Below are 139,577 nucleotides of genomic sequence, written 5' to 3' on the forward strand. Positions count from 1 at the left end.
TTCGTATACGTGGAATAGATAAGAGAGTAAATCAGATTGAACAAGCTATGTTCAAATACATGTACTCAACTGAAACATGCATAACACAACCGTGGGTAACGGTAAGCATAGGCAATCAACGACAGGCAAACCTCGCCGAGAAGATCAAGTAAATAAACCGACCTCGATTTCTACTGCTTGTTATTGGCTGCCGATCGACTTGAAAGTCGTCAGGTGGTGGCAAACAACTACAGTGTAGACAGCACTAAAGCAGCCCAGATGAGGGTGAATGCAACCTTATCGCTCAATTCAAAACAGCGGTACCACCCGAGCCTCATTTGTAGAGCGATGTGGCCTCCTTGCATTGAGAAATGCACCGCAAAGATCTGGAACAGCAATGAAAGCTAGGTGAGGAAACGAATTGTGCTCCGTTGCAGTGTCCTTATCATCGTCCGGGCACGTCTAGTAGGCGAAGCAGAAGGAAGCAGAAGAAGTACTTCGAAAAGCGCGAGGAGCAAGATTTTCCTGGTGCAATGCTATAACGTGCCGACGGCCTTGGCTGAAGCTGCGCAGCCGGTTGGGAAGCTGAGGAAATCTTCCATCTTTATAGCCGCTACGAAAGCCATACTTAAGGTGCATTTGGTAGGGTTTCAGATTCTTATAGAAACATTTTCGGATCTAGATCTCTCTGGAAATGTTTCTCAGGTGAATCAAAATCACTTTGTGTAACCGTTTGGCTAGCTACCTGGATTCTTTGAAATAGGAACTAGAATAAGGTGAAACACCTAAAATACCGTTTCTCTGTTGTACCTCAAAAAGAAGAAACGTTTCTCTCCGATTCTCACGGAAATGTTTCTGGTTATATTGTGTTTGGCACAGATTCTGCCGTTTCTACCTAGAAACGAAACTGATTCTGTTGTCCAAACGCACCCTTAAGAAGGTCACACCATGTTGATTAACTTGAGGTGCATCATGATCAGGTACCTATCTCTCAATTCGAATACTTCCTGAGTCATTTGTAGAGTTACGTGATCAGAAAACGAATTGTGCTGCGTTGTATCGTCCTTGTCATTATTGGGCGTATAGTTAGTGAAATGAGTATTGACTAGGGGGGCACGTGCCCCCATATAGAAGTGCACATCACAGATAAGATCAAATGCTAAGTCGGTCGCATCTAAATTTAATGTAGGATTTCACCTCTCTAATCTAGCTATCAAATGTTTTGCGGGAGGTAAATGATAGCATGTGTTATAGTGAAAAATTCTCCACTCTAAAAATAAACTCTGATAGTGCACTAAAAGGTGGTCAAAGTTGGATAGGTTTGATTTAATGCGACCTATAAAAAAACCTGGAGGAAGTACGTGATTAGCTACACTTTTCTACTTGTTGTGTCGGTCTCATCTCCCATCCCCATTCACTCACTCGCTACTGACTTATTATTATTTTCGGGGAGTGATAGCCTAGGCGTACTACGTGATTGGCAATTTACTAGTAGGCCTGCTTAGCTATACACATTTGTACTCGGTCTCATCTTAGCAAGGGTTAATATTATGGCGGATTTGATTGGTTCTCCAATCGCCAAATCTAGACATTATGGCTGGAGTGATTGATTCAATAAAGATCAATGATACATCGTACAACAACATTGATTGATTGTATGAATGGATTTATCATCGTTCTGAGAAGAAGAGAGAATATTTTTTTTAAAAAGCCGCAGGGAATGATTCCGGCCTGAACTTGCATGCACCACGAACAATGTCAGGGAATGCGGGAGATCGCCGGTCGCCGCGGGAGGAGGATACGGGTGATCCATGGATGGATGGCTAATGAGGGCTATATTGGCTGGTCACCACCGACGATGATGCCACTATCGGCTTGCTTTTGCTTCCACTATCAGGTTTACGCTTTTCAGGCGAAGGACGATACTAGTAGCGTATTGCGGATAGCAAAGTTGGAACGCTGATCTGGCTGACATTCAGCACACGTGGCCTAGCCGAGCCCTCTTGCCGCCCGCGAGGTGCACCGTTCCATTTCCTTCTCGAGTTACAGTTTCTTCCAAACTTTGCCTCTTATCCTTCCTCAGCATGAAGCCAGCCATAGCCAGACCTTGCTGCTTCGACTGTCGACGATGCCAGCCCAGAAGCGGGGCTCATGAAGGCCCAGACCGTCCTCGCCGCCGCAGATGAACGCGTTTGTTGGCAAGGCTCGGCGACAACACAGCAGCGCGCCGCGCGCCGGCTGCCGGCGACCTCGAGTGGCGGTCGTATGGGGGGCACTACCCCACCTCGATTCGGCCTTCGCCATCTGGCTCCCAGGATCGATGACCGAGTCAGACTCCGACTGCGCCGAATCCGTGCTGCACATGTGTGATCCAACGGCCCACAGGGACCCAAGGGGGTGGACGGTAAATGAAATACCGTCCACCCCCCGACCTGGGTACAAACGCTTCCTCTGCTTGGTGCCTCGCCTCGCCGGAGCGCCGCCGAGTTCCATCCGCTCCGCCTCCGTATCCTTGCTCGAATCTTGGAATCCGCATGGATGAGTATGGAGTGGTGTTTGTGTTCGTGCCTTCATCCAGAGCCATTGTTAAATGGATACAGTGTTTGCCATTTTAATCAACGTACAGCAGTTGGAGCAAAAGTGGAGCTTTGTAGGCGGGCAAGTGTTTAGCAGGGCTTTTGTGCGAATGTGTCAGGAATCGCAGGGGTTGGCCTTGCAGGATTTTCGGTTCACGAGAAATTTAGAGGAAAAGAAGCAATGCAGATACGAGAAATAAAATAGAGTAAACTAGATTGAACATGCTACATTCATGTACACGTACTCAACTGAAACACACAAAATTGTGGCCAATGACAAACATAAACAGTTAATGACAGTTTGTCTCGCTGAGCAGTTGAAATAAATAAACTGGTCTCAATTTCTACTGCTTATTGTTGGTTGAAACAGCTTGAAAGTCGCCATGTGGTAGCTGAAAGGCATGATAACAAGATTAGCCACGTATTTTTCTTTCTTCATCAGACAAGCTAATAAATATTATAAAATATATTTAATGATGTATTAGAGTAAATTGAGCCATAACCATAAGGGGGCCATGGCCCCTCTAGCCCTCCTACCTGCTAGGTCTCTGAGCTGCAGTGTAGACAGCAACCCAGATGGAGCTAAAGGTGATCTTGCTCAACTCGAAGCAGTGGTAACTCTCGAGCCATATCTGTACAGTGACATATGCTCGTTGCAGGGTGAAATGTGTCGCAAAGACCTGAAGTAATAACGAAAGCCAGATGAAAAAACGAATCGTGCTCCACTACAAGGTCCTTTTATCATCCGGAAGCGGTCGTCCAGCAGACGAATTAGAAGGAAATAACAAAAGCACTTCGGAAGCGGGAGGAGCAAGGCTTTTCCGCTATAATGATGGAACGTGCCAGCGGTCTTGACACCTGTTAGGAAGCTGAGGAAGTCTTACATTTTTATCGACTCCGTGAAGGCCACAGTGAATATGTCACCACCGTGATAAAATAAATAGTTAATGTCATTTGGAACTTAATAGCTCGATAATAGACCATAGACCGCAATAATCGAGATGAGGTGTTAGATGACCTTGTCGCTCAATTCGAAGCATTGATACTTCACAAGTCGGATTTGTAGAGCTACGTGATCAGAAAACGAACTATGCTGCATTGTATCGTCCTTACCATATTTAAAGGTATATGAAAAATGAGTATTGGGATGGGAGGGGGGAATGTACCCCATATAGCAGTACATATCACATACAAAATCAAACGACATCATAAACTCATTGTAGGTTTCCAACCTCTAACCTAGCTATTATATGGGTGGCAGAGGGTAAATGATAGCATAAATTAGTGGAACTTTTTTACCCTTAAATTTTGATTGTGCGCTAAAATATGTGTCCTAGCTACACAAGAATTTCTAAAATCACGAAAGTTGGTTAGAAAATAGGTTATAAAAATATGAAACTAACTCAATTGAAATTATGTCAATTGAAAATGTACTACTCGAGATGTTAGCAAATCTAGCATATTGTACCAGATGGTGACGCGAAATAATTAAACTCTAATTTTATGATTAAGCAAAATCTATAAAGAGCTAATCCATGTATTTTTTCATGGCACTATCTTGATGCCCTAATAATATGGCAGAGTAACATATATGTTGGTGACTAATTCAAATAGAATGTGTTCTTGTAGTCAAATTATATAAATTTACGAAGGGAATATATGCATATCCTAAAAAAGGAATATATGCATAAGAAGACACATCATATATGATATCACTGAATTTTGCAGAGGAGTACTTTTGCCATCCTATCATCATGCAGTAAGGCCCAGACGAATGGTAACCATACATGCAGTGGGGACAAAATTCAGTTATGCATTTGCTGTACTGAATCAACACAGAATTTCCAAGTAAAAAAGAACTAATGTACCAGCTAAAAGGTTAATATCTGTGGTTGACGACTGCAAAAATTCGAGCACTACTGATTGAACGGACACTCAAGTCCGGCATCAATTTATAAAATACTTAAGCTCTTAAACTGTAGCTAGTTCGGGGTTGGTTAGCTCCAACTAACAGCACAAGAGCAATCTTGTCGTAGATCATGTCCACTTCAAATAGAGGATTATTAACTATGAAGAAAACACAATTGTATCAAAAAGTAATGATATTTTCAATCGCTCCGGTCCAAAGCAGTAAACCAACCGGATCTAGGGAACGGCGGGGTGGCAGGCAGACTGCAGAGGATCTGATATTCTCATCCCCAGATTAGCAGAATGCATCGATGGATGGGTTGGAGATTTGGAGATGGCACAAGACTAACCAGGCTTTGTTCGTTTTGGGTGGGTAGGATTCCCGGCCCACACAGGAATATGGAATGGCTGTTCGTTAAGCGTGGAGGACCAAGCGCTAAGGATTGCGGGGATCGCGTCGGGGAAATTCTGTTTCCACTGTAGTGGTCAAGTGGCTACCGTGTAACTTCTCTCCTAGCTAGTAGTTGCCAAAATCCCTATTGACGAATCCATGCCGTATTGTAAGATGTATCCTTGATCTTTATTGAATATCAATCATTCCATAACCCCCAGATTTGACGATATATAGGACCATGCATCATGTTTGCAGAGCTGGTAGCCGAGGATTCCACTTCCACGCCGATCTGCTGACCAGTAGCCCCGTACCCCTTAGGCGCCGTGATCACCGTAGCTGGGGCCGGGGCAGCTTCAGGCACGGCGGGTGGGGCGCCGGCATGAACCGTGGCAGCCGTCGCGACCCAAGCAGCAGCTTCAGGCACGGCGGGTGGGGCTGCTGCAGGAGCCGTGGAAGCCGTCGCCGCCGGTGGAGTGCTGATCATGTACGCCTAAGCCATCACTTGTAGTGCGCATGTGTACGTGTGCGCCCCGCCACAGCAGGCAATGAGAGAGAGAGAGAGAGAGAGAGAGAGAGAGCGACAGAGTGGGGATGGGAGATGAGACCGAGACACCGAGTAGAAAAGTATCGCTAAGTACGCTAATTAATAATAAAGGGAAAATGGTTGTGTTAATAAGTAGCTGAGTGGGATCAGGGTATGTTCGGTTGGAGAGCAAGTTGAGAAGTGAATGTGATGGCTTCATCCTCATCCTACTAGTTTTCAAAGATGATCGAGATCGCTATGTCCCTATTTAGGATGGATCTTGCGTGTCGTAGCTAATTAAATACAAAGTAGGATCGCGATGTCACTTGTCACATCATCCTTCCATTTCGAAAAAAATGTCACCATCATATACTTATAGCCTGCTTGTTATTAAGTTAGCAGTGATCAAGTGGCTTGTTCGTCTCATCAGCTACATAGGACGGGGCTAAAATGCACCAGGGTGCATTTTGTACAGCAAATGCATAGATCCCCACCCTACGTTCCGCGCGCTAGCTAATTCACGAGTCAAGGAAAGCCCACTCTTGCATGCAAAACTAAATGGAGACAACCAACCATATGATGCCACATCTTAACCCACCCACCAAGAAACATGCATGCAGGAAATCTTTTCTTGATTCGAAATGAAAAAAATACGATATCTCCTAAACTGTAGATCCGATTTTAAATCCATTTGCAGCAGGTTGTTGGAAAAATATGCTTAACACAACAAGATCCATAAAGGCTATATTTGATGAAGTTTTTTTAAGTATGTCATTGCAACTAAGTTGTACTTTGAGTTGCAAGAACGTCTGCAACCCAATTGCAACTTGATTGTAGCCTATTTAGCACTTGTTACTTATGGTTGCAATTATTTAATACTTAGTTGCAACCCAGTTGCTACTCTAATTGCACCCAGATATGCTTCCTATTGAATAGAATTGCAATCAGTTACTACCCAATTGTAACCAATTACTACTGATTGTAACTAGTTACTACTCGGTTGCAACACGGTTGGTACTCTGATTGCAACAACGTATGATTTCAACTCAGAATTGCAACTTGATATGATTATTATGACCAGATGCAAACAATACACAGAGTTATAACTAGTTGCAACTCTGTAGTAGTCCGAGTTGCAATCGATAGTACATAGATATGCAACTCACTTAAATGATAAAAAATATATCCATATTGGATCTAGTTTTGTTAAGAATATTTTTGAGACAGATGGAACAAACGATTTGTCAATCGGGGTTACGGTTTAAGAGAAAATTTATTTCAAAGATTCGAACCAACAAAAGATTCTATCCATGCATACATGCAGTCTGATGGATTTGTATGCTAGGTGGCTTTACGTGGTAGGTGGAAAATACAAGTTAACTTAGGAAGCACTCATCGCATGTTTGGTTGGGTGCGCTAGTTGCTCCAATCTGGTGCGTCCAACGGCCTGGGTGCATTCTATGTACAAGATGCACCCAGATGTATTATAGCAAAACTATATATATATATATATATATATATATATATATATATATATATATATATATATGTGTGTGTGTGTGTGTGTGTGTGTGTGTGTGTGTGTGTGTGTGGTTGACCTTGATGTAAACCCAGCTGGAGGTCGGCAACGGTGAGGGGTGCGGTTTAAGTTTGGCATTTTCCCCCCCTGTAAAATCACATTTGTTGCTGAGTGCGTGATGACACCACGGGCGCTAGAAATGTATATAAAGTTCAAGACGACGATGCATCACATGTACTAAAAGTTCTAAGTTCCAGAACATTTAGTATTGGGTCATAACACCACCCGGTACTAAAGGGTCACTTTAGTACCGGATGATGTTATGACCCGGTACTAAAAAGTCTTCGGGGACCCTAAATTTGGACCCGGTACTAATGTTAGCATTAATACCGGGTCAAAATGCAACCGGTACTAAAGTCGGGGACGAATGCTCATATTTCTAGTAGTGCTTCATCCTAAATTATAGGTCATTTTATCTTTTCCAGATTCATAGATATTGCCATGTATCTAGACAATAGCGTGAGTGTGTAGTTGAGTACTTGAGTACTACAAATAAGAGAAGGCTAGCAATTTGGGAAACTCAAATCACATTATACAAAGAAGACACACATTCATTATCAAGGGCTAAACATTTATACCATGCTATTATGTTAATGTGTGTGTGTGTGTGTGTGGGGGGGGGGGAATAGAAATAACCTACACCATAGATCTTAGCATACAGCCCATAATTTGTAACGGTTGAGAATTTTCTTGATGCAGAAGACTTTAGAAGGCAGTATAAGGAGTAATTCATACGTGACGAGTATACAAAAGCAGGGTCTATATGTATAGCGAAGATATTCTGTGGTTTACTTTTGTAACATATCGCACAAAAGGGATTGTTTTTCATGGATTTTGCTTCGATGAGAGCGCGATGGAACACACAACGGTGTTCAAGAAGGAGAAGAATCATATATATGTGCGGGAAAGTAAATCACTTTGTAAAAAGAAATCTATCTATATGTTTGTTTGTATACGAAAACATAGGGCATTCAAACCTGTGTTATAACCTAATTTTCATAAAGCTCTTATATAACAGTGTATTATCATTTTTATTTTAAGGGAGCACAAGCATTTCTCTTCTTCCATGCATATCCATGTTGGAACTAGCCCTTAGGTATATGCATGAAGGCAGGATGAACATATCTATTTCAGTTCCATGATGACAAGATTTAGCTTGGTTGCTACTACTTCACTATAATCACGAAAAGAGAGCGATTACACTCACGATTCCAGAGGTAGCAGGCTACACGAGCCAGGAGAGGTGGAGAAGCCACTCGCCACGGCCACGCGCCGCCAGGGCCGCCACGGGGGTGGGACGTGGACGATGGCGACGACGACCGCCATGAACCTGCAGCTCGTCGGCCCCGGCGCTCGGGACGACGACGATCTCCAGCGGACGCACCATGTGGCCGTCGTCGTCGATGTCGTACGAACGAAGAAGAAGCCGCTAGCTGCTACCTCTATACTCCCAAGTCCCAACGAACTCTCTCTCGCAAAGCAAGAATGGATTGAAGTGAAACTAGATTCCCCGCCGATGACCTCTCTTTATAAGTTTTAACCGTGTCACGTCACGGGGTGTGTTGTGTCAGAGCGTCACGATCGCTTTGGTATTTGCTGGTCGTTGCAACCAGCCCATCCGCCAGCGGCGGACGGCCGGCGACGCGCGCGCGCAGAGAAGCTACCAGCCCAAGCTGTATGTACGAGGATAGGAGGGATCCACGAAACAGAAAGGGCATACGAGATTAGGTGATTCGTGTCAGCAGTTTCCTGACCTGACCATCACCAACTCACCAAGGTGAGAGGTGACTCGATCGTCCGGTGGGTGCGATGCATGGTGCAGCGGATCGGAGGAGACTTCTCTTGCTTCGGTGGGAGGTGGTCTCTGCTGTGTAGCAGGGAGGCAAATTGTGGCAACAATTGTGGTTTCCACCGGCATTTGCTTGGGAATCGCCCTTGCCAGACAACGTGGTGCTATACTCCCTGCAGTGCCTATGCCATCTGAGATAGCCCATTATCTGCCTTGCATTCTTTTCAGGAAACAGGAATGTGTAAGAACTGTTGCGTACAGCTGCTGATCTTTTCGTTAAAGCCGATCCCAAACATCGATGACCACAAACAAGTAGCAACCGTCCAACCTCAACGGCCGGCCAGGCGCAGCGGAGCACGCCACAGTTACAATAGGCGCTAACAGTGGGGAATACAATCAAATCATGTGCATTGCAGATTCTACGAAACAAACGCTTGAATCTGTATGTCATTACCCAGTAAAGATGAACAATAAAAGAGCGTAAGGTAGCAAAAATTTTGTTACAGAAATACAACAAGAGGTGAGAAAGATGTAAAAGAGATACAAACAGCAGGTGAGGAAACATTTTGTGTAAGAAGCAAAAAAGAGAATGATTGGGCAGCAAGATAGGGTTATTTGGCCCAACGGCCTAGGGAGCAGATAGCCAGACTATTACAAAGGGGAAATGGTCGAAACAAATAAAACGGCCGAATCGCATAAAAATGATGGGCTTTCCTAAAGATGGTCTCAGCAACCCAAAAATAGCCCACAACAATTGTTGGCAACCTGCTGTGCTTGTTTTTGCCTAATGTCCTTTGAAAATCCACTGAACACTTTTAGCTCACAAACATTATCTTTTTTATTATACAGGCAAACCTCGCATTAACTTTTTATTCAAATCTGAATATTATACGAACTAATAGTTGACAGCATGGACATCATGAATAATCAAATAGGGAAAGAAGGTCTCTTTTCTTGGTAAAAAAGATAAACAGGGTAGTGTCATGTAAATAATTAAATATGTACCTCAGCTCTGGGAGATCGAGCTAGAGTCACCATCTATAGAAATATTGCCATGGCATGGTGAGATCCGGGTTAACAGCGGACTCTGGCAACCGACGAATGGGAATTGTTCCTTCAGGACAGCTCCCACTCGTATGCCATTCTTGCTCCACGGGAGGCACCGCCATACCATTGTCAGAGCGTGATCGTCGGCCGATGGATCCCGCCGCGTTGTTGTTGTATACCTGCTGCATGAATGTGCCGTGGCACCATCATTTGCACGTCTAATCTTTCTTAATACATATATTCAGAGAAGTAGCTAGCAACTAGATACCAAATATATTTTACGCTTCGATCAAGATTTGTCTTTTTATGCATTTATTTGAAGAGTGCTTCCATAAGCTTATGCATTTATTTGTATAGTAAACTATATATTTTAATGGAAAATAATGGCTGAAGTAGCATCAAATTTTTTTGATTGGAGGTCGTACTAAGGATCGAATTTTGGAACAGAGGCTTAACCTGAATTTTGTGATCCTTGAACATGGGATGCTTCAAGGTCGGCTGCTTGTGTATGTAAACACAGTCAATCACCACACCGTTTTTGCTCTGCATGTACATATATATCCTATCTTAATAATTATTGATTGACCATCATAATATCTACTTTCTATATTCATAATATAAATTCATCAAATTTTGTCCAAAATCAAATGTAAAACTTTAATGAGAAAAATAATATTCTGTTCCATGATCAAAATATCTACAATGTTGAACAAAAAAAATCCATATATTATGAAAGTGTATTTTTATAATGTCAATCTTGTATTGTCCATCTATATAAATTTTAGATATTACTGGGACTTAGAACAAACCTACATGGTCTTACATTTGTAATTAGATTAAGTATAGACAAATTAATATATTGATTTAATTTGGTCATAAATTGGCTGCTAGCTACGTGTTGGATCAACAATGTATATGGTTTTAAGTTGGTCCGTACCGTTATGGTTTTGTTGATGTCCTCCGCGTCGACATGAAATCCACCATGCGCCTGCACAGTTGTGGCCACGAGCAGAAGAGAAACAGCAAAGAAATTACCTGTAGCGGGGAGACTATGAGCAGCGGCAGCCATCACTGATGTAGCTCAACTTAGGCAGGTTGGAAAAAGCAAATCAATAGAATCAATCTGGCTAGCAAGCCGATCCCTTGGGATCCTTTTATAGGGTGGGGGCGGTGTTGCCTTTGTGGTGGGTGGGGGAGGGATAGCCTTCGTAACCTCTATCTTTCTATCTCTGATATAGTGTATGTATCTAGATATAATGTATATCTAGGTGCATAATAGTATCTATGAACCTTAAAAGTTAAAACGATCTGCAATTTGGAACAGAGGGAGTAGCATGTTTGGTTAGGAGGATCAGTGCGTGAATGGATGCTCTAGACATCTTGTCCTTTTTCGCCGGATGACTAGGAGAAATTACTTTGCATCCTTGTTATGAAAAACAACATGATGGCATCTAGCGTTTCGCGATGCTAGCCAAACAGATCTGCTACGCTCAGATATAGGATCGGATGATTTCAGGTCGACATGTGATCAAACCAAATAGGCCATGAATGGAGGAGCACTTAGAAGGTTTGGGAGAATCGTGAAATAGAACTCGTGTGTCAAAAGCAAGTGCATTTGACCTGGTGAGCTTGGTGGAAATGTACAATTACGTTGGTTTAGGGTGCATAACCTGGTTTAGGGTGCATAACCTGCTTGATCGATCTTTATCTATCTATCTGTCTGTCTGTCTGTCTATCTCTAATCTATCTCTAAGACTAATTGCCAGTGTGGCCCATTGCTTATGGCTTTCTTCGGCTTCTGTCACCCCATTTTGTATATAATATTTGAAACTATTGCCTTTGCTGTTTGCTCTTTAGCATCCAGGTAGCGTTGCATGGGGATGGGGCTCACATGTCAGAGGTGACTAGGCACGGTGAAACATTAGGATAAGCATTTCGTTCTGTGGGGATGAGGCCCCACATGTCAGAGTCTGACTGGACAAAAGGAATATGGGATGCACATGACAACCTGGTAGGGTCACGCACTACTACATCCAATCCTATCTGTCAAGACAAAATTGCTTATTTAATACTGGAAGATAGCTTAATTTTTTTCTTCATCCTAAAATTTGTTCCATCTCTAATGTGACATCAAGTTCTAACTTTCTTTTTTATTTGACATTTTCGTAGATTCTACTAATCCGAGTTCTAACTTTCCCTTCCCTATGGCAAGGAATTAAATGTACAAAACAGTAAATGAAAGGATTTCGTAGATTTGACTTCGAGAGTAATTTGGTGAAAGAGGTTTCTAACATGACTCGAGACTTCCCATATAATCGATGATGGCAAAGAAAGCAAGTAAGTGCAACTTAATGAGCAACTAACCATCGCCATGCCGTAGGAAACCTTCAACGCAAGCTCTGGGCTGGCAGCCTGGCGCAGGCATGTCGTCGTGGAGCAACTAACCATCGATAGTTTTGAGGTCACGCTCGCGGTAGGAAATCTTCAACACAACACGGCACCGGGTCTCGGGACGACAGAACGAACTGTCACGGACTTGAGCATCTCGTGTGTGTCATCATCATGAAGAAAGGATAGGAGATTCGGAGCGTGTTGAATTGGCATCTGAAGAATAACGGGTTACTACCCATATGTCGTGCTTAAGATAATTGGAGTAGCATCGAGATGTTTGACAAATGGAAGCGAAGCTAGCAGAAATCATGTCACGATGACCATGCATTTTCTCACAGAATCAAACGTCACGGCGGTCGCATGCGTTGAAACGCTGACTCGCCAAGGAGTTACCAATGGATTGGAGAACTAGTCTTTAACGTACGTGCGCGCTTGCTTGCTTAGTCTGATGTACAGACTTTATTCTGATCCTGCCATATTGGATTCGGATAGGCTACAGTTTTTCACGTCATGAGATCGACTCCACATATAGATTAGTACACGCCGTGGAGTGCTATCCGCCTGCAGGCGATGTGATCGAGCTGAGCCTGACGAGACTTTGCATACTTTTTAAGATTAAGGCCTACTATATCCACACGGTGGATATATACAGCCAAAGGTTAGAAATAGTTCTTAGACTCTATCTTAAAAAAAAAGAGGAGCTCGGAAACACGAGAAAGAAAATTCTAAGACAAAAAAAGACAATTAAAAGACTAAGCTTCAATCTTCTTCGTTGATGTTTCAACCTTGTATTGTCTTTGTGCAGCACCAATCCACATCTCTCGTCTGCTTAGAAATTTGATATTGGACTTATCATGCAAACCTTATTGTGCAGAAACTATAGAAACATATTCCAAATCTTCAGCTATGCAAGTATATGGTATATCGACATGAACACAAGTGACCGTGCAGGACAAGACTCCACTTGATTATCTTGGACGTTGTCGGCGTGGACGCGCGAGGGCAAAGAGAGCATCGAGACCAAACTGGTCGATCGGCATTGCATGGATTAGAACAGCGTATATGTGAATGAAAATTAGTCGTCTTGTTATGGCACTGATATAGCACTATTAACATTCAAAGGAAATAAAGGTTTATTGTTCAATTGACTATTACAGTAGATCTCACACTCACAGGTCGTCTTCGATCAACCTCAATCCAGGAACTCTACCTCATACTATGCTTTCTCACTCTTTTTTCCATGGGCTGATACGATGTGCTTATACCATGGCCCCACCAACTCCCCTTGTCTCTAGTGTGGTTAGGGATGGTAATGGACCTTATGACTCCACAATCCAACACAACCTTAATTAATTTTAGTATAAAAAATATACACTACTAGAAAAATGACCTCTCGTCCACGATCTCAGTACCGGTCCAAATTTAAGACTCCCCGGAGGCCATTTAGTACCGGGTGGAGCTCCCACCCGGTGCTAAAGGCTTACCTTTAGTACCGGATGGTAGCTCCAACCGCCGACCCCTCCCCCCTCTCTCTCCCTCTCTCCCTCAGCAATAATTCTTATCCTGCTGCTCTCGTCCACCCATTCTCTCTCTCTCACTCTCTCCCCCCTCCCGTCTGCTCCCCTCCCCTCTCCTCCCCACACTTCATCTCCTCTCTCGCAGCAGCGCGGTGCAGCGCCGCCCTCTGCCTCCCCTTCCCTCCCCCTCCACGCGCTCCTCACCAGTGGTGAGGAGTAGCGGCGGGGCGAGGTGAGGTGGCGGCGGCCATCAGGGCGGCGGGGAGCGGCCAGCGGAGGGCGGGTGGGAGAGGGCACGGAGGCTGGCGGCGGGGGCGGAGGAGGCTGGTGGAGGCGGAGGGGGCAGAGGAGGTGGAGGCGGAGGAGGGGCGGATGAGGTGTAGGGAGGCCAGGGTCGGTGGGGGCCGGTGACGGGTGGAGGAGGGGGAGGAGGAGGAGGTGGAGGGGGCCGGCGGCGGGCAGAGGGAGGCTGGGGCCGGTGGCGAGCGGAGGGCGGGGGCGGTGGCAGCGGGAGCCGGTGGGGGGATTTGTTTTTTTTTTAATTTTTGAATACCCTTTAGTACTGGTATACCGGTACTAAAGGACCCCCTCTAGTACCGGATTGCTAGTACCGGTTGCACAACCGGTACTAAAAGGGGGTTACGCACCGGTACTAGAGATGATTTATCGAATGAATAGTGATAGTATTTTAGGTTGATTTTTATTGAGTTCAATCCTTAAAATTGTTCGGCCGATATTAGGTCCTTTTACCACCTCTACTTGTGCTGTTGCACACTTGCACCCACCGTTGGATCCACCGCAGCTTGGTAGCTGCGGTGACCCTTCGCGCATAATCTAACTTCGGCCGGCTATTTCTTTGCTTCTCTTTGCAGCCGTGGCTGGAGCAGGAAAAAAATTCTGTAGGGACGGTGCCCAAACCAAGCGCCGTGAGGACTCTCCTCTGATGGTTGACGCGTGGGCATTACAACACATCCAACGATTGAGATGACATCGGCTCCCTGACTTTGGCACGCGCTCGCGGAATCAGCTCAGCTCCAAGCGATCTCTCGGCTCAGCATGAGTAGTCCAGTCATGGAGGTGTGCCTTAGCCTAGGAAGCTCGAGTCGCCGCCGCCGTCGCCTCCGACCCTCCGTCCCCCTTATCTGCCACCATAGCTCGTCCACCACAACCCCTCATTGTTCGCCGCAGCTCCACAATCGCAGTTCGTCCGCTGGCGCCCCTACGTCCATTGCCGCCGTCCCCGAATCCAGATCATAGGTGCCCCCATCGGTTGGTCCTTGTGTACGTCGGAAGCGAGGTCGGCGGTGCGAGCAGACACCTCGACGACGACAGCCATGGGCAACAACGTGCCTTGTGGAGAAGCGCTTTGCAAGGGGTTGGAGCACGGCCTCGCGGCGAGCGTGGCACGGATGGGGGATCGGAGTCCTTATTGCGCATGCGACACAGAGGGTGTCGGCAAGGATGCGCGGGACATGCAGGGCCGGGAGCTTGTCCGGGTCCGATGACCTTGACCTTGGTAGCCACCATGGCCTCGATGTCGCGGTGAGAGAGCTTGAGCCTATAAGCTGAGCTATGCGAGCCTCAAGCGGAGCGCTGCGACCTGTGAGCCTAGCCTGCGTCGGAGCCGAGCGAATAGCAGGCATCGGATCATTGGACCGCCCACGCGTCGACCATCCGAGGAGGGTCCTCACGGCGCTCAGTTTGGGGACCGTCCCCTTAAAATTTTTTAAAGCAAGAGTGGGGTCGTTCGTCTTCAAAATTGCATTGTACCAGCATATTGCACTGGGAAAATATGTGTTGATGACCTCCTTAATTTGAAAAGGAAATCATAGCAGTTCTACTTGTCCGTGCATCAAGAAAAGAAAACTATGCCATGCATGACAAGGAAAAAAAGATTGATTCTCTTTGAAGTATAACTGATTCAGCACATACATATTACATACACATAGAATTGAAAGTTTTTTCAACTCTATACATGTAGAAACCTAGCTACTGATCTAAACTAAACCTGTATCACTTGAGACTAATGATAGAAACTTGTGTACATGAGCAAGAGAGTTGATCGATGCAACTGGATGAGCTGATCTCGCTGCACACGTACGTGCACATGGTGAGCTTTTTCCAGCCTAACTGAAAATTGGTAAAACCACCTGACTATGACCAGAAAGGCAGAAAGCCACTACTATGCATGACTTTGTTCATACATAGCAATAGAGGTTAATTCAGCAAAAGACTAGCTCTCTAATCACGATTAGCATCGAAGTTAATCCCATGCGCATGATCGAGTGCATGCTCGATTATTTTTCTTTCTTTCTGCTCGGTCTCATCACCTCCTCCTGCTGACCACCGGCGACGACGACCTCGGGCTCAGCATCCGGTACCCGGCCGCGCGGCCCTTGCTGCCGCTATGCAAGCCGCATATCGGCGACGAGGCGGCGGCGGCGAACTGCTGACCGCCGCCGCCGTCGGTGTCGTCGTCGTCGTTCTCCATCTGCCACAGCACGTCGAGGAAGGCGTCGACGTCGCAGCCGGGCAGCGCCAGCGGGCCCTGCGCCGCGTACCCGTACTCGCGCTCGGCGTCGTCGAGGAGGCGCCGGAACAGCGGGTGGTTGGCGCACTCGGCGCGCACCACGAACCGCTCCCGCTCGGTGCCCACGTACACCGAGAAGCACCCCGCCGGCGACGCCCGGCCAGAGCCGCCACCGTTGCTCAGCCCGGACTTGCACCGCTGCAGGGTTCTTGATATCAGGCTCTTCCTCCCGACCTTGCTAGTCGACGTCGTCGTCACCACCGTTTCCATGCTGCCTAGCTTCTTCAATTCCTTATATGGCCACTCCTGCCCAAGGAAGACGACGACTGGGGATGATGATGAGTGCGAGAGAAGCTGCTTGTGCCGCTGCGTGCCGAGCTGAGATCTGAGGCGAGGGTCGGATCAGGTTATTATAAGGAGACGACGATGGAAGAAAAAGCCAGAGCCAGCTAGCTAATGCATGCGCCACAGCGCCAGGCAAAACACTGCAGGCTAATAGCAACAGCCAACAGGTATCTTGCTATCCATAGCTAGGTAGCTTCTGTCCTAGATCGACTTGATGCAGAAATGCTTGACTTTCTGGGAGCACAACATGTCATCTGTTAGGGGTGAAGCTGGCTGCTAAGAAAGAGAGAGGTGGGTGGTGGCATGAGAGAGGACAAACACGAGAGACCGGTGCTAAGATAATAAAAACATGGTTTTCTTGCATTGTTCAACTTGCATATAGATCGAGTGTGACTATATATACACGATAAGAATTTGACAATGGACAGAGATATATGTGGGACAGGTACATGTAGGGCTGCGTTTAGTTGGCGGCTTGAGAGAGGCGCTGAGTCTGAGGAGCACGAACACGCTCAATAATTGTGTGTGGTGGCATGCATGCTATCTCCATTCTCCAATGGTCAACGCCTGCCTGTGTATGTGGAAGAAGCACTGCCTGCATGCTTGCTACATGAACATGGAATGAACCACAGCCAACTAATGATGTCGAATTTGCTATTTAAATTTAAGTCCTTTCTTGTACCGGCCCCATCCATCTAGAAATATACTAATCCATCTAGAAATATAAGGACCTCTGAGTTTGTACCTGTTGACGTTGGTTTTTAACACGTGTTAAGGTCGACATCAAGGAGAGGAAGGTGGCCGATGCGGATAAGCAAGAAGCTGTGGCTAGGGGAATCGGCCGACAGAGCTACAGTATTTCGGCCGATTAGTCGAGGGAGTCGATGAAGACCGGCTGATTGGGAGCCACAGCAGTTTGGCCGATGTGGGCCTAAAATGAGCCAAGGCGGTGACCAGAAGAAGACGAGGATTGTCACATAGAAAAGTTGAACAGTGCTCGACTCTGATGCGGGTTGTATCCGTGTGTAAATATTTGTTATTTTGAATTAGAGATAAAATCATAGTTGGTTAGGAAATCAGTTGCAGCAGGGTATAAATAGGTGCCTCGTAAGGCTTGTAAAACAACACAACAATCATCAATACAAATCTATTTTTTTTCACATAACCTTACTTTCAAGTCGGCAACTTCGCCAAATACTTTTTCTTTTCACGAGTTCGTGGGAGTTGGCAGGACTGCATCAACACGACCTCCGGCCAATTTGTAAGTTCCGCGTATCGAGTAATATCTAAGCTTTAACTTCGGGCGCATCGTTGTTGTTTCGTTTAGATTTATTCACCAGTTATCGATATTTACTAGAATCGTAAGTTTTACTTGTTATTTTAGTTTTTATCACCAGTTATCCAGCTTGAAACACGAACTGTCAGCTTTGTCAATATTTTCTTTATTATCATACAGCCGATTAGATCTGTTCCAAGTGTTGTCTCTGTGGCATTGTTTAGATTAATTTAGTAGTTTCTTTTACAACTGCTAGGTGATCATCGGCTATTTTATAGCCGGTCATCTTTACACTAATTTGGCCGATTTGCTGATACATTCTTTAATAGATCGGAACTTCAGCCGATCGAACCTTTGGAATTTAATATCTTTCTTTCCTTGTCGATCAACAGGTCAGATTGACTGGCACGCATACCGCGCGAACTGCACCAGGGCGATAACCCGAACAAGAGTTAAGCAGATTCTCCCGAGCCGTGTGTCCGACGCCGGAGCCGGAGCTATCGTCCGATTTTTAGCGTCAACGGTACCAAGTCGTCAAACTACTATAAGTCTGATGAAAGATTATAGAAAAGATCAATAACAAATAGTTATGATACATCAAATGATCATTGTTATTAGATGGTCCATTATGAAATATATTTTTCATAGTTTACTTATTTGATGTCGCAGATGTTACAAACTCATGATAGTTTGACTTATGAGAAACTTAAAAAATATTATATTTGTGGATGAGCGGGGTACTCGTCAATGCATGGACGTACGTATTATCATGCATTAAGATCTTTTTCCTTGATTCCTCCCCCCTTCGCTTTCAGTTTGAAGCTCCGTGTTGGTATCTAGGTGATTAGCAATAGGAACAAGATATCCTCCCGTACGTCTTTAAAAATCAGTGAATATTCAGATTGCAATATATATAATCATCGATCGTACTACTCTTCACCTTTTGGAGCAGAAAATTAAATGACATTTCTTGCAATACTTGAAGACTGCAGCAGTATGTATCAGGAGCTAGCTTGTACACTTGCTGGGTTTCTCCGCGTGTCTCCATCGGTGCATGGTACTATATTTACTGTAATTTCTGCGGAGAATGCGAGCAGCGTGGCTCGATTCGGTTCGTTATCTCAGGGGTCGTTTGGATCTTTAGTCCTCACTAAAATTTATGTCACATCAAATATTCGGAGGCTAATTAGAAGGATTAAACATGAGCTAATTATAAAACTAATTATACAGATGGAGGCTAATTCACGAGATGAATCTATTAAGCCTAATTAATCCATCATTAGCACATGTTTACTGTAGCATCATATTGTCAAATTATGGACTAATTAGATTTAATAGATTCGTCTCGCAAATTAGTCTCCGTCCGTGTAATTAGTTTTGTAGTTAGCCTATATTTAATACTCTTAATTAGTATCTAAACATTCGATGTGATAGGAATTTTAGAAGGTGCTAAAGAAACAAACACCCCCTCAGTCTGCTTGTTCTTCTTCAAGCAATGATCAGAAAGCAGGCTGCAACTGGCTGATGAGGAGATGAAGTGATGGAGACGCAGGCAGCTCAGCTAGAGCTAGCTTACGGGGTAGGCGGCAGCGGGTGACCGGATTAACCGCCGCCACTTAAGTTGAATTAACCTCGGCGACCACGCAGAGCTGTGAACAATGATGGCCTGGGCTGCTGGTAGCCGCTAGTCAGCTTGTGTAAACGTCATATATTTAAAGGACGGAGGTAGGAACGGAGAAGCGTGCAGGGCTAGCAGACAGCGCTCTGCGTTGAATGTGTAGATTGATCAATGTATACGCTCTTTCTGTGAAAACTACAGGTGCAGAGATCGTACTTCGTGCATCGTTGAATTCGGCCATGAGATGTGTTGATGTTTGCTTTTATCTCGTTTGACCCTGTTCTTCTCCTTCATTGCATATGGGTCAAATGATTCCGCAATGGGGCAAATCGGAGAATGAAAGCTGTAGCGGGATCTTCCGCAATTAGTCAAATACGGGGCAACTTTACTTGTAATGTCGCAATGTTCTGAAGAGAGAGGAAATGAAAGCAGTTCTCATCAATGATGTCACTGATATCGTTGTCGTCGGTTGGAATCTTTGATTCGTAGCCCTGCTTGTTGAAGAATATACATATATAAAAAAAGGAAACTAAGTTATTTTTCGTACAATACAGAAGGCGCCAATATTATCAGTTGTTTCCTGCATTAATTACTCTACAAGGAAAACTGTTATCATCAGTAGGACGACTTCTATTTATCTTGCTATTACTAACTGGAGGCTATTGGAGGCTCCTTGAAGCCTTCAGGTGAAGCCACCTAGGATTCCTAGATGGACACTCTAGAAAAAGTGAGAAATCCTAGAAATTCTCACAAAAAAGCAAAACATCCGACCATCAATCGATAGATTCAAATCATCATAGCCATTGGATCTATTATATTTTCTAAAAATTTACCTGCCTATGCCATTATGAAAATAGCCTAAAGTAACCCCTAAATCTATATATAAATTACCCACATCTGCCATTATATAAAATAAACTAAAGTAATCCCCCTAATTTTCATCCAAATTACCCACTTATGCCATTATAAACAATATTTAAAATAACCTCCAATTTGCAACTGAATTGCCTACCACTATTACTTAAAAAAACTTAAGTAACCCCTTAAATTTGCATCTATATTACCTACACATGCCATTATTAAAAAATAACATAAGGTAACCTACGTTTGAATCAAATAACCTTAATTAAAAATATACAACAATATATGATTCTAAATCATCTATATCTTGCACTATTGGTATACGATATAATAATTAAGGTCTATAATACGATATAATAATTAAGGTCTATACACATGATGTGTATCACCATTTATAAGGATATAAAGTGATGAGAATATAGATTTCTATGCTAAAATTGCATCTCAAACTTAGGTTTCATTAAACAAATTCAAGCGCATACCTACGATGCAAAGTGAAAAGTTAAAGATTATAAATGTGGATGAAAATATTATAGAGTAATTACTAACTAAAATCTATCACAATTGGATGAAGATATTAAGTATATATCTACATAAGTATTGTATTCTAATATTTAACAAACAAGAGGTAGCTTATGGTAATAGTTTTGTAGCAATGTAGTCTTATTTTTTTCTATTGGAGACTCCACATTAGTTCCCATGAGACAAGCTAGAAAAAAAGAGACAAATTCTCATAAAAATTAAAAACATCAAACACCAATCCTGTAAACTCTAATAATTATAGGCATTGATCTATTATATTTTCTAAAAACTTACCCACCACTGTCATTGTGAAAATATTCAAAAATAATCTCTAAAACTATATTTAAATTACTGAGCTCAGCTATTATAAAAAATAATCTAAAGTAACCCCATAATCTTCATCCAATTTACTAATACACATCATTATAAAGCATAACTTAAAATGTCATTCTACAATTTTATCTATGTTACCCACGTATGTTGTTATTAAAAAATTAATATATGATTCTAAATTACCTATTTATATTATTGTTAGTATAAAAAATACTAAGTTAAAGTATATACACATGATGAGTGCCACCATTTAGACCATTTATATGTATGCGAGGAATTGATGAAAAATATTGATTTGTATGCTAAACATAATGTATGGAGGATTGGAGGTGTGATACAAAATGGAAAAAGTATGAATATGGATGAAAAAGTGCATAGAGTAATTATTAATTAAAAATCAATCACAACTGGACAAAGATATGTACATATCTATATAAGTATTATGTTAAAGTATTGAAAAAATAAGAGAGTAGTAGGTAGACAATTTTGATTATTAGCTAGAAGTTTAATTTCTAAATAACTTTCAAATACAATAGCTTCTAAAAATATTAGCCCGTGCGGGAGCACAGGTTGATGGACTAGTTTGCTTAAGTCTAAGGGCTAGGCACTATAGAGACTTACGTCGAAATTAGAAAATCTTACATCGAAATGAGAGAGTCGTTATTGATTCCCCTTTACACTACATATTCTATTGCTATTAAATTAATATCATATTGAAATTAATCTAATATGAATATATTGATGCAACGTTGTTTGTACACTAAACTCATAAAAAAATTACTAATTATTGATCAAAATTTGCAAAGATTGACTTTTCGAAACAAAATACGCCTTGCATTAGTTGCGATGGTCAGCTAGTGCATCTCAATTTCTTCATGGATTATATAGCCCTTGATTATCCTACGTACATAACCTACCTCTCTCTATTTTTTTAAGAAAAAGGAAAAACTGGAAAGTGGAACCACTGGATTATTTGAGTTAGAAATGTATATAGCATTAAACCCTTGTACGTCATGCAAAATTAAAGAAATCAGCATATGGTTGCACCAAGGATTGTCTCCTTAGCAAAAACATGACCACAGGATCCAACAAGTAGCATCATTCGGTCACAGGTTGGGGCTGCTCTTGAACAGCAGAATTCCTGGCTGGACTTGGACGACGTGCGTGTTGTCCACCAAAAGTGGCGCATGAGCTTTTGACTTGCATCCCAGGCGAGGGTCAAAAGGCCAACGCGTGCGCTCATGATGAGCATTGACCCAATCCTATTTTCGGTGGCGCCGAGCTGCAGGCTGCTGGGATCGATCGGATGGTCCTGCGCTCGTGTAAGGATTGTCAACGCGAGCGACATGCAGCGCGCAAGAGCCTTTTACGCTTGTCGAGAAGGCAAATCGACCCAAAGTCTTGTAATATGACCTTGTGCGACCAGCAAGTTGCGGCGGGACGATTTGAATATGTATATGCAGTTATGCACAACCAAAAGTCGACACCAACTCTTTGAATAAAAGACCGGCCAGCAGTTGCACTTCGTGGGAATCAAACTCTGGCCTTCGAGCCAGACAGCTCAGGTGCCACGCTAGCTGGCAGCTTAGGCCAATCTCAGTATACAGTTTTATAGTATATTTCGACATGATATATAGATCATGAGTATATTGAGTGTAGCTCGGTTGGTTATGTTTCTTGTGGTGGAACTTATCCACTTGAATTTGAGTTTTAGTGTACTAATAGACAGAATGTGTGCTTGATCCATTCTATGAATTGATTGTGCTATATTTTCAATAATAGACATCACATCCCTCGATAGCGAAACAATTGCAATATGTCAATAATTCGTAGCCTCTCGGAGATACTTATAGCGTTAGAATGTGCATGCATGTTTTTAAAATGGTGAGACCATGTTGCCGTGGAACTTTTGGCATTGGGTACACCTTTAAGCACATCTTGGACTCATGGTGGAGAGATACCTTCCCCTGCCTCACTTTCGTGTTTGGAGGTGTAGCTAGCGGGGCCCAGGAGGCAATGGAAACATACAATTATGGTGCCATCTTAGAACGAAAAGGTGTGAAAGAAAACTAGCACCAGTGCAGGAAAAAAGTAACCGTGCCCGTGTCACGTTGCTTTCCCTCGATTCGCAATTATTGGGGGTCATCACTTGCGGCTTTGGGAGTGCTCATGATCGAGTCGCAACTACGAAACTCTATGCATGAGCGAGGTCAAAGCGAGGAATCTACGGATGTCCCCATGAACATGCACATCAGGTAGACATCCCGGCTAAGGCCCATGCTGCCATTCAAACTCTAGTGTGAAATGCAACATTTTCTCCATAGGCTTCTGCTACTTGTTCAATGGTACATTCATTATTGGCCTATTGGATGACATGATTCGGCGTATCTCGGCACTCGACAGCGACTCAGCACAAGGTAATCCGCTGTCAATCTGGGTAATGTAGCTCTATATATTGCGTAAGCACGGATAAGCAAGTCAAGATTTCGGCCCAAGTCAGCATGGATGTGCAATTCAAGATTACGACGAGTGACTCGGGGTTGCTTCTTGTTATTCCCTCCTTAAGGAACAAAAAAAAAACTTCAGCTAGACGTAGAACGATGGGCACAAAACGAACTTTTTTCTCGAATGCACAGAAGGAACTGCAAACATATCTTATTTTCGATGAAAATTGCAGGTTTTAAGTCTGCATTATTAAGCCAAATGGCACGAGAACTATCAGCATGGGTGCAAGTCAAGATTTCGGGCAAGTCAACCATGGAGCACTTCCGGAATGGGTGGAGCTGCACAAAGCAATGCATTATTGTTCCTATGGATCACTTGAAATGAGGCCAATATCAATCACCAAGGACAGGCAAGTGCACAAATGACCAGTGCCCAGCAACCACCACCTGGAATCTGCGCCCAGAAAAAAGAACTTTTTGCTGGAGACACATGGAATCTGCGCACAGAGCAATACATGGATGCAATGGAAACATCCCAGCTAAATGCAGCAGGAGAAAAACAATGCCCAAGCACCAGGATATGATAGGTTTATTGCACATGTAACCCAGACAGGAAATATTACTTGCGAGGTATCCGAAAATAGGCATAACAATATTGACACTAGCATAGCTCAGTGCTAAAAGGGAATTAAAACAGAGCAAAAATTTCAACAATCGGCAGCCACTAAAATTATATCTTACACCAAACAACAGAACTACACGCTCCATACATCACAAGAACATCTACATATTCTTGGATGATCTAGCAAATAACATAGCTATGATTAAGTTACAAACATGTCATGCTACAACATTTGCCCTCGCTGTAGGGTTCCATATTTTCTCTCTAGCTGTCGAGATCTACAGTTTTTACTCCATAACCAAGACAAGAACTAAATCAGTGAATTAAACTGTTGGGAGCATTTGCAATCGGCTCCCAGAATTGCAAATTCCCTCTGGCAGTTGAAATCTGCAGGTTCTACTTCTTGACCAAGACCAGAACAATTAGTTCACCGTTGCACGCTGGCTGACTAAATGCACAACACTAGAACAGTCTTCTGAGCTCCACTGAACACATGGCGATGCATCCCCACGGTCATATCCTTCGATGAAAAGAAACTATGATACTTGCCAAAGCAAAGCCCCATGTTACAATCTTGTGTGATGTCTGGCGCTACAAATCTGCAGGTACGGTACTACTTTTATTTCTTGTCTGTTGGTGGGGTTGCTGTGGGGAATGGAGGAGGGCCATAGAATGTACCCGCTAATCCTTGAAAAGCTGGAGGTGGGGTTGGAGGACTGGGGAAACCAGGTGGAATGTTCATGGGAAAGTTGACCACAGGAGTAAACGGAAAAGTGCCATACATTGGACCAGGAGGTCCAGCAGGAAAAGGTGCATATGTACCAGCTGTAGGTGGTAGAGGTGAGATTATTTGGGGTGGCATTGTGGTCGGCGGAGGCGGGGGGATTATATGGGGTGGTGTTGAAGTTGGCGGTGGTGGTGGGCTAGGCTCTGGTGATGGAGGATACTCAGGTGGTGGTGGTGGTGGTTGAAATGCGTCTGGAGGATACTCAGGTGGTGGTGGAGGTTGAAATGCGTCTGGATGCGGGAATGGAGGTGGTGGTGGTGGTGACTCTGATTGAGGCTGAGAAGTATGTATGTCATCCTCTAGCTTCTGCCTCTTGTTACCAGAAGAGTGTTCATCTATTTTCACTGCAGTATTGCCCCCGTTGGCTCGTGAAGGCAAAACACCATCGCGGATCTTGTCTGAAGCAGCACCTACAGCAAGCTTTGTCAAAACATTAGCTGCTATAGCGTTGTGCTCAGCACCATTTCCCTCCTGTGAATACAATACTGCACTTGATTGTCCCTTCTGAAAAGATTTCGTGTTAGCTGAATCTGGGGCAATGGAAGCAGGTGTTTCAGAGAGACTGGACTTAAGCCCTTGGTTAGATGGCTGATGTCTTTCCACGTCAATTCCAAGTCCACGGCAGAGCTCACCAGCTTTCTTGTATCGGGATTGAGCTGCCTGATTCATGATGGGAAAACATTATCAATATAGCAAACAATTGAAGTATTCTACGATACAAAACTCATATTCCTTCAGAAGCATAAAGTAATATATCAATGTTTTTTTTAAAAATAATCATAAGGTATCAAGGAATCGACAAGGCAAACTTTTATCAGAAGAAACAGCAGTGTTGAATGCAGGAGAATACCTGAAGCTGGCTTCTCACTTGTTCCACTTTGAGCTCCTGAAAATAAATGAATCACTGTAAGCATCAAAAGATCAATTTAACAAATAAAATAGGCCTTACACAGCCATTTGCTTCCCCACCTGCTCATTCAGTGCTTCCTTCAAATGATGAATAAGAGTGGCCCTGAGTGATTCTGACATTTTGAGTTGTTCAATGGAGTTTCTGAGAATACTATGTTGTTGCTGCAGCTCCTCAAAGCCAGATTGATTGCTACTACCTGCCAAAATGCAACAGAAGGATTCAAGCTAAAGCAGAAAGAAGACAATCAAATATTATATTGCAACCTCATAATTAAATACAGTTCCATCTATGCAGATTGGGCTGAGGTTGGGATGGCGATTGTGTTGTGACAGGCTCTTGATTGGTGAATGATTTTTACGGAAAGGGCCATAACCCACTTGTGAAACAATATCTGTAGCACACTGCGCATACATGATATTCAATTTCATTGCGGCCACAAAGCTAACCTTGAAACTGTTTGTGATAGGCCAATAAATCAACAGTGAGTATGAAAGGGTCATCAAAATCAAAGCTCTTTTTTCTCCCCTTACTTAAGAGGAAAGACACTGACACCTCCACCAACCCCCAGATCTTAGTAAGGCTGAAGAAACGCAAGAGCGGAGAAATACAATAGCTGTCTCCACTGCGATGGCAAGTCAAGGTCAGGAGATTGCTAAGAAGTCCCATTGACACTGCCATCAGGCATCAGATATATGGGAAGAGCGTTGAAACACAATAAATCTAGTCACTGAACCACCTCTTGCTTGAGATGGAGAGGTTTTGAACTGTTTGCTCATTAGTTGGATCGACCTTGGTACAACAAACCCATGCAGGTCAACACAAGTTTGTATGGCTTGAGGTCATGGTAGTTGGATGGTTCAGTGGAGATCCTACAGCAGTACAGCTGTGGAAGTACTCACAGACTTCCAGAATAAAACCAAACTCCATATAATCACTACTAAATACTAATGGAACGCATGAGAATATATTTACCTAAAAAAGAGTTATTTCTGTACGCTTTATTGAGTTCATCAAAATCTATAAGAGCAGCTTGGCACTTTTGCATCAGAGTGTCCTCATCCATAGGAGCATTCAGGACATGCTTGTAGCTTGAGACGACCTTCTCCAGCAGCTCACCAGCCGGATTTTTCTGTACATATGTGAAATCATGATTGTACACCTCAACGGAGGTCGAAATGTCATATGAAAATAGAAACAAATGAACTCACTTACCAACTTGTTTCTTATGTCCTTTAACCTCCTAAAAAATTCATCCTTGAGGCTTTGTCCCTGAGTATCAAATATTTTACGGTCTTCCCATATGTCAATCTGTAATGTTGAAAAAAATTTATGAGATGAAACAGTAAGTATTTGTCATAAAAGCAAGGTATAAACCCATAGATGATTTTCATTTACTATGGAGCTAAAAATTACATGAGTACACAACCACTTTTTGAGTTTTGCACAAGGATTCAACAGGGCAGGTGCAAGAGCACCTCAACAGTTCACTAGGGAAGATCTAACAAAACAGTTCACTGTGTTCAGTAAGCTTAGCATAAGTCGGCCCAAATAAGGACAAGAAAAGATGACCATGCAATTGCTTCTGCAGCAGGTAGCACAGGGGGGAAAATGAACAGAACTAGGAAACACAAGAAACTTACCTAAGAGGGACCGTAAAGTGACATGTAAAAAAAAATATTTCATTCCAAAAGCAGATTGCTTGGTTGACTCAAACTTGAGCTTGAAGGTCAACACCCAAAATCACAAGCATAGAAAAAGACAGTTTGTAATGCTGTGGTCTGTTGCTTTCTCGCTCCAAATTTTTGGGGCATCTATTGCCAAAAGGAGGCGGGAATCCAAGATAAAAGTCCACATAAAGCGATTCCCTCCACTAGAAAGACGGGATAATTTTTATCTTTTTAACCCTGGTACATGTGCTCCTCAAGCAAAAAAAAATTTCACACTTTCCTCTGCTTGTCTTTTTGAACAGAAGATGAAGTGTACAAGACTTCATCAAATTGTGCATAAATGGAAAGTTCATATTCATTTAGACGCCTCATAAAAAGGCTGAAATATATTAAGTTCTATATTAAAAAAGGTATAGATAAATAAATAAAGGGGATCTTGTTTGAGAAAAAAAACAAGAAAACTTGGTTCACATTAGGGTTCAAGCTTGAGGCACAAAGAGCTTAGCATAAGTAGCTCATGGTCCATAACTTTTCTTCACCCTTTTCAGTTTGACTGTGCGCCAGGTGCACAAGCAAACCAGTGCAAACCAAAGGATGGCAGACTCATTGAATAGTAAAAAAGGAAAAGTTCATGAGCGGAAAGATATAGGTCACCAGAGATGGTAACGACCTACATTAGATGGATCAAGACTTCAAGAGTAAGAAAGAAGAAGAGAGGGCTGATACATAGGGAAAAGTGCAAGTAATAAACAATGCAACTCATGGTCTGTTTTACACACAAAACCTATACTCTAACTTCTTCCGTTTCCTTTTTAAGTTCTCCCCCTCTACTTGTCCTATAATATTGCTTTAACAAGTCATACACTCATATTCCAAAGATAGCGAAACAAAAAAAAGCCACAATCGAAACCAGAGTGTCTAGAACTGATGGGGTTTGAAGTGAGTAGGGGAAAATGAGGGCCTAGAACTGGAGGAACCCAAAGCCACCATTATAGCTCATAAATCATTTACTTTCTGAATTTCCTGAGTTGGTGTGGAATTGTCTCTTTTAAGGAGCAATTTCCTGAATTATACGAAATCTGCACTGAACAAAATTTTACTGTGTTTGAAATGGTAACAATAACTGGAGTTTGAATTTCAGGAGGTGGCTTGATGAAACCCACAAAATCAACTTAGCAGGCTGAGGAACCCATTTGTCCTCTTTTGCCGCTTCTGATGAGGACAAGCCTAAGTGGACCTTTTGTCCACCTCCTACCTAGGGTTGGACAAGCTCAACATCAGTAGATGAGGGACAGGGAGTGGCTACAAGAGAACTTAGCATTGGCCCAGTGGGGATTAAAGCGCTCGACAGGATGGCAGGTCTAGTGACGCATGGAAGATGATGTGGTAAGTCATGAGGAAGTAGGATGACTGCAATATGCTGTCTAAACTAGCAGCATCACAAGCTGCCACAATTGCATAGGACTTTTCTCGGAGTAGCTATAACTTGCTCATAAGAATAGCCTAGAGTTTTTACCTTTTGTTGGTTTACTATAAACGAAACAGGCTGCGACATCGCTGTTCGTAAGTTTTGCTATTTTGCCAGAGAATAGCTAGGATCCACGCTTTTAATTCTGCTAGTTAGGTCATAAACTGGCCATGCTTTGCTGCGTATAGTGCAATAGTTATCTAGACTTTTACATTCTTGCTTGAAAAAAAAAAGTCGATTGCCTCAGCTAAATCGAAGTAGTTATCCTTGCTAGTTTACTTGAAGACTAGTCGTGTGCAATGTTTCTATCATGAACATTAGCCAGTTAGCCACGGCACTCCAAATTTCAATGTACATAGCTTAGCACTGACTCAGCGGATGATGATCTAACTTTGTAAGATTGTACGAATTGAAATCTTTCCAATTATGACCGTCACTTCCATGTTTATTCACAGCACACTAATGGTGGGCTTTTTACTGTAGCAACAGTCCCTCTGGGACCCAGTAAAATGTAAAGAAAATGTGTAATCATCTATTTAGTATTGAGATGTTTGAAAAGAGATTGTGAAAAACGCATGGTGTATGTTTTTTATACAAATATGCAAAAAGCTTTCAAGTCAATAAATAAGAAGTGCATAGATGCACCAAACACTGTCAAAATAATCGAGAACACTATTACATAACATAGCCAACCCATTAAAAAACTAAAGTGTACCACACCGCGGCCAACATTTGGCCCTCACCAGAACCTAGAGATCTTTCTCAACTCGGATGGCACTGATCCTAGCCAAAATCATTACAAAGATGGAGAAGAACATTCGTGCACTAAGAGGGAGGGAGAGGGAGAGAACAGGAGTGCTTTTCGCACTCCTTCCTAGGGGTCAGAAGTTACTCGTGACTCCCTACAACTCTAGGGGAATGTTCTGTATATCTTGTGCCCACAAAAGTCCAATAAAAATTACCCTAAAAAGTCCAATAAAAATTCATTGAGTAATAAGTTTAGCACTTGCCATTCTAGTAAGTTTGACCCTAAAGTAAGAACATAGAAATGGACATGAAGTTGTCAACACATTTGTTATGCAATGATAACTAAAGACACAATTATGAATGGCATGGGTACTTATACTCTTCCATGAACAACAATATAAAGAATATGTACGACATACCAGTCTTTTTACGACATTCCGTCCAAGATCATCTCTGATAGTCAACACTTCATTCAAGGCAGCGGGGATGACCCTCATGAATTCAGTTATATACCCATTACCTTCTTTTCTGCTATTCTGCATAATATCATTTGCGAGGTACAGCAAAGATAACCTCCTCTCACTAGAAGAAGCATGGAACTCACAATCCCATGTTTCTACAACTAGTCGGCAGTAACGATGATGAAAGACACACCAATGTGATAAAGCTTTTCTTCTGTTAAGGATGACATTATGTGAATGATTAAAAGAATCGAGCACATGAGTAAATAATCACAGTCAGCAATAGTAGCTATCTTTGTACAATGCTCAGCGGGTGGCATACTTGAGCGAGGGCAAATGAATGATTAGTAAAATGCTATCAACTGATCATAATGCAGCTTGAGCGGCCATTAACAGCTTGGTCACAATTACAGTGAAGCGTGTGCAGAAAAGAAGGCACCAAGTTAATGGTGGCTGAGAAACTGTCAAGAAGGATACTCTCTATGCTCTGCTGTGAGCTATTAAGCTTTGCAAGCTTCTGAGCCAAGATCTGCTTGTTGAAACCCGCACTCATTGTGTCCACTCTGGATCGCACACCTGCAGAACAACAACATTGGGCAAGTTCATGTTACAAGGGAACGACAGTACATAAAGGACTTGCTGACTCGGTACTGAAATCATTTGGCGAAGATAAAAAAAAACATGGAAAAATGAAATGGTAAAATAATTCAACATCCTTATTTGCAAGCAGACACTGTGATTGAACTGGACATCCAGGTTCTCCTATGGATTGCCAATTAAAAGAACATAAAGTAATCCACAGAAGCACCTGGAAGCCACATGAAAATCCTTTACTAACTCACCAACCAAGTATTAGTTGCCCACATAGAGGTTGTCCTATACTCTAACATTGCAAAAGAAGGGTAACAAAACTCCAGCCTTTTCACTCAGGCAGTAAAAGCGGCCCCAGATAGGATGCAGAACCACGCAAGCAAGCCGTAAATGAAAGCTGCCTCTCCTTACTACCGGCCTGGAGAGAGAGCAGGAGCAAAGGCCTGCCAGTCTAACTGTAACAGCAGGAGCAGCACACGACCGTCCCCGACGCCAAACCAAAACATTGAAGCTACGGGTGGCAGCTATCCCCAGGAAAACACACAGCAGCAGAGCAAGATGTGTACGTGTACAACACTGACGCACAACATCACAAATAAACCAGAGGAAAAACAGTCCGCCAGTAAAAATCCTTCGAGACCTCGACCGGTTAAGACCATCCCGCCGCTGCACCAAACCGAATCAGGGGGGGAAATCCGGCGCACGAGCACCCCAAAACACAAACAAAAATCGCCAGCGACTCCTAGAATCCCAGAGCCCGTGGCAAACTTCAGGAACGCAGCGGCACAGCGAGCTCCGAGCTAGATCAAAACCAGCGCGCGCGCGAGAGAGAGAGAGAGAGAGAGAGAGAGATCCCGAACCTTTAGCGGAACCGGTGCCGAATTCGGGGGCGCCGCCTAGGGAGCGCGCATTGGGAGGGGAATTCTAGGGTTTAATCGGGGATTTGGGGAGGCCGGGAGGGGAGAGGGGGAGTTCTGGGGTCTGGCCTGAGGGGGAGGAGGCGTCAGTTACTTGGTCGGCGCTTCCTGCTGGCTGCGTGGTGACCCCGCGGCGAGGAGAAGAGAAGGGGGGGGGAGGGAGTCCGGAAGGGGGGCGCGGGGAAGTGAGCTGGAGCCTGGATGACGACGCGACGCGAGGATGAGGTGGCTGGGTTTGGGCTGCGCGGCCTGCCTGACGGTCATATCCCTGGCTCCTCCCCTCCCCTCGCGGCTGGCGCTAACCTACTTTGGGCTTTGGGTTGTTCCGTTAAGCGCGACGCCACCGTGTAAACCGGCTGGCCTTTTGCAATGGGTGTACGTCGCCGAAGGTGACAAAATTCACGTTGTCGTCTTCGGATCCAATACCTCCGCTCGGCCCAATTCTCTCCCGCACCACCATCCACCTCCGTCTCCAGCGACCGCAGCCGTCGGCCACCGCCCTTACCTCCGATCCCTACCTGTTTCCTCGCGATCCCCCGCCCCGCCCTCCTGCACCGCCGCCCTAACCCGGCTCCGCCGGGGAGCTCACCGTCACGCTCCCGCCTCCTCCGCCGCTCATCGGTATCCTCCGACACCCGTGGCCGGCGGCACCTGCCGCATCGCCACCCCGCCCACAACTCATCGCTACCGCCAGTCCGCCGCCGCCCAAGACCCTCCCTTTACAGCTAGAGCTCACTAGAGACCCCACCCCGGCAAACCGAACTCCGAAGCCCCCCATCCAGAACCCTAACCCTACTGGCGGCGAGCCCCTAACCCTAGCAATGGCGGCGACAGGATGTGGATTTGTCGCATATGCGATATATAGTCGCGGCGTGCTGTGATGGTGTGCCGTCGTTGTGCGCGTGTCAGGGGGCAGAGGAGCGTAGGACGCGGCAGTGATGTGCACTACAGCTCATTGTTACAGTTGCGCAAGGACTCTGCGTTCTCCCTCCCGTGGCCCGTGGCATGTTCACCGGTTGATAGGCGTTTATGCGTTCTCAAGCTAATGGACATCGGCTTTGAACTTTTTTTAAAAAAAATCCATACCGAAAGGACTCTTGTTATAGCGCTTTCACGATAGCCCTCCAATTTGAAATCAATGCATGTGTTGTCAGAAGGATTGATTGCCAAAAATGAAGATGGGTGGATGAAGTAAAGATGAAAGAAGTAGATCAGATCCCGGTTGCGCGAGGGATGTTGCTCCGGTGAGGGCAGCGCTCCGGCGACATTAAAATTCGAGATTGGGGTCTGGATCTCTCGAGTTACCTGTGTGCTCCCGGACATAGAGGGAGCATTGGGGAGGTGGTCGCCCCGGTGGTGGAGGCAGGCAGTAAGGTAAGGCGGCGGGCACCGTCGTCGGAGTGGGGGTGTCATCATGACACCCCAGCGACGCCGGGTTAGCGCGGTGATGCTCGGCGATGGTGGATCCGGAGACCGATAAGGTCGGCGGAGCGGGGGGCGGGGCCACTTGTCGTCAACCAGGTCCGAGCACTCGTCGGAAATGAAGACAACGACGACGAGGGATGCGAAGGAGGAGGAGAAGTGGGTAGAGGAGTCGGGTCCTCATCGGTGCTGGAGGCGAGGTAGAGGCTGGCCGCAGGGGCGGATCGTTCAAAGGCGGCGCGTGCGGGTGCAGCGGATCTGGAATGCAGAAGATGTGCCGCTAGAATGCGAGGGGGCAGGGGAGGAAGGAGATAAGGTAAGTGGAGTCCACACGAGGATATTTATTGATGTTTTTTTTTGGCATATAGATGTGGCGGGGTCTCGACCGAAGATCCATCTAGCTTTCAAAAATCCACACGCGAAAGATCACTTAGCATAATTGATTTGTTGCTTAAAAAGGAAAATAGAAAAAGGAGAGAAGAAAGTAACAGAAGTGATGAAGTAAGTAAGAGGGATGCTAACGGGGCTCCTATACAACTTGAAAGCACATTAGACCCACTTAGAAGATAGAGTTAAAATTTTACATTTAGAAGATAGAGTCAAAATTTTAACAAATCGGGTTCAACATTTTCTAAACGTTAAATCAACATCCAAAAATACCAGATTCAACATTATTAAAGATGCAGATCAACATTTTGCAAGAAAACATTGCATTCAACTATTTTTACTGCCTATTTCAACAATTTGACAAATTCAACATTTTGACAAACAAGATTCAATATTTCGAAAAAAAAAAGTTCGAGCTTCTTCAAACACGGCGGGCGGCAGCGGTAAGATGGCCGGCGACCGTGGGAGATGGCGATGCGGCCGGCGCATGCGTCCACGGCGCACGAGCCGGAGCGGCGGCCGGCGTGCCCGCGAGGCTCCGTACCATTGCACTTTTGATGTTTCCCCTTCGTCCATACCATTGGGCACGAAGGGAGAGCGGAAGAGCCTCGACAAGCATGTATCCGGTATCCCCATTCCCAACCATGAAGCAACACTGAGAATGCAGTGAAACGTTCTCATTTCCGTGGACTGGGATTTACCAAGCCCATAAGAATTCTAATTTCTAAAACAATGCCACTAACACTCGAATTCTAATGATGCCTTCCTCGCTTCATATCGTAGTCCATGCCTAGACTTGTGAGTGCATGACTTCAACTAGTTCTGTGACTGAGCTATCTACCAGATGCTCAGAGCTCAGTGAGCTCAGTAGATAGTCTGGATGACGGGGACGTGCTTGACCTTGTGGTGATCCTGCCCTTCGCCTTCCTTGATCCTGCCCACAATGTCGAGCATGCTGTACAGCACCACCTCCTCCAGCTCCGTCATCCCGGCGAGCGCCTCCGGAAGCATCTGCATCTTGGCGCACCGGTACAGCGTCAGGGTCGCGAGCCCCGGCATGGAGCCCGCGCCGACCGCCCACTCCTCCAGCTTCGGCAGGCCGAGCTTGAGCTCGTGCAGGCTCCGGAACCCGGCCTCCCCGAACGCCAGCCGGTCGCCGTCGTAGGCGTCATTCATCAGCGTCAGCTCGGCCAGGCTCGGCAGCTCCGCCAGCATGTCCACGAACCTCTGCTTGACCATGGTGCCCCACATCGAGAGCCGGGTCAGGTTCGGCCGGATGTACCGGGCGTCCTCCGCGCCGTCGGGCCCCTCCGGCGAGTCCACGGGGCCTAACAGCTTCAGGCTCTGCAGCCGGCGGAGGCTCGGGACGGCGAACACGCTCGCCGGCAGCGAGTCGCCGCGCAGCACTAGGTGCGCCAGGAGGTCGAGGCTCTCGAGCGCGGCCTCGAGCGCGCCGGCGTGCTCGGCGGTCAGCTCGATGAGCTCCAGGGAGCGGAGGTTGGCGGCCTTCGCCAGCGGGTTGTCGCCGCCGTACCAGCGGCAGGGCCGCACGCCGTGGAGCGTCTGGAGGCTGTGCAGGTCGCCCAGGGCCCTGCTCGGCAGCGCCAACGGCGCCACGACGTGCCGCAGCGTGGGGATCCTCCAGAACGCGGCGGTCACCTCCAGGACGCGGCGGCCGCCGAGGATGAGCGACTGCAGGTTGACAAGGTTGCCTATGGTGGTCGGGAGCTTCTCCAGGTCGCCGCATTGGAGACCCAGGTATCTGCTCATCATACCAAAATGCATCATGACCAGCAATTAATCAGCTATGTACTAGCCTCTAATAATCTCATCTCTGTTGCTTCATTCATTCAGTGCTTTGGAGTACTTATTCAGTACCTGATGTGGATCATGGAGCCGATCTCGTTGGGGAGCTTCTTGAGCTCGAGCCCCTGGATGTCAATGACGCGGAGGAACTTGGAGGCATGGAGGAAACCCAGGTCGCTGCCCTGGATGCACTTGCCGCCGGACCTGTTGCGGCCCTCCACGAAGTCGCAGATGATGGAGCGCAGCTTGGGTAGCGCGTTGCTGAGCTGGACGTACCGGTTGGTGGTGGAGCCGAGGACTGCGAGGCGGCGCACGGTGGCCGGCGCGAGCACGTCGGTGCTGTCGTGGCTCTCGACGAAGCTAGCCTCCTGCGCCTCGTCCTGCGCGAAGGCGTGCAGCCGGTCGTGCACCACCACCGTCTGCACGGCGCCGAAATCGTCCTTGTCCACCAGCTGCACCATGCACCGGGAGATGAGCTGCTTGAGGTACTCCTGCCCCACCTCCTCCATGGTGCTCCCGCGCCGCGGCCGCACGAACCCCTCGGCGACCCACAGCCGGACCAGCCGCGCCGCCTCCACCGGGGTGCTCTCCCGCATCGCCGCCAGGTAGAGGAAGCACGACTTGAGGTGGTGCGGCAGATCGTCGAAGGCCAGCGACATGATCCGCCGGCCGTTGTGGCTGCCGGCGCCGCCGCCCTTGTGCTGCTGCTCCCGCGCCGGGGCAAGCTGCGCCATCACCTCGTCCCACTCCGCCGGCAGCTCCTTCGACCGCAGGACGCCGGCGAGGATGACGACCGACAGCGGCAGGCCGCGGGTGATCCGGAACACGTCCTGGTAGTACCGCGACTTGTACCGGCCGGGGCAGTCGCCGCGGCCGAACACCCGGCGCCGGAACACCTCGTACGTGTTCTCCGGGCTGAGCCGGGTCAGCTCGACCGAGTCGTACGCGGGCCCGGCGTGTCCGACCGCCTCCAGGCCCGCCGAGTCCGTGATCAGGAGCACCCTGCTGCCGTTGCCGTCGTCGGGGAGCGAGGTTCGGAGGCTGTTCCAGTCGCTGACGGCGATGCTGCCGTCAACGACGACGAGGTACCGCCGCCCCGCCATGTTCTTGTACAGCTGGTTGCTGATGTCTTTCCCGGGCCCGCACGCCCTGGCGGCGGCGCCGTCGCAGCCTTCTTCGGAGGCCTGCCTGGATGGGGCCCGCCGCAGCTGGGAGGTCATCTGGCGGTGGATGTCGCGGAGGACGTCGGCGGCGCGGCACTTGTGCGGGAGCACCGTCCACGTGCGGATCTCGAAGTGGTTGCGGACCTCGGGGCTCTGGTACACCTTCCGCGCCAGCGTCGTCTTGCCGATGCTGCTCTCGCCGGAGATGGACACGACGGCGCGCGCGGTCACGGCGTCGTCGAGGAGCTGCTCTTTCAGCATGTCGCTGTACTTGTCCAAGCCAACCGTGTACTCCTCCAGGTCGTCCCTGCAAGGAAATTCAGTCAGTTGATTGCTTTGCGCAACGGCTCGCTGAATCTAAAAGCGTTGATGCTCTATGCACATGACGCTGCAATAATCGATCAAACTGAATTTGGATAGCAAAAGCTTCAGTAGTAAACTGAAGTATGGTTCAGACTTCAGAATCAAGATCAACGGCACTGCATACAGTGATGTCATTTTCAGAATTCAGAGGGAGGGTGGCTGGAAAAATCAGCGGAAATCATTTTTTTTAAAGATAATAAATCAGGGAAATCTTGTCCGTTGAATGAAAGGAAGAGAAAAGCCAGCTGCACGAGGAAGAAAGTAACGGAAAAGCTGTCATTTTTGTGAGTTAACAGCCAGGCAGGAATCAGCTTGAAAGTTCAGGAAGAATATTGGTCACAGAAAAAAAAATGAAACACATTTTGACAATTTTTCTCCAATACATCCACTAAAATTGACCAGCAATTGATGCCAATTAATCCTCACAAGCGGGCATCCATTTAATGTGTTCAGCCTGTAATTTCTAATCTGTAGCAGCCAATCTAAAGAGTAATTCCGTCGTGAATTTTTGGTTGTGCGGAGAGTGCGTACCAGGCGGCGAGGGTGGTGGCGGAGGAGCAGGAGGCGGCCCAGGCCGGCGCGGGCGTGTGCTCGATGTTGTAGGCGGCGCGGTTTTCGGAGATCTCGTCGAGCCGCTTCTTGATCTGCCGGATGCGGCCGTAGAGGTCGTGGCGGAGCGCGACCTGGCCTGTGCACCGTGGCCACCAACCGACGACGCCGCAGCCCGGGGCGGCGGCGGCGCGGCTCCGAGGAGCCATCCCCCTCCGGCCCGCGCGGTGGAGGAAGTCGTCGAGCGCGTCCTCGGCCTCGAAGGCGACGTCCCGTGTCTGGCGCACCCAGACGGCGACGAACTCGTCGTCGCGGAGGCGGCGGCGGCGGTCGGCGTCGCGGATGAAGGTGTGGAGCCACTCGAGCTTGTCGCGGAGGAGGCGCACGTCGTCGCCTACCTCCAGCAGCACCGCCGCCTCCCACGCCACCAGCTCCGCCACCTTCGCCAGCACCGTCGTGATCGCCGTCTCCGCCATGCTCCACCACCGCTACCAGCTGCTGCAGTGCTGCTGCTGCTGGATCGCCGTGGCGCGCCGCCGTATATATAAGTACGACGAGGCTAGCACTGGGCAGTGTGGCGCACCAAGGCCTTGTTTAGTTGGCAAAATTGGGAGGTGTTAAATTACTGTTACAGCACTGTAGCACACTGTAGCGTTTCGTTTGTATTTGTAAATTATTATCTAAATATTGACTAATTAGGCTCAAAAGATTCGTCTCGCAAAGTACAACAAAACTGTACAATTAGTTTTTAATTTCGTCTACATTTAGTACTCCATGCATGTACCGCAAGTTTGATGTGATGGGGAATCTTCTTTTTGCATAGTGTCAAAGTTGGGAGTTAGGGTGAAGTAAACAAGTGGCAAGTCAAAGTCGACGCGAGCGAGGGGTCCGCGGTGCTCGTGCGCCACTCGCGCAGTGTGGTGTGGACACACACACTGACTGTTTGTTGGCTCGTGCTCTCACGGTCTGCAGGCCGTTTTGGCACACCAGATGCAGAATCTGCTTTGGCCGCTGCTGCAGGCGGAAGGAGCCGGGAAGGATCGAACCACCTACTACCATGTATCTGCAGCGAGGTGGCTGACAAGGACCAATAAAAAAAATATAATTTTGGTCCTGCTTGACACAGACGGCTCCCCGTCGAAAAATCCCATGGATTTGGTGGCGTTGGCTTTTGGTGCAGCAGGGCCATCGCCTACGGCTCGTACAGAACGCACAAAAGTAAAAAATCACTGCCACTTGCTGCTGCCGTCCGAGGACTAGACCCAAAAGAGTCTTGTTGGAACCTGCAGCGTTGAAGCTTTGTGCCAAAATATCGCACAAGGTGAATGCTACTGTTCCACACATGATTTGCGTCACCCTGATTCACCGCCTCCGTCGTCCTCCTCCGTCTCCACTCTCCAGTGCCACCCTGCCACCGGAGGATCCGCTGCGTGTCCTCCTGACCACTCTGAAGGCTGAGCACTAAACCTTACCAGGCTAATCGATTTAACTCGGTCGCTGAATCGGACACGGAATGCAGCCTTAAACAGGCTACACATGCTTCGCGGCACGAGCTAATCGGCTGGCTAATCGCTTTTACTGCCGCTGTTACTGATCCATCCAAAAGCTATCCGGTTAGTGATGGCGATGACGATCAGCTTCGCCTTAGCGGAGATCCCGCGCGCCATGTCCCTCCTCGACCGCCTCCCCTCTGTGCGCACGCGGGTGTGCTTTCCGCCGCGGGTCCCCACTTCTGCGGAGGCATCGAGCTCGGCAGGCTCGCGAACCCGCTCACCGCGGCCTCCTCCAGGGGCGCCGACCCCGTGGCCGTGGCCGAGAGGCTCCGCCGAACCGGCCATGCCCGGTCGCTTTCTCTTCCGGTTGAGCTAAGTATGGGACTTTCGCTTCTGGCTGGCGGACGGCGGCGGCGGCCGTCGGTGCCGGAGATGGAATCGTCGAACAGGGAGTTTTTGTTGGAAATAACCTTGACTATGGTGCGTCCTGGTCATAGCGTGTGTGCGCGTGAGTTTGTTTTAGTTGTTGGGTACAGTCTAGCAGCATGAGTCCATACGCATGAGTTGAACTTGGTCCTTGCCCAGGTCTCGTAGAGGAGTTTTGGCTCACGACGAGAGGCAGCCGAGTTGGCCGGGCGTATGTGCACGTGTACGTATGTGTGCAGGATAGCTGCGACATCAAGTTTGAGTTTGTTAGCGGTTAGGAGGCGTAGGTGTGCGTGGTGCCGATTTGCATGGGGGAAGACGCATCGTCCGATGGCTCAAGGCAACGTCGAGCAGGTCCTGCAGGTCATGGCGAGAAAGCCAGGCGTGGAGGTTAGCTCTATGGCGTTCCTGGTCTGTATGTAGCCCCGTGCTCCTCTTTGTTTGCTGCCGAGTCCAGAGACATAAAGTTGCCAAGTTACAGACGAGTTTGTCACCGGCAAAAACCACATTTCATCTTCCTCCTCGTGTCATCGTCGCGAGAGTGAGAGAAAACGAGCGGTCTTGGTTCCAACATTTGGTATCAGAGCTAGGTTGATCGAAGATGTCGTCCCTTGGGCCGAAGAAGCCGCGCATCGATCTTGACGATGACGACAGCTCTAGCAGCTCACCGCGTCCGATCACGGTGGCGAGCGCCGGCACTGTCGAGTTGCCACTGTTGACCAAGACCAATTACCATGAGTGGTCGTTGGTTATGCAGGTATCCCTGGAGGCGATGGAGCTCTGGGACGCCGTGGAGGCAGTCTGCAAGGAGCGCGCCAAGGATCGGCGAGTGTTGGCCGCCATTTTGCACACGGTGCCGTCGGATCCTGGATTTGACCCGGTATTTACAAACTGAACCCTGGATTGGGTAGCGATTATTAATCGCAATCCAAATTAGAGGATTTTTGGAAATATACGATCTTCAATTTTACGGAAGGACCCTCAATTTGATCGCGACTATTGATCGTGATCCAAACCGAGGGGGCATTTTGCAAACATTCGACGTCGGCGTCGGAGCAGCCGACGGGCCTGCGTTGCAATCGGCGATCTCCGCTCACATCGCCACAATGGATCCCTCTCTACGCTCCGGATATCACCCGTCTAGCCGCGGCCTCCAGTTTCCCTTGCAGAACTCTCGGTCTTGACCCTCGCATCCTCTGCTCGATTCGGTCGCCGTGGCGAGCTCCTTGTGCTGAGGCGGTGAGGGAGACCTATAGCTCCGCGAGGGGGTGCCCGAAGGTGTACAACAGTGCCCGGTCCGGCGTTTGGTCTACCACTGCAGACCTGAAGGTGACGACAGAATTCAGGTCGCTGGGATAGCTTCACCATATGCTACATGCCATGGCTAGTGGTAGACCGTACCTTAGGAAAACAAGTTCTGTATGTGTTCACTTCAGGGTAGTACAAGTGTTGTACTGCTATTCCAAATGTTGCTTAATTGTTCTTGTGTGTGTATTCATAATCATTTACATTATAGAATAGATAGCTTACAGATATTGAAGTCTTACGTACCAGAAATGCTCATAATTGCCAAGGATTATGGTCGTGATAGTAAGGATAACATGTAATTTTCTGCTCAATTACTTCTATTTGCAGCATGTGCTTGCTTTTGCTTGTTGAAGATGACAACATTTAACCCATTTCACTATATTTTAGGTCCTCAAGTTAGGTGCAATTGGGGGGTTAACCTTACAAAGTTGACTTGCTGTGATGACTTTATTGCTGAACTAGATCAAATGTTTCAATTCAACGGTGAGCTGCAGAGCTATTCCAAGAAATGGGAATGACAATGGGTCCATGTCTTTGGAAGTGCGTAGTGTTGCTGCCTAGTGTTTCCTGATGGTAAGTTGATTGATATGCATATGTGATTGGGGATCCTGACACCAACATATCATTAATTCAAACCCCTCTCTCATGCAGTGACTTTTGCAGTATTTTGTTCATTTCGTCCTTGATGAACACAAGCACCTGAAAAGCTTGCTCACACTTTCCCTGAAAAAACTCTCCTGTTACACTGCTTCAAGATATTCCATGCCGTGGTAAGATGAGACAGCCTTGAGGGATAAGGATATCCATGGGTCTCCACCGACCAGGATACTGGTCGGTCCTGACAATGACAAGTGGGCCCGCCCGACCATGTCGTGCAGGCCAAGACATGAAGATGTATGGAGCATAAGCCAGGAGGCCCGGCGAATCAATTCATCCTAAATATCACAGGATACTTGTTGTAAACCGACTCGGATTGCTTTCCATGTAACAATCGACTAGGATTAGATCCTATCCAATTGTAACCCTAGGTCGTCAGCCTATATAAGGTGGTCAGGGGCGCCCCCCGAGGGTAACTCATTGTGGCGGATCCACTTCGGATTTGCTTGATTAGTCATGATTAAGCCGCCTGCCATGCGTCTCTCATGCCTTAACCAAGTAACCACGAAGTGCCGTCGGATTTCATCCGATTTAACCACTTGAACAGGATCGAATAGCAATCCCACACGAAGGTGAGCGGTTCCAGAGAATACAACAAGTCCACCGAGTTAACAAATTAACCATTTAGTTTGGCCATAAAACAACATCAGAGTTTACAAGGTTCAGAAGAAAAACAACAGAAGGTAAAACAACTAGTGGAAGCTAACTCGTCGGGGTCGGACATCCCTGGTGAGGCCAACCGGGACATCAGTGATCCCTCTCATCGCCGTCCGAGAAGGGATCCCACTCAACCGTCCAACCCGGAGGGAGTTGGGGCGGCCAAGTGCCAACAGAGGAAGGCTCAGAGGCAGAAACTTCACCTGAAAAAGAAGAGCCACAACAAGGCTGAGCTACTAAGCTCAACAAGACTTAACCGACAGGGAGTACGCTACTCCACCACTTCTAGACATGCAAGGCTTTTTGGCTGAGGGGTTTGTTTGCCAAAAGCGCTAGGCGTATCCCTACTTTCAAGTTTTAGCTCGGGTTCTATGTTCATTATCCGGTCTAAGTTTGCAACCTATTCTAAGCAATCATAGAATCAACCAAAAGGTATATATATATATATATATATCATCACAAACCATGTCATCATCAGATTCCTTTCTTACTCAGGGTGACATAGTGATCAAGCAATCTCAAACTGTGAGAGGCAGACGAATCGATTCGAGTTTCTTAACCATGCATGGCGAACCTAATCTCACGACATCCGCGCACCACAAGGGTCGCTTCCTGTGTCGACCGTCCCCATCAATTCCCAGGCGCGTGTCAGGTCCAAACCTCCCTTGGCATGCAATGCTCCACAGTCCCGGTCTCTACCGTACTGTGACCGCACTTGCACCCACATGATGCACCATGGGAACCTCGTTCCAGGGACAGCAGGGGTATAAGCCACGCCCTAGTTCAATCAGGTACTAGGCTTCCCCATCCCATACTAGGTATGAGATTAGTACTTTCAAACACTTGATCACGAACACCACCACTGTCGGGCCTTAGCAAGTTTCATAGACAGACGGGACGATCAGCCGACCACCAAAAAGTTACCCAACACCTTGCCCCGTCCATCGTCCTTATAGTTGCCACAGAAGAGGAAACAACCAACTCCTACAACTCGCGAGTGACAGGGAATCACTCGGCTTTTACCGTTTCCTAGTTAAGCAAGGCATCTACTCGGTTCAACAGGTAGTGTTCAGATCAAGGGAGCTAAGTTATGCATCTATGATTCCAAACAACTCCTATACGTAAATGCACAAGCATGTTAAAGAAGGCATGCGCAAGTTTGGGAAAACACAGGGGATTCATGCATCCGGGGCTTGCCTTCGAACAAGGAGGAGGGAAGCTGCTCTTCTGCTTGGGCGGCTTCGGCTTCTGGAGGCAGGAGCTCGGCTACACCTTCGTCTTCTGGCGCCGGGTGCAGCTCGTAAAAGCCGTTGGCGAGACGCAGGTCTACACGAATGCAATGCATTGGTTAGCATTTAGACGGTTATTTCAACAGCAACACTTGCAAGTTTGAGCCCAGAAACTTGCGGCAAGTTACAGGAGGGTGGGAAGTTCGCTTGAGTTGGTGGAGATCAAGATATAAGGGTCGGATGGGAAGGAACTTATGATCTGATCCTTAATCTAGAGGAATAGATGTGCTAGGGGTCCTCAGACTTAACGCTGAAAAGTCCCCAAGTTTTACACATACACCCTCGGTTCAAGGAAAAAGATACAGCCGAGCCCTCGGGCGAGGCGGAGAAAGGTCGGCGGAACAGACAGGGTCGGGCGAGACGGAACCAGGGTCGGGCGGATAGGAGGGGTCGGACGAGGCGAACAAAGGGTCGGTAGCTTACCTTCATCTTTCAGATAAGGCTTGGGGTCGGTAAAGAACAGGCTTGGGCGGAAAGACTAAGGCTTGGGACAGCGGCGAGGATGTCCGGTGGTACTCCGGCGGCGGCGGTGCTTCGTGTGGATCACAAGCAAGCTCTTGTGGAGCACGGGGAGCAGTGGCTGGTGGATTGGGGAAGGTGGTGTTTGAGCGGAGAGGAAAGTTCCTCAGACTTAGGCGGTGGCGCTGCGAGCACGAACAGGGAGCAAACGGGAGGGCAGCGATGGCGAAGGGGAACTCCGGCGGGGCTTCGGCATTCCATTTTTATAGATGCGCGGAAGAGAGAAGGGGGAGTGGTGCGAAGGCCGGGGAAGAAGCGATGGAGTGCTCTGCCGGGGCGGCGATTGAGCAACGAGGGCGGTGGAGCAGGACTTCGGGGAGGACACCGACGGTCATTGGGCACCGATGACAGGGCGGCGCAGGCGCGGGTTTGCCGGTGGTTGAGATTTGGCGGAGGTGGGCGTCGTCATGCGGTGGATCTGATGGAAGTGACCTGGGAAACGGCGCTAGAAACGAGGGCGCACAGGTGAGAAGACAGGTGGCTGCGGTCGCGCGGGCAAGCGCGGAGCAACAGATTGTCGGGGCGGAACTTCTGACAAGGCAGAAAAGGAGCTGTCGCTGCCGTGGTCTGGGTTGGCGGAGGAGGAATCGTCGCGTAGCGAGGACCGGGGCGGCGCGACTGTGGAGGGGCGACGGAAAAGACGGGCGGCATTGGGCTCTGCAGCCGGGATCTGGCGATGTGATGATGGGCGCGGGCGGCGAGGTGCTGCAGAAAGGGTAGCAGAGGAGCTTCCGCTGCGATTGGGGAAGGGGGCGCGAGAATCCATCCGGTCGTGGCTGGCGACGAGGCAGAGCGGCGGGCGTCGGAGGAGTTGAGCCACGCGGCTAGGGAACTCTGAAGCGGGCATGCAACTCGAGTGCACCTGTCACGGGAGATCTGGGAGAAAGATCTCGTGGGTCCACCGGTCAGTCTCGGTGGTCCACTTCTCAGATTGAAGGGAGGCGTTGTGGGAGGACTTAGAAAGATCCGGCGGTGGGTTGGGGTCGGCGGGGTCGGAACTGGGGGAAAAACGGCGAGGGGTCGGATCACAGGGGTCGGGACCGAACTGGAGGTTGAGCACTTAGACTTGGTAAAGCTGAGACAGGGAATCAGGAACTCGGATTAAGATTAACGTGAAGGATTTTTAACCGAGGTCGTTACACTCATCCCACCTCATGTTAACTCTTCACATCTGCGATCAACAATACAATCCACTAGAACACAGGACGTAGGGCATTACTCTACGGAGGCCCAAACCTGTCTAAACCTTGCGTCTCTATGTTACCATTTGAGTTCTTGGTCTTACGATCTCCCCCGCCTACAAATCTACCACCTCCGTAACCCCCTAGTGGACTGTCGGTCACCAAATTCGACAGTTGGCGCGTCCTACTCCTGTGGGCCATAAAATTTCCTTGGGTAGTTAGCCTGTTACGTTAAAGCACCTAGCCTTGCTTAGCCAGCAGTCTGCTGAGAGCAGATCTCGAGCTTGTAGACAGGGCATCACAAGTTGAGTCGAGGTTTCGCAGATTAATGCGTGTGCTACCTAAGTACTTTAGCAACCGTTAAGAGAGACGGATGAGAACTGTGTGGAAAAGCAAAGAGCATGCGCTAGGCACTCATACAGTAGTCGGAGGTGCGATCAGGGTGGTCGGCGAAAGTGACGGAGACATAGGAGAATTGAGTCATGTGGAGATATATGGAAGCCATAATATATTTAAATGAATATATGACTAGCTTGGTTTGTGGCCGAGTCGAAAAATGCGCCAAGTCAGCTGAAGGCCTTGATGAAGGAGACCACCGTGGAGTGCGTTAAGAGTGTCATGGCGCTTCTGAAGATGCAATTCCCCTGGCTGGCTGTGGAGCGCGTCGGAATGGGCGTTGCCGAGGACTTTGATGCTGCTAACCTCCCGGAGCTAGTCGAGCAATATCAACAAGCCACGGATGATGTAGTTAAGGAACTAGACCTATAATGAAAAAATAGTAAAATGTATCAATATGTGCCGTGGGGCAAGAAAACTTGTTGATTAACTCATGTAAAGGCAAAACTCCTTCCCTCCCTTGGTATGTTTGACAGGACACCGTGTGGCCTAGGCATGTAGCCTCTAAGCACCTAGTCTTGCCTGGTCAGCACTCTGCTGAAAGCAGATCTCGAACTTGTAGAGGGAGCGAATGCAAGGTTATCGAGGTTTCACATGCTAGGACGTCGTCCACACGAGTTAGTCGCACAACCTTAAGAGGGGTAGGAGAAAAGTTGGGATCCGGAGGTCGGCGCTTAGCAGGGGAAGACCCCAAGCATAAAGGCAAGGGTGTGGTCTATCGAACAAGTCGAATAGCCCTCGAGCGTGATTAAGAGCTTGGATAAGAAAGCAAAACGGTAGTAGGTTCACAAAGAACCTCTAAGGTTTGATTTATTCAATAGGTCCTAAGGGTAGAAGCACCGCAAGTGTTGGATATTCTCCATAGTCCGAAAATTGGGTGGGTTCAGGTGGGTCGTCAGATTGGATCTGGAAAGACTGCACGATTTTTTCAGAAAACACAATAGCTGAGTTCTTGATGCCAAAAGGGGTGCGGTTGCGTGGGAAGAGCCATGCACCGACCTTCCGGGGCGTAGTGCCACCTCGGAGAAATTGATGCACTCAGCAATGGTGTTGTTGATGCGATCTAATCCTGCGATTAGATCGGAGGGTGTGGGTGAGCGGGTTGCCGTGAGGATGTGCGGGATCCTCTCCGAGAGAGAGAGAACGCCGACTTGCTGGGCAAATGGCGTGATGATCCTCGGGTCAAGACCTTACTCCATCGATGCAGGTCCAATGGATGTCGTGTTGGCGGTGGACACCGAGTCGTCGATGAAGGTGGCGAAGTTGGAGTCCACCGGCATGTTCCCAAAGCGAAGCTCGATCGGATTGATGAGGAAGTCTTTCACGCTCTCGGAGAAGATGACGCTGGGGTAGGATGCAATCGAGCTCGCTGGGGAGGATCTCATGATCACCCCTACCTTGCGCACCAACTATCAGATTTGTTGACCAGCAGTCCATTAGGGGGCTTCCCCTACCTAGCGCGCCAACTATTAGAAGAGAGTAATACCCTACTGTCATACATGCATCTATGGGCCTACCAGAAGGTTTGGACAGTCCTAAATATAGGGCTGGATACCGAGATGCATCCAACATAAAGACCACGGCGCAGGATGGCGTAGTCTACATGGAAAGATAGGAACTAGTGAAGGATTAGAAAAGTACTCGTTGCAATAAGAGTAGAACTCCTCTAGTCGTATCTGATTAGTATTCTTGTAACCAACCTAGCTGTAACCCTACTCCCGGTAATATAAGGTGAGGTAGGGACCCCCTCCAAAGCAATTCAATCCAACCAACACATAGGGCATAGGGTATTACGCAATCTACTGGTCCAAACCTGTCTAAATCTTATGTCTGCATTTACCTTTGAGTTCCTGATCTTGATGAGCCCCACTAACCAAAATACTACCTCAGCAACCCCGTTGGTACGTTGCCGGGTCTAAACACCGACAGCTGGCGCACCAGTTAGGGGACTTTGTCAAGAATCCAATGGCGAACTCGATGGTACAAGTCATCATCAAGTCAATCATCGCATTCGAAGCAGGCGCGATGTTTGTCTTCAGCTTCTGGGTTTGCATCGCAGACGGTGTTGGAAAATTTCCACCGCCATATTACGTTGACCCCAGAGAAGAAGAAGCAAACCATGAAACTCCAGCGTCAAGCTCTCGAGGATCTCGCTGAAAATTTCGGTGAATTTTCAATTTCTAACCTAGTCAGAAGCTGGGGGGACGAGTTCGAGTTCAACTCGACTTCTTCCACCAATCGGATTGACTTTCACGAGCCGTCACATAAACCATCCATCATGTGAGTCAAACTACCACCCCAGTCGATTCCCGTTTGGACTTCGCAACGCAGCAACTATTTATCATGCTACCCTGTCCAGATTACAATCCAATATGGATACGATTGAGAACCTCGACTACTACTCGGATCCGAACGAGGAGACTCCTTTATCAGGTCCGCAAAAGGGTCTGGTAATCATATCAACTCCCCAAGGTAGATTCATCTACTGGCCTAACATGAAGCCACCCACTCTTGCCAAAGACGACAATTCACGCCTCATAGCCTACCTCAACACTCTCCCGTACCAGGAGGGAGCTCCTCTGTCGCTCATCTACGAGGAAGGCATCACCACGAAGGTCATTACTTCAAGCTCAGGAAGCCACTCACCAGAGCGAGAACTCTTCGCCGTCATTACTGGATAAGAGGACGAAAAAGAAGAGCAACGGGATAGAAACCTACGACATGAGTGTCACTCGGATGATGTCTTGCAGGATGAACTCACATCCAACGTTGTCAGAGAAAATACCGAAGCTCAAAGAACTCAATGACGAGCAAGAAACACCGCAAGAGTAGAGCGACACCACCGCCTTGCAGCGGACCTACCAACCCAGAACATAGATAACGCCTTTGAAGCAGTTCAAACGCATCACCATTGTACTACCCTGGCTACCGTCGCGTCTATTGATCTTATCACCCGCACGATACCTCAGAACAAGTACACAAGACAGTTGGCTAAACTGGCAGAACTCACGTACGAACAACTCGATCAGTAGAATTTGATACAGTCAGTCCAATGCTCCTCATCCCAACGAAGTCAACATGGCAGCAGCCATAGAGGCCCTCCATCTATACCAAGTCAACTCGGAGGCTGTGGCCATCGTGGGGCTAACCCAGAGCCTGAACACCCAGTAGGAGACCTCCGCAACAAGATCAACGCCAGTCGCGATGCCCGTACCATCATCGACGGATGGCGCCACGAGCACGAGCAAGAAGTCGAACACCTAGGAGATGATACTGACGAGTTCCCCACCTTCTCAAGATGTGTGAGGAGGACAACTCTACCTGAAAAGTTCAAACCCCCGGGTATCACCAAGTACGATGGCAAGCAGGACCTAGTCCAATGACTCCGGTGCTACTCGCTATCAGTAAAAGCAGCCGGGGGAAATGACGACACCAAAGTTATCTACTTCCTCGTCTGCATGGAGGCGACGCCACTCACATGGCTCGAATCGTTGGTTAAGAACTCCATCGACTTGTGGAATGACCTCAAGGTAGCGTTCACGAACAACTACACAAGAGCAATGCAGCGTCCTGGTAACAGGATCGACTTGTCTCAAGTTAAATAACAAGGAGGTGAGACCCTGTGGAGCTACTTACGTCGCTTCTTCGACAAGAAGGCCACAATCGTGGATGTCATGGAGCACGATGTTATTGACTGCTTCTAGAACGGCCTCCACGACCGTCAGATGTTCTAGGATTTCGACAGAAGATGTCCCGCTGATGTCAAATCTCTCAAGATCATGGTACAAACGTGGGCAGATGAAGAAGACAGGGAGATCTAAAGGTTTGAGTTCAATTGCAACAAGGGCTAGAACAACAACAATCAGAACAATGGCTAACGCAACGATAAGAACCGCAACGATCACCCCAACAGTGACAACCGAAATAACTACTCGAGAGGTCACAACCGCAAGCGCAAGCCAGACAATACTATCGCGGCAATTTCGCAGTCGTCCAAGAAAGGTGGCGGCAAGAATCAAGACAGGCCCTCATTCAACGAGCTCCTGAAGAAATGTGCCCATGGCATCCATACCACAAGCACTCTGTGATAGATTATTTCAATCTACGAAGAGTCATAAAGGACCTGCTAGAGCCATCTGGCACCAAAGACAAGGGCAAGGTCAAGGAAGACCAAGACGATGGTGACAATGGCAAGTTCAAGAACCCATCCAACACCGTCAACGTCATCTTCGGCGGAACCCCAGATACTGCTACGAAGCGGTCCCAGAAGCTCATTCTTCGAGAGATAATGTCTATTGAACCTGCGACGCCAACGTTCCTCAAATGGTCCGAGGTACCAATTACCTTCTCCAGGAAGGACCAATGGACTAGTTTCTCAGATCCAGGACGATATCCCCTTGTCGTGGACCCGGTTGTCGCTGGTTCCATACTTACTAAAGTACTCATCGACGGTGGTAGCGGTCTCAACATCCTTTTCGCCAATACATTGAAAAATGGGTCTCGATGTCACCAATATGCTCACCCCAACGAACTCTCTGTTCTATGGGATCGTCTCGAGTAATGTGGTTGTACCCCTCGGACAGGGACCAAAGAACACTACCGGAGCAGCCGAAGTAGCAAGGTCTGGCTATGGCTGGCTTCATGCTGAGGAAGGATAAGAGGCAAAGTTTGGAAGTTCCAAGAAACTATAGCTCGAGAAGGAAATGGAACGGTGCAAGCCAGATCAGCGTTCCAACTTTGCTATCCAGCTTAATGGCACAGCTTCAATGGACATCGCACCGAACCTTTACAAGCTTGCTTGGAGGAAGCAACGAACGATGCAGGAGGAATTAACCAATCACAATTGGATAAGAGGGCTCTAGCGTATGAACTCTGTCGAAGAAATGGCTGAGTTTGTTACATTGTGGGATATGGTGCAAAATTTCCAGTTAAACGGAGAAGAAGACAGCATACGGTGGCGTTGGACATCAACTGATGCATACACTTCAAAATCGACGTATCTCGTACAGTTAGGAGGAACATACTCAACCTTTCAAGGCAGTAACATTTGGAGAGCTCATGCTAAAGGAAAACAAAAATTCTTTGCATGGCTCCTAGTCCAAAGCAAGATCCACACAACTGATAAACTGATGGCAAGAAACCGGCCATGTTTAGAAATGTTTGCACTATATGATCAAGCCTTAGAAACTGCATCACATATTTGTCTGCAGTACTACTATGCAAAAGAGATCTGGCTCCTTGTTTCAAACTGGAGGGGATGACGGTGATATTCAAGAGTGGTGGAACAAAATTTTGACGCCACTGCATGGTAAGCAATGAAGATCAGTAGCATCAATCTTGATATACACAACATGAAACTTATGGAAGGAAAGAAATCGAAGGGTATTTGATGACAAAACGTTTCGGCCCGATCAAGTGTTCGGTTAATTTAAAATGATACCATAACACGCAGACGGGCATGTGGGACTCCAATGTTATGAGATGAGCTCCATGCATTTTAATGTAAGTGAGAGAGATAAATATTCTCACGTAACAGCCCTGTAATTTGGAACCTCAACCTCTTTTAAATGCAAGGCAGTGCTCTGCCGATGTTTTTTTTTAAAAAATACAGCCGGCAGCCGTAAGCTCCTGCCGTGGAAGACGACGAGGACGCGCGATGCGCTCGGTGGCGTCGCCGGCCGGTGCAGCCTCTGCCGTCACCGTGCTGGATAGGAGACGAGATTTTCCTTGTCAATTCACCACGAGGTAATCGGTTTTAGCGCCGCTGTTAATCCATCCAAAAGCGGCCAGACTAGTGATGGAGATGGCGATCGGATGCTTATCTCGCTGTGTCCGAAATCCGAAACAAGAACAAGAGACGCAAGCGCGCGGGGGGGGGGGGGGGGGGGGGGGGGGGGGGGGGGGGGGGGGGGGGGAGCGCTTCATATTCAGCAGCAGCAAAGGGGGAGAGGTAGCAGTGGCAGTTGCCCCCACGCAACAGCAACTCAGATGGCGGGCGGCGACCGCGGCTCCTCCGACGCGGAGGCGGAGCTCCGGCGGGGCTTCGAGACCCTCGCCGTATCGCAGCCGGACCCTGCGGCTGCGGTCTACGAGGTCCGCCTCAACCGCCCGGCGCAGCGCAACGCGCTCAGCCCGGCGGCCTTCGCGGAGATCCCGCGCGCCATGTCCCTCCTCGACCGCCTCCCCACCGCGCGCGCCGTCGTGCTCTCCGCCGCGGGGCCCCACTTCTGCGCGGGCATCGAGCTGGGCGGGCCTGGGAACCCGCTCACCGCGTCCTCGTCCGGGGGCTCCGACCCCGTGGCCGCCGCCGAGGGGCTCCGCCGCGCGATCCTCGAGATGCAGGAAGCGCTCACGGCGATCGAGCGGTGCCGGAAGCCCGTCATCGCGGCGGTGCACGGCGCCTGCGTCGGCGGCGGCGTCGACGTCGTCGCGGCATGCGACATCCGGTGCTGCTCCAGGGACGCCACGTTCGTGCTCAAGGAGGTGGAGATGGCCATCGTCGCCGACCTCGGCGCGCTGCAGCGCCTGCCGCGGATCGTCGGCTACGGCAACGCCGCCGACCTCGCGCTCACGGGACGCAAGATCACCGCCATGGAGGCCAAGGAGATGGGGCTCGTCAGCAGGGTGTTCGATTCCAAGAAAGAGTTGGATGCCGGCGTTGCAAAGATCGCCAAAGGTAAGAGCATCTCTATCTGTGCATGCTTCATATGGTCGTTCTTGCTTTGCTAAATGCTTTCCCCATTAAAATGTGTAAGATGAACTAAACAATCTGAATTAGAGCTTTAAACGTTTCAAGGAGCTGAATTGCTGAAATGCCTCTGGATGTTTATGTAGTTCATGTGTACAGAGCTGAAAGCAATAAATGCACTGGTGCTCTAATGTATGGAGTAGTAATAGGATTGGTAAACGGCGCATCGAAGCTTATATATTGTTCCACCATGTGAGTCTTATGCTCGTGGAATTCATATAGATCCATCCCCAAGGCAACCATGTGGCAGTCTTGGTGTTCAGTGATTGTGGCCTTAGATTGCGGTGCTCATTCCCATTCTATAATGAGAAGACACAGTTCTACAAATTGTCAGTTTGGTATTAAGCGTGTTGAAATTTGAATTGCAGATTAGTGCTTTCTCAGTTCATCATACTAGGTTAACTGCAAATTATCTTGAGCGCACGCAAGCATGACCTGTTAATTCTCAGTTTGAACTGAATTTGTCCTATCATTTCAGAGATAGCTGAGAAGTCGGCATGGGCAGTGATGGGAACCAAGGCTGTTTTGCTGAGAAGCAGGGATGTGACTGTAGAACAAGGCCTGGAGCATGTCGCCACATGGAACGCGGCAATGCTGAGATCTAACGATCTCAAGGAGGCCATCAGAGCCTTCCTGGAGAAGCGGAAGCCTGTGTTCTCAAAGCTGTAATGATCAGATACTATTACCTCTATATGCATAAGGAAGTGAAAAGAATAAAGTGGGGTGTCAGAAGTAGACAGGAAGTAGAAGTACCATCTGTGGTTGCAATTGGCGAAACATCCATCCTTGTCGGGGATCAAGTCGAACCGAAGTTGTTTTGGTTGATTTACGTCAGATGATCCCAGGATGTTCCTGTTCTGTTGCCTGTTCCAGCTCGTACAGTGTCATTTCTTCGGCATCATATACGATATAGTTTTTTTTTTTTTTGATCAAGCAACGGGGGGCAAGCAGCCCACCTGAAACACTTCCATTGATCACCCCCAATTCGCTGAATCCCCCATATGATTGATTGTTCTTGCCATTTTGTCAGTTCCAGCATAACAAGGTGAAAGTCTGAACTTATTACTGCTGCGAACGGGCAAGGAATCAGTATATCCAAAAACTTTTGGATGAGCTGTTTGGCCAAAAAATTTTGAGCAGGAACAAGATTGCAGCATGTTAGTAACTCGAGAGATTTTCAAATATATACTCAAAATAAACAACATGCCAACACAAAAAGAAACAAATAAATTAATCTTAGCATGGGTTGCTCAGATAGAGCGATGTTCATTAACTGCGAAGGTCAAATACTGTTCACAACCATTAACATCCAAAGCCAAGCAACTCAAACTGTTTCAGGTCCACCGCACCAATATATACAGACGAAAGCAGACGGTGCCAAACTGGAGACGTCACAAACCAACTGCTTCAAACAACATACAGGAAAGACGTCTCAAACTAAGAGAAAGGAGAAACTTAAATCCGGAAACAACCGCCGTACAAGTCATGGGTCTATAACATTAGTGGCCTCAAATCTCAAACCAAACAAGAAATTAGCAGTGAACTGGCACTAACAACCCTGAGTCTCTCACTACAGCCGCTTACATGGTCACTGCCATCATCGACCTGCTTCGACTCCCCAGCTTGTCCGCCCAGGGTTCATCGCCGAGGAGCCTTGCTCTTCTAAGCCTCCTCCAACAGCGAGGGCGTCACGGCTGAGATCTGGAGATGCACTACGAAACCTCCCATCCTTGTCCTCCAACAAGTTGCTCAGACCTGCTCCTAAATCACCAATCTCAGCTGCCATCCTTGGCTCATCCCAAGCCACTGGTTTTCTACCCATCTCAATGTCGCCGACAGCTCTCCCCATGTTTGGACTCATGAAACCATTTGTCGCACGAGGCCGTAGACCATGCTCCTGTAGGACCCTGCCACGGAAGTTGTTCTTGGAAGGAGGGATGGGTGTAAAGAAGATCTCCTTGATGTTTTCTATAACTCCCCTGTTGTATGGGTTGGCTCGTTGATCATAGCGATATCTGAAGTTCTCATATGTTGTCTACAGATGTTGAGGCGCGACTTATTAGCAATTGGCACAATATACTTGCCTGAAGAGTAGAAATATATCCTTGGGATTGCGAGGAACAGCTTTTACCTGATTTGTGCTCATGAGATACAAGTGGAACACAGAGAGGCCACCAACAAACCAAACAGCAATGAATGTATAGATGATTAGAGCAATAGATGCAGGGGTCTTTGCCATTGCCTTCCAAATTGTTATCTGCTCTGCATTTCTGATCTTAACAATGAACACCCAGCAGAACCCAAATACATAAAGGCAGAGCAGAGTTGTTGAGAACACAAACATATAGAAGAACCTGTAATTCCTCTGCACGAAAATAAGAAATCTTGTAAGGTATTTCAAGACTTTAACAATCCATCCATCAAATTTAAGCAGGAATGTAGACATTCTAAACAGCAAAGGTGCTGTCTATTTTAATAATGTGAGGCAATAATAAAAGTAATAAATGATAAGACAGCAGGCGATACGAGATTTAAAATAAAGTGTTGGCAAAAGATTGTATAAGAACAGCAAGGAATGCCATATGCAGACAAATCAGTCTATGTAAGAGAGAAGGACAGGCTTCCTGAATCACATGTGTTTAGTTAATGAACTTACCAGTCCTATGCATTGTCCAACCCATGGGCAGTGATGGTCAAAACGTTCCACGCAATTGTTGCAGATTGAGCAATGGGAGCAACGAGGAGGCCTGTATAACATGCAAGTGTCACAGTACTTTGTCTTCACAGTGATTCCATTGACAACAACATCCTTCACTCGGGGCAAACGCAAAGGTGGAGTCTGGTTAGCCCCAACCTCTGCATTGCCATCAAAACCTTCAGGTTCTGGAGGATGTGCATTGCGAGGTATGATACCCGGATCTCTTCCAGAAGTTAGAAGTAGAAGACTCAGATCCTGAAAAGTGGCAAAATGCTTAAACAAGTTAGAGGATATGTTACATATATACTTTTTTCTCTTTGCCAGCATGACCATACTCGAAGATAATTTGTGTATGTATCAAATTAAAAAAAAAAGATCTGGATAGGACCAGCAAAACATGCTTGGTGCTAGAAGCCTAGAACACAGCAAGCTAAAAGGACACAACAGGAAGAATAACCCCCCATTTCTTGATATCCAACTCAGGTATATCTACATAATCAGGGATCACTTCAATTAACACATGGCACACAATAAAGGCGGATTCTCACATTTCGATACTATTAGGAGCAATTAAATATGTCGCTCACAAGTACTATACCATCTGACAAGTCACTTGCCCAATTAACATACACCAAATAATAAATGCAAAAGCAGAATTGGATATTTCCTCTCTCTTATCACAAGGGGGAGGGGGAAGGATCCTTTTCGTGATATCCAAAACCCAGTTACATTTATATAATCAGGATTCAGTAATCACTTTGTCATTTAACATAGTATGGCACACAATAAAGGCAGAATATTGCAGTTTGATGCCATTAGGAACAATTAAATGACAGCTCTTAAGTAGTATATCGTTTGGCAGGCCACTTGCCCTATTAGCATGCAATGTATAAGAAAGGCAAAAGGGAAAGTTGCATTTTCCTTTTTCTAAACATATATTTTGATTGTAACGAACCTAACCACATAATCATGAAACAAGCAGTTAAATGCACAATACACCCGTCGTTTGAAGAACTGAAGCTACCAGCTTCATTAAGACTCATACTAGTATTCCAGCAATTGCATATATTAAGTAGTGGAATCACACAACCCAGGAAATCAATGAAGGTGGTGAGTTGAAAAAATACCAAGAATGATACTCACATATGCTGTGAATAGAACTGCTGCAATCATTACAGACAATCCCATACCATAAGAGAAATTATCCATCAATTCCCTCACAACGAATGCACAGAAGATTGATACTGGCGCGACAATGAGGAACATGGTGACAAACAAGGATCTCGCATCAGGTCCAAATATAAATCTCCCCTGAAGGAAAAACACCTGCAAAAGAATGAAAGCTACTGTTAATCACACTTTCCACTTCTAACACCACAAAAATAGCTTGAAGATCTCGTAAGAAAGAATTTCTCTCAAGCCATATCACCAATTGTGTATGCATAACTCACTCAAGAAAGAAAAGGTGGAAAAAATCATTCTGAGTTACAACTGGCATTCGGTAGTAGGATCATTAATGCACTAGTACTCAGTCCTAACACTCAGGTTTGCTGTCCTGGACAAGACTACAGGTGTTTAACCTGTCCCAGAACCTACATTCTGAGGTACAAAACCATAGAATAAATGGGAAAATTTGACTAATCAATTTTTTTTGGACCAACAATGACCAACCGATTTCACCAAGCTCAACAAGGGAATTCTAACATATGCCTACGAAACAGGTCAATCTAGTACCAGTCCCTAGTAAGAAACAAACAGTTAATTTGAGTCGCCACCCCAGGAACGCGCAGATCCACACCACACACGCAACAAGGAAACGAGGGAAGGAAGAAAGGCGCAGAGGGACAGAGATAGAGAGAGGAGGGGCATTCCGCTCACATTGCTCCCCTTCCAGGCCTCGTACACCAGCGGCCCCTCCCCGCCAGCGCCGGCGCCGGCCCCGGCGCTGGCGCTCACTCCGTTCATCGCCGCCGCCCGCTCAGCCGCAAACCGCCGTCGAGATCACGGCACAGATCACTACATAGCCGGCGGCGCAGCCACCTCCCTCCCTCCACCCTCCGCCTCCCGGGATCGCCGCACCCCTCGTGATGTCAGCTCGCAATGCCGCCCCCCGCCGCTGCGCCGCCGCTGATGTCGGGAAGAGAGAGAGGGGAGGGGAGATGACACCAAAATGGAAGGGCCTTCTGCTGGGGACGTGTAGTAAATATGCCATGGTCCCTTCTCGTCTAACTCTTGCATAAAAGCCCTCCGGATTTTTCTGAATTTTGCTCCCCGTACGCAGCAGCGAGCAGCAGAGCTCCGCCATTTGCGCTAGCGCAGCAGAGGTAGCCTCCCCACTTTGTTGAGGAATAATGTTTGTTTCATATTTTTTGTTCGATATAAAATGGATTTGTGCCAACTTTGTGTGTGTGCAGAAAGTTGTTTGATTGGGGTTAGTGTAGCTGAAGGGGGGCTACTTGTCCACCAAATCCTTGCTGGCAGGCAGGCAGGAGAATTTGGGGCAAGTTGGTGAACAAAGCTGAGAGGGTTTGTTGCGCCTCCAGATACTCTATTTTGAGATTTGTGGCAGTTAATTCTTCCTTCAAATGCAGTGTACCAGGAAGTTGCTGTTCGGTTCAACTGTTCAGCTGCAACTGTAATTGCCCAAGTCATTGCCAGGTCAAAGGAAAATCAAATGCCCCTTTCTTCGGCATGTGTCACAACAGGACTTTTCAGGTGCAGTCAGCTGGGCTGTACAGTGCTAACTGAAAAGCTTTTTGTTTTGAAACGTAGAGATTATTAATTAATAGAGGAGAGTTAAACAAGGTCTAGGCCCAAAGCGGAAATAAAAAAGAGTAAAGCGCTAACTGAAAGGCTGGGGGAAAATGAAATGATCTTTTTATTGATTTGATGGATTATATGACCTCCATGCACACACAAATGTAGTATGGTAATTGAGTGATCATTGCCTGTCATCACGAGCATTAGTTTCCGCAAAAAAAAAATAGCGCTCCTTGTGATCACCAAATTTGGAAGCGTGAGGGGAGGAGGCTGCCAGACTGGTTCATGAGCGATGGAGTCATCAACCAATCAGCAGGCAAAATAGGATATGATATCAGCTATCGCCAACAAAAGAAAGAAAGAAAGAAAGAAAGGCAATCATGAAGCATAGGGTGTGAAAATGTGAAACCAGGCTGAAAAGTGGCGGAGCCAGTTGGACGTTGCGGCCGGCGCATCTCAATCTCCGCTTTCCCGAAAGCTTTTGACAGCCGGCCGCCGCTGTGAACCTTCGGAGCCCAATCATTTCCACTGTATCGTCTTGAAATCTTCTGTGAGTATCGGACCAGGAGCAGCCTGGACCACAAACTGTACTTGTAGCAGCAAACGGATTAACTCTCATGTCGGCCCAGTGCGGAAGTAGGGCCCAGGATCTTTCGGTGGGCCAGGTGTTTGATTGAAACTAACACGTCCAAATGGGTGGTTGTTGGTCTGGGGAAGGGAGGGTGTGGCCGAGGGGCGGATTGGCCCAAGAAGCGTTGGGCCGGACAACAAGGCTGAAAAGTCGCTGGGCTCCATTCCACTACTTTCAGCAGGTTAGGGACACGAAACATTTGTCTGCTGCTACCAAAACAAAGTGGAAACAAAACTTTGGAGCTCTCCTCTCTAGTACCATTTTTTTACGAAACCTTTTCTCTCCCCTTTTTCCCTTGCTGGTGTGAGCAAGCGATGCAGCAACCAAACTGTGTGAACAGTAGCACGCAATGTGCTTTGCACACGAGCTCAAGTTACCATTTCCCCTGCCCTACGGCAACCAGTGCGCCGCCACACCCGCCCCCCAAGGAAGGGTCGCCACGGCAACGAACGAAGCGGGTGGCACGTTCCGTCCGTGTCAGCCAGCACCCCCCGCGCCCGAGCAGCGGATGGGACGACGGCGTGGGTGGACGGTCGCGCGCGGCGGTGGCCCATCCGCCGGGCGGCCGGGTTCACTCCTCAGGCTCAGTCTGCGTGCGAGCCGAGCAAAGCAATCCGCGGCGTCCCGTTTCGGCAAAAGGCCGTGGCGAGGTGGGCGCGCGCCGCACGGATGGCTCTGCGCGGCGCGGGTCGCAGCGCGGCGACGGCGAGCGCGGGCGGCGGGCGCACGCAAGGTCCCACGCTGCTCTCGGCTGTTGCCGCGCCGTATCACTCTACGCGTACGGACGATGCGTGCGGTTCATTCCATGCGCCGCGAGCCGTCGGATCGGAAACCGTCCCGATCGTTGCCTGCCGTGCCGTGACCTCGCAAAGTTTCCCCTTGGCCTTGACCCTCGAGAACGCAGTAACGCGCGGCGGCCACGGACACTACCGCCTCACCGGCCGGCGAAACGCGCGCGCTGGTGGGCACTCCGTTCGCCGCCGCTGGCACTTGCCGGGACGGCACCGGAGGGAGCCGCAAGCAGCTCGCGGGAGAGGAATACGCGATCGCAATCAATGGGGGATGGATGAACGCACCGGCCGGCCACGGGCCACCTGCTGCATCTGACGGAAGTTGAAGGGGCGCATCCGTGAACGCCTGCCAGCGGCGCCGCTTGCTTGCCGGGCAGGGTCGAGCGATCGAGCAGGATGCGTTGCATGGCGCACCGGCAGATCGGCTTGCCCATCTGTTCGTCGTCACAGAACTCGGGAGTCCCGGAAAAAGGCAAAACCACGGCGCCTCTCCTCGACCTGTCGTCGTGCTGCGTGACTGGCAAGGTGGTGCACTATCTCCTCTCCTCTCCTCTCCTCCTCACGGCACAACGAACCATCAGTGCTCCTGCTTGGCCTGATGCGCCGACCAGCACGGTGGAGAAGCTCGCCACGAGGTGGCCGATCGAGCACGCTGACATTCCAATCCAACGGCGACGCGCGTGCCTCGCCGTTCACGCGGTACGGTGCAGCTCGGCTTGGCGTCGATCGGTCGGCAAAGAAGAAGAGACAACAACGGCGACGACTTTTACTTGTGATTCTTTTTGTTTTTTTGTCTCGAGTCTCTACTGGTCTACCACAGCACGAGGGGTGTCAGTAACTTTTGATTCCTTTTCGGACCCGGTGTGTTACTAAAGTAGAAAAGATTAGCGGGAGGTAAACAGTAATGTGGGGGATCCAATGTAGAGGTGCGTCAGGTCAGGACGTAATAAGGTTAGAAAGGCAAGGGGCAACGGGCGGTGGCCATGGCGTGGAAGCTTCTCCCTCTCCTCCTCTTCGGGAAGGCAGCGAGGAAGACCACAAGGAATTCAATGGGGGATGCCACCAAAGGCAAAAAGGAGGCAAGGAAAGCCCCGGAAGAAACCGCACCGTACCTTGAGAACAGAGAGAGCAGTAGAGCACGGTAGCACACAAAGCACTGAACTCAACTACTGCCTAGAGATGACACGAGATGGATGCCTTGTTTCATGGGCAATGCAAATCCCAGGCCCATGAAAAGAGCACCGCTCCTACTCGTGTAACTCATCGTCGCAACAACGGGAAAAAAAAAAGAGAACACTGCTGCAAATGCAATGCAATGCAAAGCTTGAATTCACCAGGCACAGCCATGAGCCATCAACCATGGCCACCGCTTCGAGCTTCCCATGGTCACGGGACACTCTCCTGGCCCTAGTGCCAGTGCCTTGTTGAGGAGGGAGAGGCGAGGAGGGCTTTCGTTTTGTGCAGGGGTAGGAGACTCCAAAAAGAAAGAGCTTTAATAAAGGGCCGAGACGGGAGGGGGCAGTTGAGTTCGAGGTTGAGTCCGGTTCACGCCACTGCCCCCCCTACCTATAAAACGGCCGACCCGACGGCCTCCGTCTCCGCTCCTCCACACGACGAGGCGACGAGATCTCACCGGGCCAAAAATCCCGCGCGCCGCCGATTGCCGCCGCCGGTGCCTATCGATCCGCCGACTGCCATCCAGCAGATCGGCTTCCTTATCCGTTTGGATCCCCCTCTCGTGTCCCGCGATGGAGGGGCGGCCGGCCGGCGCGTGGCGGGTGCAGGGGCCCGCCGGGGCGCCCGTCGCGGCGGGGCTGCCCATCGGATTCCGCTTCCGCCCCACCGACGAGGAGCTGCTGCTCCACTACCTCCGCCGCAAGGCGCTCGCCTGCCCGCTCCCCGCCGGCATCATCCCCGACGCCGACCTCGCGCGCCTCCACCCGTGGGACCTCCTGCCCCCAGGTACCGTACCACTCCGTCGATCCGTCGCTCTCTCGAACTCGATCGCCGCATCCCGCATTGGCATTGATCTGAAGTCTGAACTTAACGCAGCAGCAGCAGGCGGCGACGCCGACGGGGAGCGCTTCTTCTTCCACCTCCCGGCGACGCGGTGCTGGCGGAAGGGCGGCGGCGCGGCGAGGGCGGCCGGGACCGGCCTCTGGAGGCCGTCCGGGAAGGAGAAGCTCGTCGTCTCGCCGCGCTGCAAGCGCCCGGTCGGCACCAAGCGGACCCTCGTCTTCTACCGCGGCCGCGGCCGCGCCGCCGCGCGCACCGACTGGGCCATGCACGAGTACCGCCTCCTCCCCTCCGGACTCCACCCCTTCCACGGCTGCGCTGCCGCCGGCAACGCCCCCACGGCCCATGTAAGCGTACTGTAGCATGCACGATCCAGATTGTAACCTGTGAATTGCCACGGCGGCTAATTGCTCTTTCGTGGTGATAAATCGATTCAGGTGAGCTGCCATGGCGCGGCGGCCGACTGGGTGGTCTGCCGCATATTCAAGAGGACCAAGCCGGCGGCGCACCGGGGCCAGGAAGATGACGATGCGGAGGAGCCTTCGTCGCCGTCGTCCGCGTCGTCATGCGTCACCGACACCTCCGAGGCTGGCGACCAGGAGCAGGACGGTGACGACGAGGAGAGCAGCAGCAGCAGCAGCAATGGAGGCAGCAGCTGCAGCGTCGCCTCCAATTGAGAGGAGTAGAGTTGACTAGGCCGTTAATCACGGGCGCCATGTTCTAAGGAACGCCCTCCCGTGCCCTTCTAATGTCGCCGTAGGAATCCTAAGCACCTAGTAGCAAGCAATAGAGAGAGGAAGAAGAAGATCGAGCTCAAACAAAAAAGAAAAGAAAAGAAAAAAGCTAATGGCTTTGCTATGTTTGAGCTCGACGCGAATCAAGGATGTTAATTAGCGAGAAATTAATCAGTTCCCTTTTGGCAATCAATCATCATGTGCTCTGTCAACGTCCTCCCTGAGTTCATCTTATGTTGTCTGGAGTGAAGTGTGAACCAGAACAACCTCACTTATTCGCTCAACCTCTTTTATACTCTGACGCATTTTGCTTCATCCTCTTTTCGATTTCTTGCTGTCACCAAACACTTGTGCCAACTGCAAACCAACTGCAAATAAAACTATGCAGAAATGGAAAGCCAAGCAAGCCAAGCTCCACAAGGAACTGATGCCCCAGCATTGCAAGACACATGCAGAGATGAGAGAGAGACCAGGGCATAGCTTCAGTGCAAGGAACAGCAAGACAGGGCATATATACAAAGCAAGAATCAGGCACGGAAAGGAGGCAGAATAAAGCTGAAGGTTTGAGCATGGAGAGGAAAAAGGTAGGCCAGAAAGGGCAGTGCACTTAGGAGGAGGGGAGGGGATGCAGAAAGGAGACGATGATAAGGTTCCTGATACTCCCACTGATTGGCAAGAGGCAGAGGCGAGATACCTTTCTTCCTCGGGGGGCCTTTCTCACAGGAATAAGAAACCTGCTGGTCTTCTGGCGACTGGCGAGAGGAAGACGAAGACGAATAGGAATAATCTCGCTGGTGGTGTAATCCTGACGGCTGGCCACGGTCTGGTCTGGTCCAAGTGTCCAACGGCTGCAGATGCCAAGCACAAGCAAGCTCATCACCTAGCCCCAGCTTTGAATCAAATCGAAGCGAATATTTGTTGGGGCAAGATGAAAGATTTGGGGGAATTGTTCCCGCGCACTGAGCCCGCGGCTGGCTGATTCACACCGTCGCTGTCCCTAAGTAATAGCTAGAGGCAGATGCGTTTCTGCAACCGACGATGATTCGGTTCCTGCTCCGTTTGCGGCCGGGGACGACAAGCAAGAGCCACGGTGCAGCGGCGTCGAGGATCGCGGGGTGCCATGACGCACGAGTGAGATCACCACCGAGCTGCTTGCTTGCTCCTGTGAAGCAAACTGCAAGCCGGCGTGAAAAGGAAGTGAGCGTGAGCATCTGAAATTGACTCGGTGCTTAGCAGACAGCATCATCGGAGGGTTTTTTTCTTCGCTGAAAGGGAAGCCGGACAGCTCAACTCTTGAGTGATCGCTGTCCCCTCTTGATTTCAACCACGGAGGAGGAGAAAAATCGCTGCCATGAAGCAATTTGAGTGTTTGACTCGCGCCGCGGGCTCCTTGTCTTTTCGTCAGGGTTCAGACCAGGGATTGATTACTGGACCTTGGAGGCAGATGACAGAACCGGACATGGTTTACAAGTCGTTAACAGCTGGTCAGCATCGGGGAAAACATAAAGCGTCAAAGCCGTACTGATCGGACAGTAACAGCAGGCCATGACCATGACTCTATGAGGGGATGGAGGAAGGGTATCTTTGATTCATCGAGCAAGACGCTGCTGCCTCGCAGGAGGTTGCCAATAATTCAAGGCAGCCCACGCAGGCACAGGCGGCAAGCAGCAAGGGTCGCGCGCAGGGGACGGACGGGCGACGGACGAGACAGCGGCAATCACACTGCAGAGATCGCCATCAACCGCTGGACGGACGGATTGATTGATTCTGCACGGCTCCCCCCGATTCAATGCCGGCCATGCGGGTACAGTGTCCTCCTCCCTTCCCTCCTCCGGCCTCCGCCTCCGCTCCCTTGGCCGCAGCACGGCGTCGCACGGACAGGGTGCGACGCAAGCGAGCGGCAGGTGTCACGACGCCGTTGGCCGCCGGAGCAGCCGGGAGACCGCCGGACGCCGGAGCCTTGCAAAGGAAGAGCGAGCGGCGCCGTGCAGACGCCATAGGTGTCCGTGCACTGTGACAATAACAATAACGCTCGCTGCCGGCTGCTGATCGCGACGTGCGTGTTTGGTGCCCTCCTCACGCAACGCAACGCCATGGGGGGAAGACTGATGTCACGGAGGCGGGTGCCTGACGGGAGCACACACGTTTGATCCGGGGGGTTCAGTTGGTACCGGGAGGAAGCTCGTTTGGGAGGAGAACGTCCCGGATTGAGGTGGTTTCTTGCAGCGGGTTGCTAGCTTGGATCCCACTCTTCGAGTACCACCGCGTTTGAAAGGTTGGCAGCTGCGGATCTGAATCTGAATAGGCGACGCAGCACCGAGGAATTATGGCTGGCTGCCAACAGTAAGTACATGCACAGCAAATGTAAAGTTTTGAATGAGATGGGCAACCAATGACTAGTCAGTACCCTAGTCACTACTCACTTGTAAACATCTATGGATGGAACCAGCAGCAGATGAGACGAGCCTTGTATTCATTGCCTGCTGGTCACAGGTGACATATACAAAAGTGTTTTGTGGCATGATTAGGTCAATCAGGGCAACGGATACTCCTGCTGGTTATCAGGCACATCTGCTTGGCATTTATCGGATGGATTACACAAGTTGCCATTGGTGACAAGCATCTCTCCTCGAGCTCATGTCCTGAAACTGAAAGGGATGCTAATCTGGTCGTTGGGCCATACATTGCGGATCAAGCAGGGATACCAGATCGGAATGCGTCCTAGTTGAGCCCAGTTGTTGGTCAAACAAACGGTGACCAAGCGGCGGTTCGTGCTCGAAATAGTGCTAGAATTATCCTCTTGGAACATGTTCTAATAATCATAAACAAAGATGGCCATTGTTCAAACAAAAAAAAAATAAACAAAGATGGCTCTGCCTCCTTGCGCGTGTGCCCGGGTGCTTCCCTTGTCTTTCGAACAATGAGCAGGAAATCAGTGGACAATCACAAAAACAACCCCTATTACGAGCCTGTCCCCATCTATGGATTCTTGACACTTTTTTAGTACGAGCGACTGAAGCGAGCACATGGATTCTGAATCCCAAGTGCTGCTTGTGGCGGTGCCTCCTTGTCCGTTGTCTCTGAAAATATTCTGAATGAAAGCAGGTGGCAGTGCCATGGTCCATGGAGCATCAACTCGATCACCTGCACTACACATTAATAACCTACCATTAGCACACACCGGCCCATGTTACTGCTCCTCTAATTCCCCCGCGAAGCAGGGCATCAGAGATTACGTGACGGCACACCCGCTGCCACCCAATTAATGTGCTTTCGGCACGGCTCCTCACCAGTCATCACCACAGAAGTTGCTTGCGCGAAGAGGCCGTGACCGATCGGAGCGGCGATTGGCAGCCGAGGCCCGGCGCTTGATGATTAGGGAATGATCGGTACGATTAACCAACGGATCAACCAACCGAGCGCATGTGCCGGCCGGCTCGGCCCAGCGAGGCGGCGGCATGCATGTGGTTACGTGCGCGCGGTGGCGCTCTGCCCCACGACGCGCCGACCGCTATTTGCTTGCCGGCCTCGCCGCCGCCGCCGCCGCCGTGCGGTGTGCCGCTGCCGCTGCCGCCCGGCCCCAGCTAAAAGATCTTGGGAGCTCGCTCACGTCACGGCACGGCACTCTCCCACAGACGGGAGCCGGGAGGCAATGCAAGCACTGCAGCAGGGAGGGTCGGGTCGCGGATTGCCAGACGCCACCTCACCTCCGGCTCGCTTTTCCAAGGCGAAATGTGTGTGTCAGCGCGGTTGCTTGCTCCCTTTCCCAAGACCAAATCCGTCCATCCGTCACCGCTCGTCGTCACCCCGTCCTCCCTCCCGTCCGTCTCATCAAATGTCAACCCACAATCTCGCTCCGTCGCTTTCCTGCCCACCTCACAGCTCAGGCCAAAAAGTCCATGGATCATGGGCACCAGAGGGTCCTTGCCCTTGCCCTACAGGCTACAGCAAGCCCTACCTTCTCCTACCTCGCAAGTCATCGTCACCACTCCACTCCGATGCAATGCAAAGGCGAGGGCCATGCCGCGCGCCGTGCGCCGTGCCACACGGCAAAGGAAGGAGCGCTAGTTTTCAGGGCGTCACGCCGAGCAAGGACACGGGAAGGTACAGTACCGCGGCTTGCCCCTTCCAGCCTTCGTTGCTTCCACCAACTGACAACCCACCACCACGGCGGCATCTCGTCCGAGTCATGTCCCGTGGACCAGAGGAAGGAAGGAAACACACAAAATGCATTGCACTCGTACGAGTACGAAAGAGAAAAGAACTCGATGATGTGCGAAAAAGGTACCAGAAAAAAATGGCACGCAGCAGACCTCCTGCAGACGCTACCGCGCATGGACAGATTGAAAAAAAAGGGGAGAGATTTGCATCGATCGATGGCCCAATGATAGGCAGGTTGGGTTGGGTTCAGTGAACGCCACCTGTGTGCTGGGCGATCGGTGGTTTGTTTGTTAATCATCAGTCAAATGATCAGTTGCTCAAGTGTTGAGATTACTACTACTACTACTGTCCTTTTGATTTCCAGGCATATGATATGAGTACTAATTTTCTGCTGCATTCTTGCGATCTGCAAGCTCAACAAGCCACCCCAAGCCGAACGCTATTTTGTTGTTGCTTGCTGACCGTACCATGCCCAAGGCCAAGGAGACGTCTGACGTCTCTCTTTGCACCTGCTCTGCATGGGAGCAGTGCCTGCTGAGGGAGACCGGGAGAGTGAGCGTTCCAACCCAGCACAGCACAGGCATTGGCCCGAATGCCCATGTGGTGGCCGGAGTGGAGCCCCAGACCCTACGGGGATGGGGGCACGGCGGCGGAGCCCGGAGGAACGGAGGAAAAAGGTGTTGGTGGAGTGGAAGAAAGAGACTTCCTTTGGATCGGAATAGCCAGGGACTGAACCACCACTCCACTCCCTCTCCGTTAATCCATCCATCCATACATACATTGAGTAGTGGCCGCAGAGCTAGACCGGCAGGGAAGGTGGTTGGGTTTACCTTCCCTTCCCTCCAGGGGAAGGGACGGAGTCCAAGACAGGGATCTCCGTCTCCGTTCTCCCATGAGAATCCTCTGAACTCTGATGGTGATCGGCTTTAACCAGCATGCAGACACATGAAAGCAACTCGGCAGCAAGGACGGCAATGGATAATAACTCCTACCTCCTTCTGCTCAGAACTTTAATTTCAAAGCTCGCAGGAGGTTGAAGGGGGTGTTTGGATATACCTTCTAAAGTTACTTTAGCCCCCGTCACATCGGATGTTTGATACTAATTAGTATTAAATATAGACTATTTACAAAACTCATTGCACAGGTGGAATCTAATTCGCGAGACGAATTTATTAAGCCTAATTAGTCCATGATTTGACAATGTGCCGTTACAGTAAACATGTGCTAATCATGGATTAATTAGGCTCAATAGATTCGTCTCGCGAATTAGTATAGGGGTTCTGCAATTAGTTTTATAATTAGCTTATATTTAGTCCTTTTAATTAGCATCGGAACATTCGACGTGGCATTTTTAAAGTTCACCTCTCGTATCAAACACCCCGAAAGAAGAAGAAGGGTGTGCCATGCATGTGTCGATGACAGTTGCCTAGCTCAAGGCTACAAGCTATAGCTCTAGGCATTAGCAGCACTCAACATCAATCCGCACTCCTCCATACAGTGTCAGTGTGTGAGGTGCACAGGCTGCCTGCCCGAAAATGCAACAGGGAGACGCAATCAATGGACTCTGTTCAACCACTTGTGCTGCCTGCTTGCCTTCAGGATCCTGGGACGAACTATCGGATGGATCATGGATATGGCTTCTAGAACGTGAACAGAACAGAGGAGCCCTGATCCTTGCACGAAATGCGATCTGGATACCAACGTGGCCAAATAAAATTGCAGAAGATCACGTTCAGGTTCAGTTGTCTGTTCACTGCTTTAGTGTCCGAGTCCTTGAAGAAGGAAAGGAATGCATCATCTCTTCTTGTCTGTAGAATGAATTCCACCAGCAGGTCTTGGTTGTTTCAAGATCCGCAGTCACTTTTTCACGTACTAGTCCTAGTTCTTCACAAAACCCTAAGAATTGTGACGGATGAGGTCTACTGTTATTCAACAAGGAGTAGGTTCCATTCACATGGAGCTGCATAAATAGCCTGCAGCAGTTGAGCTACCTGCTCGTAGCCAAAAGTTGTTTTAGGTAAAAAACACCTTGCCCAATGTTTCCGCCAAAAAAAATTGCCAAATTAAAGATGTCAAATATACACCCATACATAGAAATGCAAAAAAAAAAAACGCAGATAAAAGAAGCTTTTCTCCTACACATATGAAGCTTAGGTGTATGAATGACCAACAGCCAACAAATTGAGAGACATCCAGGAAAGGAAATTAAAGAAGAAAAACGCCGGGCTGCTGTTTGACGAAAGTTGGCCCATCTTATGCACGCTCATCTCATGACAGCCCATTAGGCCCAACAAAGCCCATCTCCGGACGCCTTCGGCCAGGTGGGACCCCTCTATCCTCAGCCCGCCAAATCTAGGCTCCGCTCCGAGGAACCCGCGTCGCCGCTCGCCGGCAGCAACGGTCCACACCGCCCCCCGGGCGCGTCTCCTTACTAAGGCCGCCGCGCGGCGCGGCATCCGAGGCCATCCCTTCCGATCACCCCACGCTGTGTCTGCCGCTCCCGCCTCCTCCGGCTCCCGCCCCCGCTCACCGGCCCTCCCCTACGCTGGCGGCGATGGGGTGCGGGGCGTCGACCGGCGAGGGGGCCGAGCCGCGGCGGCGGCGGCGGGGGTGGGCTCGGGAACGGGCGCTGGGGAACAGCGAGGCGTCCACCACGGGTCTGCTGGCGCAGCGGCAGCAAGGGCAGGAGGCGGAGTCGTCGCCCGCGGCGGGTAGGAGGCGAGGCAGCAAGGTGGCACCCGAGCCCAAGGAGCAGGGGGAGGAAGCCGCCGGCCGCGCGGCGCTGCCGTCGACGCCGGGATCGCCCAGCTTTAGGTACTACTGCCAGAAGACGGCGTTCGTCGACAAAATCGTGGCCGACGCCGACGCCAGCAGCGACGGCTCCGTCAGGACCAGAGGTGCTTAAACTTAACGCGCGCTCGGTTCTTCCCTCCTCCTTTGGTCGTTTCTTGAGCTGCCATCCATTGGTGCTGACACTTCTTGGGATCATCCTTCTCCTTCTCCTTCTCAGCAGCGACGACGCGTCAGGCGAGCAATAGGAACGAGGTCACCACGACCAATGCACAGGAGTCCAGTCAGGTGATGATCCATCCTAATTGGCATCGTCACGCATGAGCTACTACAACTAGTGACATCTAAGCATTGCATTTGCACATGTAGCTATGGTATCTTGGTATCCTAACTGTCGATACACAAACCTGCAGGTGCCCGAACCTAAAACCGAATCTAAAGAGGGAGCCAGGTGGCTTCGGTTCAGAGGCTTGTCGATGGTCACCACCACTTGGCACAACTTGTTCAGCCGCCACACCAGCAAGGCTTCGCCGTCTCCTGCTGCAGAATCACAGCCTCCCCCTGCTGCTGCTGCAGCTGTAAGATCTCATCTCTGATCACGCAGCGCTGTATATTGGATCTTTTTTCATTTTTACTACGTCTCAGCTTGTAAAACACATGCAATGGCTGATTCAGTCATCGTTCACGATGCTAGCTTTGCATCATTTGCTGCCTTTTTTTTCTTCTTCTGATCTTGGTTAGTGCTTAGCTAACCCTGTATTTGAGAAACTGATCCTGTAAATGATGTAAGGAGCATCAGCAGCACCGGACTGCTCCTGTTGTCATAGAGAAAAATACAAATTTAGCGTTTGGAAAAGAGAGCAATCTGGAAGCTGTTCATCCAAGTTTTCCGTGATTTCATTCTATGTATTTCTGAATTCTAGACAGTTGTGCAGCAGTAACATTGGTGCGAGATTAAGATCGTCAGCAATAGCAATAGCATTCCCTTTGATCGCTTCCTTTTCTTTTCCCTCTGATTTTGATGCAGATATTGAAGCTACAAAACTGTGTGGGGATGTTCTCATACTCTGTTTTGCTGATAAAATTTGGCGACCCATTATACATAACAAATGCACTATACACAGCCCTAATTTATAGTACTCCCGAACTATACAAGTAAAACCTATCAATTGTGGTTGAAAATCACCAGCTGTCGACTAGCATCTATAAAAAGGGCAAAAAAGAAAAAGGAGGAACATGGTTACAATTTCATTTGACTGCACCTACTACATTTCTCCCTTTGCCTCTGAATTGCTCCCTATTCTTTCTTCTCACTTCCATGGGATGGCCAAGCGAGTAAGGCCGAAATGCACCGATGAGAACAGTGGAAGGCGCCATATTGAGGCTTGGCTTGGCCTTCTGCATGCCCTTCTTTGGGCTATTCAGGTAAGATTTCATGTGACCAAATATTACGCTCGGCATTTTCTTTAGCTCAACAACTGAAGATGTGAAGAATTCTTCAGTGGTTCCATCAGCCGATGAATCTAGGCTATAACCAATCGATGCATCCAAATGAGGTGGAGGAAATCTCTCAAGTTTGGTAGTACTCGTGCTTGTTACCAATCTTGGTACCTGAAGATAAAGTAACACGATTCACCATTTATTCATTGTTTCTATGTCCAAATAGTTGCTTGAATATGGCTTTTGATGCAAGCATTGCCAGGAGTGGTGGCAATTTAAGCATGATGCTATTGAGGTTTGAGTAAAAGATTCTTGCAGAGGAAAAGGGGCAACAAACACACCTTTGGATTTGCTTGCGGCTTATTATTGACATCTGGAGTAAATACTCTGCGCCCAGGATTTTGTGATGCATGCTGTCGGTTTTTATGACGTTCTACTGACCCATTGACCCTTGACTTCCTGAAAAACACACAAATGTTTAAGTTTTCTGCAAACAAAATAAAACAGCTGAGATAAGCGCAAAGAGTGGCGCCAAACCTTTTGTGCTTCTCGTACTTAAGCTTCACGTCTCTTTCTTTACATGGTGGATACCGCGGAAGGCTTGATGGTTCACAGGCATACGGTTCTGTCCTGAAGAACTGAGTCCACAGAAAATGATAAGTACAGTTGAACAAGGACCACCTCATGAGTTCCTACTCAAAATTAATCTCTATATTATATCAATGCAAACTAAGCCTAACCCATTGTTCTGTATACTGTTTGCCACAATTTTTTTCTCCTTTTGTATTTGTTCATGTAGCAGTTCATTTTAAATGGCTTGAGGATTGATAGGGTAGTATTAACCTCACTGTTCAGAGCATCAGTTGCAGTGCCTCTCATATCTGGGTCAATTGACAGGAGAGTCTCAAGAAGTGATAGGGTAGATGGTGGCACATCCTTAAATTTTTCAGCTAGACACCGTTCATATGGCTTGAACGTAGGATGAGCGAACTTCATTTTCTCCCAGTAATCCTCTGATGGAGTACCACACAACTTGAAAATCTTGTGCAATTGTTCCACCTAAACAAACCACTCGTTAATAGCTAAATCAAGTGACATCCTGCACTATTTATCCAAAATTAACATTTCAGCTGGACCAAACCAAGTACCTCTGTTCTTCCAGGAAATATGGGCTCACCAAGAAGCAATTCTGCCAATATGCAACCGACACTCCAAAGATCAACACCAACACCATAGTGAGTTGCTCCTAACAAGAGTTCAGGTGGACGATACCAAAGCGTGATCACTTGGCTCGTCATTGGCCGCATGTTGTCAGGATCATAAGAGGTGGCAAGTCCAAAGTCAGCTATCTTAAGAATTCCATCACTGCTGACAAGTAGGTTCGAGCTCTTGATGTCACGGTGCAGAACACCATTGTTATGGCAGTGTTCAATCCCGGAAAGTAATTGTTTCATGTAGCACTTCACCTGCAAACAAGGAACTAGACTTCGTGAATACCACATATAATGAAGTCAGGCATACATTTGTCAATAACCGTGTAGCTGAAAAACATCTCCTGTTGGAACCTTCCTTCTCAGAAAAGAAAGTAATTGACAACCTTTTACAGTTATTAATACAGAGTCAATTTTACCGAACCGAGTTGAGTCATTTCCATATAGTCCAAACGGCAATACAGAGTTTTACTGGATAGAGAGTTTCAGAGGTAAATTCCAGTCAGTTAACTGCAGCCAATGTTGACAGTTGAAATGTCTGTAGTTCGGTGAAGGGATTTCTGGGAAGCAGTGTGCGTGCAAAAAGAACACAATACCTGTCTCTGTCAATTGGACTCCTCTGTTCAAACCTAGGAAATACTCTGCTTCACTTAGTCTAATAGACTTACAGGTCGACATCACTGCGGTGTTCCGGTCTAATGGATTTGTTTGCTTCTTGCAAAAAGCTAAAGCAAAATTCCCCAGCTGATAATCAGTCAATGATGCTTCTTCTAGAACCAAAGAATGAAGTTACATCAGTTACAAAGTATTCGGTCTCCCAAATAGGAGACTTGACTGGCAGGTATATGCTGACAACGCTGCAAATGTCTTAGTACCCCTTTATGCTCCCTTGAAAAGAGGTGTCATATCTCAGAGCAAATGACATTGGAACGGCCCACGTTAATTATTAGTAAATACTCCCTCCGTTCCAAATTGTAGGTCGTTTTGACTTTTCTAGATTCATAGATATTATTATGCACCTAGACATACACTATATCTAGATGTATAATAATATCTATGAACCTAAAAATGTTAAAACGAACTACAATTTGAAATAGAGGGAGTAGTAAACTTCAAGTTCTTTAAAACACATGCAATTTATTTTAAGCAAATAATTTAAGATTCAATTAGAAATCATCCCTTCTCCGCATTTGAATTCGCAGGCACAGTAGTTCTGGCTGCTGGCAATCCTAAGCGACGCCAATTTTCTTTTAGTGATAAATTCCCTAACCACAGACTACCAGGGAACCAAAAGGTTGGTTAAACTCTCCACATCACCGATCAGAACTCAAGAATCCTAGTTAGCTAATTTATCAATCTTATGCATCACCAATGATTGAAATTTGTATTGCTTGTCACACACAGATTACCTCTGAAAACTACCGTACAACTAATTTCCAGGAACTGAGAGATCAGTATAGCAGGCCACTGACCATGTCTTCATTGGGGGCAGTATGTAGCAAACGCAGTGATCATACCTGAGGCAAGGACAGGCGGCGGCCGGAGGCGGTTGCGCAGGCGGTGAGGCCAGTGAGGTCATGCTCCATGTACTCAAAGACGAGGTAGAGGGAGGGAGCGGTGTTGAGGCGGGAGGTGACGAGCCCCTCGAGGCGGACGACGTGGGGGTGGTCGCCGAGGCGGCGGAGCAGGGCGATCTCCCGCGCCATGAACCGCGCGCTCTCGGCCTCGCCGACGCCGTCCACCCGCACCTTCTTCAGCGCCACCACGCGGCCGCTCTCCACGTCAATCGCCTTGTACACGTTGCTGTACGTTCCTGACCCAATCTGGCGGCACAGGGAAAAAAGATCGCAACCATTTTTTAGAAAATATCTCCAATCGAATGAGGCAAGCAATGGAATTTAGCTGATTTCTTTCTTTTCACTGACTCGGCTCTAAAAAAAAGCTAGAAAAAAATCTACAGCAACTCGTTTCTTTGAAAAGACCAGAGAGGATAACACTTACAGGTACTCCAATCGAATCAATAGACACATTGCAAGTTGACCTTTTCCATTTGTCCTTACGAATTACGAATTCTTGTGACACGGACAAGCATATAAAGTATGAACGTAGATGATGGAGCTGTGTCGTTTTTAAATCTCAGGAAAGCTGGGGATTTGCTCATCCCTGCTTATTTTTAAGCACTTCTAGGAATTCGGAGCTTGTTTATGTGCTGAGATCATCATTTGCTTTATTTTCTCTCTTTGACTCTTACAACTCATAATAACAGAACAATAAAGAATCCATTGCTCTCTTGAACTCAGAACAAGAAAGTGAGGAAGGACTTTTTTTGGAGTAGGTGACACGCCAACAACTCAATTACGATAACCAGAAAAAGCAAGAACTCAAATTACTCGCCGAATTCCACAACCGACGATCGCGTACGACAAGCACGAACAAATCGAAACAAGGATGAGAAAAGGCAAGTTCAAATCTTTCCCCAACAACCCGCTGTTCCCATGAAAAGCCCAAACTTTTTCCGGTAATTAATTGCCGATCAGCAAGCACGGGCGCGCGGCGGAAAGGATCGTCCTCACCTTCTCGAGCTTCTGGAAGGCGTCGGCGCCGCGGGGCGCCCATCCCCGGAGCGCGTCGCCGGCGGCCTCGGAGAGCCAGAGGGGCCACCCGGACGCGTCCTTCCTCACCGCCGCGATGTGCTCCTGCGGCGGCGCCTGGAGCTGCACCTCTGCCGCCTTTTCCCCTCCTCCTCCAGCGGCGGCGGCGGCGGCGGCGGGGAAGAAGAGGGAGGAGCCGGGCGCCGTGGAGAGCTTACCGAGGATGCAGCCCATGGCGGGGCCGCCGTCATGTGCCGCGCGGGCGGTCGCCGGCGGCGGCGTGGGGCGGTTGCGAGGAAACGACGGGAGGACGCGGGAAGTTGAGGGAGGGAAATGGGAGACCGCCTCAACTGTGTGCTACGTGACGGGTCTTTTGTGATGACGGTTTGGCACTCTGGATTTTGGACTGCCTGCCAGAGTGTTACAGTGCAGCTTGACTTTTGGATAAAATGTGAAAACTATTACATTTTTTTTGCAAATAATGTTTCTCGTGCTGGAGGCAGACACCCGGTTTCGAGACACACAAGTCGTGTGCTCACAGGCCGGTCTACAGCCTCTATCAATCCAAGCATGGGCTCTGTAACAAGGAAGAAAAAGGGAAACAGTTTTTACCTTCTACTTTTGTACCATTTCCAAGCTGGCTTGTTTAGCTTATCCTAAGCTATGCATGGTTTGTTTTACCATTCTATGCTAATTAAATAATTATTTAGAAAGACTTACCAAGTATGACACGCTCCTTTTAAAATATATGAGGTCATATACTTAAAAAAACAGCTTGAAAAAGTGCATTTAGAAAACAGATGGTTCTCAGCCATCTCAAGTAAGACCTTACATGAATTTATGAAATAATATATCTCGAAGGATTCTTTTATGGAATCATATGTAGGACAATAAAAGCGTCTTTAGTAATCTTCCAATAAATATCTTTCTAATAATTAGCTGATGGGATGTCCCAATATCTCTTTTATTGGTATCAATCTAATTGCTGTATGTATTTAGGGTGAGTCGGGATGGATTATTTATTTGTCCTAATAATTATTAAAAAAATGGAAAGGTAAATAGGATTTGCTCTAAGGTTAGTAAAATGGCCGGCTTTTACTGTGTTAAGTCCTTTTGTGTGCCCAATAAGTAGTGTTGAAGATTAGAGTTGATAGATGAGGGGGACCCATCTGTTTGACAAGAAAAGGTTTCCCGGGAATTAAGGGGTTCACACTTGACACGGAAGTGCTGGCAAAATTCAAAAGCTCCTTTCGCACGGGAATAAATATATTTCAGTTCATACTACTGACCGGCAGCAGAATTTAAATGCATTTTTTGCGAAACAACTAAAATTCATTTTAAACCCCTCATGTACGTTCATTTTTGCTACCGTAAATTATATAGAAAAAGCAATCCCCCTCATTTACCAGGTATACGATTTTTCCATACAAACAAAGCAAGTTTCCAAATAGATGCTGTTTTCCTCACGGATATCTGGATCCTGAACCCAGTTTTCCATGCATGCGTGATGGACCTGCCGCATGCACGTACAGTAGCTTTCAGAGTAGGAACCGAAATCAAATTTGTAGAGCAGTACCTCTTTTCAGAACTTCTTCCTCCTTTTGCAGCCTTCTCTTTCTCCTTTCCCCTGCATCATCGATCGAAATCTCCCTCCCTTGATCCCTGACGGGTCGAAATAGCCAGGCACACTCTCACAGATCTCGGGCCCTGCACCTCTGCCGCGCGTCAGCTATACCAGCAGCCATGGTTTGAGCATCACAGCATGGCTGACAGTAACATCACACTGGTGTAGTGTAGCCAGCCCAGCCTAGTGAGTAGTGACTAGTGAGAGTGGGCGGCCAAACTTTTAGGTCAGGGGTTAGTTGAATCACATCGATCTCTGCCGGACGACGAACGATTTAGCAATCAGCAGCTGCTACTGCTGTTGGTATGGTATGGATAGCATGATGGAGATCATTATTGGGTTATAAGTGGTAGTGCTCTGCTCACTCACACACCAACCAGTCACCGAATCCTTCCACAAGCGATCAGATTTGGTGCTCGAGTCTTCGTAGATCATAACTGCCGACTTCTCATCCTTTAATCTGGTTGAAACAACTGAACAATATTCAGGCAATCTAAGAGTTTTCTTGCAAATAGCTTCTTTCGTTTTAGATTATGACCTGCAAACAGTTTAGATGCCTGTAGATCATGTTCAGGCGGTTCCGGTTGTTCGCGAGTTGCCATCCACCTGTGTCGATGTGTGTATTGCCATCGCATATAGAGCTTACCTGAGAACAGTTGGGCATTCACGCAAGATTCTCCATGCTCTCTCGATCAAACATTGTTCAGACTGTCCATGACAAAATTAGGGGCATGTAGATCGTATCGGCCGACGGCCGGTTGGATGGGTTGTTAAAGAGTTGCCATCTGCGTGCATCCGTTCCACGGCACAGTTACTTGCAGCAACAGCCACGAATCCATTCATTCAGCCCAACTAAACAGCACCTGCATTCTGCAGTGACGCTGGAGTACGGTGTCCCCCCGACAGCAAGACGAAACTGCCTCAAGAGAGTAAAGTGACATCTTTTTTCCTTTTCCTTTTCCTTTTGCTCTCTCGGTGTTAACGAAGGCTGTCAAATCATACCGTTTGGTCGCATGTATGGCAAGTCAATTCCTCATAAAAGGAGATTGTTTTCCTATGCACTGACAGGCAAGGCCATTTCACCCAGACCTGAAAGTCTACGCAGTCATATTCCAGCCTCACTGAGGCCTTGAGCCTTGTTTAGTTCCCAATTTGGGAGTGGCAAAATTGACATTTTACCATAAATGCGCAACTGTAGCATTTCGTTTGTAAAAGATTCGTCTCGGTACAATAAAACTGTGCAATTAATTTTTGATTTCGTCTACATTTAGTACTCCATGCATGTACCGCAACTTTGATGTGATGGGGAATCTTCTTTTTGTATAGTGCTAAAGTTGAGATTTTGGGAGGAACTAAACAGGCCCTGACTCACTCAGCCAGCCCTGAGAGTGTGCCTTCACCCAGGGCATGGCATCAGCGTTGACTTCCCTACCCAGCGGCATGTGTGCCTTCACCAGCTGCGCTAGATTGCTTAAGGGGGTGTTTGGATACCAGGGCTAAACTTTAGCCCTGTCACATCGGACGTTCGGATACTAATTAGGATGACTAAATATAAGCTAATTACAAAACTAATTGCAGAACCCCTAGGCTAAATCGCGAGACGAATCTATTAAATCTAATTAATCCATCATCAACAATAGTTACTGTAGCACCACATTGTCAAATCATGGACTAATTAGGCTTAATAGATTCGTCTCGCGATTTAGCATAGAGGTTGTGTAATTAGTTTTATAATTAGTCTAGGTTTAATACTCCTAATTAGTGTCCCCTCCTCCCAAACACCCCATAAGCAGCTAATCCGGAGATCGCTTAAGAAGCAAAGCGAGTTTATGGACGTTAACTGCAGCGGCATGCTTGGTCTCTGTCAGTTGGAGAAAGCAAGCCCAAAAGTGAGCTACTGTGCTCTAGTGGTATGAGACTAGTGTCAGAAGGGACGGACAGCACCTACCCTAACCGTAACCGTTTAGGTAGCGCAACTGTTTGGAGCTTGATGGACGGTTAACCATGCGCCATGCATGTAAATCACGTAAAACCTTTAATAAAAAGAATCACGTAACACGCAGCAGAGGAGACAAAGCACGCTAGATGCTACCACAGTACTGACTGAAAACTCAAGAACACGAGCAGCTTGTAATTTCAGCTGTCTGATCAACGTGGGATTCAACGAGGAACTCGTGATCAACGTTGTGGACTACACCACCGTGCACTGCGAATTTGCAGATGTTCAGAGATATTCCCATTCCCTTTGACGGTTTTTTATGGACCAACAACTCTTCTGAAAAAAGGAAAAAAAAGCGTGTGAAGCTTTGACTGTAAAGTGAAGTCGCCATACACATACAGGACTGGGACTCCCGACTCCGGCCTAACCACCATGCAACTGGTTGGCTCCAACTCCATCACGCACGGCTGCCTGGCCGGCCGCCTGCCATCACCAGTGGCAGCCGGCAGCGGCACCGGCCGGTCACCTCAGCTCCACCCCCAAAAGTCTCGCCAGGACACCAACCCCTGGTTGAAATCGTGATCGACCAGCGTGGGATGGCTGCCAGATGTGAAGGATGGTGCGGTTTGGTCGCCGCGCTCGTGCTCTGGCGTTCTGGTGATATGATCAGTGTCAGCGTGCATGTCATCTTCAGTCATGGTCGTCGTTGCTCCTCTCCCTGTAGTCTGTAGACATATCTCCTGTCTTTGACTCTGGAGGTTGCAAAGTACTCGTAGTATATTAGTATATATACTAGCGAGTATAAAAGTATAGTGCTTGCTCGTCGCAACACATGGATGCGGCGGTGCCTTGCTTTTGGGGTCAAGCAAGCGCCCGGCCGGTCTTCAATGGCTGAGGGCGACGCGTGTGATGTTTGGGTAATTGGCTTGCTTGGTGGAGACAGATGTGGAAGCTGCGCAAGTGCACGGCCATTTTCAGATCCTTTTCCGGCGTCCTAGTTGCTTTTTTTTGAAACACGGCGTCCTAGTTGCCACTCAGCGCTTGGCACTCGACCCAGACAGATAGCCTCTGGGATTTTCGTGTCAAATCGTGCTTGTGTGGCCACCTCGAGATTTTTCTGCGTGAAACCGTGGCTGTGAAGAGTGAAAAGACTCGCTGTTTCACTTGTCCTTTCTTTCCTTCTTCTAACTGCGTCGTAGTAGAGGGTGGCAGACTTGTATTAGCTGTGTTGACGCCTCCACACAACACTTGTTCAAAGTCAACGCGCCCGTCTTTTACATACCACCAAGTTCGACCTGTTGGAACTAGTCAACCCTTGGAGGTTTGTTTCGACGTGTTTGACCAAACAGAACAGCCAGACCAGACGAAGAACCAACCTTTTTTTTTTCTAGTGCTACAGAGCGTAGCTGTGCAGTAGCTAGCCAATAGTTTCTGCCACCTATCCGTAGGAAAATAAAGTTACATTATTAAGAGTTCATCACAGGTTTCAGTTTTGATAGCTGAACCACACACTGCTCCGTCCTCAATCAACCAGGTTAAGAATCATAAACACCCGTGACTGCAAATAACCGGCAAGACAGGGCGCCTACGAGCGGCGATTGTGATGCCTCAATCATTGTCAGGTAATCCTAGTTAACCGCGACTCGGCAGTATTTATCATGCAACCCACAAGAAAAATAATCAAGCGTGACATCGTCATGTCTTAATCCGACCTCATGCCTGATGCTCTTCTTTCAAACGAATCAAATTTCGACGCGTGTCCTTTCCAAAAGCATAAAAAAACTTTTGACGCATGCTGTGCCAGGAATTTCCTGCGTAAAACAGCAGCATGCAATCCGCAGCTGAGTAAGTAACCGGCCACAAAGATGCGTCCAAGCAAAACCAACAGAAACACAAGCATCTCAGACAACGACTAGTAGCACACATGACTAATCACATTCAGACACAAAACAATGGACATGGTGAAAATCAAATATGAGATGCTACCCGTCACATTCAGATTGCTCGGACTTGTGTAAAACTGATGATTTGTATCAAATATAAACAGGATTCCATGAGCGAAGAGAAACACGTCACAGCACCGATAATTCAGGCGACTGGACAAATAAAATCAAAATGTGAGACAAGAAAATGAATGAACTCTGGAGTTATCATAAGCAGTTTTCAGTTTTCGCTTCAGTCCCATGGTCCAATCCCCTATATATATTGTCTTAATAAACGGCCACACTGAAATGGCAGAGCAGGAGAATTAGCAGGCATTGTTCTCTTATATAATACCCAATGGGGATGCAATTTACAGTTCATATATCAGCCATAGGGTGGTTTAGCCAGAGCAGAGCTTTTCGAGAGCCAGGTTCTCATCCCCATCGACACTCTTAAGGGTACTTCTCACAAGATCCTCTGGGAAGCCCATCTCAACCAGCTTCTGCACCTGTACTCCGCACGAACAAAAAGGCTCATCAACATGTACATGTCTTACATACGCAATGAAATGATGAGCAGTATTGTCAGTACCTTCTCTTCCATGCCAGTGGGCGCACTCTTTGCGAAGGCCTATGTCCAGTAGCGAGCCGTAGCAGCGAATGTTGGATAATCACACAGGTACTGCAGAAACAGAATCAACACACAGAAATTAATGGGAGAAGGTCGGCAATAGTAATTCAGTTAAGAATCTCACAAGTTCTTGTACAGCTTTATGGGTCCGCACTGTTCCATTCGTTCTTGCAGTGAATGTTCAGAGCTTATGCTTTACACTCTGCATCACTGGACTAATTCTTGCAGTACAAATTCCAGAAGGAAGTTACTAAGCCCATCCTGTAGGCTATATAATGCCTCCTTTGGGACTGCCTAGTGGCCTAGTCTGTTAGCAAAGTAACAACCACAACATCACTAGTACACTCCAACAAAGAACTTAGCTGTGTTGCTGGACAAATATATCAAAGAGGTATTTCCTTGGAATTTGCTATCCTTCATTTCGGCTGAGGACATGGTCATACGTCATAGTAAAAACGGTTTATTAGAAACTTCTTACACCCAGCTTTACATAAAGCGTTATATATCCTTGTGGGCCATACTAAATGCATACGAGCTTGCTGAAAACCAAATAAAACAAAGCTACGCCCTATCTTGCAGTCTAGCATCTGCTTTAGCACTACATGGAGAACATACAGGACTAATTGCACTAGTGGAAAAATTCTATAGCAGAAAAATAAAACATACAGGACTACCACAAACATATTCACCTGTGTAACATTACAACTGTAAAATTGCCAAGTGCGCTGCAGGCACAAGCTCATGTGATGGATGCAACAAAGTTCACATTGAATCTCATGCTTACTTTGCTGTGAAAATGTATGACGTTATTCAACCAACAGCATGACGAGGCAATTATGCAGCAGAAACATATTTTCTGGATAAACAGTCATTCTGACTCATTTCTGGGAATCCACCATTGACAGGCTATGGCAATTTAACTCTCAACCAACTTTAGCTTAAATCGCAAAAATTAAATATATAGTGCACTAAAAATAGAACCACAACAGGAAACAACCAGTTCAGACCTGTTGTGCAACAACAGCATCCTGAGGATCATCAGGTGCAGGAGAAGAAAGCAGAGCTTAAAGGGAAAGCAGTGCTGTCTTCAAAGTAAGGGCTGGGCTCCACTGATCTTTCAGAATGTCCAAGCAAATTGCCCCATTTTGGCTACTGATGTTAGGGTGCCTTCAAGATAGATTGGAGGATAAGTCAGAGCTGTACTGAAAAAAAAAACTAAGCGAGGGCAGCAGAACTTAGGAGCACAAGGGGAGACATGTAACAAAATGGCAAGATAATAATCTGCAATTCCAGGCGCGCGAGGGCGAGGCCGACGAGTGGAGGGGGGATCCGATGGAAGGAAGGCGCGAGGTGGGGGAAGGGATCGGAAGAGGAGGGGCGGCTCACCGGGGAGGCGGATGTCGATGGTGAAGGTGCCGCCCTCGTAGGGGCTATCGGCGGGGCCGGCGATGGTGCCGGTGAGGTGGGAGATGTTGGCGCCGTCGTGCAGCGTGATGAAGACGCCCGAGACCTCCCGGTCGCGGTTGCACTCGGTGAGCTCCTCCTGCACTGACAGGCAAGGCCATTTCACCCAGACCTGAAAGTCTACGCAGTCATATTCCAGTCTCACTGACTCACTCAGCCAGCCCTGAGAGTGTGCCTTCACCCAGGGCATGGCATCAGCATTGACTACCCTACCCAGCGGCATGTGTGCCTTCACCAGCTGCGCTAGGTTGCTTAAGCAGCTAATCCGGCGATCGCTTAAGAAGCAGAGCGAGTTTATGGGCGTTAATTGCAGCGGCATGCTTGGTCTCTGTCAGTTAGAGAAAGCAAGCCCAAAAGTGAGCTACTGTGCTCTAGTGGTCTGAGACTAGTGTCGGAAGGGACGGACGGCACCTACCCTAACCGTAACCGTTCAGGTAGCGCAACTGTTTGGAGCTTGATGGACGGTTAACCATGCGCCATGCATGTAAATCACGTAAAACCTTTAATAAAAAAGAATCACGTAACACGCAGCAGAGGAGACAAAGCACGCTAGATGCTACCACAGTACTGCCCCTGTAAACTGAAAACTCAAGAACACGAGCAGCTTGTAATTTCAGTTGTCTGATCAACGTGGGGAATCAAGAAGGAACTCGTGATCAACGTTGTGGGTGACACCACCGTGCACTGCGAATTTGCAGACGATCAGAGATATTCCCATTCCCTTTGACGGTTTTTTATGGGTCAACAACTCTCTGAAAGAAGAAAAAAAATTACGTGTGAAGCTTTGACTGTAAAGTGAAGTCGCCATACAGGACCGGGACTCGGGACTCCGGCCTAACCACCATGCAACTGGTTGGTTCCAAGCCCATAACACCGGTGGCAACCGGCGATGGCACCGGCCGGTCACCTCAGCACCACCCCCAAAAGTCTCGCCAGGACACCAACCCCTGGCTGAAATCGTGATCGATCAGCGTGGGATGGCTGCCAGATGTGAAGGACAAGAACAGAGTGTGCAACTGCAAAGTCAACTTCTCCATCTCACTGAATGCGCAAAGATGCCTCGTGTTTGGGATAATATCCAACATGGAGCTAATGTGCTTGGCGAGGTGATCCTTAACACTATCTGGTGCAGTTCCATACATGTTTATGAGAGAGATGGTGAACTTAAACATAGCGGTGATGCTCTTCTCATCTACGATACTATCATCCTTTATCTCGCTGTGAAAAAGACGGTACGGATGTAAAAGAAAGCCACCATCATCAGACTGAAAAATACTACCAGCAAGAGAAAGGACTTACCAACGCTGCAACGCAGAGGCTAGAGCATGTACAGGAAATCCTATCACACCCCAGTTAGAAGGTGGAGCATTGATTGCTCGATGATTCTTGGAGTAGCTCTCCAGATAACCAGCAAAAGAGCTAAACATTTTCTTCACAGCAAGCTCCTTTATACCTCCAGATAATGAACCGAAAGGGAAACCTTCCATCAGTAATGCTAAGTGTAAGATCGAGGACTTGGAAGAGTTTTCATCATTCAGCGCACATGTATATACTTGATCAACAGTTGCCGAAGATGCATAGCTCAAGATTATGCACAATGAACGTGCAACCTTCCGCAAAGTACTGAGAGGCACAAGAACTTCCTCTGGTGATGCCAAAAATTTTAACAGGAGGAATAGTTGACTAACTATATTAATTGAAGTCTCAGTTTCAGCGTAACGCATGAAGAAACACCATAGTTCTGTAATAATTTCCAAGCAAAGGAAATGGGGATGGAAAAGGTTTTCAAGTAAGAAAGCTTCCAGCTCATTCCAAGCTGCACTCGAGGCAACAGCAGAAATCATAAAAGTCTTCAAGGGTTGCATGAGAGAAGCATACACAGGTTGCCAAACTACTGCGGGAGAATGGTCTGCACCATATAAGGCAGGGATTTCAAAGCCAAGGACATATGAGTAGATGTCTTCTGAAGTTAAGATATTAAGAAGAGTTTGTAGCTTTTTAGATAATTCAATTACCACCACTTCTGTCAACCACGAGGAAGCAGAAGGTGTAAAAACACAACTAACTCAGCAGGTAAAAGTGCTCTATTTCTATGATCAACATCTGAATCCGTAGAGAAAATGCAATCCAATGAAGCCAAATTTATCTCTATCTGATTAGCTTGTCTCATGTGATCTGAACTATTAGCTTCTTCGTTTTCAAAAAAATAACGTGCAAGCTGACATTTGGAATCTGGTGTTACTTCAGATGACTTCATAAGTGTATCTAGTAAAACAAATAAAGTTGGCTCCAACAACTCAACAAGTGCCTCATTTGCTGCTTTCAATTGTGGCTTCTTGCTGAGTAAAATGCTTGCGGATGTGATCACTAGTGCACACCTGATTATATTCTTGTGTATAATCATCGATTCAGATGGATATGCTGAACAAATCCTTACAGCATTTATCAAGAAAACTTGATTGGTAGGAATGCCCTTCTGGCTTCAGAGGTACCAATGGCTTCTGGTAACGGCATGCACCATGTTTCGGCAGCAACTCTCAGAGATTTTATGGACAGAGAGAGAAGGGTTAGGATGATTTCTCTGACATTTATTTTTTCTTCAATCATTCCTTTACCACTTTGCAGTAAGGAGACTACACCCTTCCATGATACATTCAGCAAAGTCACCTGGCTTCCACCACTGGATGCTGCATAGGTTCCCAATTTACACAAAGTCTGAATAGTGGATAATGTAATCCTGGTCACATCACTAGCAAGACCTTGTTCGATGTGTTTCACAGTAGTATCTTCATCAGGTATGCTCGTTTTGCAGTTATCTGCTTTTGCAGCCTCAGAGTATGCCCAGCACAGCTTGGTTGTTTCATCTAGAAAAACAGGTGCAGCCCTAGCGATATCTGGCGCAGCTCCATGAATTTTCTGTGACCATATATCCGTCAGAGATATACCTAAAGATTTAGCCTGAGATAGGAGTGCTTGGAAAACAGCTATTCATGTGCCTGAACCTTAATTTGTAGCTCTTGTTGGGTTTCAACTCTAGCCTACCCCAACTTGCTTGGGACTGAAAGGCTATTGTTGTTGTTGTTGTATATATCCGTCAGAGAGATTATACAATGACATCATTTCTGCAACATTAACACAGCAAGAGTTTGAAAAGAACACCCACTATCTCATATTCATATGATCAGAGTATGCTGATAAGATGTATCAAGACTAAGGATCAGGAAGTTCATTTTAATGATGAATTTCCAATATTTCATGTAATATCCCATTTGAAATTGCTAAAAGATATGTAAGTAATTTGAATATGGGCATCATATGAATGGTAACAAATTTAACTCGAATAAGCAGCGCGCTACTTTTAGGAAAGGGGAGAATATCTATGAAAAGGTAACACATATAATAACCTAATATAATACAAGATTAGGTAAAGTGTGGCTGAAATCATACACATATATGCCAATACTTCTGCTAAAGAACTGATTAGCAAAAGAGTTTAAAAGAATTCTTTCTCAGTAAATTGATCTTTGACTTATACAGGATATATTGCCAGTTTGCCACTGGCTTTGCCATTTCAACAAGTTAATTCTACCACAGTACAAGATAAAAGTTTACCTTGTTGTCAACTATTGAGCTTTCCGTCAGACTTAGCAACTCTGAAATAAATTCACCGGTAGTGTGCACCATATCTACAGTAATGCATTTTGCCGCGGAAGGAAGGAGCTTGATCGAGATATTTAAGGTCATTGAAATTATCTGGAGTCCAGAAGTTGAGTTTCTATTAGATTTCTCATGAGAAGGATACCGGAAATGGAAAAGGATGCAGTCGCACTCCAGATGTAGTAACATGAAGTATAAAAACAAAATGGACAAGTTAGTGAAGAGATGTGCCAATTTATAATACTACTATACAGTTAGCTTCAATTTTCGCTGATAGACACTTATTTTGCCTTACAAAGATTCTGTCCACAAGTTATGTGTAACTAAATTCATGTCATAATGCAACTTTCTGTCAATAAGTTATGTGATATGTACTGTATAACCAACAATGATAGCTACAAAGAAACTTGGCATGTGCTAACTGAAAGGTTCTACCATCCACTGTCTTTATAGTGATTTCTTCTGGAACTCTGGAGATAAAGTGGAATCACAAATAATACACGAGTATTGGTATGAGATTTCAGTTTATATCATAAACATGTATGGATCTATGGTCTGCTTTAGGCTACAAGCTTACAGAAGCAGGGCAGAGGAAAGGGGTAGCAGATGATACATCAATATATATTGTTATAATCCATCCAAATTAACACAAACAATTTAAGCAATGTCAAAGGCACAGTTCCATATTTCAAATGACCTCTGGGAGAATTCTGGAGTGTTCTTCCTCTTGGACCTCTTCAGATTCCTCAATAGATTCAACAGACCACAGGAGATGCTTTCCGCACCATGAGCTGGCCTAGTATAGATATACGAGCAATTAAATTTGGTTTCAGTGGTTGGGCAAGCTTGCAGATAGCCACTACAGTTGGCAAACACCTCCCATGGTCCCTAACAAACTCCACTTAAAAATGTAAGAATTACCTTTGCAATAAGAGCAAGAAATTGCCCCAGACAATCAGTCATATCTATACATGAGCATTTCAGAGCAACCTGCAAAATTGACTTGTGTAGCACGCAGTGCGATACACCTGAACATCCAGAATCATCCCAAGATACCTAAAATGCTGTGAAGGTAATACACCGAAACACAGTAAGAGCAAATATTCAGAGCATCAACTAGGACTATCTGAATCAGCAGCAGCTTCTAGGTGGTGAGACTTGCCATCCAATCTCTATTTGCAAATAGTAAAGGCTAAAGAATTAAATGAAATAATAATGAAGGGGGGGAGGGGGGGGGGGGGGGGGGGGGGCAGGGCAAAGATACAGTAAGGCTGTCAAGTATCAGGCTCAGATCATCTGGAGAATACTCAAAGGAACTCTCGAGTTGGTTGATAAGGGCAATTCTATTCTCCAGCACCTGTTAAAAATCGATATGAAGTTAGCATGCTGCAATTGACTTCATTGCACGAATGTCATATTAAGCCGCTTACTAACATGTAATCGCTGTTTCAGAAGAAAAATGCAATGTCTGAACTCTGAAAGCAAATGGAAATGAACAGAACAATTAATTGCTAACTAGCATCACAACAACCAGACATGAGACCTCCAATACAAATGGGGAGCTTACCAATGAGCTCGGCAAACACTACTCCCATCCACCCACACAAAACGCGTCTGCTAGTGTCTATTGATTGGCAATCAAATTAATTCCAAGTTTCACGAGCGCGTACCCAATCAGTGCACCGCTGCGAATTCATGGCGGCCTGGACCAAATCAAACCCTAGGGGGAGGGGAACGGGCGAAGCGGAACCGCGAAACCGGCGCCTCGACGAGAAGCGAGGGAGATGATGGCGTACCTCGGAGGATTTAACCGCCCCTAGGAGGGACTCCAGGTCGCCACACCTCCCCTCCGGCACGCCGCCGTCGACCTCCATTGCTTGCTCGGTTGCTCCCTCGCTCGGCGCGTGGCTGGTTTTGCCGTTTCCCGCCTCTTCCGTTAGGCGCCCGCGCTCCCACTAATTGGACTGAGGAAGTATTTCTCGGGTAGGTGGAGGGTACGCTAATTAAAAGAATTAAATATAAATTAATTGTGAAATTAATTGAACGTGACTAACGAGAAGAATCTATTAAATCTAATTAATTCATCATTAGCCCATGTACTGTACCACTGCACTATCAAATAATGAACTAATTAAATTTAATAAATTTATCTTGTAATTAATCTTCATCTGTGCAATTATATCTCGTAAATTAATCAAAATATTTAATGTGATAGGAATTAAAGGTGGAACTAAATATTCAATGTAACTTTAGATGGCTCGGCTATTTACTTCAACAAAAGTTTGGGCTTAGCAGCGTTGCGGTGGCGCGGGCGGCGGACGTCGGCTAATGGGCCTTACAATCTATTAGTCCGTTCGGCCCAGTCCTAAAGAAGTCTTCAGCTTTGAACGTCTCGTGCTCAAAGCTCAACGACTCAACGTCCTGCTTGGTGGCCAGCAAGTTGCTAGCAGAAATATGCATTATGCAATGGTGATAGCACTCTACGAGATCGACGCTTTGTTTACGAAAGCCATTGTCAGAAAGCTATGCGAACTTTGTGGAGAGGAGGAACGTGTGTAGGCCTAGCTACACATACAAATGTACGCTCTCCTAATTAGCCACTGTGAATTAGCATTGTTATAGCAGTATACTATACAACTATAGGATCCCTATAGTAGCAGTACTATTAACATATTTGTTATTTGCTAAGGCCTTGTTTACTTTCCAATTTGGGAGTGGCAAAATTGGTACTTTGCCATAAATGCGCAACTGTAGCGTTTCGTTTGTATTTGTGAATTATTGTCCAAATATTGACTAATTAGGCTCAAAAGATTCATCTCGCAAAGTACAACAAAACTGTGCAATTAGTTTTTAATTTCGTCTACATTTAGTACTCCATGCATGTACCGCAAGTTTGATGTGATGGGGAATCTTCTTTTTGCATAGTGTCAAAGTTGGGAGTTGGGAGGAAACTAAACATGGCCTAAGCTTTTCTTCAACTTTTGTAACAGTATTTTTTACGTCCAAGTGTACAGCAGCACATGGCAAGGGCTGCCATGTATAGTAAACTTTAAGAGCCTGCAAGTAGATCTCTGCTCATGACATGGTCGGCGCCATTGACGATCAATTATCAAACGAATTACCCAAACAATCGGACGGTTAATAATCCTTAAATAATGTTGAAAGCTGACTGCATTTGTACAGCGGGCCTCTGCAGTCTGCACAAGGAAAGCTGACTGATCTGCATCGGTATTCCCGTTGAATTCCAGAAACTTCAGAGCACGGGTGTAGGCCATTCATAGGGTGTGTAGTTCGCCACTCGTCTGCATTTGTACAGACCGCATCCTTCGTCTTCCTCAGTTCCTCATCTCAAATTGATCATCTTGTCCAGAGTCCGTTGCTACAGTATACCGTGCATGATTCTAGCTACACTTTCAGCATGCAACTAAGCGTGGCTAACTCCATCATACAACTGGAGAGAGACATCTCAATTCGCATCCTGTGATCTTGCCTGAGCCTTCTTCCTTTTCGAATTGGTCATACCATGCTTGAAATGCACTTCATCAGCACAAGTTGTTTCTCTTTGCCCTTTCCCCGGATTGAACTTACGCCATAGCCTTTTCTGATGCTGACAATGCTGTTCGTGCTTCTTGATTCGGCAGCTGTCCAAATCTGCAGCGAAAGGCGGTGGTGCTCGGTCGCGCCGGGCAGTCGGCGGAGCGAAGGGAGTGGACAAGGCCGCGGCGAACGCGCTGCCGCCTCTGCGGCTCCTCGCCACCCTCGCCGTGATAGTTTGGACCCTGTTCCTCTACTTGCAATTCTCCGTGCTCAGCGCCGCGGTGGAGGTGGTGGAGGTGAGCCATGGTGCTGACAGCGCCGACCCGTGCCGGGGCCGGTACGTCTACGTGCACGACCTGCCGCCGCGCTTCAACGCCGACATCATCCGCGACTGCCGCAAGACCGAGGACCACTGGGGCGACATGTGCGGGTTCATCAGCAACGCCGGCCTCGGCCGGCCGCTCGCCGACCGCGCCGACGGCGTCATCACCGGCGAGGCCGGGTGGTACGGCACGCACCAGTTCCCGCTCGACTTCATCTTCCACAACCGGATGAAGCAGTACGAGTGCCTCACCAACCACTCCGCCGTGGCCAGCGCCGTGGTCGTCCCGTTATACGCCGGCTTCGACCTCGCCCGCTACCACTGGGGCTACGACAACGCCACCAGGGACGCCGCGTCCGTGGACCTGGCGGAGTGGCTCATGGCGCGTCCCCAGTGGCGGCGCATGGGTGGGCGCGACCACTTCCTCGTCGCCGGCCGGACGGGCTGGGACTTCCGGAGGAGCAACAACGTCGACCCGGACTGGGGCAACGACCTCCTCGCCATGCCGGCCGGCCGGAACATGTCGGTGCTCGTGCTCGAGTCCACGTTCCTGCACAGCAGCGACTACTCCGTGCCGTACCCGACCTACTTCCACCCCAGGTCCGACGCCGACGTGCTCCGGTGGCAGGACAGGGTGCGCGGCCAGCGGCGGGAGTGGCTCATGGCGTTCGTCGGCGCGCCGCGGCCGGACGTTCGAATGGACATCCGGATCCGGGATCAGGTCATCGCGCAGTGCAAGGCGTCCAGCGCGTGCGCCCTGCTGGCGTGCGCGCGCGCCCCCGGCAGCCCCCAGTGCCACGCCCCCGGCGACATCATGCGGCTTTTCCAGAAGGCAAGCTTCTGCCTGCAGCCGCCTAGGGACTCGTGCACGCGGCGGTCGGCGTTCGACTCCATGGTGGCCGGGTGCATCCCGGTGTTCTTCCACACGGCGTCGGCGTACAAGCAGTACCGGTGGCACCTCCCAAAGGACCACCTCAACTACTCCGTGTACATCCCGGACGCCGACGTCCGGCGGCGCAACGTCAGCATCGAGGCCTTGCTCCGGGCGATCCCGCCGGCGACGGTGGACCGGATGCGGTAGGAGGCGATCAAGCTCATCCCGAGGGTTTTGTACGCCGACCCAGGTCGAGGCTGGAGACGATCAGGGACGCGTTCGACGTCGCCGTCGAGGGGGTCCTCGACACGGTGGCGCGGATCAAGAAAGGTGAGTACGTGGACAGTGGCCGGCCGGTCAGCGAGGACCCGCCGAACCTGTACGTCTCGACGGAGTCGAGGTTCCGGCCTAAATCCGCCATTTCCAGAATAATGATGTGGCTTAAACAACGGATCAAAGGACGTTTCTAACGCTGCCAGGGTGTGTGTGTTGTGTGTGTGTGTTGGGGGGGGGGGGGGGGGGGGGGGGGGGAGGGAGGGACGAAATGCTGGATAGTCGAATCAGTTGAGCTCCCAGCGAGGCACGCCGTGAGGCAGCTGAGCTCCCAGCGAGGAGGGAAGGCTTGAAGCCACGCAGGTTGGAGCAGAGCCGCAGCAGCCGCGCGTAGTGGCCGCAGTGCCGGAGAGGAGCCATCGTCGTTGCGCGTGGTGGCCGTAGTGCCAGAGCGGAGCCGCTGTGACTGGTGGCTGCCTGGCCGGTGCTGCAGCAGCGCCGGCAGAAGCGCAGCCATCGCCGTCGCACGTGGTGGCTGACACTGCCGCGGCCCGTGGGCAGGGTTCCCGTCGCCGCTGCGACTGGTGGCCACCTGGTTGGGGCTGCCGCAGCACCGCTGCCCGACTTTTTTATTTTTGGCTTTTTTTTAAGTTTTTCAAAATACACCTTGCGAGAGATTTCAAAAAATACCCCGATCTCAACGCCATAGCTACACGTCTCAGCGCCATAAGCTTTGACGCTGGTTGCACATGTGGCCGTGACCTGGCAGCTCGGCGCTACAGGTCTCGGCGCCGAGCTCCCCAACCAACAAAACTAGCCGTTGCCACTTTCTGCGTATCACCGACTCATTCGGTGGTGCGCAAGGGTGGTCACCATATCAATTGGTGGATGCCACCTCAGCTAGTCGTTGGGCCATCCACGCCCACAAACGCCTCGGCCCAAATCACCTAGGTGGTGGTCAAGACAAGCCACCGAACTAGTAAGTGACTTGCCTGGACCCAAGTTCATCAATCCAATGAGAGGTAGAATTGAACCTCTCACGGGTACCGAAGAACCTCTCGCATACAATAGCTACTAAGTATTTGAGGATGAGAAAGTACTAACACCAGCATCAGATATCTTTATATTTCTTATACATTGAAAGCTTGAATTTAAACATAAGGTAGCAAGGAAATACAATGTATCAATACGAGCATGCCATAATTATTTAAAGAGACTGATCAATGGCTAGACAAATAGCAGCATCTTTTATTCTTCCTTATGCTGACAAACTCGAACCCTTTCAGATAGAAGGGCATTTGAGTAATAACAGGATTACCTCATGAAAAAGCTCCATCTAACATGCCAGCTTCAAGTTGTTACCTTTTCATAAAACATGCCCTAGTACAAACCTCTAGAGGAGGATGAAAAGAAAGGGTAAAGAGTGGCCCTGAAAACTGATGGTCTCAATTGTCTCCCACTATATTTAGGAACTGTTCAGCTGATGCAGGAGATTAGGTGGTCTGCTCAGGTGGGCAATCAATGGCAACGGGCCGACAGCAACAAAAATGCAGTTCAATTTGACTGCACATAACCAAACAAGAAAAAAAGGTGCTTTGTGCAAAAATATAAGATTCAAAGTGAGGAAGAATTGAAGCTTTTACAAATATAGTTATATTTCAAACTAGCACATGTTTCCCAGAAAAACAATAACATTGATACAGATAAGGATTGCAGAATCAATCACTCGGTACTTTCTCATCCTCGAATACTTAATAGCTATTAGCAAGTTACCGACTGATTCGGTGGCTTGTCTTGACCACCGACCACCGAATCAGCCGGTGACTTGGGCCCAGGCGTCAGTGGGCGTTGATGATCCAACGGCTAGCTAAGGTGACACCCACAGATTGATACGGTGACCACCCTTGCGCACCACCGAATGAGTCGATGATATTCCAGAAAGTGGCAACTGCTAGTTTCCTTGGTTGGGGAGCTGTGGCACCGAGCTCGGCGTGAAGATCCCTGGCCTCGAGCTGCCAGGTCACAGCCATGTGTGCAGCCCCGCAGACGTAGGCCTGCGACCTCAGCGTCAAAGCTTATGGTGTCGAGACATGTTAGCTTGGACGTCGAGATCAGGGTTTATTTTTTGAAATCTTTCTTCCGGGAGCGTATTTGCGAAAAACTTTAAAAAAAGGCAAAAAAAATAAAAAAGTCGCCACCGCTGCGATGGCCGTCTAGCCGGAGCTGCCGCAGCCTCGCGGTCGGGCGTCACGCGTCGGACAGGAGCCGTCAACGCTGCGCAGGTGGGCGGAGCCGCAAAGCGCTGCTCGCCTCGCAGCTCGCACAGCGACACCGTTTCAGCGTGTGGTCAGGAACATGAACGAGGGGTCCCACAAATATCCCAATCCTAAAATCAAAATTCCCAAACAAGGGATAAGGATAGCAGGTCTGATAACTCTCTGTCCCAATCCCTATCCCAATCCTACCTCCGCATGACCCATCTCATTTCCTTTTCCCATTCCAACCTAACTTCCAAACGTCACCTCAAGACGTGCAAATCCGGTTTTCCACTCTAAAGACGCAATTCCGCTCTCAAGAAATATGTGCAAATCCGATTTGGAAAATGATCATTCAACACTAACATAAACTCCATAACAATTATTACACTAGAATGAACTGCATAACAAAATTCATAAAATAAAACGACGTACAAATTCTGATGACCAAACAGGTAACAGTCAAGTTGCTGACACAGTCCACAAATCTCATGGATTCAAGTTCAAGCTGTCTCCGCATTCCAGTTGACTTCGATGTTTCCAGTTGACTGATTAACTCAAAATACCCAACAGGTGGTGACTCCCTCAAACCTGTAAATATGCGACCTCTGCTTCAACATCACAAGTCCCTTGTGGTCTGTGGTTGGCTTCAGCACCAATCCAGTAAACACAACGAACCTCTCGATTACAGGTATGCAGACTTGATTGTTCTCAACGTTGACTACCCTTTCAAAAAACTTGGCAACGCAGAACTTGTTAGAGCCCAGATAGACAAGGTGTGACTTGAGAGGATCCCAACAACACGGCGGGTTCAGATCTTCCCAAACCATGTCCAGCGTTGGTGCACCCTGCGCAGGAGCAGTGATATCCGATGAAGAGCAGAGTAGGTTGTCTTGAGATGAGAAGCCAAGCCACACACCGTGTTCCGGGAAGAAGTCAGCACGGTCACGGAAGGGCAGCTCCCAGTCACCAGCCTTCCTCCACGAGCAGCTTGATGTGTCAAAGGAGTAGGTGCCAATGCCCGGTGTGGATATCAAGATGTTGGAGCCACCGGCAACCGTGTAAGCCCCAATAATAAATCTTCCTTTATAGCCAGTCTCAAGCACGAAAGGTAGTGGCTGAAGGCAGTGCCAGGTGCTGTTTGGCTTGAACAAAACATCATTTGGAAGATCAACAATCAGTGCCTCGAAGCTGCGTTGGTTGCTTGGAACTGGCTCTCTGTCCATAACATAGAGGGCATCACCGACGGCAAGGGAGACGGGATCGCAGCACTTATACTCATTAGGAGAGGCGATCTCATGCATGGTACGGCGCTCGACGTCATACATGTAGGAAACTCCGTCGAAGTCAACGGCAGCCAAATAGCTCTTCTTCCGGCCATGACCAAAGAAGCCGAAGAATTCCAGCCTTCCTCTGTCCTGTGAAGGGGTGAACGAAAGGTGAGGGCGAGGAAGCGGAGTTTCCTCAATTGTAAGAGCCTCATTCACTCGATTCACTTGATTTCTTGCGAAGAACAAATTTGATGCGTTTATACGGCGCAGAGGATACGTTCCGTTCAAATCGTCCACCAGAAGATACAAGTACCGCCTCCACCTGTTCATCTTCGACAAGTGGATATTCAAATCTCTTCTATGCCGCCTGTAGAATTGATACATAGAATCACTGAATATGAATATGAAAGCGTCTTATCCAGGTCGATTCTAAACAATAACTTTTGCCACCAACGCGCTGCACAGTACATACATAAAAATAGGGCAACCCCGATGGGTGGGGTGCGGTGGAGGTGGGACAGGCGGCGCCGTCCGCCAGGGTCGGCAGCGGGGAGCAGAGCACAGAGGTGGTGACGGGCAGCCGGCGGCTAGGTTAGGAGAGGAATCTAGGGTTTTACCACGTGGTCCATTAAATATTGCGGTCAATCTTGACCGTGCGCCGAGCAGAAAATGGGCTGGGCCGCGTTGCTCTCCAGCGGCTGCTGATCAGAGCAGGCCGATCAGCTAAATCAGCCCATCATCGGACCCTTAGGTCAAGTCCAATAATGAATGATGACGCTCGGTTTTATTCAGTATGCTTATCTACTATTAAAAAAACCCCTTCTCACATCGGAGCCACCTTACCCCTCACACTGAACCTGCCTATCATGTGTTTGTGGGAGAGGATAGGATGGAGATCTATAAAATCTATACTATAAAAATCGAAAACAATTGAAAACCTTTCTTATCCGGATGAGGACCACCTTACCCTCACACTGAACCCGCCTTTCATGTATTTGGGGAAGAGAATAGGGTGAAGACCTATAGAAACTGCAAGATAGAAAATGTTTCCGCCAAAAATGTTATCTTTTTCTCACCGAACACCGTCCTACTCGCTGTTGTACCGACCGTGCCTAAGGGGGTGTTTGCCTAAGGGGGTGTTTGGCAGGGAGGGGTTAAATTTTAGCCCCTGTCACATCGGATGTTTGGACACTAATTAGAAGTATTAAATATAGTCTAATTACAAAACTAATTGCACAACCCCTAGGCTAAATCGCGAGACGAATCTATTAAGCCTAATTAGTCCATGATTTGACAATGTGGTGCTACAGTAACCATTCGCTAATGATGGATTAATTAGGCTTAATAGATTCGTCTCGCGATTTAGCCTAGGGGTTCTGCTATTAGTTTTGTAATTAGCTCATATTTAATCCTCCTAATTAGCATCCGAACGTGTGATGTGATAGGGCTGTTTAGCCCCTCACGTCCAAACGCCCCCTAAATTTCTCCCCCGAACTGCGGGCCGCCGCTCCCTACTGCCAGACCTCCCCGCGGCATTCCTCTCCCACCCGGTTTATGATGTCTCAGTGGTAGTGCCTACTCTTCAGAATCAAAAGGTCACAAGTTTGACCCCTGCTCTTGACACTCTTGCCTTTTTATTTTTCTCCCTTTTTATCAGACTTACTTGTGGGACCCTGCTAGATTTTATAACGAATTGGAACACTTTATTTCCGAACTCATGCTTGCATGGGAGATCCCCTCTTGGTTTATGATGTTTTTGCGGACCTTATTTTTCAACAAATGCTTACATATGGGACCCTGGTTGGTTTATGATATTTTTTGCGGAGCTTATATCATCATGAAACCACCATGTAACTGGGAGTGACGATTTCTTTTGTCTACAGTGGCAACTTTTATGACGTTCTGTAACTTTGTCACTAAATTTGCTCAGATGTGAAACTTTATGACGATTTCAGTCAGAAATGTCATAGATTTATGACGATAACAAATGTACCATAAAAGTTTTGTCACTAGTCGGCATATTTCTTGTAGTGAACATGGTCGCACCAATAGACCCGGGTTCGATTTTCCTCGCGGGAGCGGATTTACGGGGCTAGTTTGTTTTAAAAAAAATCCCCTCATCGGCATAGCCGGGGTTCGGGGTTTTTTTTAAGACCCCGAGAAGGTTACTTCTTCTTAATGAAAAACCATGAGCTCTTCGCTCCATCAGGTCTAGTTTTTTTTCGACCTGGTACACTTAAACAGTGCACACAACATGGTCAAGCATCTCCTGTGCTCCTGCATAGCATTTGTTTGCTCGAAAGGGATTTTCCTATATGAGTGGAAATAGGCTGAGTCAATGTAGTAGATCGAGTATTTTATTTTGAAAAAAAGATATATGAAGTCCCCACATACATATAAAATCTTGTGCTTATATATATGAATAAGGAGAACCGGTGGTGGTAGGTAGATCTCGAGATAAGTTTGTATAAGTTCATAAACGGAGGGTTTTTTTAACCATAAACATATTATCGATTCATTATCCTTTACTGTACAAGTTTGTCGATTGGAAACGTTTGCAAGCTAACGAACAAACTGCTGAGGGCGCTCCGAATAATCTATGCTGCACCGGCATGCATTATAGAAGGTATCCGGCTCGCTAACTGTGTCCCGAGGTATTTGAAAATTTGTCTCTTATAGCGGTATTCTATCCGTTTATAGCAGTATTCTATCCGTATATGAATTGTTTTCGAAACGGAACATGTACATGTAGACCCTGCTTCCACGTGTCGTCCATCACAGGGAAATACTCTTCACGTTTTGATAATTGGATGTCGAAAATTGATGCAAAATATTTTTTTCCAATAAAATACCCAGTACATTTCTTGTGACCCGGCCTATTCTAAGACACTACTCGTTCGGCCCACGGCCCTCCTTCCGGCCCCACCTTAAAACCTAGCCGCCGCAACCACCTCTCCCGTAGCCGCCTCCCGGCACCCGGCGTCCGCACCCGGTCGCCAGCCTCCGAGCAGACCCCCGTCAACCTCGGCGACGCCACTTCAGTTCGTTTCTCCGGCGTCGCCACTTCGGGTCCCGTCCACTCTCCGGCGTCGCCTCCTCCAGATCTGTTGTCTCCCCTCCACATCTCCAAATCCACGCCGGCGTCGAGAACAAAGACACTCGTGGGTGCCTTATCTCTATCTATCTATAACGTGCAAGGCTTAGGTGATAAAATTGGTATTTGTTAAAAAACAACCTGGATGCAACACTCATATATTCAGATTCGGTGATTCTATGTATCCATTGCACAGGCTTTTTGCAGAGATTTGAGTCTCCACCGGTAGAAGATGAACAAGTGGCGGCGTTACTTGTATCTCGTGGTGGACAATGTGAACGGAACCTACCCTCTGCGCCGTATAGACGCATCAACTTTGTTCTACCCAAGAGATGATGGATTCAAAAGACCTCCTAGATTGCAGGAAACTCCGTTGCCTCACCCCCACCTCCATTTCACCCCTTCACGTACCAAGGACGGCAAGGGGGCCCTGGAATTCTTCGGTTTTTTTGGCCGTGGTCAGAAGAAGAGCCTTTTGGCCGCTGTCGACTACAAGGGATTTTCCCTGACCTACGATGCCGAGGACCGCACCATCCATGGCATCGTCTCGCCTAATGAGCCAAAGCACCGCAACCCTGTCTCCCTCGCTGTTGGTGAAGCTCTCTATGTCATGGACAGGGAGCCGGTCCCAGGTAGCTGCTGTGGCTTTGAGGCCCTCACATTTGACATGCCGAAGGAAGTGATGGGCAAGTTGGGCTGGGACTGGTACTGGCACTGCCTCAAGGCACCACCTTTCGTGCTTGAGCCTGGCTACAACAACACAAGCATCCAGGGTTACACGGTGGTTGGTGGCTTCAACATCTGGATATCCACAAGGGGCATTGGCACCTACTCATTTGACACAGATAATGGCTCGTGGAGTAAGGCTGGCGACTGGGAGCTGCCCTTCCATGGTCGTGCTGACTTCTTCCCAGAGCATGGCATATGGCTTGGCTTCTCATCTCAGGGGAATCTGCTCTACTCGTCAGACCTCGGAGTCTCTATGCAGTGTAAACCGGAGTTGGACATGATTTGGAAAGATCTGAGCCCACTGGAGGAGTGGATTCCTCTCAAGTCACACCTTGTGCATCTGGGGTCTGACAAGTTCTGCGTCGCCAGGATGTTTGAAAGAGTAGATATGACTATTCGTGGCAGCATACCTCATGTTGAGAGGTTTGCCATCTTCACTGGGTTGGTGCTGCAACCTAGCAGGGATGGCAAGGAGCCTGAGATGGTGAATCACATTTCTCGAATATACAGGTTTCATGGAATCACCACCTGTTGGGTTTTCTGAGTTGAATCAGTCAAACTGGAAGCATGGAGCCCCCAAATAGTGCAAATTGCTAGCTTCTGACCTGTGACAACACCAATGAGGATGACACCAATCTGCAGAGATGGCTGCTGCTACCAATTCTTGCCAACAAGGATGGCTGACGCCAAATAGCACTTGTTGCTTGGTTTATTCTGATTCCATCGCTTTTGTAATTTGCACTGTCTTACATCTATGCACTTAATATTGGTGAATTGTGTGTTCTGTGCTAGTTTCTGCAGTCAGTTATTTCGTTTCTTGTATTTAATTTAATTTTTGTTGGTCATTTAGTTGCTGATCATTCATGCCTTCAAAGTTAATTCCTTCTGTTATACGGAGTACTATAGTAATCTGAATATCTGATTGTTAGTAGCATAAAACAATCGATGTAAGATCAGACACTTCAGCTGAATTCTAGTGTTCTTGGTAACAATCAAATGTTTATTATCTCTCTCTTGCACACGCACACAGAGAGATGAGACGAGGTGGATCTCTGTCCTGTCTTCTGTGTTCTCAACTTGTGCCTGTGGTGCTCTACTGTTTTCACGTAATTCACCACTAAACAAATGCGTGCATGGTAGAGGTGACCTGGACTAAAGTTAAAGACCGGAATATTTGCAAAGATTTACAGAGTCCTTTTGTTCCAAGCCCTGTCAACGAGGTAGGCGATCGTCCACTAATACCAGGACCTGAAATTTTCAGTGAGTCTTCACCGGTTGCACGGCTGCGCCTTGTTCAAGTCGCAGTCTGCAGGTGACTGCCATATTGCCATGGACCGGGGGACGCTGTAGCCGTTCAAGATCTGTATGACACGCGGTCCGCCATGATTGGCTGCTCTCGCATGTTGTGGACTGAATGGAAGTTTAGTCTTTCAGGAGTTCAGAGCATGCCCGGTTTCGTGATGGAAAAGATCATCGATGCGCCGCCCGCGCATCAGATCAGTTGATCGACGACTAGCCCAGGAAAATATCTTCTCGTTTGCCACATCAGCGAGATAGTACGCGCGTCCCAATCATCGGTCGCAAAATATTCCCCACTCGATCATGGCTCGTTTTTTTTACGACGAACAACACTCGACCCGTGCGTTTCTATAGGTATAAGCAGAAAAAATATAAAATTATATTGCCGAAAGGTCATAATCAGGCAAAAAAATAAAAAAAAAGAAGCAACACCGACGGGTTGGATTGAGACATAAACACGCGTCGAGCTCAACTCAACTCAAACAACTCAGGCCGGTCGGATTGGTATATCGACGCAAGCCGTACAACTCATCGCACGAGACAACTCAATCCGGTTGGATTGGGACATCAATACGGATCACAACAACAAACTCCGCCCGGTCGGATTGGGATAGCAAGCCTCCAAAGGTTGGGCAAAACAACACCCGACAACAGTAGCAATACCGAAGTCTTACCGCGGTACCCACCAACATTCTCGCTCATGTAGTCACCGAGGGTGTGTTTGGTTAGTTGTATCATTTGATTCATGTATCAAATGATTCAAAATAATAATGATCCTTTTGTTTGGTTGGGTGAATTGGACCAACTCATCCAGGATGAGGCCATCCCACTTAATACATTATTCTACTAATTAGAGTGAACCATATGGTACAAGCAAATTGATTGAACCACCCCATTCAGAATCATCCATGCATGCATCATGTGGTGCATGCAACCAAACACACTCCGAACTTCCAGGCGTGACCCTACGTCGACAGGGACCAGAAAAAGCAGACTGCACCGCACCGAGAAGGCCACCGCTATGCGGGACCCTCCGCTGTAGTGTCGCTGCACCATCACACGCCACCTAACAGAGTGATAACACCGAATCCGAACTTCTCGCAGGTTGCCTCGAAGTCGCCACCACGAAAACACAATACATGGGGGAGCTCACCTCATCCACCCTCGGACTCCACCTCGCTCTCGTCGCCTCGAAGAAACACCACACGCAGGGGCCTCGCCACGCCTGCCATAGTACTCCACATCACGGATCCGTTTCTTTTGTCACCGTCGGTATGGTGAGCAATGTTGCCCCGCGCTCCAAAATCTCCATCAAACGGCCAAGCCACCGCCACAGGTCGACTTCGCCTCGTTGCTTCGCCCGCGCACATAACGTCCACCACCATGTCAGCAAACCAAAGAAATCGCTTGCGCCGTCTTCTGACGATGTACCACACCGGAAAGCCCAACCAAGCTGAGTAACCCACCGCGGTCCGCTGCAAGCCTAGTCGTCCCATGATACCGTTGCCGCAAGCGCCGTCCTTCGATGTAGTCACATGCCGCACTGACCGTTGCCAAGCAACGCCAGCCGCCACGGTCCGCTGCAAGCAGCCAAACCCGACAACCATGTGTCAACCCATGGCCGCCACCATAGCTGCGAACGCCTCCATGTGGGCTCGACAACCCCCGTCCAGCTTGCCACGTGGTGGAATTGCCGCCACCGACTGCGGCCACCCATGACCAATGGACCAGCAATGCCAAAAATTGAGATAGATCTATAGAGACGACACCTCCAAGGAGGGCACGAAGCCAAAGGTGCCATCATCGCTCGTCTAGAATCTGGATAGGATTTTAAAAAATAACGTCCCAACAGGGAAAACGACACCCTAGGGCGCTGTCGTCATCTCCACTAGCAAAAGCGGCAGCGAGGGCTTTCACCCGATGCATCCAACCGCTCGTTGCACGCTCACGACTCGACACTCCCGGACCATAGCCACGGCTGCCCGTCCAGTGTGGCACCGCCGCCATAGCTTCACCTCCGCTGTGCTTGCCGACCAGCTGCGCTCGCCACCACTCGACCTCTTCTCGTCGCACGCGGCCATCACCACGCCGCCACATCTTCACGCGCGTCGCCCCGCACGTAGCCTCCCTCGCCTGTCCGCCGGCCGGAGGCCTCGTCGCGACTCGCCGGGCCGGCCTCCTCCCGGCCACACCACCGCGCCGCTCACCGCAGCGGCCTCGTCGTGCGGCATCTCCCAGTCAACGCACCTCGCGCCGCATCGGGCCGCCGCCGCGCTTCCCGCCGGCTGCCGCAGCCCGACCACCTCGCGCCGCATCAGCCCGCCGCCGTGCTTCATTCCCAGGTAGCTGCTGTGGCTTTGAGGCCCTCACATTTGACATGCCTAAGGAAGTGATGGGCAAGTTGGGCGGGGACTGGTACTGGCACTGCCTCAAGGCACCACCTTTCGTGCTTGAGCCTGGCTACAACAACACAAGCATCCAGGGTTACACGGTGGTTGGTGGCTTCAACATCTGGATATCCACAAGGGGCATTGGCACCTACTCATTTGACACAGATAATGGCTCGTGGAGTAAGGCTGGCGACTGGGAGCTGCCCTTCCATGGTCGTGCTGACTTCTTCCCAGAGCATGGCATATGGCTTGGCTTCTCATCTCAGGGGAATCTGCTCTACTCGTCAGACCTCGGAGTCTCTATGCAGTGTAAACCGGAGTTGGACATGATTTGGAAAGATCTGAGCCCACTGGAGGAGTGGATTCCTCTCAAGTCACACCTTGTGCATCTGGGGTCTGGCAAGTTCTGCGTCGCCAAGATGTTTGAAAGAGTAGATATGACTATTCGTGGCAGCATACCTCATGTTGAGAGGTTTGCCGTCTTTACTGGGTTGGTGCTGCAACCTAGCAGGGATGGCAAGGAGCCTGAGATGGTGAATCACATTTCTCGAATATACAGGTTTCATGGAATCACCACCTGTTGGGTTTTCTGAGTTGAATCAATCAAACTGGAAGCATGGAGCCCCCAAATAGAGCAAATTGCTAGCTTCTGACCTGTGACAACACCAATGAGGATGACGCCAATCTGCAGAGATGGCTGCTGCTACCAATTCTTGCCAACAAGGATGGCTGACGCCAAATAGCACTTGTTGCTTGGTTTATCCTGATTCCATCGCTTTTGTAATTTGCACTGTCTTACATGTATGCACTTAATATCGGTGAATTGTGTGGTCTGTGCTAGTTTGTGCAGTCAGTTATTTCGTTTCTCGTATTTAATTTAATTTTTGTTGGTCATTTAGTTGCTGATCATTCATGCCTTCAAAGTTATTTCCTTCTGTTATACTACAGTAATCTGAATATCTGATTGTTAGTAGCATATTCGTTTCAGTTACTGTTTAGTGCTGCTTATTCTACCTGGTTATAGATTGATTGTTTATTCATTTAATGAAATTCAGTGCTAAGAGTTGACCCGTAATCCTCGGTAAATTTGGATTATATAGACGTTTATTTTTAGCAATAGCTGTGCTTGCTGCAGTTTCAGCAATTCACATTTCGCACATTTCTTTCAATATGGTAGTTTTCAGTAGTGTTTCAGTTGGCATCTTTCTTGCCACTTGGCTACCTGCAACCCTTTCCCCTACTTTACATTTATCAATACCCCACTTCTCTACTAAGTGATAGTCTCTTTAGTACAAATTAATTATATCTCTTCTTTTTTCTTCTTCTTTTATTCCTTGTCTCTAATGTCTCTAATTTGCGCCTCTACCTATGGATGCTCTTAAGCGACGCGCAGCCTACTCTCTCGTTTTTCCAATCATTCTTTACCCCCTCGATCTTCTGATCCTTACTATCTCCTTTTCTACTTTTCTTCCCTCCTCCCTCGTACCCATTTATCTCCATTGTGCTCAAGTGCCCAACACCTTCCCCTTATAATTCTGCATAGGGTCAGCCCTTTTTCCATCCATTTTGAGTCAAAGCGTGTTCAACCGGTACACTAGTCAGTGCACAGAACATGGTTGAGCATCTCTCGTGCTCCTGCGTAACATTTGTTTGCTCGAAAGGGATTTCCTAGATGAGTGGAAATAGGCTTAGTCAATGCAGTAGACTGAGTATTTTGTTTTGGAAAAAAAACAGTATATATGAAGTCCCCACATACGTATAAAATCGCGTGCTATATGAATAAGGAGAATTGGTAGGTAGATCTTGAGATAAGTTTGTATAAGTTCATACGCTGAGAGTTTTTTTTGGAACAATAAACATATTATCGATTCATTGTCCTTTAGTGTACAAGTTTGCCAAGTGGAAATATCTGCAAGCTAAAAATATGCAGACGGCCTATCTATCTTGCAATGTGCGGATGATACGATCTTATTCATGATCAAAGCTCACCTTTATTCTCATATCTCGATTATTATGTCCCCAAAAGGCTCTTAAAGCTCCAAACACATAGCATAAGTTGCCAAATCTCTTGTACATAGAAGCAAAATACTCTGCCTTAGCACTCCTGCAGGTACACCATTTTTCTTCTTTTGAAATCGTCCACTGAATATAAGTTTCGTATGGCTATGTTTCACTTACAAATGGATGTCTGCAACATTAACGAAGAAGTGTGGTTCTCTGTTTGGACCCTCCATCACGCCTATGTCTAGTTTTGATTTTACTCCTGCAAAAAAGATCCATTAGTGATCTCAGATTTAGAGATTATAAATCCATCAAGTAAACAACCAGCATATTACATGACCCAACCCTTAGTTCCACAAATGTTAGAAAAAGATGGACAGGGGAATAGAGAAGTCGTATAATTTCTATGTTTGACTGATGCGAATTTTTGTCTCTCTTAATTTAAGAATACTGCAATAAGTAATACAAGACACATAATACTGAATCGCTATGTTCTGTTTACAGCATATTCATATATTTTAATAGGTAATAGGGGAAGAACTACAATTGTTCATCCATTAACATAAAAAGACTTAAATATCACTTCAAACACCATAAAGAAAGAAAGTAAGGAAGAAACCTCTCACAATCCGATCAATCGCGTCATGAGGATCATTCGTCCTGGATTAAAGAAAACAATAACACCAATTTAGTGAAAATAGAGGCTAACAAATAACCATGTCATGTGCAGATTAAGCAGGAAAGGAAACAAACATACCAGTCAAATGTCCTTGCAAAATCTGAGCCAGTTCCAAGTGGAATAAGCTATCAGTATTAGTGTATAAAACAAACAATTTAGAACATAATTATTGCTATAGTTTAAGTATCTAAAAGTTAAAAGGGCATGGCATATGGGCACTCACACCAAGTGTCGTTGAATGGTCAGGCCCTCGATCAAGAGCACGCACTGGACTTCCTTTCCAAAACAAGTCATTCACCAACTACATATTCAAAATAATATCCCCAACTCTATGAGCATATGCACTCCCAATTTCAATAGTTGGAAAATGTAAACTCGTTTTAGAGGTTGTACAAACAATATACACAATTCCAACTATATTTAGCATGGTTATACAAACAATCTACACACATGAATACCTCATGAAGCGTACCATCGCCGCCAACAGCGATCACTGCATCAGCCCCATCCTTTATAGCCTGCAGTAAGTACACTATTACTAGTGCTTAGAAGAAAGACAGTCGCCAAGTGGACCTCAGTATTTAACAAGGGGACACGCACACACCTCCCTTGTGACATCTATGGCGTGGGACGGGCCCGAAGTGAAGCACTCGCAAATCTGATCAACCAACACCAACAAACGAAAACATTCTGTGAGACTGAGACCGCCTAATCACCACCAGATCTGAGACCAAACGCGGGTTTCAGTCGGCAATTACAAATCCCTGAAAGCTATGGACGGCGGGCTTACGTTGCACTAGTCGGCGAGGCGGGTGCGGAGGTGTGGGAGCAGCTGCTTCCATTGGCGCCTGCACCCCGGAGTACGCGCAACGAGAACGGCGTTCAGTGCGCAAATTCGTTAGGGAACTGGCGGGGGCGGAGGGGGAGCGTACCGGAGGGGTTGACGACGAAAACGAAGGCGCCACGCCGGCGGTGGGAGGCGGCGACACGGTCGGAGGTGAGACCGCCGGCTCTGGGCTGGGAGTGGGAGTGCGAGGAGGCACGCGGGAGGATCAGCGAAGCCCTCGGTGTCGCCGGCGCGGCCATGGCGCCGCTTGCCGCTTATCCCCCGCCTTGGCTTTAGAGAAGGAAACACACTGCCGTGTGACGTGAAAGGCGCCGCCGGCTGCCCAAGTACGCCGTGTGAAGGATGAAGCCGACTTCCTTAATCACGTGTCCCCTGTGGTTCAATTCTGGCCTGCTGATTCGTGTGCAGTCACCACTCACCAGTCAGTTGTCTATTCAGATGATCATCAGTCCGGCACGCCTCATCAGTTTTTCGGTGTTTTCGTAACGAAAATTTCTCGCACGAATTCGAATTGCAGCAATGCATTGGCCTAGGAGATAGACTTTCTGAACTTGAATGGCAGATTAGTTTTCTTTTGATGCGTTTTACAGTTCATTCTCTGAATGTAGAGGGGTGGCAGATTGATGTGCATGGCCAGGCAACAAGACGCTAATGCGACGTGCAAAACAATTTGCAAGCAAAGAAGTACCATGCATAGCACAATCACGTCCAGTTTATATTTCCACGGTTTGTAGACTAAGGCCCAGCAAGAACAGCTAGAGATACATCAAATGTACTGCTAAGTGCGAACATATAGATTAGCAGCACTGCACCTAATAACAAAATTTTGCAAAATTCAACCTCCGCATCTGCGAAAGGGTTTGATTCCTTAACTATACTACAGAGCTCAATGTGCTCCCTACTTCTGTTACAAATCTCAAGCAACAACAAATCCGAGCACCGGACACCTCAACCCTGCACTGCTGCCCCAAGACTCCGTTATCTGCTTCACTTTCAAGACACAAGATGTACTTTCTTGCCATCCACGTTGAATTTCCTGCTCCCTTGAAGCTGAAGAACACAATGAGACGGAACAGAAATCAACATTGAGCAGCAAAATAACCATTCCTCAATCGAAAAAGAACAATGTTGCATCTAAAGTTACTGACAGCTTATGATACATGAGCAAATAATCATAGCAGCTAATGACTAAATAGTAAATACTGTTTAGAGAAACAGACAGCAAGAGTTGGCTCCTTTCCATTTTTTGGCAGGATAGATATCCAATGCAACTGATCATGTGCAGATATGTATATGAGCATACCTTCTTCAGAAACAACATAGCTTCACGTCTACAAGAGAAGCTGGAGAATACAGCATTTGAACGTTCTTCGACGGCTACCTTAAGATCCTTCAATTTCATTGACTGAGATGCATGGGGCCTGGAAAGAACAATAGTCAGTAGCAATCATATACCAGAGCACAGCACATTAAGTACTCACATAGAAGACAGACTGTACCTCACGAAGTATTCTTTTGCAAAGTTTCTTGACCTTGGTTTTGGATTTAACATCCGCATGCAATACTTTATCTGTACTCTTCTGTGTGTCAATCGATTCAACAGTAGTGGCAGGTTGTTCCTCATTGTCATCTTCTTCAATTTCTGAATATTCATCATCGGACTGGGCTGGACTATCTTCATCACTATCACCAAATGAAGTTTTGTTTCCCTTCCAACGATGGCCAGCAATTTTCATTGGCAGGCCCTTTATGCCAAGACCCTGCTTGCCTGAAGTAGCTTTATCCTGCAGCAAATCACAGACCATGCATATATTAAGAATTCAGGTACATTTAATTGTTTTAAAGAACATGTCTGTTATGTAATCACGCACACAATTATCAATGTAATAAATCAACATCTAGGTTTGTTCATCAAGTGAAAATGGCATAATGTAATCTATGCGGAGTGAAATGAATTGATAATTTTGCTTAAGAGGTAGTTGAAAGACTGTAAAATCACATCTTGAGTGCACTCAGCATTCACATCACATCTCCAAATTTGAAAACTAAAATAGCAAGATCTCTGTTTAACATCACTATAATCTGTGTACAGCACATCATACCAATCAACCTGAACAAGATTGTACAGATTTTCTTGATCTTCCTCCGCAAATGTCTGGCGGACATTAGAAGGATCTTTTCGTGAAGATCTTTTTTTACGAGATGTTGCTCCAAGAAACCCTCCTGACACAAATCCAAATTTGTGCCCCCACCAGTTTACATCTTCAGCTTGGGATACTGCACAAGCAAAGAGTTGACAAAGCAAGTTACTAAAACCTCTATGAAATTTAGCACACAATGAAGAAAAGGTACAAATGTAAGAGCACAACAAGCATGCATTTCTTCAGCAGCGCTAGATGTAGATACAGTACCTATTTTTTCTAATAAGCATGAGACTACAGCATAGCAAACAAAACATAAAATCGTAGTAATATCTATTACATGCTAAGTGGACAATCTAAAATTCCCAGGTAATTTTTGGTAGCAGGAAAGGGTGGGCCTGACTACTGTACTTGTACTTCTGGTTTAAAAGAACAAAAAAAATTGCATAATAAACCTGATTTAATTTCAAGAACTCAGATTTCAATAGCTAATGTGCGTGCCATGGCATATTTAGAGCATTGTTTGTTTAGCTCCTAGAATGTAGTTCTAGCATCGTACTAAAAGTAAGGCACCTCAGATCAATAAGGAAATAACAGGCCAGAAGCTTGTGCAACATAGTTAAGCCAGGGGAAAAAACAGCTGGTGAAATTGAAAAGCACAAACTGCTTAGTGCTGACCTGCATCTGGGCAGATGATAGGATCAGGTTCATCCAAGCATGTAGATTCAACTTTCTGATCCATTTGGCAATTATCTTCGTTTTTGCGTACCTGTGCCAAGACAGGTTGCTTTAGAGATCCAAACAAGGCAAATTATTTAATAATCTCTTCTTGAGAATTGTAGCTTAAGTTTCAAATGCTCGCAGGAGAATCCAGCGGAGTAGCGCATGTAGGCCCCCGCCGCATGCACGCCGCGCGCCCACACACAGACGACGCATATCGTGCGTCCACGAAGATTTCCTCCGCCCATCGGCGAACTCCATGGTCCGCCATCAGATTTCCCTCCGCCGATCGGCCATGGCTCGCTCGCAGGAAACCCGGCCAGATTGTTGTGGTGATCTACTTGTATCTCTAGCGCCCTGCACCATGGCTGCCTGGTGTACGAACCCAGTCGATGTCATCGCATGGATCAGTTCGTTCGTTCGAAATTGAAGCTCTCGGCGTGCAAAGCACTGTTGCCATGTGGTACACTGTGCAGGAGGTCAGGTGGATCGAACGCAGGTGTGCGAGACTAGTGTGGTGAGTGGTGACCCATCACAACACAAATGATTTTGCTCGCATGCGATGGACGAGGGCCATGATCTGATCCGATCCGTGGTGTTCATAATTCTTCCCGAGTCCCTTTCGTCCACATGCATGCTTTAAGACACGTACGGTCTCGGCTTAACAAAGAGTAGTTAAAGGAGAGATTGCATGCGTGCGCGCCGGACTGTTTATCATGTTGTCATTTGACAGGATAGATCGATCGAGGAGGGTGATGGAGATGGCGTCGCGGACGGCCGTGTCGGCATTGCCGTGGCACCACTCCATGCTCGACGTGGATGCGCGCGCCGGGCTCGCCGGCGCGACCCTGGGCCTCGGTGCCGAGAACCGCCGGAGAGCCCTGACCTTGCGGTAAAGCGGCATCAGGAACCGGAGGTACTGCACCAGTATCTTCCACGACGACGACCGGCCGCGCCTGCCTGCGGCGAAGAGCGGCGGCGGCCCGATGGAGGCGTTCTTGCCGCCGGCGACGCCGCTCCTGCCGCTGGAACACGAGCTCAGCGAGGCCGGCGTTCTCTGGGCCGAGCGGTACAGCGGCGACGAGGGCGACGACCGCGGCGCGCTGGGCAGGTCGGCGACGCGGTCCCCGTGATGTTCTCGGGCACCGGAGTGGCGGCAGACGGGCTCGCTGGGCAGGAGGCGGCCGTCGCGGATGATCTGGCTGGCGCTGACCAGCACCGGGGACGGCGGGTCACTGCTCACGCTGCCGCCCCCGGGCAAGCCGAACTCGAAGTCGCTCTCCGGCGGCGGCGCCGTGGTGGTCCACCGCATGGAGAAGAGCTCGGCGGGGTCCATGTCGATGAAGGACCTGGAGCTGCCGAAGGAATAGCCGAGGTCGGCGTCGGCGAACGGCGGCATCGCCTGCGCGCTGCGCTTGAGCCAGCCGCGGGAGAAGCTGTCGCCGAGGTGCTGCAGCGAGGCGACCTCCATGAGCGCGGCCGGGCGTCGTGCGCGAGTTACCAGAGCACGCGGTGATGGGGGTGAGCGATGCGTGCGCAATCAATCGGACGGAGGGCCAAATTGTTTCCTGCGTTTTCTTTTGTTTTCCCCGTTGCGGGCGGGGCTCTCAGCTTTCCTCCCCTTTCTCACTTCCGCCATCTCTCCTCTTTTCCCCCCTCGCCAATTTTATCTCGCGCGCGCGCAAAAGAAAAGGGTGGCGTACTTTGGACGGACACGCACCAGCGCGGCCGTGGGAGCAGGGCGGACCCACTGTTGTGCCCGGCATACCCAATATTTTTGGAAAATTTTTTAGTAGTTCTTGCAGCTATATATATATGTATAATATAGTTTAGGGCTCCAATTCGCGTCCAGACCAACCTGGCCCGCAGACCACACCCGACCGGCCGGCCCATCGGCCCATCTAACCACTGATCCCCCCACCACCACACTAAGCCCGTCAGCCGGTCAGGTCCCGAGCTCCTGCCTGACCTAGTCCGCTACCGCCGCCAGGCGCCAGGCACAGCCGCACGCACCGCGCCGCCCCCGTCCACCCACGTCCGCCGCGCGGCCGCGCCGCGGCGCCGTCCCGCGCCCCCCGGCCCCCGCGGCGAGATCCCGTCGCCCGCCGCCGCCAGACCCCTTCAGGCCTCCGCCGGCAGGTCTACCCGCGGTCCCGCGCGGCGCTGCGGCCTCTCTGCTCTCGGCGCTCGGCGCTCGCGGCGCTCCGGCGCCGGCGCAGCCCCACCAGGCGACCGCCCCCCCTCGGGCCTCGGCCCCTCCCCGGCTCCCCCCGCCCCCCACCAGGACTGCCTGCTGCCCCCCACCGCGAGGTAAGCGAAATCGACTGCTCAATCTCTCAACCCGTTGACATGATGCACACGGTTGTAAAAATAGATGTGTCAGAATAGATGCATTGCCAATTGCTATAGATGCACACGGTTGACATGAAGAAGTCAAAAATGACATTTGGTTCCTTGTAGGCAGTACAAAATGAAGAAGTCAAAAAATATTGATCTGAAATCAACGTGGGAAAGGGCTACGAAGACACGCATGTAGATTCTCTTCTGAACTTTTTAGGTTGTTCGTCTAAATATTTTTTTTCAATGGGCATACCCTACTTTGAAATCCTAGGTCCGTCATTGGGAGCAAGCACCGGTCCCACGCTGCGTTAGTCTGTAGCAATCATATACCAGAGCACAGCACATTAAGTACTCACATAGAAGACAGACTGTACCTCACGAAGTATTCTTTTGCAAAGTTTCTTGACCTTGGTTTTGGATTTAACATCCGCATGCAATACTTTATCTGTATTCTTCTGTGTGTCAATCGATTCAACAGTAGTGGCAGGTTGTTCCTCATTGTCATCTTCTTCAATTTCCGAATATTCATCGGACTGGGCTGGACTATCTTCATCACTATCACCAAATGAAGTTTTGTTTCCCTTCCAACGATGGCCAGCAATTTTCATTGGCAGGCCCTTTATGCCAAGACCCTGCTTGCCTGAAGTAGCTTTATCCTGCAGCAAATCACAGACCATGCATATATTAAGAATTCAGGTACATTTAATTGTTTTAAAGAACATGTCTGTTATGTAATCACGCACACAATTATCAATGTAATAAATCAACATCTAGGTTTGTTCATCAAGTGAAAATGGCATAATGTAATCTCTGCGGAGTGAAATGAATTGATAATTTTGCTTAAGAGGTAGTTGAAAGACTGTAAAATCACATCTTGAGTGCACTCAGCATTCACATCACATCTCCAAATTTGAAAACTAAAATAGCAAGATCTCTGTTTAACATCACTATAATCTGTGTACAGCACATCATACCAATCAACCTGAACAAGATTGTACAGATTTTCTTGATCTTCCTCCACAAATGTCTGGCGGACATTAGAAGGATCTTTTCGTGAAGATCTTTTTTTACGAGATGTTGCTCCAAGAAACCCTCCTGACACAAATCCAAATTTGTGCCCCCACCAGTTTACATCTTCAGCTTGGGATACTGCACAAGCAAAGAGTTGACAAAGCAAGTTACTAAAACCTCTATGAAATTTAGCACACAATGAAGAAAAGGTACAAAGGTAATCGAAATCGACTGCTCAATCTGTTGACATGGTGCACACGGTTGTAAAAATAGATGTGTCAAAATAGATGTATTGCCAATTGCTATAGATGCACACGGTTGACATGAAGAAGTCAAAAATGACATTTGGTTCCTTGTAGGCAGTACAAAATGAAGAAGTCAAAAAATATTGATCTGAAATCACCGTGGGAATGGGCTACAAAGACACGTATGTAGATTCTCTTGTGAACTTTTTTTATGTTGTTCGTCTAAATATTTTTTTTTCAATGGGCATACCCTACTCTGAAATCCTGGGTCCGCCACTGGGAGCAAGCACCGGTCCCACGCGTTAGGGAAGTGGGAGGCGGGCGGGTAGGGTGCGGGCGAGGTGGCGACAAGGCCTCCACTGGAGGGGAAGGCTTGAGGCCTGGAGCGCGTGCATCGGTGGCCGCTGTTCAGAGTCAGAGAGGAGCGCGAGGTGGGCGGGGCTGGTCAGAGGGAGGATGCCGCCGTGGTCGGTCGGTGTGGGGCCCGGGGTTGCCCGAGGCCGATTCTAGGTAGGCCAGGGCATCTCGGCACGCACACATATAGGTGCATCTCATTGGATCAAGCTATCCAAACGACATCGCTACTGATCTGATCATGATTAAGTGTTATGCTAGTATAGTTTAGATGCATGTGGGAGTAGAGTTGTAGAAGTAGGAGAGCTGCTGTTGCTGTCCACATGCTTTTAACACCGAACTCCAAGTGGCCGTAGCTTCTAACTCGTCACCATGCAGCAGCTTGACCATCGTAAAAGTAACATCATTCAAAGTTTAAAAGTTCTCAATCTGATTGTTGTCTGTCAGATCATACTTAATAAGTGTGTTCTTAAACTTAAACGTCTCGATTCATGAGACGATTAAGTTTTCTAGCGAAAACTGCTCCTTACCGAGTGTCCACCCCTCCCTGTGTGCTTGCACCATCAAATCCTTTAGGTTTTTCATCGAGAACTTGTCACCATTAGTTAGAAGCCTCGACCACTTGGGTTCGATGTTAATAGCATGTGGAGACCTTCGTTAGGACCAATCACCTCAATCAGCATAGAATTTTCTTTGAAATGGTTAACTGGATTCTTGTACAGTAAGTGGTAACAATCTTTATCAACGCAGTTGACAGTACAACTTTCTTGTAATAGAGGTGCAATGGTTATCAACATTATATTGTTGTGCCTGCTTATTTACGTAAAGATAAGTAATTCAATTTACAAGATAATTTTCACTCTAGGAAGACTAGTTGTAAGGTTAGGTTATAATAGCTTAACGAAAGTCGTACTTTCCATGCAACAATTACATCTCATTCATTTAACGAAACAACCAAACAAACCTTGGAAAAACTGCTCAAACCGAAGATTGTGAAAGAGGTCTATCATTTTTTTTCCTCTCACGAAACTTAATAGCGCCTCTAATTATCTGCGGTAACCACCTTAGAAACTTATACTGCAGCAGCACATAGATTGCCTTAGGTTGGTAATAGGGTACGACAATTGAACTTTGGTTCCCTGACCCTCCAAGCAATCGTGTCATGACGGTTAGGGACAGATTGCTCGGAATCTTTCCCTGGTGGCACAGGCAGTGGGCAATGATGTGTCGTGGAAAGATGATGACATGTCTCTCATTTTTGACATTGTATCTTACTTTGATATGACTGAACAAGTGGTCCAACCATGGATCATTGGTTGATATGATGGTTCAGTCATCTTAAGGAACAACTGGTGTTCTCCAGGACAAGTTTCTTTAGTATGTGTCGATAATAACCTGCTGTCGTCCTCCATGAACAACTCGTGGAATTTCATAAATGCTGGTCCATAGCAAGACACAGGAAAAAGTGCTGTGTATAAGTCAATCCACAAGGTAGTTAGCTTGGGGTTGGCGATCGTTCTCAGATCAGCAATCATCATCATGAAATCGTTTGCCAAGAAGCTAATGATGTCATCACCATGCAGCAGCTTGACCAGCGTAAAAATAACATCACTCGAAGCAAAAAAAGTATCAATCTGATTGTCGTCTGTCAAATCATACATAATAAGCGCGTTCTGAAACTTAAATGTCCTAATTTATGAGACGATTAAGTTTTCCAGCGAAAGCTGCTCCTTACCGAGTGTCCACCCGTCCCTGTGTGCTTGCACCACCAAATCCTTTAGGCTTTTCATCGAGAACTTGCCACCATCAGTTAGAAGCCACGACCACTTGGGGTTCGGTGTTAATAGCATATGGAAACCTTCGTTGGGATTAGTCACCTCAATCAGCATAGGATTTTCCTTGAAATGGTCAACTGGGTTTTTTACAGTAGGTGGTAACAATCTTTGGCAGTTGAGAGTACAACCTTCCTGTAATAGAGGTGCAATGGTTATCAACATTATATTGTTGTGCCTGCTTATTTATGTAAAGGTTAGTAATTCAATTTGCAAGATAATTTCCAATCTAGGAGGTCCAGTCTGCAAGTTTAGGTCAAGTAGCTTAACGAAAGTCGTACTTTCCATGCAACAATTACAACTTATTCACTTAACGAAACAACCAAACATACCTTAGAAAAACTACTCAAACCGAAGATTGTGAAAGAGGTCCACCATTTTCTTCCTCTCATGGAGCTCAATAGCGCTTCTAATTATCTGCGGTAACCACCTTGGGAACTTGTACTGTAGCAGCACATAGATTGCCTCAGGTTGGTAATAGGGTACGGCAATTGAACTTTGGTTCCCTGACCTTTCAAGCAATCGCGCCATGGCGGTTGGGGATGGATTTCTCGGAATCTTTCCCCGGTGGTCAGGCAGGGGGTGATGATTTGTCGTGGAAATATGATGACTTCTCTCTTATTTTTGACATTGTATTTTCCTTTGATGTAACTGAATCAGTGGTCCAACCATGGATCATTGTTTGATATGATGGTCCAGTCATCATCAGGAACAGTTGGTATTCTGTAGGACAAGTTCTTCAGTATAGGTGTAACATCAGATGTATGTGTCGACAACAACCCGCTGTCGTCCTGCATGAACTATTCGTGTAATTTCATAAATACTGATCCATCGCAAGACACATGAAGAAGTGTTGGGTATAAGTTAATCCACAAGGTAGCTAGCTTGGGGTTGGCGATCGTTCTGAGATCAGCAATCATCATGAAATCGTCCGGTATGAAGCTAATGATGTCATCAGCATGCAGCAGCTTGACCAGCGTAAGAGTAACATCACTCAAAGCTAAAAAGTCTTCAATCTGATTGTCGTCTGTCAGATCATACTTAATAAGCGCGTTCTTCAACTTAAACGTCCTGATTGATGAGATGATTAAGTTTCCAACGAAAACTGCTCCTAAGGGGTGGGTGGTCACTCGGTAAGGAGCAGTTTTCGCTAGAAAACTTAATCGTCTCATAAATAAGGACGTTTAAGTTTCAGAACGCGCTTATTATGTATGATCTGACAGACGACAATCAGATTGATGCTTTTTTTACTTCGAGTGATGTTACTTTTACGCTGGTCAAGCTGCGACTTGGTGATTACATCATTAGCTTCTTGGCGAACGATTTCATGATGATGATTGCTGATCTAAGAACGATCGCCAACCCTAAGCTACCTACCTTGTGGATTGACTTATACCCAGCACTTCTTCCTATGGCTTGCTATGGACCAGCATTTATGAAATTCCACGGGTTATTCATGAAGGACGACAGCGGGTTGTTGTCGACACATATATCTGATGCTGCAGCTATACTTAAGAATTTGTCCTATAGAACACCATGTGTTCCTGAAGATGTCTGGACCATCATACCAAACAATGATCCATGGTTGGACCACTGGTTCAGTCACATCAAAGAAAGATAAAATGTCAAAAATGAGAGACAAGTCATCATCTTTTCACGACACGTCATCACCCACTGCCTGAACCACCGGGGAAAGATTCCAAGCAATCTGTCCTCAATCGCCATGGCGCGATTGATTGGAGGGTCAGGGAACTAAAGTTCAATTGTCGTACCCTATTACCAACCTGAGACAATCTATGTGCTGCTGCAGTATAGGTTCTCGAGGTGGTTACCGCAGATAATTATAGGCGGTATTGAATTCCGTGTGAGGAAGCAAATGATGGACCTTTTTCACAATCTTTGGTTTGAGCGGTTTTTTCAAGGTGTGTCTGCTTGTTTCGTTAAGTGAATGAATTGTAATTGTTGAATGAAAAGTACGACTTTCGTTAAGCTACTAGGGCCTAATCTTGCAGACTGGCCTCCTAGATTGGAAATTGTCTTGCAAATCGAATTGCTTACCTTTGCATAAATAAGCAGAAACACCAATATAATGTTGACAATCATTGTAACTCTATTTCACGAAGGTTGTACTATCAACTGACAAAGATTGTTAACACCTACTGTACAAGAATCTAGTTGACCATTTCAAAGAAAATCTTATGCTGATTGAGGTGATTGATTCCAACGAAGGTCTCCACATGCTATTAACATCGAACCCCAAGTGGTCGTGGCTTCTAACTGATGGTGGGAAATTCTCGATGAAAAGCCTAAAGGATTTGGTGGTGCAAGCACACAGGGAGGGTTGGACACTCGGTAAGAAGCAGTTTTCGCTGGAAAACTTAATCGTCTCATCAATCCGGACGTTGAAGTTCAAGAACGCGCTTATTAAGTATAATCTGCCAGACGACAATCAGATTGAAGACTTTTTTAGCTTCGAGCGATGTTATTTTTACGTTGGTCAAGCTGCTGCATAGTGATGACATCATTAGCTTCTTGGCGAACGATTTCATGATGATGATTGTTGATCTAAAAATGATCGCCAACCCCAAGCTAGCTAACTTATGGATTGACTTCTACCCAAACACCTTTTTCTGTTTCTTGCTATGGACCTCCATATATGAAAATCCACAGGGTGTTCATGGAGGACGACAGCGGGTTGTTGTCCACACATACATCTGATGTTGCAGTTATATTGAAGAACTTGTCCTACAGAAAACCATGTGTTTCTTAAGATGACTCGATCATCATAGCAAAGAATGATATATGGTTGGACCACTGGTTCAGTCACATCAAAGAAAGATACAATTTGAAAAATGAGAGACAAGTTATTATCTTTCCACGACACGTCATCGCCCACTGCCTGAACCACCGGGGAAAGATTCCGAGCAATCTATCCCCAACTGCCATGGCGTGATTGCTTGGAGGGTCACGGAACCAAAGTTTAATTATCGTACCCTATTACCAACCTGAGGCAATCTATGTGCTGCTGCAATACAGGTTCCCGAGGTGGTTACCGCTGATAATTAGATGCGCTATTGAGTTCCGTGAGAGGAAGAGAATGGTGGAACTCTTCCACAATCTTCGGTTTGAGCAGTTTTTCTAAGGTGTGTTTGGTTGTTTCGTTAAGTGAATGAGTTGTAATTGTTGCATGGAAAGTACGACTTTTGTTAAGCTAGTAGTGCCTAACCTTGCAGTCTGGGCCTCTTAGATTGGAAATTGTTTTGCAAAATAAATTGCTTATCTTTACATAACTAAGCAGGCACAATACTATAAATTTGATAATTAATGCTCCTCGATTATAAGAAGGTTGTACTGTGAACTGCCAAAGATTGTTACCACCTACTGTACAAGAACCCAGTTGATCATTTCAAGGAAATCCTATGCTGATTGAGGTGACTGATCCCAACGAAGGTTTCCACATGCTCTTAACACCGAACCCCAAGTAGCCCTGGCTTCTAACTGAAGGTGGGAAGTTCTCGATGAAAAACCTAAAGGATTTGGTGGTGCAAGCACAAAGGGAGGGGTGGACACTCGGTAAGGAGCAGTTTTCACTGGAAAACTTAATCGTCTCATCAATCGGAACGTTTAAGTTCAAGAACACGCTTATGAAGTATGATCTGATAGACGGCAATCAGATTGAAGACTTTTTAGCTTTGAGTGATGTTACTCTTACGCTGGTCAAGCTGTTGTATGGTGATGACATCATTAGCTTCTTGCCGGATGATTTCATGATGATGATTGCTGATCCGAGAACGATTGCCAAGCCCAAGCTAGCTATCTTGTGGCCGGTCGTCAGCCGCCATGTGCGACTCGCGTGCTCGGCTACAGTGACCGACCGCCGAATCGTCGATGGGACCCAACGGCAACCACCCTTTTTGTGGGAGAAGCTCTGAAACGGGCATGCCACTCGATTGCGTTCGTCGCGGGAGATCTGGGAGAAAGATTTTGTGGGTCCACCGGTCAGTCTCGGTTGGTCCACTGCTTAAATTGAAAAAAGGTACTGTGGGAAGACTTAGAAGGATGCGACGGTATGGGTTGGGGTCGGCATGGATCGGAGTTGGAAACCAGCGGAAGGGGTCGGATACTCAGGGGTCACGGGATGCTTGGCGGCCCTAAGTCGCTTCATCTCGCGCCTCGGTGAGCGAGGGCTTCCTCTCTATCGACTCCTAAAAAAGACTGACCGCTTCGAATGGATTGGCGAGGCCAGGAGGCACTTGACCGGCTCAAGGACCTCCTGACGAAGGCCCCGGTCCTAGTCCCGCCGACGGTCGGCGAGCCCTTCCTGCTCTACATCGCGGCGACCACCCAAGTGGTTAGCGCGGCCCTGGTGGTGGAACGAAAAGAGGAGGGACACGCTCGCAAGGTACAACGCCTGGTGTATTTCATCAGCGAGGTCTTGTCCAAGTCCAAGACACGTTACCCACAGATCCAGAAGCTCATCTACGCCGTCCTCATCACGAAGAGGAAGCTGCGCCACTACTTCACCTCCCACCCGGTAACGGTTGTTTCGTAATTCCCGTTAGGCGAAGTAATCTGGAACCAGGACGCCACGGGAAGGATCGCGAAGTGGGCGCTCGAGCTCATGGACCAGGGCATCACCTACGCCTCCCGCACCGCCATCAAGTCCCAGGTACTCGCTGACTTCGTGGCAGAGTGGACGGAGGTTCAATCGCCATCGGCGCCGGAGAGGCAGGAGTACTGGACAATGTACTTCGACGGGTCGCTGATGAGGGCCCGCGCCGAAGCGGGTCTCGTCTTCGTCTCTCCTCTAGGCGTGCGCATCAGGTACATGATCCGCCTCCATTTTCCTGCGTCCAACAATGTCACCAAGTACGATGCCCTCCTCAACGGGCTCCGCATCGCTATCGAGCTGGGCATCCGTCGGCTGGACATCCGGGGCGACTTCCAGCTAGTCGTCGAACAAGTCATGAAGGAATGGAGCTGCCACGACCCCAAGATGGCCGCCTACTGCAACGAGGTTCGCAAGCTCGAAGACAAGTTCGATGGGCTGGAGCTCAACCACGTCGCAAGGCGCTTCAACGAAGCCGCCGACGAGCTAGCGAAGGCGGCATCTGGCCGAATGCCCGTGCCCGACGGCGTCTTCGTTAGCGACCAGTTGAAGCCTTCAATCCGTTACCCGGAGCCGGCAGGGGTCGGCGAAGCCCCCCCGACCCCGGGGTCGGGCCCCGACTCAGGGGAGGTCGGTAGCACGCCGCCTACCCCAGGCTCGGGCGCCAGCCCCTATCCCTCTAGCCTCATGGTCATGGCAATCGCGGCAGATCCCACGGTGTGGGCCGACCCCCCGACCGACTGGAGAGCCCCTTACCTCGACTACCTCGTCCGCGACACGCTCCCGGTAGACAAGACGGAGGCCCGTAGGATCGCGCGTCGCGCCAAATCCTTCGTCGTCATGGACCAAGAGCTCTACAAGAGAAGCCACACTGGGATCCTCCAGCGCTGCATCCCGATCGAACAGGGGAAGGCGCTGATCCAGGATATCCACACCGGAGCCTGCGGTCACCACGCCGCGCCAAGGATCCTCGTTGGCAACGCCTTCCGACAAGGTTTTTACTGGCCGACCGTGGTCGCCGACGCTACTCAGGTAGTCCGCACCTGTGAGGGGTGCCAATTCTTTGCGCGCCGGACTCACCTACCCGCGCAGGTGCTACAGACCATCCCCATCACGTGGCCGTTCGCGGTCTGGGGGCTGGATCTCGTCGAACCCTTCAAGAAAGCGCCTGGGGGCTTCACCCACCTACTTGTCGCCGTCGACAAGTTCTCCAAATGGATCGAGGCAAAACCGGTGGCGCAAATCAGGTCCGAGCAGGCGGTACAATTCTTCACCGACATCATCCACCGCTTCGGGATCCCAAGTTCCATCATCACCGACAACGGCACGCAGTTCACCGGGAAGAGATTCCTCCAGTTATGTGACGACCACCACATTCGAGTGGACTGGGCGGCCGTGGCACACCCCCGCACGAACGGGCAAGTCGAGCGAGCCAACGGCATGATACTCCAGGGTCTCAAGCCACGGATCTTCAACCGCCTTAAAAGGTTTGGCGGACGGTGGGATGCTGAGCTCCCCGCAGTCCTTTGGAGCCTGAGGACGACCTCCAGCCGAGCGACGGGCTTCACCCCGTTCTTCATGATTTACGGGTCCGAGGCCATCTTGCCCACCGATCTAGATTACGGACCGCCGAGGGTCAGGGCATACGACGAACAAGGAAACCAGGCATCACTCGAGGACGCGCAAGATCAACTCTTTGAGGCACGAGACGTAGCCCTGCTGCACTCGGCTAAATATCAGCAGGCCCTACGGCATTACCACAGCCGTAAGGTGCAAGGCCGAGCCTTCAACATCGACGACTTGGTGCAAAGCCTCGTCCAGGACAACAGGGGTCGGCACAAGTTAACTCCCCCGTGGGAAGGCCCCTTCATCGTCGCGCAAGTACTGCGGCCTGGCACCTACAAGCTGGCGACTCCCGACGGGCAGATCTTCAGCAACGCCCGGAACATAGAACAGCTAAGGCGCTTTTACCCCTAGCTCTTATTTCCAAGCTCTGCACAAACTTATCTGCAATTTTGATAATTTTCTTTTTGCGGAAAAAAGAAATTCCACGCCGTCTCTATTCAGGCTTTTCCCCTCAAGCTCAGGGGCATCTAACCCTGGCCTCGCTCCAGGGCCGCATACCCCTCGGGGGCTATCAAGGGCTCCGGTCCAAGCCACTTGGCACCATCTAAAAGAAATGTTTTTTCTTTCAAACCGAGCCCCCCTTCTTTCTAAACCTTTGGACGCAAAAAGGAAAGAATGCGCGAACGGTGCTCAGGCAAGATTGACCGGACTGTGAAAAAACCTACGCCCCAGCGGTTACGGTGCCTTCGCCCATCAAAGCTTACTGACACACCCAACGACGCACTCCAAACTTTCAAAGTCCAAAGGAACAAAAAGGGGGATCGGAAACTTTCGAACGACAAAGTTATAAAAAAGGCCCGTATGGCCATCACGAAACAAGTTCGAAACTGACATATTTACAATTGGGGCGCAAGCCCGGTACAGCTAACTTGACGGGGGGTCTTTAGGAGGGATGGCCTCATCTTCCAGGAGCTTCGCGAGGGCTTCTGCCGGGGTGAACACCGCCGCATCAATCTCGTCCAGCTCGGCCTCAGAGTAACCGGCAGCGTACCCTCCGCTCATCCCGGCAAAATTGATGCCGGAATAGTGGGAGCCGAAGACCCCGAAGGCTCGCCGCACGCCGGTGTGAAGCGCGTCCACGGCGATCTCGCGACTCCGGTGGCGTACCCCGAGGACACGAGCCGGCAGGGAGCTCGACCCCTCCTTCAGAACCACGCCGAAGCCGTCGCAGACGACGCGGACCGCATCCCGCAGGGCGCTAGGCTCACTACGCTCCTCGTCGAGCAAGTCCTTCAGCTTGGCGAGTTCGCTTGCAGGAACCATCCAGAAAAGCCCATCAGGTCAGGAACCACCGCGACACCACGGGAACGCAGAAACGGAAAGGAATCTCACCGTCGGCCCAGGCCTTCAGCTCGCGCTCCCGGTCGGCTCCTTGAGACACGGCGGTCTGGAGTCCCTGCACTTGCGACCGGAGGTGACCAACCTCCGCGCCAAGGTCAGCCGCCACCTTCTCGGCCTCCTCCTTCTTGACCTTCTCGGCGTCCCGGTCCTGCCAAGCTTTGTGCCGCTCACGCCGGATGCGCTCGACGGTCTTTTGGAGGGCTTCATGCTCCCCCCTCAGCCGTGCGAGCTCCTCAGCGTCGTGGCGGGCCCTCTCAGCGGCAGCCTGGAACTCCTCGTGGTCAAGACGGGCCTTGTCGATGACGGCTTGGAGCTTGGCCTCCGATCGCCGCGCCTCCTCCTGCGCCGCCTCCTCACGCCTTTGCAGGTCGGCGATGACCCCCTGGGCGGCCGTAACCTGCATAGACAGCTCCCTGGTGCGCTCCCTCTCCACGTTGAAGCGCTCCCAGAGCCCCCGCTCCAGCCGGAGGAAATTAGATTTCCCCCGACTGCACTCTTGGAGGGCCTGCAAAGCGACGTACCATCAGGGACAAAGCAATGGGGAATGATGATCACCAACAGGAAAGAGCAACGTACGTGGCTACCAGGGAGGACGGTGTTGTCCAAAGCCCCCATCGCCGAGGACAGAGCCGCGCGGGCGTGGGCAAGGCCACTCTGCACCGCCTGCCACTTGTGCCACTTCGCGGCGTCGTCCAGGGTGAAGCGGCGCCTCGGCGGATCCTCGCGGGATGACCAACGCAGGACGGACCCCCTCCACGCCCTGGGAACGGTGGGAGCTGAGGCTGAGGCGGGAGCCGATCTTGACGCTTCCGTCGGAGTTGGCACCACCACACCGGAAGCCGCCAGGTTTGCCGACGGCTCCGACGCCTGCACACCCGTCGTCGCCGAGGTCGCCGCGGGGTCGCCCAATGGCAGCGCCGCCTCCGACGCAAGCGGCAAGTTAGGAATCCCCGCGGCTACCTCGCCCTCCGCCGTAATCGCCGAGGGAGGCTCCTCCGCCCCTGCCGAAGCCACTCGAGCGGGCCCCTTCGCCTCCGCCATCGGAGTCACCTCCGCCGGGATCCTCGGGGCGGAGGTCCCCGCCTCCGTCGCCGCTACGTCCTCCGCCGCGGTCGCAGGGGCAGGCACTCCCTCCTCTGTCGCCGCCGCCGTCGATCGCACCACGGCTGCGGGGGCATCCGTCCCGCCTCCCGTCGCCGCCGTCTCCTCCGCCTCGTCGATGTCAAGGTCAATCACCTCCCCGGCCTGAGGACCCGGGGGAATGATGCCCTGCGCTGTAGGGGCGACCGGGGGAACCAAAGGCGGAATGGGGTCCACTCCCCCGTAACCGACGCCGCCGTCGCTCCGCCAGCCGCCGTCACGGGGGCCGCCTCCGCGGAGGGGTCTGCGGCCTCACCAAGGACCTCGTCGCTCGCTGCGGGCGGGACCGCGATCCGTCCCCCGGAGGAGGACAACACCCGCACCGCCTTCTTAGGCGCCAGTTGCATGACGAGGCCACGAGGGGCGGCGCTGCACATCAACAAGCAAACGTCAGCGGGAACGAACGCGAGAAGGGAGAGGAACGAGACGCGCGAGGAATGCCAACTTACGTTCCTGAAGCGCAAGGGCGACGCGCGCGCTTCGCTTCGGAGCCCGACGCCGACCCCGGGGCATCTGGCTGCGGCCGCTTGTCGCCGCTTCGCTGCCCTCCAGTCTCGGGCGCGACGGTGGAGGCGGTCTCCGCGGACCTCCGGGGAGCGCCTTGGGTGGACTCCTGGGGGACACCCCGCGCCGGCTCCTGAGCAGCGGCGGTGTAGGCTCCGAAGACCCCCGGGGGCGCTCCGCGCCGGCTCCAGGGAGGAGCCCCGTGTCGACCCCTGGGGGGCACCCCTCGCCGACCCCTGGGGAGCGTCCCGCGCAGGCTCTGGGGAGGTGCCCCGCGCCGACCCCTTGGGGGCGTCTCGTGTCAACTCCTAGGGGCGCTCCGTGCCGACCCCTGGGGCTACGCCCCAGGGCCTTGCGGAACCAGGGCCCGGGCGGACGCCCCCTCCGCCTCATCCCCCGCGGCCGTCCACGAGCGCACCTCCCGGATTACAAGTGCACCCGATCGGAGGGAGGAAATCAGCTCCTCCCCCTCTTCATCATCTTCCTCATCTTCATCATCGTCGTCGTCGTCGTCGTCTGTCACGACCTGCCCCCTCCGCCGCCGTTGGAACTCCTTGGCGGCCTTCTTCTTCTTCTTCTTCGCCGTCTCCTTATCCTTACGACGCTTCTGCGCCTCAGCAAGGAGACGGTTGCACGTTCGCCGATCAGCGTCTTCCGGCACCGGCGAAAGCGAGTCCACGACCCGGGTCAGCGCGCCCTACGAACGCAAAACGTAGAAAGGAAGTCGGCGCCCCAACCCCTTTCCAGGTCTATGAAGCCCGTGTCGGGGCGCATCGGCGGGTGCCCGGGCACCGGGTACTCGGCGTCCTTGTCCTCCAGCGCCTCCCAAATTCGTTGCCGGATCTCGGAGGCGGCAAGCGCGCCCGCCGCCAAGGCGGTGCCCTCGGTCGGCGCGTCCGGAGTCAAGGCGGCAAGCGAGCGGACCCGGAGCATCAGCGGCGCCACTCGCCGGGCATGGTACGCCCCGATGACCCCGGCGCCGCTCAGCCCGCTCCTCTTCAGCTGCTCGATGGCCTACAGCAGGTCGAAGATCCGCTTCTTCTCCTTGTCCACCGGCCCGTACGCCCACACCTCCGGCGCCACGTCGATGGTACGGCCGGTGAGCTCCGGCAGTGTTGGGGGGAAATATTAACGACCCCCTAACACACTGCTTAAAAAAGCAAACATGAAGGCCCAGGCCCACCAAAGCATGATCAACTCTCCGCCTCGCCCGACCCAGGCGCCAGGATCGGGAGCGCCCGACCCTCCTCCGCAAGGTTTCCGCCTCGCCCGACCGCGACCCCAGGGTCGGGGGCGTCCGACCCTGCGCCACGAAAGTTCCGCCTCGTCCGACCCCGAGCGAAGGAGTCGGGCGCACTGGGGCCCACAAGTCCGGGAGCCCCCTCGGATACGGTCCGCACAGACGAGACAAATCCTGTGGGTGCCCCCGTCGGCCTCACCATAAATGCACCATAGAGTTGGCAGAGGGCAGGGCGACCGAGCCCCTCACGCAACCTGGCGCAAGTACCCGTGCATGACCGTCCTGTGCAGGCTACAGTGCCGGCGGCCGGTTCTCATTCGCCACGGAGCACTCATGACCTGCGCCGACCGGAGCAAAAAAGAGAGAGGCCTGTCCTCGGGTCCCGCACACCCTCGAGTCTCGCGCACCCAACAGTGCGGACGTAACGCCCTCCCTCTCAGCGGCCATCGCCGGAGCAGCGGTATCCACCGTCCTCCCTAACGGACGCTGGGGTAACGACGAAGCCGCCTCATCATGAGCTAACCTGGTACCTACGAACATCGAAGTAGCTACCTACGGGGAGCAGCAGCTCTTGGCATCCGGCGACCTCCCCCTCCGGCATGCATGACAGCACGCGTTTAGGGTCGGCAGGACATCGGGCGCCTAGGATCTCTCCCCTCCTTCCTGCCTTACTTTTTACCATCTTACTCTTTACTCTTGACAGACCTTTTTTACCCGATCCCAATTGTAACTCCGGCCGTCCCCTTGCGATATAAAAGGAGGAACCTAGAGCCGGAGAGGGGGGAATCGAAAAGGATAGAATCAACCAGCTTCTTCTCCCGCACATCATAGTACACAACCACTGTTCCTAAGAGCACGAAAACCGAAGAGACTTGGGACCAGTCCCCTCTCTCGCCCATCTGTAACCCCCTACTACAGAACCCCCGCGCGGGCAACACGAGCATCCTCGATACTGGACGTAGGGCTTCCTTTACCCAAACCAGTCTAATCCGTGTCTCCCGTGCAACCATCTGAGGCTCACGCGCATAAAAGAAATTTACTAGTCTAAGTCTTGATCCACTGATCTTGACAACGACAGTTGGCGCGCCAGGTAGGGGACCTTTGCGCGTGCATCTCCAAGTCTAAGATGGCCAATGGCGATAGCAGCTTTGCTCTGGGCTCCCTGATTCGTTTCGGGAGCCTGGACTTCCTGGCCACCGGGAAAGGGATCGAGCTGATCCCTGTCCACGTCCTGCCCGCTCGTCCCGCTGCCCTCGGCACCACCGCCAGGGCGGCGACGAGCGGCCGGACGCTAGCCAGGAGGGTCTCACCAGAAGGATGGCTCTTCGGGCTACGCAACGCCACGGGGGCTCACAGCCGCCTCCTAGCGCGGTCCTTCCCCGCGTCACCCGCGAGCAACGAGCTCGTGGGCGTGGCAAGAACATTCTCCGACACTGGCTCTAGTAACGAGAATCCCCGCCCCTCGCGCGAGTGCTTCATGGCCGAGGCGCACTCCGAGGGGTCCAATGGCGATGGTGCCGAGGGGAGGCGACGGGCTCCCCCCTCGGACGCCGCCGCTACGGCTGGAGGCTTACCCAGGGCCCCAGAGTGCTCACAGCAACCGGAAGCGCACGTGGGCGCTCGCCAGGGAGTAGAGCACCCCCATCACGAGGGGGGAGCGCGGCAACGGGCGCGCGACGTTCAGGAACGCATCTGTGCGGATGGAGAACGCCCGCCGCTCTTTGCCCGCGCTAGCCAGAACGTCGCCGCGGCGGCGGTGTTACTCCGGCAGCTTCCCGAGCCAGCAACGCCCGAGGAGCGACGGGCGCGCCAAGAGATGCACAACCTGCTCGAGTGCGCCGCCGTCCAGCAGGCGGAAAGTTCAGCATCTCGACGACGCGGCCAGAACGCCAGTCGGGCGACGCAGGGCGCGCCTCCGGAACGGCGGGGGGAATCTGTCCATCAACCCCCTCCGGGGGCGGATCCGGCTGCGACCGCCCAACGAACACCGCCACCCGCGGAAGGCGAGGCCCGATCCGTCCACCAGCGCGTCGGTCTCGTCCGCGACGCCCGCGACACGCTGAACGCGCGGAGACGCTCCCGCGCGGACAGGGGGGACGGGGCAGATCAAGGCTACCACGTCCACCGAGGCGGGCGCTACGACAGCGGGGAGGACCGCAGTCCGAGCCCCGGAGCGGCTGGGCCTCGGGCTTTCTCCGCGCGCATCCTAAATGCGCCCTTTCCGCCGCGCTTCAGGCAACCGACGAGCGTGGCCAAATACTCGGGGGAGACCAACCCTGGAGTATGGCTCAGCGATTACCGGCTTGCATGTCAAGCCGGCGGGGCGGACGATGACCTGTTCATCATCTGCAACTTACCCCTGTTTCTAGCAGACTCCACGAGAGCCTGGCTAGAACATATCCCTTCAGGACGCATTCGCAACTGGAACGACCTGAAGGAGGTTTTCGTAGGAAACTTCCAAGGGACGTACACACGCCCTGGCAACTCCTGGGATCTTCGGAGCTGCCGCCAGGGGGCAGACGAGTCCCTCCGGGATTACATCCGGCACTTCTCCAGAAAGCGCACCGAGCTCTCTAACGTCGCCGACGCCGACGTTATAGGAGCCTTCCTAGCAGGGACCTCCTGCCGGCCACTCGTCCACGAGCTAAGGCGCCGAGGCCCGCGAACCACGGAAGAGCTCCTCAACATCGCCACTAGCTACGCCTCTGGCGAGGAGGCTGTTGGAGCGATCTTCGATCGTTCCAAGGGCAAGGCGAAACGGGAGGAGGACGCCGACGAAGGCACCTCCAACCGCCAGCAGCAGAAGAAGAAGGGCAAGCAGCGACGCGAGGCTCCACTCGTAGCCGCAGTCGAGCGCAAGCGGGGGCAACCGCCCCCCGACGGCGCATCGGGCTTCTTCGACAAGCTGCTCGAGGGGCCGTGCCCGAACCACGAGTTCCCCGTCAAGCATGCCTACAAAGATTGTAACCTCATGAAGAGGTTCTTTGTGGGCAATCCGGTGAAAGGTGACCGGAAGCGGAAACCCGACGAGGAAAAGAAGGGTGACGAGGAGAAGGAAGACGGCTTTCCTAAAGTTGACGGCTGCTTCATGATCTTCGGGGGCTCTGTCGCGTACGACACCAGGCGCCAGCAAAAGCTAGAGCGCCGGGAGGTCTACGCGGCCGAGCCTGCGACCCCGGCTTTCCTCGATTGGTCCGGACCGGCTATCACCTTTGATAGATCCGACCACCCGGGACACGTCCGGCATCCGGGGCGTTACCCTCTCGTCGTCGACCCCATCGTCGGTACGACACACCTCACCAAGGTACTCATGGATGGGGGCAGCGGCCTCAACCTCCTCTACGCCAAGACTCCCTTCCATGGCGTTGTGCCAGGGAAGCAGGCAACGCCCCTCGGGCAGATCGACCTGCCCGTCACGTTCGGGACCCCTTCTAACTATAGGAAGGAGGTCCTCACCTTCGAGGTGGTAGGGTTTCGCGGAACCTACCACGCCATCTTGGGGCGGCCATGCTACGCGAAGTTCATGGCAATCCCCAACTACACCTACCTCAAGCTCAAGCTACCAGGGCCTAACGGGGTAATCACCGTCGGCACAACCTTCCAGAAGGCATACGAGTGCGACGTCGAGTGCTGCGAGTACGCCGCGGCCATCACCGTCTCGGGCGACATGGTGGCCCAGCTTGAGGAGACGATCGAGGACCAGCTCGGCGCCAAGCAGTCAGGTGCCTCCTTTGAGCCCACCGAAGGCATCAAGGAAGTCCCTCTCGACCCCGACAGTTCCGGCGGTGGGGTCGTGCGGATCAGCGCAGCCCTATCCCCCAAATAGGAAAGCGCGCTCGTCGACTTCCTTCGCGCGAACAACGACGTCTTTGCGTGGAAGCCCTCGGATATGCCAGGCATCCCGAGAGAAGTCGCCGAGCATTCCTTGAACATCAGGGCCAGCTCTAAACCAGTGAAGCAAGGCTTGCGCCGTTTCGACGAAGAAAGGCGCAGGGCCATTGGTGAAGAGCTCCAGAAGCTCCTGGCGGCCGGGTTCATCAAGGAAGTACACCACCCGGAGTGGTTGGCTAATCCTGTTCTTGTACCGAAGAAGAACGGGAAATGGAGGATGTGTGTCGATTATACCGGTCTCAACAAAGCGTGTCCAAAGGATCCGTTCCCTTTGCCACGCATAGATCAAATAGTAGACTCAACCGCCGGGAGCGAAACACTCAGCTTCCTTGATGCGTACTCCGGCTATCACCAGATCGCGATGAAAGAGGCTGACCAGCTCGCTACCTCCTTCATCACCCCCTTTGGCCCCTACTGCTACGTTAAGATGCCATTCGGCCTCAAAAACGCGGGGGCTACCTTCCAGCGGTGTATGCTTAAGTGCTTCGGAGATCTCATCGGGCGGACCGTTGAGGCCTACGTCGACGACATCGTGGTCAAATCCAGGAAGGGCGATCAGCTCGTTCCCGACTTGGAGCTAGCCTTCGAAAGGCTAAGGGATAAGCGTATCAAGCTTAACCTCGAGAAATGCGTGTTCGGTGTCCCAAAGGGCATGCTGCTAGGCTTCATCGTCTCCATGCGCGGCATCGAGGCGAACCCGGAGAAGCTAGCGGCCATCAACGACATAGGGCCGATCCGGAACATTAAGGGAGTACAACGCGTCATGGGATGCTTAGCATCCCTAAGCCGCTTCATCTCACGCCTCGGCGAGCGAGGACTTCCTCTCTATCGGCTCCTGAAAAAATCCGATCGCTTTGAGTGGACCAGCGAGGCACAGGGAGCACTTGACAGGCTCAAGGATCTCCTGACGAAAGCCCCAATTCTAGTTCCGCCGGCCGACGGCGAGATCCTTCTACTCTACGTCGCGGCAACCACCCAGGTGGTCAGCGCGGCCCTAGTAGTGGAGAGGGAGGAGGAGGGGCACGCTCTTAAGGTGCAACGCCCGGTGTACTTCATCAGCGAAGTGTTGCCCGAGTCCAAATCGCGATATCCGCAGATCCAGAAGCTCGTCTACGCCGTCCTCATCACGAAGAGGAAGCTGCGTCACTACTTCACCTCCCATCCGGTAACGGTCGTTTCTTCATTCCCGCTTGGTGAACTAATCCGGAACCCGAATGCAACATGAAGGATCGCGAAGTGGGCGCTTGAGCTTATGGATCAGAGTATCACCTACGTTCCCCGCACCGCCATTAAATCCTAGGTACTTGCCGATTTCGTGGCCGAGTGGACAGAGGTACAAGCACCGACGGCAACAGAGGAGCAGGAGTACTGGACGATGTACTTCGACGGGTCGCTGATGAGGGCCCGCGCCGGAGCAGGCCTCGTCTTCGTCTCTCCGTTGGGCGTACGCATCAGGTACATGATCCGCCTCCATTTTCCTGCATCCAATAATGTCGCTGAGTATGAAGCCCTGCTCAACGGGCTCCGCATCGCCATCGAGCTGGGCATTCGTCGACTAGACGTCCGAGGCGACTCCTAGTTGGTCGTCGAACAAGTCATGAAAGAATGGAGCTGCCATGACCCTAAAATGGCCGCCTACTGCAACGAGGTACGTAAGCTCGAGGGCAAGTTCGACGGGTTGGAGCTCAACCACGTCGCAAGGCGCTTCAATGAAGCCGCCGACGAGCTCGCAAAGGCGGCGTCCGGCCGGATGCCCGTCCCCGACGACGTCTTTGTTAGCGACCAGCTGAAGCCTTCAATCCGTTACCCGGAGCCAGCAGGGGTCGGCGGGGTATGCCCAGCCTTGGGGGCGGGGTCCGAACCAGGGGAGGTCGGCAGCATGCCACCTGTCCTGGACCCGAGCACCGATCCCAAGGGAACCAACGCTGCCCCACCCGACCCGGCCTCGGAAGCCAAGCCTTCCGACCCCGTGATTATGGAAATCGAGGCAGACCCCGCGGCGGGGGCCGACCCCTCGACCGATTGGAGAGCCCCGTACCTCGACTACCTTATCCACGACGCGCTCCCGACCGACAAGACCGAAGCCCGCAGGATCACGCGCCGTGCGAAATCCTTCACCATCATCGACCAGGAGCTTTACAAGCGAAGTCACACTGGGATCCTCCAGCGCTGCATCCCGATCGAACAGGGAAAGGCGCTGATCCAGGACATCCACGCTGGGGCTTGTGGTCACCACGCTGCGCCAAGGATGCTTGTGGGCAATGCCTTTCGACAAGGTTTCTACTAGCCAACCGCGGTCGCGGATGCTACCCAGGTAGTCCGCACTTGCGAGGGATGCCAGTTCTTTGCCCGCCAAACCCACCTGCCCGCGCAGGCGTTACAAACCATCCCCATCACGTGGCCGTTCGCGGTCTGGGGACTGGATCTCGTCGGACCCTTCAAAAGGGCGCCCGGGGGCTTCACCCATCTACTCGTCGCTGTCGACAAGTTTTCCAAATAGATCGAAGCAAGGCCAGTGGCGCAAATCAGGTCCGAGCAGGCGGTACAGTTCTTCACCGACATCGTCCACCGCTTCGGGATCCCGAACTCCATCATAACCGACAACGGTACGCAGTTCACCGGAAAAAGATTCCTCCAGTTCTGCGACGACCACCACATTCGAGTGGATTGGGCGGCAGTTGCGCACCCCCGCACGAACGGGCAAGTCGAGCGAGCCAATGGCATGATACTTCAGGGTCTCAAGCCACGGATCTTCGACCGCCTTAAAAAATTCGGCGGACGATGGGTTGGGGAGCTCCCAGCAGTCCTTTGGAGCCTGAGGACGACCCCCAGCCGGGCGACAGGGTTCACCCCATTCTTCATGGTCTACGGGTCAGAGGCCATCTTGCCCACCGACTTGGAGTATGGGTCACCGAGGGTCAAAGCATACGACGAACAGGGAAACCAGGCGTCACTCGAGGACGCACAAGACCAACTAAACGAGGCGCGAGATGTAGCCCTGCTACACTCAGCTAAATACCAGCAGGCCCTACGGCGTTACCACAGCCGCAGGATACAAGGCCGCGCCTTCAACGTCGGAGATCTAGTGCTCCGCCTCGTCCAAGATAACAGGGGTCGGCACAAGTTGACTCCCCCATGGGAGGGCCCGTTCATCGTCGCACAGGTGCTACGACCAGGCACCTACAAGCTGGCAACTCCCGACGGGCAAATCTTCAGCAACGCCTGGAACATAGAACAGCTAAGGCGCTTCTACCCATAGCTCTCATTTACAAGTTATGCATGGTCCTGCCATCCTTTCCGTTCTTTCTTTTAAGCTCAGGAGTATCCGACCCTGGCCTCGTTCCAGGATCGCGTACCCCTCGGGGGCTACCAGTTTTGTTCTTCTGCGAAAAAAGAAACCCTGAGCCACTTTGGCTCAGGTCCTTTCGTTTAAGCTCAGGGGTATCCGACCCTGGCCTCGCTCCAGGGTCGCACACCCCTCGGGGGCTACCAGTTTTGTTCTTCTGCGAAAAAAAAAGAAACCCTGAGCCACTTTGGCTCAGGCCCACCAAAGCATGATCAACTCTCCGCCTCGCCCGACCCAGGCGCCAGGATCGGGAGCGCCCGACCCTCCTCCGCAAGGTTTCCGCCTCGCCCGACCGCGACCCCAGGGTCGGGGGCGTCCGACCCTGCGCCACGAAAGTTCCGCCTCGTCCGACCCCGAGCGAAGGAGTCGGGCGCACTGGGGCCCACAAGTCCGGGAGCCCCCTCGGATACGGTCCGCACAGACGAGACAAATCCTGTGGGTCCCCCCGTCGGCCTCACCATAAATGCACCACAGAGTTGGCAGAGGGCAGGGCGACCGAGCCCCTCACGCAACCTGGCGCAAGTACCCGTGCATGACCGTCCTGTGCAGGCTACAGTGCCGGCGGCCGGTTCTCATTCGCCACGGAGCACTCATGACCTGCGCCGACCGGAGCAAAAAAGAGAGAGGCCTGTCCTCGGGTCCCGCACACCCTCGAGTCTCGCGCACCCAACAGTGCGGACGTAACGCCCTCCCTCTCAGCGGCCATCGCCGGAGCAGCGGTATCCACCGTCCTCCCTAACGGACGCTGGGGTAACGACGAAGCCGCCTCATCATGAGCTAACCTGGTACCTACGAACATCGAAGTAGCTACCTACGGGGAGCAGCAACACTTGGCATCCGGCGACCTCCCCCTCCGGCATGCATGACGGCACGCGTTTAGGGTCGGCAGGACATCGGGCGCCTAGGATCTCTCCCCTCCTTCCTGCCTTACTTTTTACCATCTTACTCTTTACTCTTGACAGACCTTTTTTACCCGATCCCAATTGTAACTCCAGCCGTCCCCTTGCGATATAAAAGGAGGAACCTAGAGCCGGAGAGTGGGGATTGAAAAGGATAGAATCAACCAGCTTCTTCTCCCGCACATCATAGTACACAACCACTGTTCCTAAGAGCACGAAAACCGAAGAGACTTGGGACCAGTCCCTCTCTCGCCCATCTGTAACCCCCTACTACAGAACCTCCGCACGGGCAACACGAGCATCCTCGATACTGGACGTAGGGCTTCCTTTACCCGAACCAGTCTAATCCGTGTCTCCCGTGCAACCATCTGAGGCTCACGCGCATAAAAGAAATTTACTAGTCTAAGTCTTGATCCGCTGATCTTGACAACGACAGGCAGGGGGGAGTCCGAGTAGTTCTTCACGTAGAACCACTGGTTGTGCCACCCCTTGTGGGATGCCGAAGTCTTCATCGCCATATACTCCTTGGAGCGAGTATGGCGGAGGTGGATCCCGGCGCACCCAATCGGCACCGGAGGCGACCGCTGCTGGCTCCCCCTCTTCTCCGTCTTCTGGTACAAACTCACTGTGAAGAAATACTTCCACAGCGACAAGTTGGGCTCGATGCCCAGGAACCCCTCGCACAGTGCGACGAACGCCGCAATGTGCTGGATCCCGTTGGGGTTGAGGTGCTGGAGCTCGAGCCTGTAGTAGTGGAGGAGCCCCCGGAAGAAGCGGCTCGGTGGAGACGCGAACCCCCGCTCATGAAAGTGAGCGAAGGAGACGACGTAGCCGGAGGGAGGCTCCGGCACTTGCTCCGGCCCCGGCAGCAACCACTCGGCCGCCTCCGTCCTCTCGCAGAGGAGGCCTTTCCGCACCAGGCCCTCGGCGCGCGAGGAGTTGAAGTGAGAGATCCCCCAAGAACCCATCGCCAGAGGAGGAGGAAGCTCGACGGAGGTGAAAGGCAAGTGCGCAGCTGGGGAGGAGGAAGGCGAAGCGGACGCAGGTGAGCTAAGTGCGAGGCTGGAGGACGAAAGGGCTCGAATGCAGAAGGCGGGCGGAACCAGCGAGGCGGGCTTCCATTTTTATAGGAAAGGCGCGGGGAAGCCAAATCGACGCCCCTGCCGCCATAAATGCGGCGCCAGGTACGCCCCTGCCACGCCCACTTCCTTTTCGGAAACCGCGCGCACAACCGGCTGCGAAAACATCCTATCCTCCTCGATCCGCGGGACGACGCTCCCCATAACTCTGTCTCCCGGAAGGCACACCCACGACGTCCCCCACGTTCGGCCCAAACGCAACGACCGCTCTGTTCCGGCCCAAGGCCCACCGAAGGGTAAGAAGGGATACGGGGCTGAAAACGCCCCTATGGCCCATTACGGTCCAGAGGTTCGAAGGCTAGCCCGCCACGGGTTCGACAGCTGCCTCAGGACGTCCCCCGAGCGAGGGGTGAGAAGGGGCGGGTCCGCTAGCGGCCAACACCCAGGCGAGCGAAAGCCAAGGGCGTCCCGACCTCACGTTCGAGTCCTGACCGGCATGAAGTTCATGTTTTTTCCACAAGGAAAGCCAACGAGCCCCCGGATCCGGCCGAACGGACCCGGGAACTATATGAACTGGCCGGCGGGAGATTGGAGTACGCCACCAGCTTGGCCCGAGCCGGACCCCCTCGAACGGGGACCGGGACTCCACTCGAACCTACCCGTTCGCAGCTCAACGAGCACCACGGTTCGTCCAACGAGGATAGCGTGGCACGGCTCAACCCCTTCGTCCTAGCGAACGGACGCTTGAGGGGCAACGAACAAAAGTCGACCTGGCCTCCCGACCGGTCTCCTGCAACGCGCGGGGGCTCGGGGGCTAGCATCGCAACCAACGACCACGCGTGTGGTCGCGATTCGCAGGCTCCCCGGCCAAGTTGGGCTAAAACAAACGCACCCTACCCCCAACAAGATCTCCGGCGAAACGGCGAAAGAAGCCTCCGGAGGAACACTTTTGCTCCACCACAGGCTCGGGGGATATTGTTGGGGGGAAATATTAACGATCTCCTAAATACCTCTTAAAGGAACAAACATGAAGGCCCAGGCCCATCCAGGATAACAAACTCACCGTCAAGCCCAACATGAGCAAAACTCCGCCTCGCCCGACCACGGTCTCAGGGTCAGGAACGTCCGACCTCCCGCCACGAGGCTCCGCCTCGCCCGACCGTGGTCCCGGGGTCAGGAGCGTCCGACCTCCTGCCGCAAGGCTCCGCCTCGTCCGACCGCGACCCCAGGGTCGGGGGCGCCCGACCCCTCGCCACAAGGTTCCGCCTCGTCCCACCCCGAGCACAGGGGTCGGACTCACTGGGGGCCCCAGGACGGATATCCCCCTCAGGTGCGGACCGGGTGGTCAAGGTAACGATCCCGTGGGTCCCCCTTGTCGACCTCGTCATAAATGTGCCGCAGGCTTGACAGGGAGAAGGATGATCACGCTCCTCACGCAACCCGCTGCAAGTACCCATGCACGACCACACTGTACGAGCTACAGTGCTGGTGGCTTCCTTCCATTCGCCGCAGGGTACTCATGGCCTGCGCCGACCGGAGCAGAGGGAAGACTCGCCCGTCCTCGGGCCCCGCGCGCCCTCGGGCCCCGCGCGCTCGGGAGCAAGGATGTGACGCCCTCTCTCCACAAGCCATCATCAGGACGGTGGCATCCGCCGTCCCTCCCAAAGGACACCGTAGTGACGACAAAACACCTTCATCATAACCCGACGCCTACGGACACCGAAGAGGCTATCTGTAGGGCGCGACGACAGTTGGCACACGGCCGCCCTCCTCCTCCAGCATGCACGCCGGCGCTCGTCAGGGGCTGGCGAAGGCGCCGGACGCCTAGGAACTTGGTTTCTCCCTTCTTGTTTACGTAAAGGTAAGTAATTCAATTTACAAGATAATTTTCACTCTAAGAAGACTAGTTGTAAGGTTAGGCTATAATAGCTTAACAAAAGTCGTACTTTCCATGCAACAATTACAGCTCATTCATTTAACGAAACAACCAAACACACCTTGGAAAAACTGCTCAAACCGAAGATTGTGAAAGAGGTCTATCATTTTTTCTTCCTCTCACGAAACTTAATAGCGCCTCTAATTATCTGCGGTAACCACCTTAGAAACTTATACTGCAGCAGCACATAGATTGCCTTAGGTTGGTAATAGGGTACGACAATTGAACTTTGGTTCCCTGACCCTCCAAGCAATCGTGTCATGGCGGTTAGGGACAGATTGCTCGGAATCTTTCCCTGGTGGCTCAGGCAGTGGGCAATGATGTGTCGTGGAAAGATGATGACATGTCTCTCATTTTTGACATTGTATCTTCCTTTGATATGACTGAACAAGTGGTCCAACCATGGATCATTGGTTGATATGATGGTTCAGTCATCTTAAGGAACAACTGGTGTTCTCCAGGACAAGTTTCTTTAGTATATGTGCAGCATCAAATGTATGTGTCGATAACAACCTGTTGTCGTCCTCCATGAACAACTCGTGGAATTTCATAAATGCTGGTCCATAGCAAGACACAGGAAGAAGTGCTGGGTATAAGTCAATCCACAAGGTAGTTAGCTTGGGGTTGGCGATCGTTCTCAGATCAGCAATCATCATCATGAAATCGTTTGCCAAGAAGCTAATGATGTCATCACCATGCAGCAGCTTGACCAGCGTAAAAATAACATCACTCGAAGCAAAAAAAAAGCATCAATCTGATTGTCGTCTGTCAGATCATACATAATAAGCGCGTTCTGAAACTTAAATGTCCTAATTTATGAGACGATTAAGTTTTCCAGCGAAAGCTGCTCCTTACCGAGTGTCCACCCCTCCCTGTGTGCTTGCACCACCACATCCTTTAGGCTTTTCATCGAGAACTTGCCACCATCAGTTAGAAGCCACGGCCACTTGGGGTTCGGTGTTAATAGCATATGGAAACCTTCGTTGGGATTAGTCACCTCAATCAGCATAGGATTTTTCTTGAAATGGTCAACTGGGTTTTTGTACAGTAGGTGGTAACAATCTTTGGCAGTTGATAGTACAACCTTCCTGTAATAGAGGTGCAATGGTTATCAACATTATATTGTTATGCCTACTTATTTATGTAAAGGTTAGTAATTCAATTTGCAAGATAATTTCCAATCTAGGAGGCCCAGTCTGCAAGTTTAGGTCAAGTAGCTTAACGAAAGTCGTACTTTCCATGCAACAATTACAACTTATTCACTTAACGAAACAACCAAACATACCTTGGAAAAACTACTCAAACCGAAGATTGTGAAAGAGGTTCATCATTTTCTTCCTCTCATGGAGCTCAATAGCGCTTCTAATTATCTGCGGTAACCACCTTGGGAACTTGTACTGTAGCAGCACATAGATTGCCTCAGGTTGGTAATAGGGTACGGCAATTGAACTTTGGTTCCCTGACCTTTCAAGCAATCGCGCCATGGCGGTTGGGGATGGATTTCTCGGAATCTTTCCCCGGTGGTCAGGCAGGGGGTGATGATTTGTCGTGGAAATATGATGACTTCTCTCTTATTTTTGACATTGTATTTTCCTTTGATGTAACTGAATCAGTGGTCCAACCATGGATCATTGTTTGATATGATGGTCCAGTCATCATCAGGAACAGTTGGTATTCTGTAGGACAAGTTCTTCAGTATAGGTGTAACATCAGATGTATGTGTCGACAACAACCCGCTGTCGTCCTGCATGAACTATTCGTGTAATTTCATAAATACTGATCCATCGCAAGACACATGAAGAAGTGTTGGGTATAAGTTAATCCACAAGGTAGCTAGCTTGGGGTTGGCGATCGTTCTGAGATCAGCAATCATCATGAAATCGTCCGGTATGAAGCTAATGATGTCATCAGCATGCAGCAGCTTGACCAGTGTAAGAGTAACATCACTCAAAGCTAAAAAGTCTTCAATCTGATTGTCGTCTGTCAGATCATACTTAATAAGCGCGTTCTTCAACTTAAACGTCCTGATTGATGAGATGATTAAGTTTCCAACGAAAACTGCTCCTAAGGGGTGGGTGGCCACTCGGTAAGGAGCAGTTTTCGCTAGAAAACTTAATCGTCTCATAAATAAGGACGTTTAAGTTTCAGAACGCGCTTATTATGTATGATCTGACAGACGACAATCAGATTGATGCTTTTTTTACTTCGAGTGATGTTACTTTTACGCTGGTCAAGCTGCGACTTGGTGATTACATCATTAGCTTCTTGGCGAACGATTTCATGATGATGATTGCTGATCTAAGAACGATCGCCAACCCTAAGCTACCTACCTTGTGGATTGACTTATACCCAGCACTTCTTCCTATGGCTTGCTATGGACCAGCATTTATGAAATTTCACGGGTTATTCATGAAGGACGACAGCGGGTTGTTGTCGACACATATATCTGATGCTGCAGCTATACTTAAGAATTTGTCCTATAGAACACCATGTGTTCCTGAAGATGTCTGGACCATCATACCAAACAATGATCCATGGTTGGACCACTGGTTCAGTCACATCAAAGAAAGATAAAATGTCAAAAATGAGAGACAAGTCATCATCTTTTCACGACACGTCATCACCCACTGCCTGAACCACCGGGGAAAGATTCCAAGCAATCTGTCCTCAATCGCCATGGCGCGATTGCTTGGAGGGTCAGGGAACTAAAGTTCAATTGTCGTACCCTATTACCAACCTGAGACAATCTATGTGCTGCTGCAGTATAGGTTCTCGAGGTGGTTACCGCAGATAATTAGAGGCGGTATTGAATTCCGTGTGAGGAAGCAAATGATGGACCTTTTTCACAATCTTTGGTTTGAGCGGTTTTTTCAAGGTGTGTCTGCTTGTTTCGTTAAGTGAATGAGTTGTAATTGTTGAATGAAAAGTACGACTTTCGTTAAGCTACTAGGGCCTAACCTTGCAGACTGGCCTCCTAGATTGGAAATTGTCTTGCAAATCGAATTGCTTACCTTTGCATAAATAAGCAGAAACACCAATATAATGTTGACAATCATTGTAACTCTATTTCACGAAGGTTGTACTATCAACTGCCAAAGATTGTTAACACCTACTGTACAAGAACCTAGTTGACCATTTCAAAGAAAATCTTATGCTGATTGAGGTGATTGATTCCAACGAAGGTCTCCACATGCTATTAACATCGAACCCCAAGTGGTCGTGGCTTCTAACTGATGGTGGGAAATTCTCGATGAAAAGCCTAAAGGATTTGGTGGTGCAAGCACACAGGGAGGGTTGGACACTCGGTAAGAAGCAGTTTTCGCTGGAAAACTTAATCGTCTCATCAATCCGGACGTTGAAGTTCAAGAACGCGCTTATTAAGTATAATCTGCCAGACGACAATCAGATTGAAGACTTTTTTAGCTTCGAGCGATGTTATTTTTACGTTGGTCAAGCTGCTGCATAGTGATGACATCATTAGCTTCTTGGCGAACGATTTCATGATGATGATTGTTGATCTAAAAATGATCGCCAACCCCAAGCTAGCTAACTTATGGATTGACTTCTACCCAAACACCTTTTTCTGTTTCTTGCTATGGACCTCCATATATGAAAATCCACAGGGTGTTCATGGAGGACGACAGCGGGTTGTTGTCCACACATACATCTGATGTTGCAGTTATATTGAAGAACTTGTCCTACAGAATACCATGTGTTTCTTAAGATGACTCGATCATCATAGCAAAGAATGATATATGGTTGGACCACTGGTTCAGTCACATCAAAGAAAGATACAATTTGAAAAATGAGAGACAAGTTATTATCTTTCCACGACACGTCATCGCCCACTGCCTGAACCACCAGGGAAAGATTCCGAGCAATCTATCCCCAACTGCCATGGCGTGATTGCTTGGAGGGTCACGGAACCAAAGTTTAATTATCATACCCTATTACCAACCTGAGACAATCTATGTGCTGCTGCAATACAGGTTCCCGAGGTGGTTACCGCTGATAATTAGATGCGCTATTGAGTTCCGTGAGAGGAAGAGAATGGTGGAACTCTTCCACAATCTTCGGTTTGAGCAGTTTTTCTAAGGTGTGTTTGGTTGTTTCGTTAAGTGAATGAGTTGTAATTGTTGCATGGAAAGTACGACTTTTGTTAAGCTACTAGTGCCTAACCTTGCAGTCTGGGCCTCTTAGATTGGAAATTGTTTTGCAAAATAAATTGCTTATCTTTACATAAATAAGCAGGCACAACACTATAAATTTGATAACTAATGCTCCTCAATTACAAGAAGGTTGTACTGTCAACTGCCAAAGATTGTTACCACCTACTGTACAAGAACCCAGTTGACCATTTCAAGGAAAATCCTATGCTGATTGAGGTGACTGATCCCAACGAAGGTTTCCACATGCTCTTAACACCGAACCCCAAGTAGCCCTGGCTTCTAACTGAAGGTGGGAAGTTCTCGATGAAAAGCCTAAAGGATTTGGTGGTGCAAGCACAAAGGGAGGGGTGGACACTC

General features: G+C 49.4%; 12 protein-coding genes, 1 long non-coding RNA gene and 2 pseudogenes across 20 annotated transcripts; 5 read left to right on the top strand and 10 right to left on the bottom strand.

Annotated features, from left to right (window-relative positions):
- Positions 1-15,588: 15,588 nt before the first annotated feature.
- LOC117855772 (auxin-responsive protein SAUR24) lies at positions 15,589-16,954 on the bottom strand. The gene has a single exon (XM_034738147.2). It carries the CDS (start codon positions 16,501-16,503, stop codon positions 16,030-16,032), a length of 474 nt encoding a protein of 157 aa, XP_034594038.1. The 5' UTR covers positions 16,504-16,954; the 3' UTR covers positions 15,589-16,029.
- Positions 16,955-24,287: 7,333 nt separating this feature from the next.
- On the bottom strand, positions 24,288-31,975 carry LOC117857577 (uncharacterized). Its single transcript, XM_034740314.2, has 8 exons — positions 31,746-31,975; positions 30,772-30,870; positions 30,253-30,500; positions 27,164-27,259; positions 26,924-27,080; positions 26,011-26,147; positions 25,892-25,927; positions 24,288-25,701 (listed from the first exon to the last, which is right to left on the bottom strand). Exons 2-8 carry the CDS (start codon positions 30,845-30,847, stop codon positions 24,874-24,876), a joined length of 1,578 nt encoding a protein of 525 aa, XP_034596205.1. The 5' UTR covers positions 30,848-30,870; positions 31,746-31,975; the 3' UTR covers positions 24,288-24,873.
- Positions 31,976-34,273: 2,298 nt separating this feature from the next.
- On the bottom strand, positions 34,274-38,049 carry LOC117858761 (disease resistance protein RPP13). The gene is made up of 3 exons (XM_034741887.2): positions 37,475-38,049; positions 35,490-36,887; positions 34,274-35,373 (listed from the first exon to the last, which is right to left on the bottom strand). The coding sequence occupies exons 1-3, from the start codon at positions 37,966-37,968 to the stop codon at positions 34,476-34,478; spliced, it is 2,790 nt and encodes a 929-aa protein (XP_034597778.1). The 5' UTR covers positions 37,969-38,049; the 3' UTR covers positions 34,274-34,475.
- Positions 38,050-51,337: 13,288 nt separating this feature from the next.
- On the top strand, positions 51,338-53,024 carry LOC117857699 (delta(3,5)-Delta(2,4)-dienoyl-CoA isomerase, peroxisomal). The gene is made up of 2 exons (XM_034740518.2): positions 51,338-52,094; positions 52,645-53,024. Exons 1-2 carry the CDS (start codon positions 51,407-51,409, stop codon positions 52,833-52,835), a joined length of 879 nt encoding a protein of 292 aa, XP_034596409.1. The 5' UTR covers positions 51,338-51,406; the 3' UTR covers positions 52,836-53,024.
- A 372-nt stretch (positions 53,025-53,396) lies between these two features.
- On the bottom strand, positions 53,397-56,981 carry LOC117857698 (probable protein S-acyltransferase 7). The gene is made up of 5 exons (XM_034740517.2): positions 56,743-56,981; positions 56,008-56,190; positions 54,823-55,119; positions 54,298-54,531; positions 53,397-54,201 (listed from the first exon to the last, which is right to left on the bottom strand). Exons 1-5 carry the CDS (start codon positions 56,827-56,829, stop codon positions 53,764-53,766), a joined length of 1,239 nt encoding a protein of 412 aa, XP_034596408.1. The 5' UTR covers positions 56,830-56,981; the 3' UTR covers positions 53,397-53,763.
- A 3,576-nt stretch (positions 56,982-60,557) lies between these two features.
- On the top strand, positions 60,558-62,008 carry LOC117854747 (NAC domain-containing protein 83). 2 transcript variants are annotated; one of them, XM_034736982.2, is made up of 3 exons: positions 60,558-61,008; positions 61,102-61,409; positions 61,500-62,008. In XM_034736982.2, the coding sequence occupies exons 1-3, from the start codon at positions 60,795-60,797 to the stop codon at positions 61,737-61,739; spliced, it is 762 nt and encodes a 253-aa protein (XP_034592873.1). In that variant the 5' UTR covers positions 60,558-60,794; the 3' UTR covers positions 61,740-62,008. The 2 variants fall into 2 exon arrangements, with proteins under 2 accessions (XP_034592873.1, XP_034592872.1); XM_034736981.2 differs by having other exon boundaries at positions 60,560-61,008; positions 61,099-61,409.
- Positions 62,009-68,289: 6,281 nt separating this feature from the next.
- On the top strand, positions 68,290-69,647 carry LOC117858093 (uncharacterized). Its single transcript, XM_034741091.2, has 3 exons — positions 68,290-68,854; positions 68,968-69,035; positions 69,161-69,647. Exons 1-3 carry the CDS (start codon positions 68,512-68,514, stop codon positions 69,341-69,343), a joined length of 594 nt encoding a protein of 197 aa, XP_034596982.1. The 5' UTR covers positions 68,290-68,511; the 3' UTR covers positions 69,344-69,647.
- Positions 69,648-69,777: 130 nt separating this feature from the next.
- LOC117858092 (probable serine/threonine-protein kinase At1g54610) lies at positions 69,778-74,343 on the bottom strand. Its single transcript, XM_034741090.2, has 7 exons — positions 73,972-74,343; positions 72,916-73,221; positions 71,336-71,653; positions 71,031-71,246; positions 70,725-70,825; positions 70,529-70,646; positions 69,778-70,358 (listed from the first exon to the last, which is right to left on the bottom strand). The coding sequence occupies exons 1-7, from the start codon at positions 74,221-74,223 to the stop codon at positions 69,996-69,998; spliced, it is 1,674 nt and encodes a 557-aa protein (XP_034596981.1). The 5' UTR covers positions 74,224-74,343; the 3' UTR covers positions 69,778-69,995.
- Positions 74,344-79,683: 5,340 nt separating this feature from the next.
- LOC117857804 (uncharacterized) lies at positions 79,684-83,009 on the bottom strand. 6 transcript variants are annotated; one of them, XR_004640865.2, is made up of 5 exons: positions 82,869-83,008; positions 81,492-81,653; positions 81,113-81,272; positions 80,067-80,156; positions 79,684-79,983 (listed from the first exon to the last, which is right to left on the bottom strand). XR_004640865.2 is itself a non-coding variant. In XM_072294002.1 (5 exons), the coding sequence occupies exons 1-2, from the start codon at positions 81,886-81,888 to the stop codon at positions 81,223-81,225; spliced, it is 447 nt and encodes a 148-aa protein (XP_072150103.1). In that variant the 5' UTR covers positions 81,889-82,475; the 3' UTR covers positions 79,684-79,983; positions 80,067-80,156; positions 80,230-80,412; positions 81,113-81,222. The 6 variants fall into 6 exon arrangements, 2 of the variants coding, with proteins under 2 accessions (XP_072150103.1, XP_072150102.1); XR_004640866.2 differs by having other exon boundaries at positions 81,492-81,648; positions 82,869-83,007; XR_004640864.2 differs by having other exon boundaries at positions 81,492-81,681; positions 82,869-83,005.
- A 1,337-nt stretch (positions 83,010-84,346) lies between these two features.
- LOC117857803 (uncharacterized) lies at positions 84,347-87,188 on the bottom strand. 2 transcript variants are annotated; one of them, XR_011898273.1, is made up of 6 exons: positions 87,023-87,188; positions 86,148-86,583; positions 85,924-86,022; positions 85,182-85,322; positions 84,572-84,691; positions 84,347-84,485 (listed from the first exon to the last, which is right to left on the bottom strand). It is a non-coding gene; the product is annotated as an uncharacterized lncRNA (long non-coding RNA). The 2 variants fall into 2 exon arrangements; XR_011898272.1 differs by having other exon boundaries at positions 84,408-84,691.
- Positions 87,189-87,692: 504 nt separating this feature from the next.
- LOC117856580 (xyloglucan galactosyltransferase KATAMARI1 homolog) lies at positions 87,693-90,429 on the top strand (annotated as a pseudogene).
- Positions 90,430-96,638: 6,209 nt separating this feature from the next.
- On the top strand, positions 96,639-98,372 carry LOC117855815 (uncharacterized). The gene is made up of 2 exons (XM_034738201.2): positions 96,639-96,919; positions 97,049-98,372. The coding sequence occupies exon 2, from the start codon at positions 97,085-97,087 to the stop codon at positions 98,123-98,125; it is 1,041 nt and encodes a 346-aa protein (XP_034594092.1). The 5' UTR covers positions 96,639-96,919; positions 97,049-97,084; the 3' UTR covers positions 98,126-98,372.
- Positions 98,373-103,146: 4,774 nt separating this feature from the next.
- LOC117856581 (sphingoid long-chain bases kinase 2, mitochondrial-like) lies at positions 103,147-105,144 on the bottom strand (annotated as a pseudogene).
- A 646-nt stretch (positions 105,145-105,790) lies between these two features.
- LOC140222924 (G-patch domain-containing protein 1-like) lies at positions 105,791-107,709 on the bottom strand. Its single transcript, XM_072294048.1, has 5 exons — positions 107,617-107,709; positions 106,908-107,074; positions 106,279-106,581; positions 106,101-106,202; positions 105,791-105,847 (listed from the first exon to the last, which is right to left on the bottom strand). Exons 1-5 carry the CDS (start codon positions 107,678-107,680, stop codon positions 105,791-105,793), a joined length of 693 nt encoding a protein of 230 aa, XP_072150149.1. The 5' UTR covers positions 107,681-107,709.
- A 610-nt stretch (positions 107,710-108,319) lies between these two features.
- LOC140222925 (uncharacterized) lies at positions 108,320-109,129 on the bottom strand. The gene has a single exon (XM_072294049.1). The coding sequence runs from the start codon at positions 109,127-109,129 to the stop codon at positions 108,320-108,322; it is 810 nt and encodes a 269-aa protein (XP_072150150.1).
- Between the last annotated feature and the right edge of the window lie 30,448 nt (positions 109,130-139,577).

Source organism: Setaria viridis, chromosome 5 (genome assembly GCF_005286985.2).
Source record: "Setaria viridis chromosome 5, Setaria_viridis_v4.0, whole genome shotgun sequence".
NCBI lineage: Eukaryota > Viridiplantae > Streptophyta > Magnoliopsida > Poales > Poaceae > Setaria > Setaria viridis.

What these genes read in the sequence shown, in the direction of transcription:
- LOC117855772 (XM_034738147.2), bottom strand. Translation starts at nt 16,503, where the DNA reads ATGGAAACGGTGGTGACGACGACGTCGACTAGCAAGGTCGGGAGGAAG.
- LOC117857577 (XM_034740314.2), bottom strand. Translation starts at nt 30,847, where the DNA reads ATGAGTGCGGGTTTCAACAAGCAGATCTTGGCTCAGAAGCTTGCAAAG. An exon ending in CAGAAATAACTCTTTTTTAG is followed by an intron (nt 26,148 to 26,923) that starts GTAAATATATTC and finishes GCATTTTGGCAG; the next exon opens with GTAGTAGCAATCAATCTGGC. An exon ending in AGGAAGCACTGAATGAGCAG is followed by an intron (nt 25,928 to 26,010) that starts GTGGGGAAGCAA and finishes ATTTATTTTCAG; the next exon opens with GAGCTCAAAGTGGAACAAGT.
- LOC117858761 (XM_034741887.2), bottom strand. Translation starts at nt 37,968, where the DNA reads ATGGCGGAGACGGCGATCACGACGGTGCTGGCGAAGGTGGCGGAGCTG. An exon ending in GCCACCACCCTCGCCGCCTG is followed by an intron (nt 36,888 to 37,474) that starts GTACGCACTCTC and finishes ATTTCCTTGCAG; the next exon opens with GGACGACCTGGAGGAGTACA. An exon ending in GGCTCCATGATCCACATCAG is followed by an intron (nt 35,374 to 35,489) that starts GTACTGAATAAG and finishes TATGATGAGCAG; the next exon opens with ATACCTGGGTCTCCAATGCG.
- LOC117857699 (XM_034740518.2), top strand. Translation starts at nt 51,407, where the DNA reads ATGGCGGGCGGCGACCGCGGCTCCTCCGACGCGGAGGCGGAGCTCCGG. An exon ending in CGTTGCAAAGATCGCCAAAG is followed by an intron (nt 52,095 to 52,644) that starts GTAAGAGCATCT and finishes CTATCATTTCAG; the next exon opens with AGATAGCTGAGAAGTCGGCA.
- LOC117857698 (XM_034740517.2), bottom strand. Translation starts at nt 56,829, where the DNA reads ATGAACGGAGTGAGCGCCAGCGCCGGGGCCGGCGCCGGCGCTGGCGGG. An exon ending in AGGCCTGGAAGGGGAGCAAT is followed by an intron (nt 56,191 to 56,742) that starts GTGAGCGGAATG and finishes ATTCTTTTGCAG; the next exon opens with GTGTTTTTCCTTCAGGGGAG. An exon ending in TTGGACAATGCATAGGACTG is followed by an intron (nt 54,532 to 54,822) that starts GTAAGTTCATTA and finishes ATTTTCGTGCAG; the next exon opens with AGGAATTACAGGTTCTTCTA.
- LOC117854747 (XM_034736981.2), top strand. Translation starts at nt 60,795, where the DNA reads ATGGAGGGGCGGCCGGCCGGCGCGTGGCGGGTGCAGGGGCCCGCCGGG. An exon ending in GTGGGACCTCCTGCCCCCAG is followed by an intron (nt 61,009 to 61,098) that starts GTACCGTACCAC and finishes AACTTAACGCAG; the next exon opens with CAGCAGCAGGCGGCGACGCC. An exon ending in GCAACGCCCCCACGGCCCAT is followed by an intron (nt 61,410 to 61,499) that starts GTAAGCGTACTG and finishes AAATCGATTCAG; the next exon opens with GTGAGCTGCCATGGCGCGGC.
- LOC117858093 (XM_034741091.2), top strand. Translation starts at nt 68,512, where the DNA reads ATGGGGTGCGGGGCGTCGACCGGCGAGGGGGCCGAGCCGCGGCGGCGG. An exon ending in CGGCTCCGTCAGGACCAGAG is followed by an intron (nt 68,855 to 68,967) that starts GTGCTTAAACTT and finishes TCTCCTTCTCAG; the next exon opens with CAGCGACGACGCGTCAGGCG. An exon ending in ATGCACAGGAGTCCAGTCAG is followed by an intron (nt 69,036 to 69,160) that starts GTGATGATCCAT and finishes ACAAACCTGCAG; the next exon opens with GTGCCCGAACCTAAAACCGA.
- LOC117858092 (XM_034741090.2), bottom strand. Translation starts at nt 74,223, where the DNA reads ATGGGCTGCATCCTCGGTAAGCTCTCCACGGCGCCCGGCTCCTCCCTC. An exon ending in CCTTCCAGAAGCTCGAGAAG is followed by an intron (nt 73,222 to 73,971) that starts GTGAGGACGATC and finishes CTGTGCCGCCAG; the next exon opens with ATTGGGTCAGGAACGTACAG. An exon ending in CTGATGCTCTGAACAGTGAG is followed by an intron (nt 70,826 to 71,030) that starts GTTAATACTACC and finishes CTGTGGACTCAG; the next exon opens with TTCTTCAGGACAGAACCGTA.
- LOC117857804 (XM_072294002.1), bottom strand. Translation starts at nt 81,888, where the DNA reads ATGCCGCTGCAATTAACGCCCATAAACTCGCTCTGCTTCTTAAGCGAT. An exon ending in CATCGACATCCGCCTCCCCG is followed by an intron (nt 81,273 to 81,491) that starts GTGAGCCGCCCC and finishes TCTATCTTGAAG; the next exon opens with GCACCCTAACATCAGTAGCC.
- LOC117855815 (XM_034738201.2), top strand. Translation starts at nt 97,085, where the DNA reads ATGAACAAGTGGCGGCGTTACTTGTATCTCGTGGTGGACAATGTGAAC.
- LOC140222924 (XM_072294048.1), bottom strand. Translation starts at nt 107,680, where the DNA reads ATGGATCAGAAAGTTGAATCTACATGCTTGGATGAACCTGATCCTATC. An exon ending in AGGTACAGTCTGTCTTCTAT is followed by an intron (nt 106,203 to 106,278) that starts GTGAGTACTTAA and finishes CATGCATCTCAG; the next exon opens with TCAATGAAATTGAAGGATCT. An exon ending in CTATGTTGTTTCTGAAGAAG is followed by an intron (nt 105,848 to 106,100) that starts GTATGCTCATAT and finishes TGTGTTCTTCAG; the next exon opens with CTTCAAGGGAGCAGGAAATT.
- LOC140222925 (XM_072294049.1), bottom strand. Translation starts at nt 109,129, where the DNA reads ATGGAGGTCGCCTCGCTGCAGCACCTCGGCGACAGCTTCTCCCGCGGC.